The sequence below is a fragment of the Haliotis asinina genome, chromosome 12, assembly GCF_037392515.1.
Source record: "Haliotis asinina isolate JCU_RB_2024 chromosome 12, JCU_Hal_asi_v2, whole genome shotgun sequence".
Lineage (NCBI taxonomy): Eukaryota > Metazoa > Mollusca > Gastropoda > Lepetellida > Haliotidae > Haliotis > Haliotis asinina.
This window is the reverse complement of record NC_090291.1, coordinates 1,262,036-1,406,214: the sequence shown is the minus strand read 5'-3', so window position 1 is coordinate 1,406,214 and position 144,179 is coordinate 1,262,036. Positions and strand designations below refer to the sequence as shown.

General features: G+C 41.2%; 3 protein-coding genes across 3 annotated transcripts; 1 reads left to right on the top strand and 2 right to left on the bottom strand.

Annotated features, from left to right (window-relative positions):
- Positions 1 to 48,623: 48,623 nt before the first annotated feature.
- On the bottom strand, positions 48,624 to 52,667 carry LOC137258648 (atrial natriuretic peptide receptor 1-like). Its single transcript, XM_067796345.1, has 3 exons — positions 52,360 to 52,667; positions 49,387 to 51,940; positions 48,624 to 48,689 (listed from the first exon to the last, which is right to left on the bottom strand). Exons 1-3 carry the CDS (start codon positions 52,665 to 52,667, stop codon positions 48,624 to 48,626), a joined length of 2,928 nt encoding a protein of 975 aa, XP_067652446.1.
- Positions 52,668 to 78,441: 25,774 nt separating this feature from the next.
- On the bottom strand, positions 78,442 to 103,481 carry LOC137257767 (exosome complex exonuclease RRP44-like). Its single transcript, XM_067795190.1, has 23 exons — positions 103,070 to 103,481; positions 100,233 to 100,295; positions 99,797 to 99,891; positions 99,341 to 99,528; positions 98,204 to 98,277; positions 97,151 to 97,303; positions 96,808 to 96,960; positions 95,371 to 95,493; positions 90,041 to 90,178; positions 89,155 to 89,301; positions 87,752 to 87,868; positions 87,006 to 87,107; positions 86,624 to 86,688; positions 86,187 to 86,271; positions 85,478 to 85,605; positions 85,119 to 85,205; positions 84,517 to 84,673; positions 84,103 to 84,323; positions 82,016 to 82,106; positions 81,309 to 81,386; positions 80,417 to 80,569; positions 79,520 to 79,642; positions 78,442 to 78,910 (listed from the first exon to the last, which is right to left on the bottom strand). Exons 1-23 carry the CDS (start codon positions 103,292 to 103,294, stop codon positions 78,830 to 78,832), a joined length of 2,847 nt encoding a protein of 948 aa, XP_067651291.1. The 5' UTR covers positions 103,295 to 103,481; the 3' UTR covers positions 78,442 to 78,829.
- A 24,677-nt stretch (positions 103,482 to 128,158) lies between these two features.
- LOC137258074 (orexin receptor type 2-like) lies at positions 128,159 to 141,055 on the top strand. The gene is made up of 2 exons (XM_067795627.1): positions 128,159 to 128,696; positions 138,281 to 141,055. Exon 2 carries the CDS (start codon positions 138,302 to 138,304, stop codon positions 139,493 to 139,495), a length of 1,194 nt encoding a protein of 397 aa, XP_067651728.1. The 5' UTR covers positions 128,159 to 128,696; positions 138,281 to 138,301; the 3' UTR covers positions 139,496 to 141,055.
- Positions 141,056 to 144,179: the final 3,124 nt, after the last annotated feature.

Below are 144,179 nucleotides of genomic sequence, written 5' to 3'. Positions count from 1 at the left end.
CCTGTAAACAATCAATACTTTTACAGGTACAGTACACTGCGGCCCGGCCCCTCATGTACAAAATGCCATCCATGAACGAGTGACTGCATCTCGTCAGTACTACAAGTGCAAGCCCGGGTATACCCAAACCGGCAAGTTGTACGCCATGTGTACTGGGAAGAAGTGGGTCATCCCGACCTCAGGATCATGTGGTAGGTGACCCGTGTAAGGGGGAGTAATGCTTTATACCAAGAAGGGAATGGGGGGGGGGGGGGGAGGGGGTAGGGAAGACGCTTCACCCAATGGATTTTTCCCTCAGTTACTGCATTACTGCAATTGGCAACTGCATTCATGGCCATGTATTCCAGGTCCCAGTAGAGCCCAGGTTTTCAAATCCTATAAAAGACTGCTTATGATGTCAGTCATTGGATTTCCATATCCATTCACCATTAGTTTAATAGCCGGAATATTGCTGAGAGCGGGGCCAAAAAGAGCAAACACAGTCTTGCCTGTGGACTGTGGTGTGGGCCTAGCAACATGGCAGTCTGTCTGTCATCAGAAGTCGACAAGGGACAGGATCATGCATGTGGTGTCTCGATGTAACCTGGTCGTCTTCATACGCTGATTAGATACAGTATCTACAGGGCCAAATGTTTTCACTTGAGGGACGTGATGTTGTGGAGTACAGGCACTATAACAATATACCCCTAGATACATTTCCCTTCTTTTAACAGCAGAGAACTATCATTTTATCTCAACCCCTAATTTCCATGTCCTTCAAGACGGGAGCCCAGTTCCTCGTCACGTTGCCACAGTCTATGAGCCTTATTCTCGCTGCATATACTTCCCGTGTTTCTCCTCTCCCGACCAGCCCCATTTTTCATTTCGATGTAAAGTAGCTCAGTCACTGACATGGCTGACACGTCATCGTACCCAAGTCAGATCAATTCTGACTTTGATCACTGGATTGACTGGTCCAGACTCGATTATTTACAGACCGACAACATAAAGGTAGAATATTGCTGTGTGCGGCTTTAACCCAAAAACAAACGATGAATTTGAAAAAAATGGTAAATTTTCTTATTTAATCAAAGCATTGGGGGAGCATTGAACTACTGAATACTCTATGAAACAGGTGTGTTCGGGGCAGCCGAGCAGAGAAACGCCGTTGAGGACGACAGAATAAATCAGGCATCTGGTCTGGCCGCCAGCAGGCGACATAAAGGCTATCTGTACACGCACAATGACTACCACGCTGCTCCCGAGGTGTACGTGCTGGAGGCAGCGACAGCCCGCGTCGTGGCTACCATCCATATACGGAATGCCGTAAACAATGACTGGGAGGATATCGCCGTGGGACCTTGTGGAGAAGACTCTTGTATCTATGTTGGGGATATAGGAGGCCACGAACACGGTGTCGACGACGTGGTGGTTGCCAACATCATCTACAGAGTGCAGGAGCCGGAAAATCTTGAAAACACCCAAGTAGATGCCGATGTTCTGCAGTTTAAGTAGGTACAAGCCTGTGAAATATTTTTTAAAAAAGTTATTAATTTTTGCCCGCACTGATTCACCAGTGATGATTCGAGTTAGAAATGATCTTCAACAACCCGTGCTTGTCTTAAAAGGCGAGTAACACGATCGAGTGTCATGGGATTGCATCCCAACTGCTAGGTCGATGCTCGTGATGTTGACCTGGTACAGACTCGATTGGTTACTGCTACCAAACAGCTGAGCGTAGGGTTAACCAACAGAGGAACGGATTAATCACCTCGACAGCAGTCTTAGACCGCCTAGATATTTAGTAAAAGACTATCTATCTATATTATCTTGGTGTGTTAATTCTACACTTGGCCATTTCTTACAAGATAACAGAGGATACATTCCACATAATATTACTGTTTTATTGCGGTAGGAAAATGGTCAAACAGATTACATATCCAACCACGTGCAAACCGTAGCGCACCGATCTTTCTTCATTGATGCGAACGAAGCGAGCAAAGGTTGGTTGATGTTGGCGATGCTATATTTTGGCATGAAAAATGTTTTTGGAAACCGAAGCGAGGGAAGTACGTTGCTAACCTTTGCTCGCTTCGCTGGCATCAGCCAATACTGGCTAGTTTCTTTCTGCTGCGCAAACCCATTTGCGAGTGGGTCTAAACACCCAGTGTTTGAACTAGTGAGCCAAGCAAAAATGCCCGGTGGTGAGGCCGTGTTGTGGATTTTGTGACGTCATATCCTCAGTAGCATTAAAACCACGCTGCTTTCATTCCTTGACATGGCGCCACGTTTATATTGGTAGCATATTGCTGAATGTTGTGGAAAAAAAACAAACACAAAAAAAAGAAAAACAGACAAACGAACAAGATCAGCGTGGAACGTGACAAGGAGGTATGGGGACATTTGAATGAGTGTCGTTTTACGACGTTTTAACACGCCCCAAGCAGTATCTGTGTCATTAATGTATCGCAGAAATAAAGATCTCTGTTCCTGTTTCAGCGGGGCATACGAGGATGCATACGTTCTGCTGGTGGACCCAGAAGAGACGCTGTACGTTGTGTCCGACGCCGACGATGACAGTTTTCTTTACCGTCTACCTAACAACTGGGGTGGTGACACATTCAAGGAAGTCGAAATCCTACATTCAATAACAGGACCGAGTGGTCCTGGGAATTCGTTTTGGAGTGGCGACATAGCTCCTGACGGTTCGATACTAGTTCTCCTACAGAGTAACTTCATATGTTACTGGGACGTTGGCAAAGGAGGAGTAAAGGAGGCCACGACAAAACCTGTTTCTGCCAGCCCTATAGAAATAGTGCAGCCACAGGGGGCTACGTTTACGCTTGATATGACCGGATTATACATAATCACCGAAGATGCAGACCTACCGATGTATTTTGTGAAGAGCGGTAAAGCATGGCCACACCGGAACGCGACAGAAGAAACTGTCTGATTGTGTAAAGGAAGACGTTTCTGGAAGATGAATGGTCGTATGCAAGAGGTATTTTGTGCCGTTTTGATAGTGGCCGGGTTTTTTCGTACTAACTTCCACGCCATAAGACCCTACTGATTTTGTAAATGTAAAACTGCCATAACTTTAAACGTAGCTCTGAATAAACATTAATGTGAGTGACAGACTTTAGACCATAATCTCCTGGAAGGCAACGAAACGTGGCTCATTTTCATTCATTGGTACTATCACAAGACACAGCACAAAACTAATAAATATACATTGGGGAATAACACAGAACTAATAAATATACATTAGGGAATAACACAAAACTAATAAATATACATTGGGGAATAACACAAAACTAATAAATATACACTAGGGAATAACACAAAACTAATAAATATACATTGGGGAATAACACAAAACTAATAAATATACATTAGGGAATAACACAAAACTAATAAATATACATTGGGGAATAACACAAAACCTTGGTTTTTATGTATGTAATTGTAATTTACAAAATCAAAGTATTTGTAGTCCCCAACATTTTGTGGATCCCGAGCTGACATTGGTCGACTCCAGTCTGTATATTTCTATATAATTTTGCCTAGAATTCAGCGAGTTGGACGTGCAGTCGAAACTATATTAAGACTGTAAGGAAAAGATGTAAAGACATTCTCTGTTGACTCATGACATCGGACTTGATCACCAGCCAGGCATCGACTCCCCATCCCTTAGAACCATCCTGCAAGCTAATGGCTGTTACCATCCTCCAAACGCAACTTCCCAAATCTACAAGATCAGCTGTGAATGTGGTGACTCCAAAAAGCATCACATCTCAGCTGCTAAGTCAGACAACTCTGAGACCATCAGCCAAAATTCATCTAATCCAGATTGAAATACTATCCTTCAAGAGTGAGTGAGTGAGTGAGTATAGTTTAAGTCACTTTTAAAACATTTCCAGCAATATTACGGAGGGGACACCAGAAATAGGTTCATAAATTGTCCCCACGTGGGGAATCGAACCCGGTCAAACGCTCTAAGCATTAGGTTACAGCAGCGTCCCTATTCACCAAGAATCGCAAAAAGAACACTTTTGGAAACCATCGAAATCTGTCGCGACAAACCTTTGTTTACAGAAACCAAGGATACCACATCATTCGGTCTACGAACAGCTAATAGAGGTTATAGACATTGTCTTAGAAAACTCTATCAGCTTGTTTTTGCTAGTTTTACTTCTCAGTCCCGCCTGCTTATTGACTTCATGGTCAGTGCTAATAGATGTTTCTCGTTCCTCATCTTGCCCCATCCAGTAATGTGGCACTTATTTCAGGCTGTTAATCTTAATCAGGTGTTTGTCAGAATGTACTGTGTAAACACATATACCTCTCACCAATAGGTTGCCAACACTTGTAGCTTCATAACGGTGTAAGCATCATCGACACCTTGCTATGCGCAATAAAATGTTGTCCAATGTTGTCGGTCCAAAAGTTAGATCTGAAAAGGTAATAAAACGGAATACAAATGTTTATTGACTCTCCGGGTGGGCTTTGTTTATGTCTATGATTTACTTTACTTTCTACGTGTTTAGGAAGGGACTTCTAAAACACCCTTAACTCCGGACATAGCACCAAATGTTACTGGAGCTTTCGTGCATTAGCTGAAGTGGTATGTAGACGCCTTGTTTCGCATGTTAGTTTAAGTTTTGAGGGTAAGCGGCAAAGAAAACGACTGACATCACAAACAGTTATGAGGGCTTTTTACAAACATTTTAGATTCTGTGTCAAACATAAAAATGACTTGACATAAACAAAAGTGTCCATAATAATTTAGAAATATCTAAACGAAGGCGATGTACATATGGACATAAATACTTTCTGAATTTCGTAAATACTTGTTTTTTCTAGCGACCTTATTTGTTTTTCTCGCTGCTGATAACTTTGCCCCTCAAACTAATGTGTGTCTCGTTTCCCATTGTGATTTATCGACGTGAACAGTTAGTCAGATATATAATCTCATTTTGAACTAAGAAAGCATTCTGGAATCGATGAATAAACATGTTTTCTTCACGAGCTAGATAAGCTTGCTGTTAACACGACGAAACCATGTTTTCAAAATCTATGAAATTTAACTCATTATGATTAAAATGTTAATAATATTGCGTGTTAAGTATGATATTCAAACGAATTATTAAACCTTCGAAACGTTGCAGCCTGTTGTTAGCTTAAAGCATGGTCACTTAATGGTACATCTTTTAACCTTCAGATAAATAAGATGCTTATCATGTGACATGAGGTATACATGACACTAAAATGCGTACCAAAGAATAGACAAGGTGTTGTGTGGTAGGTATGAAGTCATGTGAGAGTTCGGTGTATTTGACGTTTTCATTGTTTTATGGTTTTAACACGAGCAGTATAATTTTTAAGCGTTAGTCTGTGGTTATTTTTAGATCCTGCCTAGTCCATTACGGGTGTAAGGGGTGTCAAGAGATTGCGTCAACGCCTATGTTGTGGCCTTTTACTTGTTTGGAGCTTGTGTCGATTAGTTCTTTTAAACAACGTTTTAGGAAAAGATCGTCACTGCAAAAGAGCGTCATAAGTCATGCCCCCGGATGCTTCCGATGTTCAGACGTAAACAACTTTCGGAGTAATTTATAGCTCCGATAACACCTCATACCTAAATGCATTCAACACGGGTGGTCAGAGATAATTATGAAAATGAAAACAGTAGAAACTAGAAACAAAACTCACCGAGACGGGTGCTCCTTCCAGTGAAGGCTGTAAAAGTCGGGCCCGGCCGGACCACCGGGTACTACTAAATATGAATTGCAGAATATTAAAACGAAATCTGCCCATCTGGGTACCTAGTATGGTTTGGTTGAAAATGTACAGTTAACGATGAAAAACCAACATTGATAACATACCGAGAGTCCAAGAGTAAAGACATTGTCTTGTTATGCGTTTTCCTTGATATGTCTATGTGAGGAGGTTACTTACTTCTCTTAGCGCGTGAGGTGTGACATCCTGGGGTCCTGGACAGGAAGTGACAGTGTTTTGACAGCTTTTCTTTCCTTCATTAAAACAGTTGGGATTTCCAAAATTAACCTTTATTGTCTCATACTGAATCAGCAGGAGGAGGGTTGTGTTAAAGAGGGGCGGGCATTGGCGAGAGCCAGTGGGCAACTGTGACATGATTATAACTATGTGTTAAAAGACATATATTAAATCACAACATTTTGTGATATGTTATAAAGGATCAAACCTAGTGCATATGCATTCGCACGTGCAAAAGCAAAAATCGTATGTATTGCCACTGTATTCTGAAAACCATCAATCCAGCAAAAATCCGATAACCCACGTGTATGCAAATGCTCAAATGTACTAGTGCATATGAAAGACAAAATGCAATCATATCTACCTAAATAACACTTAGCAGAGCATGTGCAAACACGTTTCATCAAAGCGCAGCACTCTTTTCTATAAAGTCTCAACAGAGACACAGTATTACAAGAGTTCGGTCCGGCTTTGCACGTTCCATCAGAAGCATCTTCACCTCTTGAACTCTATTTAAACGAATGGATTGGTATGATATCTACCTAAACATCACATTGTAGTGTTACAAAATGCCACATGTAAAGATAACCGGTCCGTTACAGTGATCATGAAGTACTTATCTTTCACAATTTCCAACATAGCCTCGACCAAAAGTGTTAAGTCTCTGTTCGGCCCGACTTGGCCCGAGCTCTCAAAAGCGCCCTACGCCTCACAGATGTATCTTAAATCCATAGTTTAGTTACGTTTTCTATATTAGTATATATAACCATAGAATAGTATTATATCTACCTAACTAGTTACTTAGTCTCAAAACATAGTATTTGAAACAAACACATTGCTTAGAAAGAAGACCAGAGTTCGGTCTGGCGCTGCTCGGGCTAATGAAATTGAATCACCTGTTAATTACACCTGTATCCAGCTTGCTTAATTGGATCTTGTCTAACTGCAATCAGCTAGGAGTTGTGATTCAATCAACATACTGTTGCCTTAATTACCTGTCGGGGGTCTTCGGTGATTACGCCGTCGTGTCTTTAGAACGTTTTCTACAGATGGACATGCAATAACTAACTTACAAATGCTTAAATTAGACGGTTGTTTCATTATATCTATATATGTATAAAAACATGTACTTGAAAGAATTGTTTTTGTGTTTTTGTAGTGGTTCAAAAGGTAGGATGATTTCCGTACATTTTCCATAGCAAAGACATCGATGATTACTAGTACAGATATAGATAGTCGCCTGGAGTTATTCATGACATGATTTGATAAATTAAGAAATATCAGAAGATGTTAGCTAATACGAGACATCTTACGGAATTGGCTATGGCATGTTATGGTTGCATAATTTGAACATGCGAAAGTATAAAAACCTGTTCAAGGCAATGTCACTGGATTGTCCAGATCAGGATCGGGAGAAATTTGTTTTCACTGTATGAAGGCTACTCGGATATGCTTTTCCGGGTGTTGTAAACTTCCAGCCTTTCCGATAACCCCGTTTTCGTGAACATACATACAGATAACAGAAGCATCAAAGCACAGAACAGAACACAAATTTTATTCTCAAATGTCACATATCATGACACAGAGAACATACAGCAACTTGATATAACATGTGTATTAAAACATTATATATAGTCACATTTCATTAGATCCACATATGTTTCAATAGTAGGATGCTTAGTGAAATATGGGGGAAGAAACTGATATCTGAGGGCACTGAGTGCTGGGCAGTATAATAGAAAGTGAAGTTCATCACAGACAGATGATATACAAAGCTGGCTGGTTCGTACCAACGCCCTGTTCCACGGGGCAACTTGTGGTTTAAACTTCTAATTTGAGTTAACCTGCGTCTGTAGTAATAAGGTAATTGTAACAAATGAGGTTCTAAAAATATAGAATGCTTATACATTACATAGTAATTACCCTTCGATGAGTAGACAACAGAGCGCCACCATAGCTGCTTAAACTGATCAAGTGGTGTCAACTGTATATTATTCTTAAGCCAAACAATGCTAGGGACAGATTGGCTGAGCCTAATATAATACAATCCCGTATCGTAAATAAAATAAATATAGCGTATATAGTAAAATCTGGAGTTGATTGTGTCACATTCAAAATATATTTACAAAATTTAAGATGGACACGTTCGATGATGACAACATTTTCAAACCACCACACTTCGACGCCATAGGAAAGAATTGGTTTAACAAGATTATCAAACAATTTCAGTTGGCAGTCTTTCGGAATATCAAGTTGACGAATGAGTTTGAAGATAACAAACATTGCCTTATTAGCTTGTACAGAAAGGCGTTTGATTGTTCTAACGAACCGACCATAGTGAGAAGTGCACAAAGATAGAGATATTCATTTGAAATGTCAATAGTTGTACCATTTAACGTTTAAGTGTATTTCTTCTTTCAGTATCCTTTAGAAAATATAGCAACCTTCGTTTTTTTTCTAAATTCACACTAAGTATTAGAGAGCAGTGAGGCGAGTATGTTTTCATTAACCCCCCAGTGTCTCATCTCACTTTCTCCAAATGCATGCCTATATTCTACTTGTTTAATGGGCATTCTAGAAGTTGGTTTAAGTTGTGTTTGAGTGGCCGAGCTCATTCGTACCGAACAGAGACTTAACAACACATCTGTAAATGTAAACACAAAACAGTATACGAACGTTAGGTTTAAGCTGTTTTGTACAGCCCGTGTCAAGTCGGGCCGAACAGAGACATAACAACACATCTGTAAATGTAAACACAAAACAGTATACGAACGTTAGGTTTAAGCTGTTTTGTACAGCCCGTGTCAAGTCGGGCCGAACAGAGACTTAACAACACATCTGTAAATGTAAACACAAAACAGTATACGAACGTTAGGTTTAAGCTGTTTTGTACAGTCCGTGTCAAGTCGGGCCGAACAGAGACATAACAACACATCTGTAAATGTAAACACAAAACAGTATACGAACGTTAGGTTTAAGCTGTTTTGTACAGCCCGTGTCAAGTCGGGCCGAACAGAGACTTAACAACACATCTGTAAATGTAAACACAAAACAGTATACGAACGTTAGGTTTAAGCTGTTTTGTACAGCCCGTGTCAAGTCGGGCCGAACAGAGACTTAACAACACATCTGTAAATGTAAACACAAAACAGTATACGAACGTTAGGTTTAAGCTGTTTTGTACAGCCCGTGTCAAGTCGGGCCGAACAGAGACTTAACAACACATCTGTAAATGTAAACACAAAACAGTATACGAACGTTAGGTTTAAGCTGTTTTGTACAGCCCGTGTCAAGTCGGGCCGAACAGAGACTTAACAACACATCTGTAAATGTAAACACAAAACAGTATACGAACGTTAGGTTTAAGCTGTTTTGTACAGCCCGTGTCAAGTCGGGCCGAACAGAGACTAAACAATAGAGCCCAAACTACCTGCTGCAACTAGCTAACCAGTGACTTACTGAATCAGTGCAAATGTTAGTGTTAGCACAGGCCGCTTTAGAAATGATAAAGTTTTATACCTAAGTTTAAAATAATGAAGTTTAACACATTAAAATAATATTTATTTACGCACTGTTACATAAATAGTAATATTCATTCTACTGCCTCTGTTGTGAATCAAAAACTCATGTCTATCGAATGCATTTCGCCAGAAAATGAGGTAGGCGGTCGCGTGACGTCATACCCGAGAGTCGCTACGTCAGCACAAAGAAAATATAGTGGTATAGTGGTACGGAGCCTGTTCGCTAACTGTGGTCTGCTTCTAGTGTAGCAAATATAGTGGTATAGTGGTACGGATCCTGTTCGTTACCTGTGGTCTGCTTTTAGCGTAGCAAATATAGTGGTATAGTGGTACGGAGCCTGTTCGTTAACTGTGGTCTGCTTTTAGTGTAGCAAATATAGTGGTATAGTGGTACGGAGCCTGTTCGTTAGCTGTGGTCTGCCCCTAGTTTAGCAAATAAATAATTCCACGACGTCAAACCTGGATTTGGGTGGCAGATTTGGGTGAAACCGTGATCTAGAGTAGAGAGGATTCGGTCGTTGGACGCCGCCGGAAAGAGAGTCAACAACAACCAACAGTTTACGAATTTGGTTGAATGGAGGGTGATGAAGGGCGTGTACCTGCACAGACAGAGAATGACTCCCAGTGAGGGACAAGTACACACTAAACGATAACTACATTAACTACAAGCCAAACATTTCACAATATGACCAGCATAAACATATAGAGACGATATAGATAGCATTAGCAATTCAACAGTATGCTACCGTAAATATGCCAAGTATATCTCAAGTTATGGGGCAGCCGGGTTTGTATTTTGCTTTGCTATGTATTAAAACACGCATGAACTGAGATTTGCCAACCATTTACAAAAATACCACACTTATAATTTTTTCAATAGTGAAAACACCACACGGCTACAATAGATAAAGAAAATATCACATACATGTACATACAACCTATTTACAACCTTGAAAATAATTCTAGCGTCAAGATCGACATACATTTGGCTATTGACGATTCCACCAGTTGACAACATTCAGCCGTGGGACGATCCCGATGCTGACTGCGTTTTGAATAGCCTGCTGCAAACTTGCCTATCAGATGCTCATTGAAAACCGATCAGATACAGAATTAATAATTCAGCAGTCACGCTTGTTATGAGTATATCTATGAGTATATCTATAAATCTGAAGTCATTCTAAACTACTTTAAATGCCTGCTCACCATGAAGCTAAGAAGCTGTGCTACCACTCACTACTTTCTTGTCTGTAATTAATCTGGGGTAAGGAAAATACAATGATTTTATATAATTGTAGCTTGGGCTTTTCACTTGTTTAAGCAGGGTAACACACAAAAAGTGATCAGTGCCCAGGTCGGGAGTCAACAGATTGGCCGAGTGAACAAATTTAACCTGTCCACTCGAAGCTGCCATGTCAGCGTACCGTGATGCGTTTATGTGATCCTATTCCAAGGAAGGAGGTGGAGCAGGGACAAATGTATATTTGTGTGATTTTCAAAAATAAGACTTTTTAGCCATATCAAATACTTCTTTTGCACAATTGTACACATGTATAGACTGCCCGCATTACATCGCTTTTAATTTTTTTGAGTGATCTCTCCACTCGAAACACGGTGAAATTTGCAGTCATGATAACGGCAATGTTTGATCAGTGTGTTGAACCTGTCTTCTGGTATACACCAGGAAGGTAAACACTGAAAGTGGAATAAATACGTTCGAGGTTCATGATTTAATGTTACTAAGGTTTTTATGTCACTTTCAAGCGGACTGTTAACCATGTAATGGGGGTGTAGAAGTTTGGGGGTAATACTGAAAAGTGAGAGGAGGGAGGAGTTACATGCCAGAACCGGTAGTCTCACCTCCATGCATACTTCATGATCACCATACTTTTATCAATATGTCCATATTACGACACAACACGTTTGGAAGTACACATTTGTTATTTGAAATGTGACATATGGTACAACACACAACGCAAACATATTTTATTTCATTTTCATTTTCAGATAGCTGTATAGAAAATGTGTAGGAAGCTCGTCGTTTTGCCGATTTCTCGACGTCACCAAAGACTTGCCGAATTGTTGTGTTGCCGTCAATTGTTCCTTGGGGTCGGATGATGGTGTGTGCTTAAATTGGTTGTTCGTGTGTACGAAGCGAGCTTTGTGGAAGCCTGTGGTATGTACTAAATCGGATGGTTCGCCCCCTACAGCGCTTCCAGGATAGAAAATGGAGTTCAAGTTTATGAAGTCAAGACTGCTTACTACACGTTGCTGACCAAAAGGATTTTGCATGAATATAACGCTTTCTTCCTCGGAAACGAGATTGTGGTCAACGTGACAATTTTTTAACTTACCTTACCATAGGGCTTATGCACATTACCTCAAGCATCGCTTAAAAGAGATCAGACAGTCGTTGATACGCCGTTCTACCGAATGGCTACCTCAGGTATCGACGAGTGTAAAGGAATGAAAGTGACGTGATCTCACTATCCGTGCACGCGCGAACAATCCAAAAACTTCACTTTTACTTCAAGCGTCTTACAGACGTGATTTTTTGCTTGATTACGCTATTCCAATTTGTTTGTTTAATTAATCTTCACTTATCTGGCTACCTCGTGTTTTTCCACTCACGGGGTTATATCCTAGTTTCCATGTGGTTTGTCCTCTTTTCCTTGCACATGTTTGCAAATGTTGTACTCTAGCCCGTCTCCTTTACCAGTGTGTGTGCACTTAACTTTGCTTAAATATGCCTTTTTCCGCTAAATTTGTACGCTCTGCGTGCTTCGGTGGGGGCAGCCATGTTGGTTGTGTACTCTCTGCTGTTTCGTTGGGATCACGCGTCACGGTCATCGCTTGCACGGACGCTCTTTCTCACCCGGAGGTGCAGAAGTTGTTGAGAACCCTTTTGTGACCAAGCACTGATCCAGCGCCAGCGCCGGCGTTGCTTGCTACTCAAGCTTCTACTCTTCAGACGCCGACGCCGACGCATGTGGCTGCGCCCTTGGATGCTATATTGTCAACAGCAGCAACACCTACACCTATTCCAACGCCAACGCCTTCGTCACTTCCATCCACCGTTCCATTGTGAGCGCCTCTCCTGTACCGGCACCTTTGGGATCTTATAGAATTCCCAGGGGTACGCCTACTGCAACACTCACGAGGGAAGAGGAGAAGTGTGCTAGGCGTGTAGAAGTAGAACGTACCCGGCGTGACAAACGTTGTCGGTCCACTACTCCCAAGTCCCGTCGACGCTACAGGAGCCCTCGCCGCTGTCGTCGTCGTCATTCACGCTCTAGATCGGTCTCCCCTCGTCGTTCCTCGGATAAGGATAGGTGTTCCAGATCGCCGGCATACTTCAAACGCCTACGTCGTTCGCCCTCCCGGACACCACCATGTCTTAGATCACGGGCCCCTGACGCTCGTCCATGTTCTGGTGTGGAGCCTCGGATGTCGACATCTGCATCTGGCCGTCGACGTCACAGTCACTTGGTACGAAATGGAGGAAAGGTTTTTCTCACCAGATTATAATGAGGATGCACCTGATGACGGGGGTACTTATCTACCTCCATCGGCGGTATACGACTGGACTTCCGACAGGCTCCTGGACTGTCCCTCTCTGTCTCCTGGCTTGGACGATCAGAAAGCTATTCACTTTTCCCCGGAATTACTTATTCCCCCGCACCCGATTCCGGCGCTCGATGCGGATTTTGCCAAGCTTTCCCTCTCTTCTACAATCAAGGCACTGAAATCTAAGAAGGGTGATTACAAGATCCACAGTTTGGATTTTGCCGATAATGGAGCAGCTCGTAATGAACTGCTGAAACGTTTGACCAGAATTCATGTAGAGTCCAGGACTCTAGGATGTTCACTACTGATTCAGAGTTGAAGCGTATGCTTAACCCAGTCCAGCTTTAGCTTCAGTGACTTCGGGTGGATCATTTCTCGACACTGTTTCAGTGACAAGGCAAAGTATTGTATGACTTGTTGGCACATTTAAAAGCAGCACCGACTATGACTACAGCAGTTTGACGTTCCGGTTTCCTCGACTCCTGTAACTGGCAAGAGGAGTATAGACGCAAGCTATTTAGGGCGCCTTTTTCATCACGTTATCTCTTTGACGATATGATCCCTGAGGTCTACAAACAGCACGCAGAATTGACGAACACATAAGTGTCGCTGTCAACTTTTGAAGCCCTAGGATCTGCCTTTCGTGGCCTTTCAGCATCCAGAGGAAGAGGGAAGGTCGTTACATCCCAAGACGAGACTCGGTACGTTCAGCGTTCGGCAGAGGGTGCAGCCGTGGCATGGCCGACACTGATGGACAGCGTCGTGCGCCTGAGCACTCCCGGGAGCCTCCTACCACGCCTAGTCAGGGCAGAGGCAAGCGCCCCTACTCAGCTCGTTGAAAGTTTGGCCCCGTGCAACTGGGACCTTCCGCCCCAAGTCGTCCTGTTCCGACCCACTCCTGTAAGCGGGAGACTAGGGATCTTTTGGAGGAATTTGACATTTCTAGGAGATCCATTTGTCACCAACATCCTTCAGACCAGTTACAAGCTCCCCATTACCGTGTCGCCGCCTCTAACAACGACGCCCCAGTCACACATATACTATCCAACCCAAAGTGTGCTTTCAGCCGACAGCATTCAGACTTTATTGGACAAGAATGCTCTAGAGACAGTGCGAGACCTTCAGCAGTCTCCGGGCTTCTACTCACCCATCTTCCTCGTACCCAAGGAGGATTCTGGGGAAATGCGTATGATTCACAATATGGCAACGTTCCTTGGCTCAGATTCATGCCAAGCTTGGCCCGAGGTCTTGGCTAGCCAGTTTAGACCTACTAGACGCCTATCTACATGTCCACATTTACCGGCCACATAGGAAGTTCCTGCGCTTCGTATTTAACAACCGTCATTACCAATGGAAGGTACTCCCGTTTGGCATTTCCACGGCCCTGTGGCCATTCACCCGTATCACAATGCCCATATCCCGGTTTCGATCCATACATAGACTCCTCAATCATACTGTCTCCTCAATCATGTCGATCCTCAGTGGCTACACAAACAATTGGCGTTTGCCACCCGTCTCCTCGAACAACTGGGTTGGGTTGTCAACAGCGATAAATCCCGTCTGGACGATCCCAGGAGTTGACTTTCATCGGAGGCCTATTGATGACACTCAAACCTAGTCAGAATCCCACTGGCTGGTTGGGAAGAGATAGTCGCCTTCGCAGATCGTGGTCTTCCTCAGCCAATGACCCTCAGGGAGTGGCAGTCTCTGCTGGGCCTTCTCACATCAGCTCAGGACTTGACGCTAAGAGATCGTCTGCTGCTTCGACAATTGCAGCCCTTTCTCCTCCCTCACATAGAGGCCAACAATCTGCGTGTCAGGTTCCTCTTCTGGACCATCTTCACCAGTATCTCCAATGGTGGACTCGAGAATCGGACGTTTGCGTCAGCGTCTCCTTAACAGACTTGAAACATGGCCGTCAACTTTTTGTCCATGCCCCTCTTCAAGGTTGGGGCGCTCACATCAACAGTCAGGCGGTCTCTGGGCTGTGGTCCAACGCCGAACAAGGGTGGCACATCAACAGTCTGAAGTTTCAAGCGGTAACTGTCACTGTTCAGCACTGGATGTTGAATTTGCGGAACAGGTGCCTTCTCATAGCATCCAACAACTCCACGGTCATCTGGGTGATTCGGAATCAGGGCACCAAAAGATCTCGACGACGGCAACATTTGAATTCAGGTTCGTAACATCCCAGGCAGACCTGGCAGACCATTGCCAACAGAGTGGATGCTACACCCGGAGGCTTTTCGTCCGTTGTGTCAACAACACGGCCAGCCGCTCATCGACCTATTCGCGACACATCTCAAAAGTCAGCTTCCCTTGTACATGTCTCTGGATCCCATACCAGATCCACAGACCGCTACCAGACTAGATGCAGCTACTACGAATTCTGCACAGTCATCTTCCGCATCCCGATCCGGTGGGGTTTCGTGTACACGTTTGGACCATTTGGAGAGAGCCTTGAGAGCTAAGGGTTACTCTACTCAGGTGGCAAAGGTTATAGCTCTTGCGCACCGGGTATCTACTAGATCTCTTTATGATAACAAGTGGACATCTTTGGAGAAGCTTTGTACACTCAGGAAACAGAATCCTTTAACAATATCTCCTCGATTTCTTGCGGATTTCTTTTCCTCTACTTGAGAAGGTCCAAACGTCTTCGAGGCCGTACCATTACGACGTACTTATCAGCACTGAAATTCCGTTTTAGCAGTCAAGTGCGACCGGCAGGTGTCCAAGGTGCCGGAACTCCTCGCCATGTTGAAAGCGTTTAAGTTGGAGGATCAAAAAAGGAAGTTTCGTCCTCCGGCTTGGGATTTGAACATTGTTTTAGACCATCTCCGCGGCCCTTCTTATGAACCCCTGGAGAAAGATTCATTTGAGAATCTCTCAAAAAAGACGATCTTCCATTTGGCATTTGCCACTGCGGCAAGGGTCAGTGAGATTCACGCTTTGGATGTAACCCGGGTAAAGTTTGAACAACCTCATCATGGCCAGGTCTATTTAGGTCTACTATAGGATTTCGTCACCAAGAACAAGCTCCCGGGACAACCGGACAGATTATTCTCCATCCCTCCGTTGTCATCCATTCTAGGCCCTCAGGACTCCGATGAACTGCTCCTTTGCCCAGTGCAGTCACTGAAACTGTACATCTCTAAGTCTTCATCGAGAAGACGGTCTTGTAAAAGGCTTTTCATCCCGTGTTTGTCATCGGTGAAAGCAGAGGTGACCAGAAATAACATGGCGCTATGGTTACAGGTGACTGACTATCTTGGCAGCCTATGATGCAATACACTCACCGCACCCGTCAGCCAGCTACCTGCATGAGATTCGGGCTCTAGCTGGCTCCGCACAGAAACTGCTCTGTACCATCGATTATGGAAGGATGATTTTGGAGATCCTCTACAGTGTTTGCAAGCCACTATCTTTGGGATGTTGCAGTCGAAGATGTGGAGGGTTTCCAGTCCTTCGGCCTGTTGGTGGTGGCCCAGCAATTCACCCGACCTTCCACTCGCTAGGTAATTATGGTTTATTACCTTTGGGATTTAAGGAAGTGTATGTTTTCGGTAATTTTGGTCTATTTGGTTTTGTTCTGGTTTTTTTTTCTTTTTTTTTTCCTTTTTTTTTTTTTTTAAGTTTTACGTTACTGAGGATTACTACCTGTTTCTTGTTCCAGTTACCAGTTAGTTTCCTCGGTCCTGCTTTTATTCAGACATGTTTGGTTCATCTTTAATTGGTCCTCCAAAGCCCGACACCACCATCTTGTCTGTCGAATTCATATGCATAAGCCCTGTGGTAAGGTAAGTTAAAAATTTATTAAAATCTAAATATTTTAGGTATTTACATACCTACCTTACCATAGGGAGGTTACGCCCACCCGACGCTGGATGTTTTCCCGCCCTACTCTGGACTTCTTTGGACTTATTTCGTTTTCAGTAAAAGTTCGCGCATGCACGGATAGTGAGATCACGTCACTTCCATTCCAATACACACGTCGATACCTGGGGTAGCCATTCGATAGAATGGCGTATCAATGACTGCCTGATCTCTTTTAAGCGATGCTTGAGGTAATAAGCATAACCCCTATGGCAAGGTAAGTATTTAAATGTCTAAAATATTTAGATTTTAATAATATTATCGTGAGTAATATTATATCGACCCCCGCCTCGCTTGCAAGAGTGAAATTGTCATGTTATAAGCAAGGACATGTAAATTCCTAATACCCATCAATAAAATACATAGTTTACTACCAGTAGAATGTAATTTTGATTTTGTAAGTCGGTGAAAACAAACTTAAATATCATTTATCATTAGACAGGGCGCCGCCATTTTTGAACATCGTAAAGTCACTGGCTAAAGTCCGTTAGAATTACTCAGATTATGGTTTGTTTTCATCAAAATCAAAACCACTTTTACCAGTAGTTAAATATGTATTTGAATCATGACCAAAAGGATTTTGCATGACACAACTTGTAACATAACGACTTCTTCCACGGAAGCAAGGTGGGGGTCGAAGTGACATTAATATTGCAAGCAATATTATATTGACCTTCATCTCGCTTCCAAGAGTGAAATTGGTATGTTACAAGCAATTGTTACGGTTAAAAATTGCTGTGACAAGTATGAAATCACCCATGAACCAGCAAATCAGAAAAAGAGACAAGTCTAAAACATTCAAATATTTCATTATTAAGCAAAGAGAGCAAGTTATACAAAGCTACAAGTCATTTTCACAATACCGATTTCAAATACAATACAAATGAGACAAAATCTAGTACATATTTTCGAAATAATTTCGGTACCACAATTTGATGGTATAATTTCCATTCATCCTCCTCAGGAACATCCGGTGACCTATATTTCCCCACCAGAACGCCATCCTTGTAGTAATAATAGACTGGAACCTTGCTAACCTCCTCAAAAGAAACAGCCTTACTAGCCAACTTCTGCAAGCTGCTCTCTCAGGCCCCCCTAAGTAAACAAACGCAGCCCACTCGCGAAACAATTGCAGCATTAACGCCCCTATCGGAAACAATGTCGGTAATACTTGAAACAAGATCGGCCATCTTCGGAGATTTCTCGGCTCCGTTCCGTGATTTGTCCCGAAACTCACACATCAAAACATGGCTTCACTGGAAGGAGCACCCGCCTCGGTGAGCTTTATTTCTAGTTTCTACTGTTTTAATTCTTATAATTATCCAGCTTTGACCACCCGTGTTGAATGCGTTTAGGTATCAGGTGTTATCGGAGCTATAGATTATTGTTTTTTAGGAAAAGATCGTCACCGCAAAAGAGCGTCATAAGTCATGCCCCCGGATGCATGATTCTGCGATTCTGAGAAAGAACGTATAGGATATCTTGAATAAACTAGAACAAATTCACTTTTTATTCTCCAATCTCCTACTCACTCTGTCTTGATGCTAGCGACCCAAAACGACTCGCTTTCAAACTCGGACTCCGTTCTCTTTAGATATTTAACTCGAACACATGATAAATCTCGAGATTAAACTCGCGAACACATGGCAAATTATACTATACCTAACCGATACCGCAACGAATCGTGTAAAGTGCTATAGCAATAAATCTGAAGTCAGCGATACTCATTTTGTTTGTATTATTTTGTCAAAGATTGTTCAATTTACACCTGTCATTCAGCAACTTATCATGAACAACGGTTACCATGGTTACGAATATCAGTGGCATTTTGAATTGTTGCTTAAATTACAGACAATATGAAAATGCTCACAAGGTCGACTTGTAAATGTGTGATTGCTTTATGAAATCATTTCCATTATGTGTGAGTTGGTTTTGATTGGGTCTGACATAAGACAGTAATTCCTGCCTAGTAAACAAACTCAATGAGTCTCCAAGGTTCAGATGCAGGCAGAATGCTACAATCGACATTTCTCGGTTCTCAGCTGTAAAATGGATACCCGTTAGGATGTGCTGGCAATCTGAGTGCTTAGCAAGCATGGCTGTATAGTCCTCAGTGAGTTGAAAAAATATGGTGTCCTATGATCAGGGATAGTAGTGTGCGTAGAACCGTGAGCAAGCAGTGTACTTGGATATGACCTCCATGTAACCTTCACGAATACTACTAATATATCTCCATATAACATGCTACATCATGATGTCATTTTCAAAGATTTTAAATCAGCTCATCATGAATGATTTATGACTGACGTTACATCAGATATGAGGTGGAGCCTTCTAATATCTACACCTGCGTTCCTATCCAAGGTCACAAATCTACTACCAGGCAACAGTATAAACATGTGAGGCAATAGCTAAGTAACTACTAGTAACACACTGAAAACGTCGCAGGGAACTTGCAGATGTTACCCAAAGAATGGTGGGAAAATGCTCTTGGTATTAACGAGGTATCTTGTTTTTGCCCTTGCTTTTGCCATTGAGACATTAGTCGTATCGAGGTAAGACATTTGAGATGATGTGATAGTAGTTTGTCCAGATGCTGGGCTGTATGGTAGAAAAGCGAACCTCTGGAACAAGCAACTATATCGTTAAAAACACCCTACAACTAAATCAGAAGGACATCACATCGAAATTGTGTCGTTTTGACATGGAGATACATCTGTGGAGGGTCCAATTCAGTGATGTTTGAAAAAATGACAAATATCGTTTTGACGTGCTGCACGTCCATTAGGTCCATTTAGTGAGATTCCATTGAATGACAAATATCCTTTTGCTTTTCAGGCACATTCACAGACCTCATATGTTCTGTACTGAGGTGTGTCTTGAGAGAAGGACTTGCTCAGAGGTTTTGTACAACCCAGTACACAAGAGTTGTCAGGTACAACATGCTTCAGAAGGGGAATCTCTGCACCCAGAGGAGATCATATATCCTTCAGGATCCGTATGGGGTCTGAGAATTGAAGCTGTCTCAGGTTAATGAAAACGATAAAATAAATATCATTTTCTCTTTCTTCATCTTAGTAGTCGACCATACGTGGTTAACAAAATATACAATATTGACGCTCATTGTAATATTTTCCGCACAAGCATAAGTCAGTAGACTACATGACAGAAACCTCTACATGTTGACATAAATCTCTTTACCACTGCTTTACTGAACGCAAACCTTGCATCCAGGATTCTGAGAGGCCCGAGGACCTGTCTCTGATGCTATACCTTAGAAAGAAATTATTTTTAGCTGAAAATTTAAGCATTGTTGAAGTTCTGTGAATAGCTGTCTCAAAACAGTTTTTATCAAAACGCCACTGTTAATTGATGTTTTGAGCTCGTGTTAAGTGCACATATGACATCCTGACAGGCCCAGGACCATAGCTAAAACTTCACCAATCATTACTTAACAGCCAAATATACTACGAACAAAATTATGGGAACACACTAAAATTTGATAGTCATATATAAACTCAGTCGTGGTGAGGTAATTGATACTCTAGGGCAAACGTATCTTTCTGTGGGCTTAATGGGCTCTTTAAACATGATGGAACTTGCAGTAAAGCAACTGATTCAATATTCGTTGACTCTGAGTGAAATGAAACAGTGAAAAACAAGGGTGCTGAAACGCACCAGCACCATTTTCCATTCAATTTCCCAAACACAACAGTGCATGTGGAAGACAGACTTTTTAAAATGTTTGGGGTGCACATTAAGCACACACCATTACTGTATACATCACCTCATCACAATTATGTTTATGCCTATCAAATTTTAGGGCGTTCCCATACTTTTTGTTTGTAGTATACATTCTAAAACTGAAGTCTTGATTCTTTTGGGGATTTACAGATGGCAATTCCTGGGGCATGGTATGCTAAAATGAAGAACAGGGAACACTCCCTTGGTCTGTTAGCGCTTATGAAACACAGGCACCTTTTTGGTTTTGTAGTCTACCAAATCTATTTGACAAACTGAGTAAACCAGATTGAACAAATTTAAATGCTATTGCAGTATTGCTGATATTGCGTTTAAGTAGGTACATCTCGCTCAATCAAAGGCAATTACAGTTGGTGGGATACAGCTTTTGACTCAAAAAATATAGCTCATAGAGGCAAAGTAGAAAACTGGATAGAAACACTTAAAAGACGAGTAATTTCAATTTTGAAAACCCATAACTTTAGTTATTGATAATTTTTTTTCAAAAAACTCCAGAAACACAGTCTTATCACATTTCTTTGCGAAATGTCAAACGATCCTGCAACTGTTCATCGCCAGCTTTAGGATAACATGTAGAAAGGTATCAGCTTCAGTATTTCGTCGGCACATCGTGAAATGCGACATTCCATATCCTAAACGTCCACTTCCTCGAGAGCCAATATGCTACTGACCCTCCTACAAAGCAGCAGCAATAGCGCCCTCCTCTTTGGCACTATAACGTCCTGATCCTAGTCCTAACCCTGAGGAAGAGACGGTTCCACAATTTCAACTGGAGCTATTTGGTCCACCAACTACAACTGGCTGTTCAGACATATCGTCATTCTGATGGTCTATTTTAGGATCCTTAACAACAGAGGATGAGGTCCAGTTAGTGTGGTCATCATCTTTCAGACACAGATTTCAGTAAGCAGAAAGTTGCTCTGTTTGGTTTCCACTCATGCAAATGGCAGAAAACGTGGCATTACAAAACAGTGACAATTTAGCTATGGAAATCACACCACTGAGAAGAGAAATGTCTTCCATAAACAGCCAGTTAATGCATTGTGGTTGCCAAATTGATCTCGTGTATTTCATCGTCACCGGCCTGAATGAGATGAGTCTAAGGGATAGCGTGACTCCGTTGGGCCTCTGACTTCAAGATTGGACAGGACATGTCTTTTCTTAAGGGATTAAACTGTATGCGGATATACCTATGGTCATTCTCATGGCACCTACCAACGTCTCCTCTCCCATAGGTCTTATATATGGAGGCTATTTTGAACACGATCCATTGGAGGATTACTCCGTACAACCCCCAACCAACTCCGGGTGGCTGCTACATGTCATGCGGCCCGCATAGCATCCATTTGCCAGGATTGAGTGCGTGAATTTAGTTTTACACCCCAGTCAGCAATATTCCACTATCTGGCGTCAGTCTTTAAATAATCGAGTCTGGACCAGACAACCTAGTGATCAACAAGATGAGAATCGATCTGCGCATTTGGGAACCGATGACATGTGTCAACCAAGTCAGTGAGCCTGACCACCCGATCCTGTTAGTCGCCTATTACGACAAGCATTGTCGCCTTATATGGCAAGCTTGGGTTGCTGAGGGCCTATTCTACCCCGGACCTTCACGGATCCAGTTGGCGGGAATCATTCTGGGTGTTTTTAAAGATGATCCTGCACAAAGGCAAAGGATTTTAAACCTCTACGTAGGTTAGAGGATAGAAGACTACAAGGAGGCCATCATTATCATCATTTATCTCGCTAGGCTGGCAGATACTGGATAAAGCTACACTTCTCAACCCCTTGTGATCGAATCTGAGCATCATATTGCCTTTCAGACATTGCAGTCCTGACAAAGAGAATTCCATATCCTTACTCCACAACACTCGCGAATCCGCCATCGTCACCAACACTGTCTTCTACATACGCAAATACTTTGATAAATGATTTGAAATCGCTGAAGAAGTAATTCGAAAACTATTAAAGCTAAAGGGCCTATGCACCAGAGGCCTTTTCAGTAAAGGCATTATTAGGGTTTATGTTGTTTGTTTTAAATAATCAACAATAGTGACGAAAGTGCTTCAGGAGGATGGAGAAAATTGTGGTAGTATGGCATAGATCATGCACAGATAGAACAAGGGAAGGCTTCCGATTTTATTTAACAACAAGTAAAACTAAAAGGAAAGTCCCCGACCATATTTGGCACATGTACGCAGGAATAGGTAGATTCAGAAATGTACTCAGTACGGGTTAGAAAAGAGTGTTTGTAGAGTTTTCTATGGACGTGGAAAGGGTTTGTCGCTCCTATTTTCTTTCTTCTTAAACGAAATATACATGAACGGTTACCGGCACAAATACTATGACAAACAAGTGAGTGTGTAGGATATGTATAGGATATGTTTATTTTGTTCCAAAACAACGCATCTGGCAGTATTCTAGCAATTTGACAGTCTACTGATTGACATAATGGAAATGGATTATTGCAGTAGTGAGTGAGTGAGTGAGTTTGGTTTTATGCCGCTTTTAGCAATATTCTAGCGATATCACGGCGGGGGACACCAGAAAATGGGCCTCACACATTGTACCCATGTGGGGAATCGAACCCGGGTCTTCGGCGTGACGAGCATACGCTTTAACCACTAGGCTACCCCACCGCCCTATTGCAGTAATGATTTATTGACATGTATTCTGCAAATGAAACGAACATCACTACCCTATCTCATTAGACACCTCCAAGGACAAGCATGGATGCTAGTGGTGTTGAGGATATGTACTTTCACAGTCGCTATAATCATAACAGCACCATAATCTACGTCAGGTGTGCTTTTACAGCAAAGGTGTATTCCCTGACAAATTGCAGTGGTTGAATGGAAAATGATGATGATGATGATGATGATGATGATGATGGTTACTCGACAGGCATCATTTTGATAAATCCTTTTTGCTTTTCAGATAAACTAGGCCACGTGATTCGCTGCTCTCCAACACAAAATGTCCTTCAGTATATACATAGTATTGTATGTACTGGGTACAGTTTACACGATTCCTCAAATAGTGAAACAGCGGAGGATCTTTCTACCAGCATTCAACCACCAACACCAGGCTTGAGTGAAGCTGCACCTCCAGAGATTTCCACATCTGCCATAAAAACCAAACTGATAAGTCCGATCTCGAAAAAAGACATTCAGTCACCCGACTCCGGCAAAACTGACACCACATCGATTCATCTATCAGAAACATTACATACCGGAGGTGGAACAGAAAGGAATACAACAGCCTCTACTGGTAGCGGTGGTATTGTCGTCAGCAACAGTTTCCCAATATAAAGCCTTGCTCAGCACGACCTGTTTCCCTCTACATGAAGTCGTGCTCAACATAACCGAGAATATGCTCTGTGTAACATCATACACGACATAATGCAGTTCTTCAGGTAAGATCATGCTCTACACACCGACATGTTCTACATGACGTCATCCTGAAAGTATGCTTGATTTATGCAGTTTGCTGTGGAAGCCCACCGGAAGTTGATAACGCCGTAATGGCGGATGAGAATGGGCTGTCTCGGAACTACCGCTGTGTCCCCGGCTACAGAAGCGGGGCCAAAATCACCAGCGTTTGTACAGAAGATTGCCAATGGACAATGCCGAGTGTTTTCTGCCTTAGTGAGTGGGTCACTGTTCTTATGTCGAGTAGATCTCTTAGTATGCTAGGGACCTGTCTCATGAAAAGAGTCTCTGTCTTACTGAGTGGGTCGTTGGTCTGATAGTAGACTCCCTTTTTCGGTGAACAGATCACCTGTCCTCTCTTAATATATATGTATTGGCCCCACTTCAGACGGCGAGCTCAGCTGTAACATACCTGTTTTAACACAATACGCTGCCATCATCACGCTTAAAGACACTAAGTCCCACCTAAACGTTTCTGTGAACGTATACTATGTGTACATATATATGAGAGATTATTTTGTTCCTATTTCACCACATTCTATCAAACAAATTCAAGGAAATACCTGACAGAAAACTGTAGCACTGTAGCACTGGTTTCTCTTAGCACATAGATCAAAGCGGCTGTGTGAATGGTACTACTGCACGGACTTAGTATTAGCAGCAACAAATGTATCACAAGTATAAAATATGGTGTCACTAATTTAACATATTAACCCACCAAAGTTTTGATAATGAAGACAGCTGTTGACAGCACATATGAATCTAGAAATTACTGGGACTCGGTCATAGCTTACAACATCCAACCAAAAACATAGGAAACAAAGGGGGAAAGGGGGACTCTAACTCACTTTTAAGAGGTGAAATTACACATCATAAGTTTAAGATGCAAGTTCAGATACACTCAGCGCTTTAAACTTTTGTAACTCATAATAACTAAAAGCCGACCACATTTCAGAAGTCTGCGGTGAGCTGCCACAGCTCTACGGTGCCGAGCCGTTGCCTGGAGACAACATCGCGGGTACGATCCGTCTGTACAAGTGTTCGAATGCCTTCTCCAGCGACCAGATAATAAAAATCACCTGTCTGGACACCGGGAAGTGGACGCTGCCTACCAACAGATACTCATGTACAGGTATGTTGGGCTGTAGAACAAAATATGTTCAAAAGTAATATCTAAAGGCATTCCAACGAATTATGTTATTGTCCATGACACCTTCTAATACGTATCCATGTGACGTATTGATTGAGCCATTCCATTATAATGCTGTATTTGTTGTTTAAGACACAGTTCTTCTACTGACAAAGGTTTGGGTGGTTTCATTAAATCCACTGCATGATCTGCATTTCATGTGTACATATGCTAATGTAAAATAACACAATGACGGTTAGCAGTGGGAAGTGACTGGTCCTGTGAACAGAATGACCATCTTCATCCAGGTGAAGGGCTTCCTGTCTACACTTGATACAGCGGATTTTATCTGACCTGCCTCACAGCGAAAGTAAAATTTGTCATGAAGAAATATGGCAGGGTTTTTTCATAACGTATTTACCATGCGTTGTCCTGCATTTCTTCATATTAGTTTCCAATTCATGTCTGTTAGAACCGGTATACTATACATTTGATACAAATATGATAAATGCCCATTTGTATGTTTATCATGGGGTTTTGAAACCTGTCCAAAACCTGTCCCAAACCCTGTGTCCAGAACATGGACTAATTGTTTTGGGTGATTGTCCACTGAGCCGCTCTCATAGCTGCATCTAAAGAGACGAATGCCAGTGGGGCCGAGGTAGCCCTTAATTCTTGTGATTCCACTCTACTACTGGTCAGCAGATCGGCTTTACCCTGACGGTGGTTGTAATCCAAACTGAGAAGGAGCAATTTCTCTTCTTACGAGCGTGTATTTTCTGTAAACTGTATTATTAATTAAGCAATAATTATTATTGGGGCACAACGTTTAGTATTTTTTGTGATAATTATTATTGGTCACATTTCGTATCATAAATGTTCAGCACTTTTAGTATTTTGGCAGCAGGCTTTCCGGCAGTGCTTTAGAATTGCCTCCATTGTCTAATTGTTTACTTCCGGGAGACACTGCTGTTCTAGAGCATTCTTCGGTGATGGGGATGGTCGTAGGTGCTCGAACTTTCAGGAATTATTGACTGTATATATATCTGTCTTGTCGTCTGCTGTCTTCCTGGAACTGCCCTTTTCTTTTTCTGAACAAACCTTCTTCTTCACTCAGTTCGAAAGATAAATATCTGGGTGTTGTCCCTAAAACAAGAACAGTGCAGTGTGGAAAGAGATCCTTTGCCTATGAACCACCAGCGGCCTGGAACAAACTTCAACAGAATCTCAGGGACTGCACTGACTTGGTCACATTCTAATCCCAGTTATAACACGTTTCTTCAGGATAGCTTTTTCAAACATCACATTGTAATTTGCTGCATTCTATCTGCGCTTAGAGCATGGACTGCACGGATACTAACACATTAAAACCCGACCTCAACCCAACAGCAACCCAACCCCAATCCCCAACACCAACCTGACCCCAAGGGACGATTGGGTTCACCCACACAGCTTTTGGAGGTGCCATGATAAAGTGATGAAATGGTAGAAAAGGGATCTGATATAGACCTAGGGACTGATATAATACTCACGGAACAGGTTGTTCTGACGTCACGAGAGGTCGTCAACATGTCCAAACATCATTACTTTCACATCCATGTTTCTGTGCCAATCATCTTCTAATCATATAATAGAGACAGTGAGTTTAGTTTTACCAGACAATCCAGTGATCAACAGCACGAGCATCAATCTACGCACATGGGATACGATGACATGTGACAAATGTCAGCAAGCCTGGGCACCTGATCCAATTAGTCACCTCTTACAAGCAGGGCTTACTTAAGCTTAATTATAACTAACCCGGATCGTCACAGGTGGTGGACAGTCCTGCGTTAGGCATACGTGATATTCATCACCATTCAGCTTCATATCATCTCATATGAACCTCAAGAATTGGGGTTTTTTGTAATGTAGAAAAGATTATTTTGATTCAGTGTTTTCCACAAGTTGAGAGTGATAATTTACACTGAACCAAACAACCAATTATCTGCGTCTCAGCTGATTACAACTGTGCCACGGACAAACTGATTTGCCTGTTGCATTCTTTCCCAGATATTAACCAGAAATGTTATTAGTGCTTCTATTTCAGCTATTACAGCCTCAGTCTGACAGTCGCCATGTAGTAAAGCTGATAATATTTCTCCGTTGTCAAAAACACGCGTAGAAGCTAAAACATCTTTACAAAAGTAGAAAGTGAACAAAGGATCAGGGTCAATTTGATATTAGTACGTGCTGTAGTTTTTGGTAAACCTTTCTTTGCTTTTAAAACGTGTGTAGAACAATTTACAAAAGGAGGAAGTAAACATAAAAGAGGATCGGGTTGATTTTAGTGTATGTTGGTAATGATGACTACATGTTGGATTGATCTAACAGAGTATCTTCTGTTGACTCTCGCTTGTTGTCCATAGTCACTTGCAAGGACCCACCGGATCTAAAGGATGCAGTTTTGGTGTCGAAAGATTCCACACAGATCACATATAAATGCAAGGAGGGCTTCACCCCGACTACCCCCATCCTGCTGAACTGTCTCCCCACGGGCACCTGGACCGCCCCTCAGAAGACTTGTGTTAGTGAGTAATAAGTAGTCCTGTCCTTCACGTGTAAGGTGAAATCAGAAAGAGCAGAACAACTGACAGTAAAAACAGCAAGAGCAAAGGCAGCATGAGTACCACCAGCAGCAATAGCACCAGCAGTAGTAGTAGTAGTAGCCGGTGGTGGTAGCAGTTGAAGTAGTAGCTGTGGTGGTGGTGGTGGTAGCAGTTGAAGTAGTAGAAGAAGCATGCTTCATCATGTTTCAGAAGTCTGCGGTGAGCTGCCACACCTACAGAGTGCCGAGCCGTTGCCTGGAGACAACTTCGCGGGTACGATCCGTCTGTACAAGTGTTCCAATGGCTTCTCGAGCATTCAGAAAATGGAAACCACCTGTCTGGACACGGGGAAGTGGACGCTGCCCACCAACAGATACTCATGTACAGGTATGTTGGGAGTGTACAACAGCAACAAAATGGTGTGTATCATAGGCACTCGCGAGTATTTAAAGACTCTGTCAGTTTAACAGAGGTTGATGATGGGCTGTTAGCGTTGGGAAAGGGACAGGAATGGGTTAGTGTGGATGGCTACTATGGCATCTGTAAGAAGGGACAAGAAGTAGCCCAGAAAAGTCGTCTTATACAATAAAGAAAAGGCTGTCACTACAGTTCCCACACAAAAGTTAAAATGGTCTGTTATGATGTGATGGATGTGTGGTTGTTTATCACCCGCCATGTCGGGCGGCTGAGATTTTCTAATGTGTAGAACCGGCGGTATGAAACGGCTGAGATTTTCTAATGTGTAGAACCGGCGATATGAAACGCTTACCTCCCTAGAACAAATGGGTAACCCCACTTTGAATCATTATCACTCCCCTATCCAGTAAGTATAAATGGTCCCTTATGATAATTATTTTTGCTTGACCCTACATGGCAATCATATATTGTTTTAGAATATGCACCTGCTAAGATCAAAGATGGAAATCACATGCCATACATGGACCCCTCATTAAGAACCAAACATGAAGTTTAAATAATCAATTAATTCTGTTTTGTTTTGTCAAGTAACAACTGCTACATGTTGGTAAGTGGCACGGAGAATGCTGGCATCTCACCGAAGGTTGTTGCAAGTGATGTTGCATGTCATCAATCGACTATTAGCCAGCAGGCTAGAAGCACAAAACTACTGTCGCTAAAGTCTGTCAGTGTTTAACCTGACCAAAAGTGACATTTTGAAGGGAGTGTACAGCCCTGCACAGACTTTATGTCAAGATTAATTTAAACGGAGCGACGTTTACATCGTTGTATTTCCAACAACAAAATCGCCGAAACTCCGCCTGGCGACCAGACGTCCGCCGTTATCCTAGAGCATAAAGCGCGGTGCCAAGTTCCACGTCTCTTGGAACTGAGGTTATGGGGAAGGGCCCACCTGTCGGACGAACGTCTATTGTTTTCCCTGACTGATTGCAAAGCTCATGTTTGATGAGATAGGGATGCCTCTCACTTGACAAAGATCTGAAATGAAAACGGTACATTACTCACAGACTACATCGGATTGTTGGTTTTTTATATGGCCATGACCTTTGAGCACAAGATGGGTTTTCGTGAACGAAAGGACTTGTTCTTAGTGGTGTCTTAAATCATGACGGATATACCTTAGTCCGCCTTCAATCCAGATTTCAGGGACATTCTGGGTCGCAGAGTACGCCTGAGAGGTCTTCCAGAACACAATCCTGACATCTTGAGCAAACCCTTCAACAGGAATAAAAGGCAATACCTTGACGTCAGAATCACTGTCTGATACAATACTGCCATTATAGGTTATCACGCGAGTGAGTTTTGGGATGGTTAATATCCTGCATTGGGAATAAACATTGTATTTAGCGAGCCTTACACACCGTCCCAAAACACACTCGTGTGATAACCTATTTATCATACAATATCATTTTTACTTTAAAATTTAAAAAAAAAATATGATTTCATTTGCCACAGATCATGAAACTAAACACACTCCGCCGCAGTGACGACTTAGCATAACATCACTGCCACAGGCTAATTTGCACATCACGTGACCGGACTTTTCTCTTGTTTGTAACCAAATGCGCATATTCACAAATAAGCTGAGACTGGCATAACGGAAGCGATACGACGAGGTTTTTATATTGTTTTACACTGTTACGAAAATGTTCTTCTGCAACTGCGTCAGTAGGGTTTATGACAATACATATTTATTTTTCAAGCCGGCTTCATCCATTGCTGCCCATTAGACTTCGATGACAGCACGTGGAGCCGCAAATGTAGGGGCACACATACTACTGTTTAAAGGAATTGTCTTGTTCATTGTATTGGTTTGTGTCGTTTTTATAGACAAAACTATTATGAATATTAATTGACCAGGTGCGACTTTGTCAAAACGTTTCATGATTCATTATCATTGTTTTTCGATAATAAAGTCAATTCAAATGCGATTAAAATATATCTGATGGCAGAATGTCTAACTCAAACAATATTTATACGGAAATTGTTAAAAATATATACATCAGGTCAAGTCTTAATTTCGACAAGCATTACGTCCATTTTCTAATACTTCTTTACTGAAAAAGCGATCTCTTTGTACCTTTCATTGCATACTTATGAAGGGAATTGATTTCATAATCATGAGAAGAAAAGTCTTTTTCCTAAATGAATACTCAATGAATATTCAGGTGTTGTGAAATTTTCATTTAAGCTAAATTGATGCTAGGCAGGTGCGCGTGTTGCTCACAATAAGATATGTAGTAAAACCGTGTAATTGTTGATATATTCAGGACACTATTTCAGTGATAAAACCATTCATTTTATATTTTGGCTAAAAAGTGTTGAATTCTGACACAGAAGCCGATATCTTTTACACATTGAATGGAAATTAGGTTAGATATATACTAATCAGCAACCAGAGTAGTCTTTTTCCGACGTCACAAAATGCACAAAACATGCTGTGACGTCAACTAAAATGTCGCATTATTTTCAGTTATTTCATTACGTTTGAAAATGTGGCTGTTACTCTGTTAATAATGATGGAAAATTAATAAAAATACATATACACAAACAGGAGAATATGGGAATCTAAGAACTAAAATATGTATCGGATAGGGACATCCAAATCGCTATTGCCTGATTTTTGATGTAGTACACTTGCATCTTTTCTTACAAATTGTGAAACTACCAAAAGGTATCCTCTCACATTGGGGAAATTTGTATTGGAATAGTTTGGTTCACTGTGAACAAAACATCACGAAAATATACTGTCCATATCCACAGCAAATTCTCTCCATGTGATCGGAGTTACATTGATCTAATGTAAACCATAACTGAGTTATGCCCCCTTATCTTTATACGTGCATGACCTCTCTGTCGACGTTTGACGTCATAGTAGAAAATCGATTTTTGACATTTATTGCAGGTCATTTTTGATTTTGTGAGTATGACGTTATGCATTAACACATACATCCATTTCATATACACTCATGTCGTTCAGATATCAAGCTGTATTTTCTTCGCTCACACTTTCCGTAAAGATGCCAAATTAAAAAAATCGTAGCAGAGTGCTTTTATTGGTGCACGATAAATTTACTGTTTTTGAACACACACAAAAGTTTTGAACAACTTTTAGCAGTGTCTATTTCTCAAACCCCTGAGGTAGCCGCAATTATATTTATACCAACGGATAGGAAATTAAATATTCTACATGTCTGTGCAATTTCATAGCCGTACGCAGAACCTGGGCCACGCGATCGCAAATCTCGCACAACGTTCACTTTTCAAACTTTATGAAAATGTGCGCCTGAAAAAAAACTCGGCATCCAGGGGGTTAAGTGCGGCCCGGCCCCTCAAGTACGAAATGCCGTTCGTGAACGAGTGACTGCATCTCGTCAGTACTACAAGTGCAAGCCCGGGTATTTCAAGACAAGCAAGTTGTACGCCACGTGTAAAAAGAAGAAATGGGTCCTCCCAGCCTCAGAATCATGTGGTAGGTGCCTCGTGACATGGTTAGAACTGCTTTACACCATCGTAACAATACTTTGTTTGTTAACGCCTTATTTAGCGATACTGCAGCTATGTCACGACAGTAACAATACTTTGTTAACGCCTTATTTAGCAATATTGCAGCTATGTCACGACAGTAACAATACTTTGTTAACAACTCATTTAGCAATATTGCAGCTATGTCACGACAGTCAGGAAATAATCTGGATCAGACAATCAAGTGATTGACGTTATACTCTATGCACCAGGGAAAGATGATATGTGTCAACCACTGACTGAGTTTGGTTTTATGCCGCTTTCAGCAATATTCCAGCAATATCACGGCAGAGGACTCCAGAAAAGGGCTTTATATATTGTATGTGGGAATTCGACCCGGGGTTTGTGTCAAACAGTCAGCGAGCCTGGCCATCCGATCCTGTCTGTCGCCTCACACTACAAGCATGGGGTGCTTTCCGTATTTTGCCTGTGTTTTTAATCTCTAATCTCCCTGCCTCCCTGAGGTTTTTATTTCGATGTGACAGAAGAAAGGTCAGACTCTTTAAAGGGCACAGTAATTAAGGCGTGAGATGATTTGGAGGTAAAGCTGAATTCAAGAGCATCACGTGACCCAAATACAAAGAGACATTGTATCATTGGCTGAAAGTTCATGTTGAATATTCCAAGTAAATTATATATATAAAGAGTAAGTTCATCTGAGAGGGTGGTGATATGATGGAGGCATATGGACTCCATCCAATATTAAAAACGTATTCTTATCTAGATTGTCACATGGAAATGTATACCCAATAATACCGAATACTTAGTCCGTAACTTATCATTTGACACACTTCTCAGAAGCACTGAATGAGTGAGTGAGTTTAATTTCACGCCGCAATATTCCAGCTATAAGGTGGCAGTGTTTAAACAGAAGCCCTGAGAAAAGTGTCACTTCAACTATAACGCTGAAAACTCAACATGACATCTACAAGTTTCATTGCAATTCTACGCCGACTCTGAAAGGAATGGGACATTCACGTTAGATAATTCCTGCTAGCGTCATTCTTTAACAATTGAACGGATACGTTTTGGAGTATACATATTTGGGTGGGATAAAACAAGTGTTTGGGGAGGCCACGTGAATACTCCATTGCTTTCAGAGACTACTTAGAATTATAATCAAACTTCCACCTACAAATAGGTTTCGTTCAGTTAAGTCTATACTAGGTCTCTGGCATAATTAGTATCCACGTGAGATTTGAAGACAAATGGGTACAAAACAAACAACTTCCATCATGAATGACATGTTAATGTCAGACAACAGCAGTTTTCATCAAACAGCATGCTCCTTACATGATTTCAAAAACACTCAACCATTATTCTTCACAGAAACAACACATTTACGGTAATATGTTTGAAAAGTGGTCTCTCTTTTAAAACCCGCACCTTCATAATAATGTCCGCTGGAATGCCATGATTAAAGGCGGTTTAAGTCGAGGCCGCCGTGACACTGTTGACCTTAAACACACTGGTATCAGTACCTGCTTTCTGTAACACACTCTTGAGCCCCCTTCCGATAGGGTCACATGACACAGGGCCATGTAGTCTTTGGCATATAGTTTCAGTCTTTTGTAAGTACATCTTTAAGTATCAAACCAAACCACACAAAGGTAACAGTCCTCATTAGCCACAAGCTCTACTGGCAAACCATGGGTGGCAGGTTTAGATTGTTCAACAGCTTCAGTAATTACACATCCAAAGTCTCACAACACTGACTAACCCTGACATCACAAGTTTTAATGTAAAATACTGAAACTTAATTCTGTAGTTATTTGACTTTCTAGAGCGATTTGAACATCCAATATTCTGAACATCGCGCCACAGTAGCTTTAAGAAGTTATATTCTTACCATGAAATAGTGAAACATTCAACAGCAATCGCCCCTTGGTCTGTCAAAACAGAGATGTATGGTTACACTTGATAAGTCAAAGATACTGATCTAGTCGTTTCCACTTTGAATTTCTAGAGAAATGTTTTATCTTCAGTTTCCATTTTGTATCATTTGCGAATTTTTACAAGACTCAAAGTGCGAGTCAACATTTTGAACACCAGGCATATGTGCAGCAGGCAACGAAACATTTCCAGACATGCAGTGTTCCCATATCTGTCATGTAACCTGATTACACAACTTAGAGTGACTAGTTCCCATATGAGAGATACAGGAGATAGCAGTTGTGTCATCACTAAGGATTTGACACTGTGACCTTTAACTTCCACATGAAGTGATTTTAATGTCATCAAGATTGCATGCAGCTCCAGGTGATTATTCATATGTAGATGTGTTAAAATACATTTATTGACATGAGGCCTATGCGATGCATAAACTGAGTATTGAAATCAGCCAATACAATTTATTGAACCTTTCTAGTGTTCATTTTTTTCTATTAGAAGTGAAAAGTCATTATGGAAGTGATACATGGTAAGCTTATTTGTATTCGAAAGAGGGGTCTGAAGATACACGTCGCCATCGTCGTTCTACTTTGATCCTTATCTGTTCTACTTTGAGTTAAATAACGATCCTTATCTGTTCTACTTTGAGTTCAAATAACGATCCTTATCTGTTCTACTTTGAGTTCAAATAACGATCCTTATCTGTTCTACTTTGAGTTCAAATAACGATCCTTATCTGTTCTACTTTGAGTTAAATAACGATCCTTATCTGTTCTACTTTGAGTTCAAATAACGATCCTTATCTGTTCTACTTTGAGTCCAAATAACAAATCTTATCTGTTCAAATGAAGTTAAGTGGAAGAGGTACAAAGTTCAATATTCAGATTCTATTTAGGTATAATCTCCAACACCTTCTCCCATGGGAGTTAGATGTCGTACCTGTTTAAACTCATATCCTTTTGGAACTAGATCAGCCAGGACCGTTTCATCAGCAGCTGGTTTTATCCAGGTTTCTGTTAGAAACAGTAGGTCCAAGTCGTAATCAAGCACATTATCTGACATTTACAACGCCTTTTTCCTGACAAACTGGGTATTCCACAGCGCGGCTTTCAAATGCTTTGGTGTCTGGTGAACAGATTTGATACTTTTCTTTTCAGCATTAGCACTTGATTTGCTATTTTCTTTGTTATCATCACCTGAAAAGAAACCAGCATTTAGTTTTGTTTTTTCTATGTTTCCTTTTCCAACTTCACTTGCCACTTTTGGTGGCCTTTGGACTGCATATTCCAGCCTCGTGATGGCCTTTGTTCTGCATATGTTAGCTTGACGAAGATTACTAGTACTCAATAATTGTGAAGGAATCTTATGAGAGACAGCAGGCCAGACCAGGCTGAGAAACTGGTCATTTGTATTAGTGACTGTGCTCGCTGATTGCTTTGGGTTTTTCAGTGTCCTGGGAGTCAGTACAAGCTCACCATTCAGAAGCACAAATATGAAAATGTCCCAGAATGTATAAAGTTTACGTGCTAAAAAGTAATCATTTTACATATAGTCCACACATGAAACTTTCACAAAATTCACATTCTGATAATACCGTTTCAGAGAATTTTCAAGCCGGTGAGTCATCCTTCAACAATAAATCTTCAACAATAAATGGACGTTGTACACAAAACCATGATAAAAAACTGTCAACAGTGAAAGTAAATATAGCAAACATTCACAAGTATAACTTCGTGGTAGCGTCTATTCTCAATTCTCAAGGCTACAACTGACGGCCAGGTTGGCAGCCGTCTAGCGCTCTCAGGCATGCAGCTTGAATGAGGCTAGCACGTATCTCATGTGGATACTAATGACGTCACGGACGTACCAGAAGTAACGTTTAGGGGCAACACAATTAACCATTAACCATTAACCATTAACCATTAACCATTGAATTGATTTGAACAATGAGTCCTGGGTACCACCCTTCTGAGGGTGATGCTTTTCAAGCCGAACCCCTTCCCTAAAGAAGTTGGTGACCTTTACCAGTCAGTACTGAGTGAATGAGTTTAGAATTACTCTGCCTTGAGCAGTATTCCAACACCAGAGATGGACTTCACACATTATACCCGTGTGGGGAATTGAAGCCGGGTCTTCAATAGCGAAATGCTCGAGATGCCTGGATGCAAGGACTACCCTCCACGGTTCGGGCATCAAGACCCTGTAAAACCAACATGTAAGTGCAAATTCTCTTCTCAGAACAAATTCACTTAAAAAGCGTCTTAAGAACTATTGGTCTGATCTGTAACAGATTCATAGTTTTGTATTTTGCATATGTACCAAGCTTGGCATAACGTTTTTGTCGCGAGAGCATGCCACGAGTATTAAGTTCATTAGTCACAAGCCAAATGTAGGCAAGTATGGACATTATTTCAGTAAAGTTGAAACCGCCCTTGAAGATCTGGAGCTGGAATTGGTCTCCTGCAACCAATGCTTGTCGTAAAAGATGACTAACGGGATCGGGTGGTCAGGCCAGTTGAGTTGGTTGACACATTTCATCGGTTCCCAATCGCGTAGATCGATGCTCATGGACTTGATCACTGGATTGTCTGATCCAGGTTCAATTATACACAGATCGTCGCCATAGAGCTGGGATGTTGCTAAGTACGGTGTGAAACAACCAAACAATAAACAATCATTACCTTTTACAGTTACAGGAAAATGCGGTCTGGCCCCCCAAGTACGAAATGCCGTTCGTGGAAGAGTGACTGAAACTCGTCAGTACTACAAGTGCAAGCCAGGATATTTCCAGACCGGCAAACTGTATGCCAAGTGTTTTTGGATGTCATGGGTACTCGCAGCCACAGGATCATGTGGTAGGTGCCTCGTGACATGGTTAGTACTGACTGACAGACAGACCGACAGATCCCTTACAGTATAAGGCCTCAGGCCCAAAATACATTATTGCAATCCATTGATAGTGTACATTGCATACATTAAATTGACTTTTCAAATCCACGATGTTGCACGACGTAGGTTGAACTCTTTGTACATGATCATAGCTGTAGCTTGGATTGTTTTGCATCACTGGATTGCATGAACTAAGCAAGTCTATGCTATCTATGTTATTTTCAAAGAAAGATTGGTTGATATATGTTTTTCGTAGATGATGGTATTTGGGACAACACAGGAGAGCATTGTATTTATCTTCGATGAACCGTTATTAGTTGTGCACATTTCACATAATCTTTGACAGCAGGGTATATTTTTATGACGACCAGATTCTGTTAATAAGTTAAAGTTGTTTCGATAGAACCTCAACCTCAAGGGGAAATTTATATAGCTTGTAGTTGCAACATTTTGAATTGTCATGTAGGGATGAATGCCAATCCTGAATCAGATTACCTCTCAGTCGTTGCTTAAATTCCAGTAAGAACAGATCGGTGTCGTGTTGTAGCCATATATGCCCAAATCCAGTTTAAAAGTGTATTTGGAATCCCAGAAGCCTAAGTATAACGACCTGTATCAGAGACGGATGTAATCATGCAGTAGGCTTGGTAGGGGAGTCTTGAGGGTTTCAGATGGATAAGTCTACACCAGAATGTAATATAAGTCATATAAGTTAGGTGTAAGTAGGTTTTGCTACATTCTCCAAGAGCCATATTGTTCCCATCCTCGATATCTCCAGGGTATACGTTCCGATGTCTCCACTATACCCTGGACGCATCTACGGCTCTGCCTGATAAATTAATTACCTCCCTTGGCTGACTTTTTATCCAATCAGGTGTCTACGCTGATAAGTTGAGCGCACCAATCACAACTCACTTTCGCTTTTTAAAGTATCTAACCGATTATACTTGGCAACACAAACCATGCAGAGGTTCTCTGAAAGAGGTAAAAGCAGTTCTTGCACATATTTTTTCGGACCTATAAATTTGCAAACATTCGCAGTTGCGACCGCTACCTTTGTTGACACTGGCAAGCTCGGTTGTAACGGCGGCCTTGCTGATTAGCTACTGTGAGAATGCGGAGCCAGCAAAGCGAGCTAATATAAGTATCGGGCCGACCCGTAGATGTGTCCACGGTGGAGTGGAGACTTATCGGAACGTATACCCTGAAGATATCGAGGATGTATTGTTCCGTGTAATTTTACTCAATCCGAGAAATCTTTTTCAGAACTGAATATGAACAGTCTCGATAATCTTCCGATATGATGTCTCCCATATTTCAGCTCCATAGCATAGTATAGGAACTACTATGCTATAGTATAGGAACTACTATGCTTTCATACAAGTTAAAAATGTCACAATAGTTGAAGTTACCCAAATTATACTGGTAACGATAAATACTGAAAATTAATTTCGTTGCTGAAGATACGAAACAATTCATATAATGCTTTAGTCCACCAAGGTTTAGGCGTGAATACAATTCCCAGATATGTGTGATATGTGTTATAACGTTCATGTATTTCCCTTTGAAATGCCATTTTTTATATTTCCTCAGTGGGACGCCATTTCGAAACACTGCTATTTTTGTTGTTTTATCTAAGTTAATTTTCATTCCAGTTTTTTTCACAAAATTCTTCAAGAACACGGATTTTATAGTATCAACTATCATTGATACGTCGTCGGCGAATAACAGCGCATATACATTTGGAATTTCAGTTGATATAAAAGTATTATGAGCACCATTTACTTCCAGCATGGTGACTAGTTGATTGATAAACAAAGTGAACACTTTTGGACTTAATATACATCCTGTTACATGTGAAATACTCTGAGAATCCTGTTGAAAATTCCACAGAAGCTGATAATTAACCGGACATGTCAAAACGTACCTTGAGGATTTTATCACCTATACCCATAGATTTCGGTAAAACATCGTGATGAACGTAGTCAAAAGCCCTCGAAAAATCGATGAATAAACAATAGAACCTTCGATTCCTTTTGGATATATACTTTTGAATGACTGATTGTAAAACAAACATCTGGTCCATCGTGGAATATCCTGGTCGAAAACCAGCTGGAGTTTCGTGGATCGCTTTATTGTCGTGACACCAGATCTGGAGTCGTCGAGTTGATGAGTGAGATGCCTCGGTAATGTCAGGGATTGTGTCTATCACCTGATTCATGAAGCGGACATATAATGCAAATGATATAATTTTAAAGAACCACAAAAATAGGGGAAAAGCTCATAGTAGAATCTCCCCTACCGTCATTGAATAGTCTACCATTCAATGCATGAACATCATACGTACAACAAATATCTGAGTAATTGTTCTGAGTCCAAAATAGATAGACTTATACCCATCGGATTCAGGCATAATGTACTCAAGTGAATCTTCTGGAATATAATCCAGAAGTCCTTGCATTCTTGCAAGGTTAGCACCGCTTTACACCTTGAGTCTGGACCACACAGTCAAGTGATTGACGTCATGCGCAGCTATCTGCGCTACTGCGTCACGCTGACGTGTCAACAAACTCAACAGGCTTGACCACCGATTACGTTAGTCGCCTCATACGACAAGCAGGAGTTGCTCTCTGTATTTGGCCTGTGTTTATAATATCACGGCCACCCGGGCTTGTAACCATTGCCGGTCAGCACGAGGGAGTCAGTGAGTTTAGTTTTATGCCAATTTAGCAATATTGTAGTAATATCACATTATCGGTGCTTCCAACACCACGACTGCAATGCTCAATATGCCGGGATCCAAGGGCCATCCTCCACGGTTTGGTCTTGAAGACCCCGTAAAACCAACACAAAATTGCAAATTCTCCTTTCATAAACGTCACTTACAAATCACACCAGTAGGTCTGAATACACCCTTGTGACCGACTATATTTTCATTTTTCATATGAACCCAGCCTGGCGCGAAATTTATCCCTTACTCGTGACAGCATGACAGGAGTAATGAATTCGTGCGTCTCGAATCAAATGCGAGAGAGTTGGCAAGTATGGACATTATTTCAGTAAAGTTGAAACCGCCCTTGAAGATGTGGAGCTGCAATTGGTCTCCTGCAACTCATGCTTGTCGTAAAAGACGACTAACGGGATCGGGTGGTCAGGCTAGCTGACTTGCTTGACACATTACAGCGATTTCCAATTGCGTAGATCGATGCTCATGATGTTGATCACTGGATTGTCTGATCCAGGCTCAGTTATGCACAAATTGCCGCCAAAGAGCTGAAATGTTGTCGAGTGCGATGTGAAACAACCAACCAGTCTCTTAACAATCAGTGCAGTAAAGATCGTGAAGATCCGGAGTAGGAATAATTGTTCTCCAGTATGTCGTAAAAGGGGACTGATGGTTAGTAGTCAGGCTCGCTGACTTAACGGACATGTCATCACTCCACAACTGCAAAGGTGGATGCCTGTGACATTGATCACTGGATTGTCTGGTCCAGACTCGATTATTTACAGACCGTCGCAATATAGCTGCAATATTGTTGATTGCAGCGTTAAACTAAAAACAAACAATAAACTTGAAAATGAGAAATTTTGTCAGTTAATCAAAGCACTGAGAGAGGTTGGAATTATTTCATGTTCTATAACACAGGTGAATTCAGGGCACCGGAGTGGTTGAACCGGATTAAGGACGACAGAATAAACCAGGCATCCGGTCTGGCCACCAGCAGGCGACATAAAGGCTATCTGTACACGCACAATGACTACCACGCTGCTCCCGAGGTGTACGTGCTGGAGGCGGCGACAGCAAACGTCATGGCCACCATCCATATACGGAATGCTGTAAACAATGACTGGGAGGATATCGCCGTGGGGCCTTGTGGAGATGACTCTTGTATCTATGTTGGGGATATAGGTGGCCACAAACGCGGTGTCTACTATGTGGAGGTTGCCAACATCATCTACAGAGTGAAGGAGCCGGAACATCTTGAAAACACCCAAGTAGATGCCGATGTACTGCGGTTTAAGTAAGTACAAGTCTTGCAAGACTGTGAAATTGTTTTTCTTTTTTTCTAATACTCACCCGTGAATATCCGGGTAAGAACTGGTCTTCAGCAACCCATCTTGTCGTATGGGATGACTAACTGTATTAGATGCTCAGACTCTCTGACTATGTTGATAGACGTCACCGCTTTCCAGTGGCTGGAGTGCGTCCAGCACTAAGTCTTGATGCTGATTACAGGATTGCCAGGTCAAGAGTTGATTGTATACAAACTACTAACAAAGAGTTGATTATATACAAACTACAAACACATGGTTGAAACACTGATGCAGTTCGGGTTGAACCACAAATTTAAACAAATTGACTCGTCAACTTTGACAGCAGAGTCAAGTGATGGAGGAAAATCAACTCAGTTAGAACAACAGCAACAAAATGATAATAATTTTGGTGAGCAAGGATTAAGAGTGGGTGTGTTAGAGTGTTCTTCATTCCTCATGGGTAGAATGTGTGAAGCCCGTTTCTAGTGTTTCCCACCGCCATATTGTTGGAATATTGCAACGTAAACTGCAGCGTAAAACCGAACTCACCCACACGCCTCATAAACCAAACATGGGAACCCGGTGGTGAAGCCAAACTGTGGTTGTGTGACGTCATATCAGCAGTAGCATCCCAACCATGCTGCTTTAATTCCCTGACTTGGCGCACACTTTATATTACTAGAATAGTGTGCACTTCAACAGACAAGCAAACAACATTCATCAGACTTGGGCCAAACAGGGAACTATGAATGAGTGTTGTTTCACGCCGGTCTTCACACAATCCAAACAGCATTTCTTTGACGTTATCGCAGTAATAAAGATCTCTGTTCCTGTTTCAGCGGGGCGTACAACGATGCATACGTTCTGCTGGTGGACCCAGAAGAGACGCTGTACGTTGTGGCCAAAGGCGTGTATAACTATATTTTAAACCGTCTACCTAACAACTGGAACTCTGACACAGCCGAGGAAGCCAAAGTCCTACCCTTTACAACAAGACTGAATGGTTTGAAGAAAATTTGGAGTGGCGACATATCGCCTGACGGTTCGATGCTTGTACTCCTGCAAACCAACTATGTAAACTACTGGCACGTTTCCAAGAGGGGGGTAGAAGAAGCAATGACAAAACCAGCTTCTGTCAGCCACACCAGTATAGTGAAGCCACAGGGGGGCGCGTTTGCACTTGATATGTCCGGATTATACATAATCACTGAAACAGATTCAGACGGATCGATGTATTTAATGAAGCGCGGTAAAACATAGTCAGGCCGGAACTGGATGAAGAAATTGCCAGATCGTGAAAAAGTTATTCACTCAATGAAATATGAATATATGCAGTTCTTTATATCATAACGACAATCTCACGTAATACAGTAATAATTTCCCCGTATATGCATTATTTTGCTCCCCCGATATTGGCGAAATCGTTGGGTTTATATCAGGACCCGGCAAGATAAGTTAACCCATTTCTTACACATCTGTGGGTGTGAAACACATGCGAGAATATTGATATTAAAGATATGTGCGAGATCGATTTGTAACGCAGTGATTGGCTACTCCATGGTGATGACCTTGGGTCAAGTTATGATGGACTGCTTTCCTTCATTCATTAAGTTCGTCGTGTTTTGAAAGAACAGAATCCTGTTACACTTTACACCAACCTGTAATTTGTAGTTACACAATGAAACACAATTAGAACAAACAGGAATCTAGTTAGTATCTTTTATCTTTTTTTATTCTAGTCTTGAATTCTAAATAGCAGTGATATCAATCAGTAATACTTGTTTAAATATACCTGACACGATAATGTCAGTGCCTGTCCATTGTGAGATCGATTTGCCTCGTGGTTTCTTTCATGAATTGGTGAAAATGGCAGTTTGCACTGATAAACATGATGATTCTTTCAATACAGATCCACTTCCGTGCAACTATGTGATTCCAATATTATCAGCTTCACTCATGACAGTCAGACTCGTTGAAGCAATGTACAACATGGAACGTTAGCAAGTGTTCTTGGGTGCAAATGGCGACACGTCCATTCTCTTCACTCGATCATGTCCGGAATGGTTGATGTACTTATGCATTCTTTAAAATATTTCCCGACGAATGATAATGCAACACTCACGGTTTCACTTCACACAGGATGTAATCGTCTCACATTTGATAAGTCCGTTAATTCTGTAACATTCCAAGTGGCAATTTCTGCCTTGAGGAAAAACAAGAAGGCTATGACGAAGAAGTGCAGTCCCTCATTGATAGTGAACGTAACCTCAGCAATATCACATTCAAGCACGCAGGTTACACCAAAGTACACCTTATTACACACTGTCACTAGTTTTGGCTCTGGTCGATGGAAGAACATTGAACTTACACGTGTACCTAGTACTGATCCCAGAGTGCAGAGATATCCAATACAACCTTCTGCTTGGACTGGGTGTATTTGCATGCCATGGTAGTAACCATTACATGACTGGATGAGATAATATTTATCATTACATCGGCAATATTTCAGCCATATCATGACGACAAAAAATAATAAGTGCATTATAGTTCTATGAAATTACATATTTAAACTATGTTGACGAAGAACAGTACCGCTAGTATTGTATTACAGACATCCACTTGAAGCGCAGTAATAAAATCTAAAACATTTAACTAGAAACAACAAGACAGTGTGAAAAAAGGCTATAGAGTGCCAACAACTGAGGATAGATCACCACACCAACTCGTTATAACATCCTTTTCCACAATGCGGTAGTGGTATATTATTTACGTTAACATTTTGTATCTTTCTTTGATACTGTAAATGCAGGCTCTAATCTCCTTTGGATTCCATCAGACAATCACTACACAGTAGTTGAAATTAAGCCAGGTGTCGAGCTTTAGGCCTGGCGCCAAGTCTCTGTGGAATATTTCGGAGGGGCGCGATCACACCGTGCTGGTCGTAAATAGCATCTATACAACTTTCATACATAACATGACAACTGTCAGCTACACGCAGTTTATTGTAGGGCACTGCAAACATGACAAGCTGTGACAGAGACTCTGATTCAGTTAACAAAAGACAAAAAGTGGACAATGACAATGACGACAGTGGTCCTAATTATACTGTGGTTCTCAGCCAGACAGAAGACATGGCACTGACTGGACTGAGAAAAAGTGGGGACAGTGACGCCGACACTGGACACTTTCTGGAATTCCAGATTTGACGACCCTGCTGCTACGACCTCTGACAGAGACAACAGACAATTCTCTGGCGGTGAGCACAGAGACCAGACGTCACTAACAATGAATGTTAATCTGTAGTCAAGCTGCCCGAAACTGTTTTTGCCCAATTAGACTATTTACAGCATACCTAACTATCTTCCTTCCTATTATAGACAATAGGGAACAGAAGTATTAGGTGAGAATGGTGCCACGGAAAGGTGGTGGCCATCTGTTCTGCTTCAACGCCAAATATGGCAGCGACACTACAGTCTATACTTTTGAACTTTTAGAGGACCATCCAGCTAGGGACATACTGATTTTTCATCTGTAGCAGTGTCACAGTAAGATATATTGAAATAATCAGGAGACATCGAGTGTTTCAGGGAATATTCTGTTTCCAAAATCACTAAGTATTTTAAGACCGCTTCAAGTTTCTTTTTTTCAAAGTTTTACTTACATTAAGATCGAAAATCCATATAAAACGCTCAACAAACAATGCACAATAATGACGTGAATTCTTCAGCAAGACGCTAGTTATAAACTTCATTGATATAATATTTCTCGGATATTTAATGACTGCTCCCTATGAGAGAAGGGTCGGTAACTCTAATTACGCTAACTGCGTTCAGAATGCAGAGTGAGGTCAACCTTGGAAGAGGGTGGAACGTTTCGGGGCGGACCTTCGAAATCAACACCACAGACGCACAGTAATATCTTTCGAAGCTTATAAATCAAATTTGGTTGTATAACCGGCGACACATAAGCGGTTTCCATTCTGATTAAACCACTATCGACACACATTTGTACATTGGATATTTATATTACCGTTTTCAAATTTCAACCCGAAATACTCAAATAAGGCTCTTTTCCACAAATGAGTAAGGTTTATTTTCATATGTGAACACGTTTTCGGTGTGTTCATGGTACTTTTAACGTAACCTTTCATAGTTACAAAATACCGGGCTAGTTGTGAGAAATGTTAAGTGTGAACTATCTTGTCTGTTAGATAGTATGTGTACATATAGTTTAACTCGATGATTATTTGGGTAAAATGTGTTATGTGGCAGTTACTATTTCCCTTGGTGACACAAGGAATGTTGTGCATATATTTTCACGTGGTTATTATCTCCCTTGGCGTAATGATAGTTCAATGTTTAATCATGTATATGTTATTGTTTGAATATAGATACACGTGTAAAATGTTATGTAATCACCCATTTATAAGATCATTGTGCGTTTTTTAACGCTTGTGTGTGACTATTACATTACATTACATTACATTACATTACATTACATTACATTACATTACATTACATTACTATTATGGAATGATCTGAATTAACCGCACCTCACCCGTACAGCGAGTCAAGGTATTCCTGGACACAATTTATCGGAACAAACTTCAGTTTTCACTCAAATCTCAAACTGAGTTTGACAATTTGAAACAGCTGAATTTTGACTCAACTGCATTTTGTTAAATAAAAAAGTTGAAACAACTAAAGAAATCTGTCCACCAAACTCAGATTGTCTGTCTACTACATTTGAGTTTAAGATCGATTTCGGTCCATTGGGGAAAATGCACGTTCCTGTGTTTTCTTGAATTTGAGCAAAAACCTGAACTTAAGTCAAAACTCAGACTTAAGTATGTTTCGAGAAATCGAGGCCTGATCTGTTACTTGGCTTCACAAGTTGTAAGACAATTTGACCGTACACGGTTTCGTTTGCCAATACTAATACACAGTTCAAGCATTCAAGTACAGAAAAGACATACCATTTAAGAAACTACACGGTTAAGTTTGTTGAGCAAAAAGACGTTCGTTCTCTCTCTCTCTCTCTCTCTCTCTCACACACACACACACTCTCTCTCTCTCTCTCTCTCTCTCTCTCTTCTCTCTCTCTCTCTCTCTCTCTCTCTCTCTCTCTTGCTGGTTCACCTGGGGTTTCTTACATCGTTTGTCACGGCGAATTCTTAACCGTAACACCCCGTATCAACCCTCCACCTATATTTGACCTCAGTGAAACAGCCTCAGTCAGGTATAGGCGTCTCGGGATGCTACGGGCCAAGATATGAAATAGAGTTTTCTTTTACACCTGGAATAGACACGGCAACACCTTTGTTTTTGCTGAGCAATGATATTTCACTGTATAACATGGAAACACAATGCTGCCAGTTGATGCTAGTGGTAATGGATTGAGAAAACTATGTGTGTTTGAATAGAAATGACGACATGAATGCCCACTTGTGTTTCACTTCAATGATTTACTTACTGTTACAAATGCTGGTGTAAATTGAGCTAAAACGTACACTGGTAAATATGGGGCTAGTACATGAGCGCACCCCCATCTCCACCAGGATGACCGATCAAAGACGCTCACTCACAGAGTGCACCAGGCTCTGTATCTGTCTTCGAGGTAGTCTCTACCACTCCTGCTGAAGAGCGAGTCAAGAACATTCTGTACTGGTGGAGCCCTCTCACGCCGGCCTAAAATGTCCCATACGTGCTCAACTGTACTGAGATCTGGACTGGATCTAGGGAGTGGTGAGTGTTTTTTTTGTCGGAAATGCAGTCCAAAGGTCCATCTTTCCTTGACTAGGTCTTGACATGGCAATTCTGTTTCTGATAATACCATGTCCGTATTTTGTTCTTCACACCATAATAATTCCGCCATGGAATCGGTCGACCAGTCCCTGATTATCCACTACAGGGTACATGTCGATGTCGGTACATGGATAGGACAAAACGTTGACGTTGCAAGTGCACGTGGATGTCACGAAGGGCACGTACCTTCTTCATATAGCATCCTTTCCAAAACATTTTCGTATTTCTCATAAACCACACGAGTGTTTGAACTGTATAACTCCCACAGACGTCTTGTGATCACTTTGGACATATACATAGATAAACTACTCAGTCCGGTTTTCGTTTTTCACTGTGACTAATTTAATCTATTGTTACGTCCACCACTACGCATTGTCACAGGAAAACAATCTAGGTTTTCTTAATTTTCTTTGACTAAATTTTCTTCTGGAAAGTGCCTTGTCATAAGAGGCGACCACACGGATCTGCTGGTTAGCAGGCAACTGCGATGACTACGAGTCATCGAGCCTGGACGATATGAATCACTGCGCCTAATATTTATCACAGGATTATCTGGTTCAGACATTTTTTACAGGGCGTCACCATGCATTTGTATATGGCGTTGCTAAACAACAAACACACAACAAAACGATAAAATGCACGTACAAGGGCACTCCTTCCACTGCTATCAAGCAGCTGTTTAAATGGTTGTGGCTAATACCAATCACTGGGTTGTCTGGTGCAGGTGTTATGTTGTTCAGCCATGGCCATTCAGATTTCATACCGCCAAACTAACAACTCTGGAAACACACTCTGACCAGGACGAGGCTCTGACCTAAATTACCAAACAGTATAGGCACACATGGGATCTTTTTTTCTGTTCGTGCTTGACAAATTTAATCAAGGAAACTTGTATCCTGGCGATCAAAACTGTTCTTGTTGTTGACGAGTTTAGAATGTTCTTGTTGGTCACGAGTTGAAATTGTTCTTGTTGGTCACGAGTTGAAATTGTTGTTATTGGTCACGAGTTGAAATTGTTCTTGTTGGGCACGAGTTGAAATTGTTCTTGGTTCTCACGAGTTGAGACTGTTCTTGGTGCTCACGAGTTGGGCTAACCTTGATACTGCGTATATATAGGTTATTGCTTATGTAATTTCAGACGCTTATAAATGTGTTGCCGGTGGTTGTCCCTTGTACTCTCCATGTATTGTACGGTACAATGATCTACCCCTCATCTTAATCATTTCAAAAACATGGTCACCTGCACATGAACGTAAATTGAATGGATAGTTACTTCTGCTGCAATTTTATTGGATTCAGACAAAGTTTGTCAGCGAATGACTTCGTTATATTTTTTCATAGTGTATATATCATACACTTGATACTGGAGGACGGGGTCTTTCATGCTTTAACAAATGGTAAGCATAAGAAAACAGCAGCCTCTTCATAACAGCCCCGCGGAGATCCGTGTTAGAACTGGTCTTCAGTAACCTATGCTTGTTGTAAGAGGCGAGTGACGAGATCGGATGGTCAGCCGCCATGACTTGGTTCACACATGACATCGTATCCCAGTTGTGAAGACCGATCCTAGTCCAGACTCGACTATTTACAGACCACGGCTATATAGTTGGACTGTCACTCAGTGAGATGTAAAACTAAACTCACTCACTTATTTGAAAATCTCCAGGATCACCACAACGTTCATATTTCGGTGTGCAGTTGATGATGCTGCTGCTGATGGTGATGATGCTGCTGATGATGGTGATGATGATGCTGCTGATGATGGTGATGATGATGCTGCTGATGATGGTGATGATGATGCTGCTGATGACGGTGATGATGATGATGCTGATGATGATGGTGATGATGCTGCTGATGATGGTGATGATGATGCTGCTGATGATGGTGATGATGATGCTGCTGATGACGGTGATGATGATGATGCTGATGATGATGGTGATGATGCTGCTGCTGATGGTGATGATGATGCTGCTGATGATGGTGATGATGATGCTGCTGATGATGGTGATGATGATGATGCTGATGATGGTGATGATGATGCTGCTGATGACGGTGATGATGATGATGCTGATGATGATGGTGATGATGCTGCTGCTGATGATGGTGATGATCATGACAGGTTATAACGATCATCGTTGTCAGGTCGGGGGAAATGTGCTTGATATCTGCCGGCTTCCGATCAACCAGTAACTTTTTTCTTTCACCTGAGGAATGTATCAAAACAGAATATAACTATAGCAAATAAATAAAATCATCTTGTCACTATAGTATCTTCAGTGTTTAAAGAATGCCTTCAGGGACAATATACATATCATCTTGTCACTATAGTATCTTCAGTGTTTAAAGAATGCCTTCAGGGACAATATACATATCATCTTGTCACTATAGTATCTTCAGTGTTTAAAGAATGCCTTCAGGGACAATATACATATCATCTTGTCACTATAGTATCTTCAGTGTTTAAAGAATGCCTTCAGGGACAATATACATATCATCTTGACTATGCTTGATGTTTTATTCCACACGCAGCCTTTTTCAAGCTATTCAGTGTGGACCAGACAATCCAGTGATTGATATCAAGATCAACGACCCATATTGGCAGGTGGGATAATACCAGACAAGCAGCCTGGACACTCAGTGTAATAACCCGATCCAGTCAGTAAAACAGCCAGGTTAGGTTACTGGGGACCAAAACCAACTTGAGATGTATTAACAATAACTTGCGACCAGTTACCTGTTAGCCAGTAGCGGCAATAGCAGCAGATATACCCACATTAGTCAACGTCCTACATCTTTGATGTCCCTACGTACAATTGTAAAAAAGATGCCATGAGTTGGAGAAACACACGATGTGATGTTAACCCCTCACGTCTAATTATATCCAAATAAAGATCAACTTACCTGCCCATCTGGAGGCTTGGCGGGTATTACTGTAAATTCCTTACTTGTCTGAATTGCAGAACATGTTGCCTCCGAGATCTGTATAGTCATTGGTGGGGTTGTATTGGCCAAAGTGTTGGCCCAGTCCATGGTTTTTCCAAATATGGTATACTTTAGGAGAAACTTGGGGTCAAGGACACCGGCCATTCCTGGTCCAGTGGCGACACCTACTTTCATCTGAAGCTGACAGCCGTTATGTTTGATTGTACATGATTTTGCTATAACTAGAAAGGAGAGAGCAATTCGGGACAGTACAGTGGCATGACCATTTCGTCTCGTCGGTAAGCCTGACACAACGTAATATGAGTTGGCAGAGATGTCGAATTTATGGACTGTTTCCTCAGACAAAGCGTTATCAAGAGCCGCTTGCAGGTCCCTCAACATGGTTGTGATATCAGACGCGGTGGAGGCGGCTACAATGTCTGCCAGGCCATGGATAACAGATACCAATACTGACGCCGAGTCAAACTTCTCCAGAGAAGGGGGAGCTCCAGCTGAATACGACATGGCGATTTCTGCAGGTAAAGCAGTGTAATTAGCAGTATCTACGGATTTGGTGTTGGTGATTTCCCAAACCTGCGTTCCTTGAAGTTTTTCTTCAAGTTCATAAGTATAATCTTCAAAAGCTTTCATCATGCAATCCATTAACGGTTTGTTTTTAGGATGTGCGTTTTTTATCATGCTGCAAATCCCAGCGAAAGACGGTCGGCCGATGGGGTCCATCTCCCACGCTCGTTCCATGATTTCCCGGGAGCCAACGGGAGTGTCAGGGGTAAACGCTGGACGCATAGACGTTGAGATCACAGCCTGAAGCACATCATTGGGCGACTGTGTCTCTTTGTGCTCCATGTACGGGCCATCTCGTGAAAATATTTCCTGCATGACGATGGAGAAGCTGTACACGTCGCTGTACTCAGTTGGACTGACGTCCAATCGCAAGATTTCTGGGGCAGTCCAGAATTCTACCATGTCCCATTCATTTGCACCGAAGACATCTCTGTGAACTGCCTGGACTTTCAGGCGATTGGCTAGTTTCACAAATGACCATTTCCCAACTTTAACTGTCCAATGCTCGTCTAAGAAACAACATTTAGAGGCAAGAAGGCCATGACAGATTCCTTGCCGGTGTAAGTATTGCATGCCTTTCGCAATGTCCAAACAGAGAGCATACTTCATGCTATTGTTCATGTTAAATCTACTATTTTGCAGAAGTTCGTACACAGAATGTTTCGAGCAGTATGCCTCTGCTGTAGAGACACAGTCATCAACATCTGTTAATCCATACAGTGCAACAACGTTCTTATGAAGGATGAAGTCTCTCATCCAAAGAATATCACGTTTGGTGGAAACAGACAGGTGTGCTGTGGTCTTCATGAAATGCAATGGCTGCATTTGGAGAAGCATTCCTTTCCACTGCCCTACCTTCAGCGTACTGACTGGTCCAATGCTTTCAGTGGAGACTTGACTGAATGTACCGAGGGATGGGTGAACTTTGTTACAGTTTGTCCTGAAAGTGGAACCCATCCGGGACTTAGTTATATTGGAGATCCCCAAGGTGATCGTATTTCCTCGAATCAGCCACTCATTTCGTACCAATGCTTGCTGAAGACGAATCTGATGACGAACAAGATAGAGTATGATGATAATGACTGCTGTGAACAGAAGCGGGGATCCAACGAAGACAGGAATTCGCCACGTCTGCAGAGAGACCTCTTCCTCCTCAACTACGGCAAGGAGCATGCTGTAGACATTCTGACCTTTACATGTGATTTGTTTAATGATTCTGTTCATTACCATGTTGTAGACCTCCTCTGACAGGGGTACCATATATAGACTCTCGCAGTCCTGTCTAGGGATAGTTGTAGTGTAAAACCATTCAACATACCGAACGAACTCAATAGCTGATTCACAGCTGGCCATGGAAGTCTTCTTTACTATGATGTATGTGTAGCCTGATATGGGATAGGAATCCATCCCTTTTGGAACAGCTAATGACAAAGTCATCCGCTCGTCGAAGGCACTAGCAAAATCATTCATGGCACTTTGCACTGACATCGTAGACGCTTCCACCATGTTTCCTGCCTGATTCTGTAGCCTTGCAAATGAGACTTTGGACGTAACTGCATCCGACAATACGAGATATCCTATGGAGAATTTATAGGATAGAATAATTCCAGACACCCCACGGTTGGTTTGCCCAAACTGGGTCACAACTGAAGCGTTCCACGTGTAGGACACATCGTTGTCATCAACGCCCTTGGAAAAGACACCATAAGAATCTGCCCATTGCTGGCTGACAGAGGCAAGGGCCTTTGTGAAGATTTCAGTTGTACCTGACTTGTCTCTCCGCGCAACCACAATAATCTCCTTGGAAGGTAAGTCTAAATTGGGATTTACCTGGGCGATCCTCGAGTCATTCCACCATCGAATTGCCCCACTATAAATGTCCACCACGTTCTCCATTCTAAGGTTTAGTTCTGATATTCCTGGTAGGTAGAACCCCATAACTATCGCTCTGAAAATAAATGTGGATTGATCACGTTAAAGTTATATGAGTCTGTCATAAGTACCTCAATACATTCACACTACAGCTGTTTGTTTCCACCAGTTGGGAGGATGTGAATGCAAATTAAACTATCGACATGGAACAAAGCTACGGCCATTATATTTCTTTCTGTGTGTTATCAAAACCAACTTCTGTTACCAGTTACCTGGTAGGCGATGGGGGAGCCAATTGGGTAACGGGTTCAATTCCCCATGTGGATGAAATGTGTAAAGCTCACTCCTGGTGTCCCCTGCCCTGATTATTGCTGGAAAATTGCTGAAAGCGGTGTACGCAAGAAGGCGCATTGTTGTATCTCCTGCTCAGTAGATTTCAACACCTGGACTTGGTCTAGTGACATTACTTTTATCAAAACAGCACGTTTCTCTTACCCAGCCATTGACGGAAACATCTGAAGGTCGGGGTGTTTCGCGTAATCTTCTTCCGATAGCAGAGAATCGGACCCTGCGTAATGAACTTCCGGCCCAGTCTCCCCCTTGATCCGGGCTTTTCCACCTCCACTGCCGATACTCTCGTATTTCATCGCCACCTCAGTAAACCTGCTTCTGTAAGACTTGTACGCCGGAAGCCATGCTCTGTAGACGTCGGCGGGAAAGGAGGCACCGGCACCGTTCAGCTGAACAGCGGAGTAGGCAGAGCTGAGACAGCTGACGAGAAGTAAGCAAGTTAAGGCTGCCATTCTGATCTCATCGGAGATTCTGCAATAGGCTACCAAAGGATATGTATATTAGTGAACAAATTAGGAGAATGTATGTTAGTTACCCATGGCGTATACAATGGCATACGAACCTAAATGTCTAATCTTGCAGTTTTCAATTACATTAGCATTTTAACGTGCATTTTACATGCATTGCGTATTATTTCGTCGGTATATTGCTAGAAATATACACGTTCATGAAAGCTTAAAGACGATGTTTATGTACAAATGTTGCCTCGCAGAATCCTGTGAAATTACACATTGTATTTATACGATGCTTCAAATACCGTGGAAACTACCACCTCACTGGCCAAGTGGGTGGAATTCCCGGCAAATTAAAGCTGACGTCACGCAACAAAAACATATAAGGTTAGTGTGAAAGGTGTGAGTCGCCATGTTTGCGAGATGCATGTTAAAATAAAAAGATTGGTATTTCAGTAAATTTACAGAAGCGGAAAACGCCCGAACTGGTACAAGATTATAACATATGTTTTATTTGGGATTACACTTTCTTAGTAAGGTATAATTTTTAGTACGTTGTTGTTGTTTTTTAATTAGGCGGCTGTCTTTGTGTGCTGGCGACTAGGTTCCCGACCTCTGGGGGTGTGGGTTCGAATCACTCTAAAAAATAATAGAAATTGTTGTTTATCAAGGAATTGTAATCCAAAATAACATATGTTACATTAGACAACTTTCTAAATGGCATTGTGCAATCATAGCTTTCAGCCATGAAAGCCGTGCCAATCAACACTTGTGAAAAGGGTACACAAAGCTCGCAGTCTAGATTACTAGTTGTCCGACTTCTATTTTTGTGGAAGTCGCGGTGACTGAGCGGGCTAGGCGGCTGACTTTGTGTGTTGGCGATTAGGTGCCTGGGATGGGACTCAACTCAAAAATGTATTAGAAATGGTACCTTACTTAGAAAGTGTAATCCCAAATATAACATATGTTACATTTGACCACTTTCGAAATAGCATTGGGTAATCATTGTGTAATCATGGCACAAGCTAACACGCATCGTTACGTTAATGATTCTACTCTGAACACCTTTCACCTTCACCTTGTTGGTATTAACAAGTTGGCGGTTTTAGCTGGGCCACACAATACTGACACCGTAAAGTTAATACCACTGCATTGTGTAGAATGGGTAGAATAAAAATAATCCGACTTGACTTTAACTTATATAAAGAATCAATAGTTGTTTGTTGGAAAACACCGTTAAAACACCATTTCTCCACGAAAGGCTCCTTGGTTCTTGTCATTAGTAACATCATCAGAATCAGAGCCACCATCTTCTGTCATCTACATGAGATGAGATGAGATGAGTGAGTGAGTGAGTGAGTGAGGGAGTGAGTTTAGCTTTACGTCGCAGTCAGCAATGCTCCAGCTATATGACGGCGGTCTGTACACAATCGACTCAAGATCAGACACTCTAATCATCAAAAGCATGAGCATCGATCTGTGCAGTTGGGAACGGATGACACGTGTCAACCAGGTCAGCAAGCCTGACCACCCGATCCGTTAGCCACCCCTTATGACAAGCTTGGGTTAGTGAGGGCCAGTATCACGGGTCACGTGAGATTAGTATCCCGGAGTTCATGGAATTATTCTGCCCTGTCTGTCTGCGTTGGGACGTTTTCCTTGATTTCACTGTCCCGTCACACGTCCCATGTTTACCAACGCCTAAGATGATGCTGTAGGCATAAAGTGTTGTCCATGAAGATGGATCGGCAGCCATGACTTTGAACTTTGGTTGTAGGAGCAGCTGCTTTACCCGTTGTTGGTGAGAATTGTCTTCCCTTGCTCTGCTACTCGGCCAACTTTGTTATGAGTCATCTAGTCGTTAGTTAGTCTTCTGATTGTTATTAGACTCAAAGTTCCACTGGTATAAGGGTTCGGTCAGTTAGATTCCGAAACGTTATGACAGGGCAACAATGGTTACATGGCAGTTTTTCCAAACCTTGTTAACGCGATAACTTCAGACCACAAAAGGTTATCTTCCATGTGACCAAAAGATAACAACTAGCAATGTGTTGTTTCACTGTTCTTTAGCGACGGGGGGCATTGTCATAACTAGCCAATACATGTATACATTTGTGTCTGCCAGTGCTAGACAACGTATGGAGAAACCTGTATCTATACCTGAATATGTAAAGAAATGTGTTACAGCCGGTAAATGTCTCGGTACGTAGTCAATAAACCTATGTATGGGTTGGAATACCGGGCTCTCCCATGAAGGCCACGTCCATATACATGACAAACATGTGTGACCCGCTGACTGTGGGCTTCCCACGTAAAACTGTAGAACGAATGTGTACCTTCCAGTCCTGTCTCCAACGTTCGTCAACAGCACGGCACCCTTAACACAACACTCTTCATTGTAACAGTACCTGCACAATCCATCCAACGTTCAACCAGTGCATTGCATGCAGTTCGATCGTCGTTACAACAATATACAAGGGTACAAGGACAGTTACGTATGTGTGTGTTTCCATGTTATATTGATAAAGGAAGTGAGAACTGCTGGTACTGTCACAAGACCATTTCGTAGAGATTTGATGTGTCGAACTGACGCTAAGCTCGGACTAAAACGTAGTATTTCTTTTGCTGTTGTGTCGAACCTTGGATTCGGACACAACACGAAGGTCCTTTCCCTTCGACACAGCCTTGTTGGACGCCATATTGGCTCGGTTACGATCAGAGGTTGATAAAAATAAGTTTTAAAGAGGTTGGATACCGTGACTTGTGCGCATACCGGATGCGACGGGATATGGCAGTAGGAGAGCGTATGTGTATCACGCAGTTATTTCCCTTTATCTGGCTTCTATTAATACTTCATGATATTTTGGACACACAAGCATTTAATCTGAGGTAAACCTGGTTTAGAGTTATCTCCCCTATCAGATTAATTTAAGCATGCTTATTTATTTGGAGATAATTTTGATACCTCTGGTAACGCAGGTTTATTAATTTTTAATATTAATCCAGGGTGAATTTACTGTATAAAACGTAATTGTGTAAAAATGGTGTTATAAATATCTTTTCTTCATTGATGAATCAATTTTATTCTTTTTAATCCTGTTTTTTTTTCAGAAGTTAATTAGTGTTTCAAATTCTACATGCTGCTTTGAAAATTGATTTTCCTGCTTCATTTCATAATCACTATTGAAATATCTTTATAAAAACATATACAAATGATAACAGTAATAAAATAAGAAGAGAAGTAAATAATGATAGCAAATTCAGCAATTTCTTGACATTTTCATATTTACCGTTTAACGAGAGTATTTGTGCGGAATTACTAACTTTTTTATCTTTATTTGCACTCATCTTTTCAAATAGATCTAGACAGATAATAGATCTATTCTTCAGCCTATGAATGTTGTGGAAAACACGTTAATTTCTGCCGAAACCGTGCGTATGTCATGCCACGGCTTACTGAAAATCAGCGATTCCCATCTCCATGGAGACGTTTTCAACATATTGGGAACACTTGAGTTTTGCCTCGGACCGGCCGACCACGTCTAACGTCACGGCAACAAGACAACCACATTCTGGTAACGTATTTAAGGAATCGATTCAACTTTAACCTCCACCAACCACTTGTGGGCGACGATAACGACCTGAAATTAATGACAAGCAGCACAGCACAATTAAGAATGTTATAACAGATACCGGAAGTAAGCCAAAAAACGCGGACACCTTGTTAATGTTAGAAAAATTTAATGTCTTACTCAGTCAGTCATTTGTCGCCATGGTTCCTAGTTCTTGATGATGTACGCGAGTCATTTGAAACGACAAAATTCTGACACCACAGGTCCATTTAGCCCATAAATCATCTAACACAATCCGTTAGTTTCGCGTCGCGAAATGAGAAAAATAGGTTCTCAAAACTGATTAACCTGGAAACGCATAAAGCTGTTATTGTACATCACCGATTTGTTTGCTAACTTCATAGCACGTTAACCTTAATTATTTTACTTCCAACAGGTTGATGTTCAGGACTTGCATTACCAGCTGGCTGTGTGACAGTCAATCAACTTGAAATTCTTTCAATGTTTACACTTGATCGGTGTGTTTCCTAATGTCGTTCCTGTACCATTCTGCTGTTGTCACGATTATGTTTATTTATTGTTGATCACCGGAAGCCTTGTAACTACTGACTTACGATCTGTATGGATATAATCTCAAAATACTTGCATATAGAAAAACGAGATGTAGTACCAATACTAATAATGAACACACAATTGCATTTTGGAAAGTAGTCAAATGTAACACATGTTATATTTGGGTACACTGTCTTAGATTTTTGTACTATTGTTAGGTTGAGTTCAATGAGGGATTCGAACTGGTACTAAGGCACGATTACAGGTGGACCCGTAAAGGTCCGGGGTAGAATAGGCCTTCAGCAACCCATGCTTGCCATAAAAGGCGAATATGCTTGTTGCAAGAGGCGACAAACAGGATCGGGTGGTCAGGTTTGCTGACTTGGTTGACACATGTCATCGGTTCCCAATTGCGCAGATGGATGCTCACGCTGTTGATCACTGGGTTGTCTGGTCCAGACTCGATTATTTACATACCGACGCCATATAGCTGGAATATTTCTGAGTACGGCGTAAAACTAAACTCACTCACTCACGATTGCTGTTGAAGTATGTGTTCAGATAGATGTTGGGTTCCAGGATTGCTTGTGCGCGCGTGCGTGTTTCTGCATTCGAGTACAAATAGTTAGCAGTAAACAAACTCCGAAACATGTCCGACCACAAAGCCTCCAGTCTAATTTCCAAACGAATGACCTTCTGGCTGCTGCCACTCCTGAGACTTCGCGGATGATCTAGTTAAGGACCAAGGGCAGATTACTCCAGCTTTATTACAAAACCCTTCTGAAGGCTCTCTCACCGCGGACGGAGTGAGTGTGTAAGCAATACAACTTAACTGCTACCAGGGAGATTGTGTGTTTCGTGCACAATTCCAAAGCAATCAATAATGGAGAAAGTCTAGTCTGAAGAGAAGGATCCACGGACGATCATTACCGCTATCATTCACATGTGACATACACCTGAGATCAGTTGGTTCGCCATAGAATATGTCACAGCATGTGGATGAAATGTACCTACTTTTATGTATGTCATGTGGCTACTTTCTCCCTAAACTGATTCCCTGCTCTGTAAAGTGTTTTATCGCAAACAAACAAACAAACAATGAGACGTACTTGGCCGAAACAAATCTCTTTCCAGCTGAGTCATTACCAAGATGGCAACGCTTGGGACTTGTAGGTATGTCACCGTGTGTCAGTGTTCGTGAGAAGAATTATGTTGTGATGCGGATTTATAACCTTTAACGAAAGGACATTATTACGTACAGCAGGTGCTCCCCTCCTACAGTGAGACATTGGCAGTGAACGACACACACTTCTACACATCCACAAAAAAGTGGATAAGATGTTTGTATCCTACGAACAAAATTCACATCACGATGGCATCTACATCCTCACAACCAATCTAAATCTCCGACTTGAAAACTTTATCTTTCTGACGAGGCTTTTTCATATAAAGGCGACAAATACCCTTTCATGTACTTCAGAAAGATTGGATTTCAATTCCAAATGTACCGGGGATAAGGCGTCACAATGATATTTTTCTTAGAATCAAAATGTTACTGCAATAACTATAGCAAAAGAACTTATCCGGAGGTCAGTTTGACTTACTGGATAATATGAGAAATAATTTAATTGGAAATGTAAACACAAATTGACGCCGAGGTATTACGTTCCATTCTTAACAGAGGGGTTCTTCTAATACATATAAATATTTTGTACTTGACGATGCCTCTTGCATAATCTGGTGTCGCAATGTAACATAATGTCCTGTACTCGATAGGTCTGAGATATGGACTCCCTTTCTCATAAAGGGGGCCTGATCGTCACAAGGTCAAATGAGAGCCATACCCGCATCACCACCTTCCCTCCGGTAAACTGTTATTGCTCCCAGATATTACGTTGTGCGTATGCAGTGTTTCTGTGAGGTCAGACACGAACTCGGTCATCAGTCATGAACAAAGAGATCGACTTTCATCCGACCAGTGAACCCTTCCCCGTGACGTCAAATTCCCCCGACGTCGAACTTGACACTGAGCTGGTCGGCCTGCTTTGTCCTGTGCAGATACCAACGGACGTCTGATGTCAGTCTCCACACCTTTCCAGATGTAGAAGAGTTCAGGCCCTTCGTCAAACGCCAATGTGGAAGCAGCTCTGTTTTTAACTTGCCAGTTAATATGAACGGATGAAGTCTTGAGATTCTGACAAGGGCTGAATCCTCGCTAAGAAATGTCACTTGACAAGAACGGATGAAGTCTTTGAGATTCTTATAAGTACTGATTTCTCTTTAAGAGTTGTCACTCGTGAACGCTGACTGTCCTTCACGTCAGTAGTTTACCGCTGTCAATGGATGACAACCAACACTTCTTAACATTATTCCACATACCAATTATGACCATAATTATGAAATAGCCATACACTAACATAATTATGAAATAACCATACACTAACATAATTATGAAATAACCATACACTAACATAATTATGAAATAACCATACACTAACATAATGATGAAATAACCATACACTAACATAATTATGAAATAACCATACACTAACATAATGATGAAATAGCCATACACTAACATAATTATGAAATAACCATACACTAACATAATTATGAAATAACCATACACTAACATAATTATGAAATAACCATACACTAACATAATTATAATGTGAATATAGATGGCTATACATGGGTTACAGCTTATCTGTTGCATAACATTTGTTCATGTGTATATAGCTTAAGCATGCCTTGATAAGTCACAATCAAACAGTGATGAAACCAAAAAGGTGAGCGTATCCTCCATAAACTATAAATCTATTCAACTGCAGCCTTGAATGTTGAAAGTTCTAAGCAAGAGTATCGCTTTTTAGATGACCTGCTCGGTTGTATCTGGACACCTTGACCTACTGATAATTGCTCCACATGAACGAGGCAGTTTACAGGTGGAAAATGTAATTGATCCTTGAAATCGTTCGGTCGTGTGGTGCGTTTTTCGTCACTCAGAATCCTTATGGATATAACTAAATATGAAACACATAAGTAGCTCTCGGTTGTCTTCTATAATCCAGGTGGGTAAATCAGTGGAACTGAAGAGTGTGTTTGATGGTTATTGAACGATATAACAGCATCCATTTACCGGAAGCCTAAGCTATGTTTGTCATATGGGGCAATGGTATAGAACGATAATGTTTTGACAATACTGAACTGAACCGTTTCTGAGACTGTCAAAAATGAAAACACCCTTCAATTTTTAAGAATCCACGTGGTATTAATTACATTTGTCTCAAGTGTTTGTTCTGAATAAAGTTGAGATAGTACATGCATATCTATGATGCCGGTTTTACGTTTGGTGGAGACAGCAACACGTCTGTCTATACTCCCCTAGTCATGTAATTTGGAAATCTAGTACAGACGAGGAATGGACACCAAACATTCAAACAATGTAAAGCTTAAAAGTTGAATGGATTTGCTTATAGTGGAAGTTTTACAACATGATAATAGACCATCTAAGATGCATCTTTATTCAACAATGTTACATGATTATCAAAGAAAAATGGTAAACTTTATTTAAAAGAAAACACTGTCGAGGAATCTACATGGAAAATTAACATATATATACACTATGTTTTGCAGCTAAAGTATGGTGACCGGTCGATCTTTGATATTGCAATGAAAAAAGCATCTCTCGGTATTAAGATAAGAATAGGGAGACACCTACCTTAGTCGCAAGTGAGATGTACTAAGCCGGCAGTACCGATCCCTACTGTTTATCATGAAAGTAAATAGCTTGTCTTCCGACAAACACACTTACACATGATAGGGTTACGGCGGACGTTAGGGGTTATTGATTGTTCAGCTAATGACCTTTCGTCAATTAGACTTGTCGGTGGAATATTCACGTGCTTTCTCTATTGGCTTTGTTCACAAAACGACCAATCATGACGCTTCTATGCTTCATGTATGCTCTTTCTAAATGTCGTTTATCATATTTATTAGATAAATTGTCAGTCATTAAGGCTGTTTTTTTCTCTCCACCGGTGGCCATTAAATGGCCTATAATGGACTATAATTCCTCTCCTTCCAGGCCACCCTCTTCAGTTCCATCTTTCTCTCTTCATCCACCCTCTTCCCCTCTTGATTCGTCTTCTCGTCTTCATATCTTCTTCGCCTCCTCTTTTTCTTCATCTCCTTTTGTCTTCTATCTTCTCTCTGGTTCTCTCTCATTTTCCCGCCTCCTTCCTCCTCTATTTCGAATGTTGTGGGACTGTTTTCCTTCTCGATATACACAACACGGCTTTGTCGAATTTTAGGTCGAGATGGTGGTGGTGGTTATTCTTAGAAAAACATTTCATGTGCGTGCGTGAATGCGTGCGTGCGAGCGTGCACAGCTCACGGACAAAAATTTGTTACACGCAGTTTTTTTTAACTGACAGACATGAAAGAAGCAAATATTATTACCTCGCTATTAGTAAATCATGAAAGTTCAAATGCCTAATATGCAAATGACATACTATCCTTTAATACAATGACATTGTATTATGACATGGCATTGAAGGGTGGTGAGGAAAAACATATGTATTTCTCTTATTACAACGTTTAATCAATGTTACATCTATACGTATTTTGTAGCTAACATTTAACGTGCATGGTATATAATGCCCAAACGATACAACAATGCTAAAGTATTTCCAAGTTTAAAATGTAATAAACTTGTCTCAAAGAAACCTTTTCAACTGATTTTTTAAATGATGTACCAAATTTTATGAGTAATCAACTCAACTGATATTTGAAGAACTTTTGCAGACTTTATTTCAAAGACCTCTGATTGTCACGTTGCGGGGTACTGGCCCTTTATAGAAGGATGCACAAACTTTGCTTGAGAAAAAAGTATTTAACGCTTCAATCCACTTTATGGTAAAATTATATAAGTATTCAAAGTCATTGGAAGTGTAGTTGATGGTACAAGGTCTGGCAGGCCAAATGTACTTCTAGTGGAGATGACCGTTTCATAAGATTGTGTCTTAAGGATTGAACATTCTGCGGGGTTAAATTAGAAGATCAATAGGTCTGAAAGTAAGTGACACGACCTTCTCACGTCGACGGAAACGTTATGTCCCACGTAGAAAACCGCTTTAGAAACAAAAGCCAGCGGAAACAGTGGTGCGAATGGGCAAAGGCACACAGATATTTCGGGGTGCATGATTGGAGTCGCGTGCTACTTTCAGACGAGTAATATTTGGATGTTCTAGCAATCGTAGACGAATGACGAAGGGGCGATATTCCTATGAAAAATGCCGTCATTATTGTACCCAAGCACCCACCCAAGTTTACGTTTTGGCCTTTTATCAGCCAGTGGTGTAGAAATCTTTTAAATGTGCATGGAACTTTGAATTTTGGCCGTTATCAGTCTCACGTCATCAACGACATTAAGGAACACCGCGAATGTCTTGATTTTCCATGAATGTATGTTTGTTTGGGTTTTTTCAATAAGACACATTTTGGCAAGAAAGGGCGTTCATCTACTTTCATGACCTGGAAATTCACCGGATATGAGTCCGATTGAGACCCTGTGGGATATTGTTGGTAAACGAATTGCTCATGAGATGCCTACATCAAGTGAACAGCTTAGGGCATTGATCAAGAAACAAGGGAAACCTGTGACGGTCTCTACAAGTCTGTGCCAAAACGAATCAATGTTGTGATTAAGGTCAAAGGTGGAAACAACATGTACTAATTGCATACTCAACAGACTGAATTTGCAGGCCAGTAAAGATGATAGTTCTTCCTTATATGTGTTAGAATTGCATGTTACAACATTCACAAGGCTAGTTGTTTGATCTGCATTTTAGAAGTTGGTGACTCACGAATGAAATATACAACTTCATGAATGACAACTCTTAGCATGATAACGATGGAAGAGCCTACATCGAAAAGTCGCTGTGTGTAATAAATAAGAAGTTGTCGTCCATAGAGTTGAAGGTTTTATTCACAAGGGTAAAGTCACAAACGTTTGTTTGTTAATATGTGTGTGGAGTGTGTGAGAAGAGAGAGAAGAGAGAGAGCGCGTGTGTGTGTATGAGTGTGTGTGTGTGTGTGTGTGAGTGTGTGTGTGTGAGAGAGAGAGAGAGAGAGAGAGAGTGTGTGTGTGTGTGTGTGTGTGTGTGTGTGTGTGTGTGTGTGTGTGTGTGTGTGTGTGTGTGTGTTGTACAGACACTTCATATTTTGTATCTTTCTCCCTCCGCTGTCATAGATTTGGCTTTATACCGCGACATGTGTATAGTTCCCAGTACCACTACACACACAGGTGACTCAGAACTCTAAAGAGAGAAGAGTTGCTTACCTTTGTCGTGATATGATTCAGTGATCGTGGATTCGAATCCTTGTTCCACCTTTGAAGACCAGTGGTTTGACGGCGCCACCTAGTGGCTGGATTATGATGGCGTAGTAAAATTTAGCTCACAAATCTCCACCTTAAACAACGTAGAATCATATCAAGCACCTCGTATTTATAATGTTATTTATCATTCGTTAAACTTGAAGTCGGGGATGACATTTAACATTAACCTTTGTTTCAGACAGTAGGAAATGTATAAAAAAAACTTATTATCGTATCATGAGAAGCAAGAGTAATTGGAACCAGCTTGTTAACGTTGATCAAAGCCCCCTTAGAAAAACCCCGCTTCTGTGCTGAGGGTTTCAAACGCGAAGCCATCCAGAAAACAATTAACTTGTGATTAATGGGCTGCCTTTAACAATGTTAATTATCTTCTAAACTGTATAGGAGATCCTTTGTCATTTGAAGTAGATAGGTTGATGTGTAAACCATCTGTTCTGCAGTCTCTGTTTTCTTTTTTTTGGACTGAATCAAATTCAGATCAATAGCTCACCTAATAAATCTGACAAGCATTGTAAATGTAATAACTTTGGATTTCAAGTGATAAGGAAAAAGCTGTATATAAACAGCCTTAAGTCTTGAGTTCTAATTATGACGTGAATAGGCCGACTGCAAAACCCAAAGGACACCAAAATCATCTCACGTCATTTTAACGTTTGATCATCAGTTGTAGACATGAGAAGTTATCAACTTTACTTGAAGAAGACCATGCAGCACTCGATCAATTTATGGAATTAGTTATATTTCATAAATTACTAGGCATTTAAATAATTTTAAAATTCTAAAAAAAATATCTTAAAACTCGATTACTTTTAAGTAGTAGGGTAGACACCTTATCTTTGAATATCTACAAACGGCAAATATGATGTGGTTGGTGCAAATTCGACTTCACTGACAAAATGACTATGATGAAAGATAACTAAGAAAACAGATTTTTGCAAACTCGTATGTTCAGCGAGGAAACAATTACACGTCTTTGTCATTTTATTCTTAGAAAACATTTGATGTGTGTGTGTGTGTGTGTGTACATACTCTTTATATTTCCCCAGTTACACATGTACAACCAGTTATATCTATAGTTTTTTTCAAATTTCATCCTGTGTCTCTCTCTCCGTTGTAATAGATTTGTTTATATACCGCGAAATCCGTATAGCTCCACTGAAAGCTTTCCGATGTTTCCTTATATATTTTTTCTGTCATTTCCTGTATTATACGTTAGTCAAAACACTCATCTTCCGGATTTTCCGCGTTCTTTGTTTAAAATTTGCTTGGTGTTTAATCTGTCCTTTCTAAACTAATACCAATGCACGTTAAACTGAAACACACTCACCAACAATGGCCAACCGGACACGCTTTTAACGCCTATCTGATACAAAAATAATGTTTTTCTCTACATCATAAAGAATCTATTAAATGTCCACATGAGTCTACAGCTTGAGGACGCACACCACATGAACACGAGCAGATCAATGCGAGCACTGTGAGCGTAGTCTGGAAACTGCCCTGGTGAGGATCAGCCGACATGGAATTGGCGGTCTGGGGTGTATGCGCCACACGCAGCGAAGAACAATTTACAGTCAATATTTATTCAAAAGACTATTTAGATCCTCTTGGCAAAATGTGTTAATTGTGGGAAACTTAACACTCCCCAAGTGTCTGTTGTAGAAAGGCGAACACGAAAACACACCTGCAAATAACCTGAGAAACAAAGAAAGCACACTGATGGCAAATGTAAAGATAAAACAACATAAAAATGAGATTGTTGAAGGAGATTTGGAGTACTATAAAATGTATCGAGAATGGTGTTATAGAACAAGACCTTATGAGACGAACTTAATGTCACTACACTATAAACACTTAGTGCAAGAACACTCCTCCAAGTGCACATCTGGTAATGACTGTAGGTATGTGTGGACACTGTAATCAGTAAGCTGCACACCGTCGCATCTCGAATTAGGTAGCATTTTGTGTTTCAATGTTTCTCATCGCCCGGTCGACTGTAAACTGACCGCCGACCCGACACCAGAAAATGTTTTTGTCATTCCGCGTATTCACATCATTTATAAAAGAATAAATAATTTTTAATGACAGTGGTGACAGTAATAACTGATGAAGTTGAATTTGGCGTTTTCCTCTGATTTTCTTCGCTATTCTCTGATGCTTTTGTTTTTGTGTGCAAACTGTAATATAGATAATTCAAAATCTGCCAGTTTAATAGCTAATTTTGCAACACACAGATTTCCCATAGTTTGTCTGTTTAGGAGTGACTAAGTAGAATCAAACTGTGACAGATAAGTTTGTCTTGTTTACTGATGTAGATATTAACAAATGTATATTTTTAATTTCTTTTAATTATTATACACAATCTCACCGAAGGTTTAATTTTTTAGAAAACGCATAAATAACAAAAGAAACAAAACAAACACAAAAGAAAATATACTGTATCAACGATAGGCAGCACCTTGGTCAGTCCTTGTTAAACTGAAAGTAGTAACCCAACCAAGTTGTTGCATCGGACAGTGCATCTCCAGACTTATACCGGGACCTTCAAGGTGTTAGTTGACAAATCAAGCAAAACAGGTGCACGTGTACGTGAAAGTTACTACCACCGTCTTCCATACTATTACCGTGTCTTCATAGTCTATTGTCCTACTCACATTCGTACAGTCTCCCTGTGTTCTACCATCTCCGTAAATACCTTACAATAACTGAATTTTAAAACACAACTGTTATTTGTTTGCATCCTTGTCGTTTGTCGCTGTTTCCGTGACTAGTTACTAGTTGCAGTCCCGATACTAACAACATGACATCAAAGTATCATTGTCGCCAGTAATTCCTCTCACACTAAACGTCATTACCCAGACTATTCTGAGTCCAATATACGCATAACAGGTTGCCAGATGCAGTACTACCAAGTAACATGGTAATCTCGCGTTTGTCCTCCACACCTATCACAGACACTTGCTTAGTACCTTGACCGGCCAATGTCCAGTTGGAGACGGGAACAATCTTAACACCAGTTTGGTCAAAGTTTATGATTAGGTCTGATGGAATGGATTCGGCTATATTAATGGATGTTAAACATTCAATGATGACAACAGGTACTTATGAAAAGGGTCAACGCCTTCTGCTCTACCAACAGCGCCCGTCACTCAAACTGTTTGCATAACAAAGTAGGTGTCTGTTATTACGTAACGTTCATCGAAAACCTTTCGATCAAGAGTTTCCTGACGTTTCTTGAAATCCTTGTAGAAAGAGAATGCTCATTTGTACCTCAGAAGCTGTGACTTGTCCACTGCAGAGGTTGGAAGGACTGGCAGATTGCTCAAAGTATATATGTGAGTGCTTGGTAACGTCTTGTTCTGTATTTCAGTGTTGTACTTCAGGTGAGGCTTGTCATTTCTTTCTGTGTATCTTTCCCCAATTTGTTTTGTTTACAGAAAATGTTATTGATACCAATATGAGATATTCACAAAACCAGTCCAGAAGAAATTAATTTTCTCTCAGCTTCGGTTACTTGGAGACTGCCTTCTGAAAATCAGAGGTTTTGGGACTCTCACCCAAGGCAGGTTATGCAAAAAGAAATACCTCCATGGAATTTAAGGAACCCTTTATGTTACATCTTAGATAAAATCGCCAATATCACTGGCAACATAAAACGTTTCATTTTCAGTTAGATCCAGATGGAACGTACTGTAACTCATGCAATCATGAGTCCAGCTGCAGGAGGCTCCAGATAGGAGATGGTCTTCGTTTTCTGACGCCATGGAGAACAACCACAATGGAGTCGTAATGACGATCGGAATTCATGCGAAAACTATTCCAGCTAATGAGTCAGTGCGGTTCTACAACGCTATAAGCAATATTCCAGTAATATCACTGAGGGGGACACCAGAAATGGGGTTGTACCTATGTGGGGAATCGAACCCTAGTCTTCCACGTGACGAGCATACGATTACTAGTAAGATCTAGTAAATCCATAGAAGCAACAACAGCAAGGGCTACTCCAGCGGTGGGCATGCTCTGCTACTCCAGCGGTGGACATGCTCTGCTACTCCAGCGGTGGGCATGCTCTGCTAATCCAGCGGCGGACATGCTCTGCTACTCCAGTGGTGGACATGCTCTGCTACTCCAGCGGTGGACATGCTCTGCTACTCCAGCGGTGGACATGCTCTGCTACTCCAGCGGTGGGCATGCTCTGCTAATCCAGTGGTGGACATGCTCTGCTACTCCAGCGGTGGACATGCTCTGCTACTCCAGCGGTGGACATGCTCTGCTACTCCAGCGGTGGACATGCTCTGAACTCTAGCGGTGGACATGCTCTGAACTTTAGGGGTTGATGCTCTTTCCTTTGAAACTGTGTTAGTTTCTGTTCAGCGGAGTAAGAAAAGGATAGTGTGTTCACAGACAAAGGATAATGGACAGTCGATGAGTTCCTTCACCTATACGTCTTCTCACATGAGTGTGTCGAGAGATAACTCTGGAATGAACTTGGCATGACTCTCACAGCCTGATTGCTCACTTGACTCCATGTTTTCATCTCTGTTATGGAATTTGTAGTCGTTATGCCACAAAACCAGCTAATATCATCGTGCAATATGTAACCATGGTTATCTTTGGGTTCAGCCTCAGAGGAAACTTCCAAATTATTTATCTCCAACGAATGCAAAATCTGTCCCACTGATACCAAGGTGGTGACTTGACATTTCTGTGATTACAAAGGTCATATATTAAGGCCCAATACTATCCTACGTTGTTGGCGTCAAGTCTACTATGTACGTCTATGGGGTCTAACTCTTAGACCATGCTTTGTCTGGTCAGATTTGACACATTCCCACCAAATGAAGGAATTGTCTGGCAAGCACTATGCAGATCATGATGGCGTCATTTCTGCAGTGCAAGAAGCCTTTTCCATCATTGTGATCCAGGCACTGGTTGACAGAAGTCTGTGGACCCAAGAAATAATTACATTGAAAATAATTAGCTTCGAATTCCAAAAACAGAGTTCATTGCAGTCAGTCTCAGACCTTTAACAGTACCACTTGAAGACTACTTGTTAACTATTGTGTATTTATGATGCATCCCAAAGAATGCAAAATATAGTTTTTAACTCTCATATAGCTATTCATATTCATGTCGTAACTGTATTTGTCTGTATGAATATTCTAAAACTTCGGGCGCGCATTTATCGAGTTTAATTAAGTAAACTGTTCTTACAAACCGATAAATTGGGAGTCTAATTGACGTCATGTGATGAGTCCTCCACTGAAATCTGTTCACAAACAGTTATTGGAGAGCGAAATGCTGACATGGCTTTTGCAAGATCAAACAGCAAACTACTATCGTTAAGAACAACCAGTCACCACGTGTGACAGCTGATAAGGAGACCTGAGAATCTGAGGTTTTAATCCGTTCATGACAACCTCTACATCAACGCATGTCTTGCAGAACGATCCGATTTCGCTTAACGTCTTGACGTCACTGGACGTCATGGAGAAGGGTCTACTGGACGGACACCGCAGAACCAGTTCCTGTGCTCAACACCGTTTGGCAAGGGTTCGTCCATTGTGCTGGGTTCTTCTCACCTGACTGTAAAGCGGACCTCGTGAAGATTGTGACAGAATCTGAATAAAGAACGGTCACACGCTGACATCTTAGACGGGACTGTTGTAACACATTTCCTTGATGCAAGGCCGGTCTTCATGAACGACATTGCTAGGTCCTGTGGTGCGTGGGCCGATGGAGATCCCTTGTGATAAAAGGCGGTAGCAACTCTACCTTTTCCACATCCCAGTCACACAGAGCATGTTTGGTAGATTATGTGGCACAGAATACGCAAGGGGATCCTCCAGTGCAATATCGTGATGTACTGGAATAAACCCTCCATCAAGAATAGAACGCAAGATTTACATGTAAGTAATATTAGTAGCCGCAGAAATTGTTACCTGTTTGTAGTGATTCTCAGTGAAAACAATTGACAGCAATAAAACTGAAAGTGCAGTCAGTCTAGATTTTTTCAGAAGGTCCTATGGTATATGTCAGTGGTTGAACATGATTCATAATGCAAATCTGTCTATTAATGTACTTGTTTGTACGTTATTTGCCAAACTCGAAAATACAAATAAAACTGATTTCCATGGTTAATAAGTAGGGGTTACACTAACATTTACGTTAAACTAGAAAAAATCTAAATATGTAATTATATGATTGTTCAATGATTACTGTAACGTGGAGTAGAACATTTGTTTAGTTTTTAACTATAGATCAGAATTGATTGCACAATGCCATTTAGAAAGTGTCAAATGCAACATATGTCATATTTGGGATTTCACTTTCTTAGTAAAGTACAAATTCTAGGACTTTTTTATTGACTTCTATCCGGGATTCGAACCCGCGCCCTCTGAGTCAGGCACCTAATCGGCAGCACACAAGTTAAGTCAGACGAAAATCGCGGTGGCTGACTAGAATATGTACTTTGCTAAGACAATGAAATCCCAAATATGGCATATGTTGTATAGATCAGTAATGCTAGCTTCATCAAAATATTATAGCCTGTATGTATTCCAAGTGTTAGTTGGTAGAGTGAGAGTTGGGAAGGAGGCGGAAGAGATTTTGGGGCGTACCTGGATGAATGGAAGGTTGATCAATTAACCCAAGCTTCAAACTTCAAGCTTAGCACATGACTACACGGCTACATATATGGAAACGTTCTGGTCTGTGGAGTTAGTCGCTCCCGTAGTGCCAGTCGTCTAACTGGGGACAAGACAGGTCGCCTTGGTATACGTCTATTTAGATATAAAAACATATGAGGTCAACAGTTCATTCTCCAAGCGTTTTGATATTCCAGCTGGATGCTGAGTTCATTTATTGTTTGATTGTCATATACTCAAGATCAAAGTCACAAACATCTCCTATGCTTTTGTGATTGTCAGATCACAGCCAGCGTAATTAACACTGAGTGTGGTGTCTGTCGAACCAGGTCTTTACTGTGTACGTATTTAGACCTGTTTTCTGGTACGTCACGTGATACAAACAGAAGGAGCCGGTGGGGTTGCGGATGGTTTGATGCTACAAATAATCTTGACGGTGCTTGCTTAGATCATTCCCTTCAGGATACTTCTTAATTGGTTTGATGGTTGTTACTTTGTACTGTGTACTCCAAACAGTCTTAAAATTAGCAGTTGATGTCATTCAATTGAAGATAAACATTGAACCACTCAGCTTTAAAGTCTTCATAAAGCTCATCACAAGGGTTCACTTACACCAAATAGTTCCGTCTGACCAGTGATCTAATTTCATTTCTTTCACTTTGCTATGTATGTCCTTGGCATACCACAGTCACAAAAGAGAAATTGGTAGGCTTCTGAGTCATTGCACTAGGATGTGCTGATTTAGCTAGACATGGCATGGATGATACTAGTGAGCCTTTCATCACTGAATACATGACCTAGATCCACTCAGACATGAATAGTTCCAAAACCTCATGTCTGATATGGAGAATGACAACATGGAACCGAGATGAAGAAGCGCGAGATGAGGCAGAAGTGGAGACAGGGGAGGAAGGGGAAGTTCGTTCACAACGCATCATGATACCGAAGCCTGACTCTACCTACTGGTGTTGTATCATCTGAAATGGACTAACTCCTTATCCAGAAACTGATGACTGCATTCACAGAATTGACCAAGCTACGTTTGTAAGTTGGACCTTGTGAAGGTGTACAATTTGCTTAACTTAAAGAATATCCAGAAAGAAAATATCCACCAATAAGGATGCAAAATGCAAAGACTACATTGCCTGATTGTTGTTGCTTCCGGTGTACAGGATAGAGAGGATTCGATGAAAATAGCAGCTATCCAGTGAAGAGGAGCGTTCGTGCATTCTTTAAACATGAACAATGAATGTTGCAAATGTTTTTCAGGAACCAAAAGTAACCTGGAATGTACTGTTTGTATGTATCTAGGCAATGACAGCGAATGCCGCTTACAAATGCATTTAGGCACAAAAAGGAAGTTAAAATGTATTAAATTTCTGATCATGGCTGGTTGGCACAGACCTCTTTGTAATGGATGGCACGAACTGGTAGACCGAAAAAAAACTGTCTTTGGCATAACCAGTCACAAAGAGCGAAAGAATAAAAGCTGTATTCTGGAAAGATGTGAACACCACGAGAACCAAACGGAACTGATTCATGAAAGTAATGAAATATTTACTTGCATTTAAATAGTATTTCATGCAATGATATGAGCTATATTTGTTCATCGGTCTGAAGTATCGTGAACCGAATACCTAAAACTGACACGATCAACCTGAACGTTTTCAGATTAGTTTAAACCTTTTTAGTCTACACGTCCCTACATAGTATCGGATAACTAGGAGGATGACCCTCCAGTATATAGTTAGCCAAGCGAGTTAAAGGTTTCTGGTATAAATTTGTAAACAATGCTGAACAAGCCTTTTTGTTAAAATATATATTTGCTCTTATCTGTGTAACTTGTCTGACTCGGCAGGTTTGCTAAGCCCATGTTGCCTCAGTGAAGTGATTAGTATCTGGGCTTTGGTGCAGTCTAGTAGTTGTCGTGATGTTGCTGGAATCTAGCTAAAATTGGCGTAAAACGATATTCAGTCACTCGTGGAGTGACTAGTTTCAACAGTAGATATACCACTGACAGATAAGTTCTTTCAGACATGGAGAAGGTCAATAACTGTAGGCTTATATGATTCTACAAGCAATATCTCAAAGAAGTGGCATTCGCTATTGTACCCTGTCACGTGGCAGGCGCGGTGACATGGTTGACACATATCATCGGTTCCCAATTGCACAGATCGATGCTTGTGCTGTTGATCATTGGATTATCAGGTCCAGGCGCGATTATTTACAGATCGCCGTCATATAGCTGAATATTGTTGAGTGTGGCGTAAAACTAAACTCACTCACCCACTACATCTGTGGCATATCTGCCTTAAGATTTAAAAACAAATCGCTCCAATCGCTCCTGAAACTGGACATTGGAATAACATTGTTAAAGATGGACGTTTATGAACACTTTGTAAATGGTTAAGTGGTTCATCTAGAGATCAAGCATATCAACAGGGAAGGTATCATGATCATCGGTACTTTTCTAGTCGGTTGATGGGAACAGGAAGCAATCACAGGTTGGATATTAGTCTAGGAAGCATGTACTTAGTGTTCTTAAAATTTCGTGTGTTATGCTTTTTGATAAAGCTGTCGGTTTTACAGAATGTTTTCATTGCATGCAAAGTGTCTTATCTGGAAGCAATGACAGTGTTATATGTACTTGGTGTCGGTTACTGTTTTGTGTTTGCTGTTTAATGCCGCGCTCAGAAATATTCCAACATTCCAAATGATGAACCAAGTGATCAACAGCATGAGCATCGATCTACACAACTTGTCTACGATGACGAGCCCGACCTTCAGGTCCCTTTATAAGCATGGGTTGATGGACACCAATTCTAACCAGGACCTGCACGTTGTACATAAATTAGATCCATGACAAAATTCAGTGTACCAGAGGTGTCTGGCTTATTACTAAAAGATATCTATATCTATATAGTCCACTGGAGGATGACTTTACCAATGACCCAATATCACATTGGGGGACACCAAACAGTGCAGCCACTTTGGAATCGAACCGGTATCTTAGGTCAAAAGAGGAAACGCTTTAACCACTAGGCTACTAGTGGTAAAAGTGCAAGGACGGAGACCCCATTTGGATACAATCAACAGTGGAGTCTCTTGACATTCGTCAGCGCGCTGGTCTTCATCCTAACGGTGCCACGAGGTGCTGTAGCCATGTATTCGATCAATGAATAACCAGATCTATTGTAAACCTCAAGGTGTGCATTTGAATATGATTGATAATTATCCATTAATTATATAAGCTTGTTTGGACGTTTACCGAAATGAAAGTTTGTAAACATTATTACCAAATCAGCGAGTCATTAAATTGGGTAAGAATACGTGTACTGAACACATCAATCATCAGTCTATAATTTAATGACAAAACATTTTCAAATTAGAGTTCTTTTTTCTTTCTAGAAATGATTCAGTTAAAAGTGTTTTATACGTAACCACTATCGGTATGATTTAGAAAGGTGAATCCACATTATATCGGCAAGCATCACTAATGTTGTCTCCCCTCCCATGTAACTCACCTTTGATACAGATCACTGAATGTGGCCTCCTGACATGATATGTGTAAGTGCAATGCTAATTGGTCCTTAGATTCTTGGCTGGCATCTCGTCTGATGGGTCCCAAACACAGAGTCGACAAGTGTGACAGAGACAGGTGTTTGCTGGGGGCCGTCATGGCGGTATTGACAGGTAATCGGCGGCAGGTGCAGCTGTTCTCACGCATTAGACAATATATACACCTGGAAATTAATCAAGCAACACCCCAATTTTTTCTATTGGAGCAACTTTGAAGTGTTCTGACAATCAAAATATGCCGGGTTGATATAGTTTGACACTTTTTTATTCAACAGACGATCTCTGACAAACAACTTAAAGGGAAAAAGTATCAAGACTTTGCTTTATTGCAACGAAATCCAAATTCTTAAAACTGTCTTAAATTCATGAAAAAATGGACACAATTTACTATTCATCCACAGACGTTGTTGTCAGGTGTATTAACACAAATGTCACATGGAAAGAAAGAACAGTCATCTGAGAGTCTGCACACCGACTTTCATCAATATCTAGTGTGTCCTCCCTGCGCACGCACCACCGATTCCAGACGCCTCCTCATTCCTTGGATGAGTCTCCGGATCTGATTCTGGGGGATCCTGTTCCACTCCTCATGCAGGGCAGCCGTCAATTCGTTGAGATTATGGACTGGTGGGTCTCTCTGCCTCACACGACGGCCAATAAAGTCCCACAAATGTTCAATGGGGTTGAGGTCAGGGCTCATGGCAGGCCATGGAATTCTGTCAATTGCATTTTGCCGCAAAAAATCATTTACAGCATGCGCCCTGTGAGGTCTAGCATTGTCGTCCATAAATATGGGTCTCGTTGCCAGAGGATGGTTCTCAAAATGAGGTACCACAGCCCTGTCAAGAACCTCCTGTTGGTAACGAACACCGTTAAGGTTGCCACGGATGGTAATGATATCCAACTTGCAGTTCATGGAAATGCACCCCCATACCATAACGGAACCTCCCCCAAAGGCCACAGTCTCCTGGATGTTCCGTGGAGCCATTGCTGTGTTCCTCTGCCTCCAGACCCGAGTACGACCGTCCACCATGTGCAGCAAGAACCGGCTCTCATCTGAGAAATGGACCTTCCTCCAAGAGGCAATGTTCCAGTGCAAACGGTCATTACACCAGGCCAGTCGGGCTGCCTTATGGGCTGGAGACAGTCTGGGTCGCTTGATTGGCCTCCTTGCCCGGTATCCTGCAGCTTTCAGACGATTCCGAACAGTCCTGTTCGAGATGGGTCTCCCTGGAAGCCACTCCTGTCTCAACCGAGAGCTCGAGTCGAAGGACCTGCGCCGTACAAGTCTCAGTAAAGCTCTGTCCTCCCGGACTGTGGTCTTCCTGGGTCTTCCTGGTCTAGGCAGGTCTTTAACTTCATTAGTGGCCCGGTATTTTTTCAAAAGTTTTGAAATTATGGAATGATGTCGTCCGATTTGAGTCCCGATTTGTCTTAGAGACATACCAGCATTCCTCATGCCGATTATTTGCCAACGAGTGGCCTCTGATAATTTCCTACGTGCCATGACATTGAAATGAATGAAAAACCGAATGCAATCGACAACCTGCGCTTGTAAACACCCCAGGGAAAAAGTGCATTTTTCGAAAGTTGAGGTTAAAGCAATGCACGTGCGCTGTGCAAGCTTCACGCGCGTCATATCAACCCATGAAAAGCTCATGCTGTATGTCAATACATCAAAATTGAATAATCAATCATCAAAATTACTTCGTTATACTTTGTTAAGTTTTTATGTGTCTTTGAATTTGGTGTTGCTTAATTAATTTCCATATGTATAGATGAATAGCATTGGTTTCATCAATGGAGCATGGAAAGATCTAATACTTTCTGAACAAAACGGGACATTCCACAGGCTAAGACGTCATGCAGAAGTACTTACTATTGAACACTGCCACATTAGGAACTGTTTTTGCAGTAATTGTGTTAATAAACATTCATTACAGGATTTCGTATGTAAACAATTAAATATATGTATACATCAGCACTAAAGGTGTTAATAATAACACCACCACGGTGTCGATAACGATAAATACATAAACATTCAAGGTAACAGGGTGCACGTTTTGTGCGATACACATGTCAGTCGTGTTACATCTGACTGGCGGAAGCTAAAAGTGTGAAAGCAAACTATTCTTCATAATTCAAGAATACACAACGCAATAACCCATTCCCCATGCTAACTGTCTTGTGCGAACATACTAGATACCTGGCTGTAGTGATAGTGGCATAGTGTCTCTGCTCTGATTTATCTCAGAGGTGTTCATGGCGTTTTTGATGATGTCACTGTATTTCAGGACACCCCTAGAAGACATGAGACCTGAAGGCGAAGGAACCATGTTCTTTTGCGTAAAATCTACACATAAATAAACACACATTTACATAAACCACGCGTCCAGAGAAACACTCACTCATCCACTGCAGAAGACAGCTGCACACGAGTGTCTGTACACGTGTGTGCGCGCGCAAGTGTGGGGAATCTGACCCGAGTGTTTTGTCACCTGTAACAAGTTCATTTGAAGGCTTGCGTATGAATACATCTTAGTGAACAAGGGTTGTGGAAGAAGAAACGAGGGACACCATACGACATAAAACAAGTATTTACAAAGCAGTGCGAACATTTATTGCTTTAAATTCTGCAATGAATAATTTCCTCGTGTCTTGGCATTTAACCGACCATTTATGTCTTTTGAACAAATCATGGCTCAATCAAGCGGACTATCTTTGTTTACAGATCAAACTAGTCCGAAAATATTGACCAATCAACAATTAGCTCAAAACTCATGAGCTCATGCTTGATCTTCTATACGATTCCTATGTTTTCTGAAGTCATGTCGCAAGTGTAGCTTTCCTGATCAAGGCTTTCAATGGATGAAGAGGTGTTTTCTGTGTTTGTAACACTGAGAAGCAATATAGTTTTTATGAGTTGTTATGGGACATGCTCCATGGATACTCAATCCACAGTTCTGTTATCTGATGGAACAGAGCTTTGTCCATCCGGAGCGGTCCAAATGCCGGTGACGGAATTTTCGCAATAATCCGGAAGTGAATTTGTGCTTCAGTCTCATGAAAAAGGAAGCATATGTTGGTTGAAAGAATCTGCCCTCATAGTATGCGCGTAAATTCCATTTCTGGAAGGTGCAGGGTATGTCGAATATTGACAGCAGTGATGCAGTCTGATTTGTGTTGATATATTTCAACCCGAGTACACACAGGGGTCCCGTTTGGTTGACATTGGTACCTGAGCAAGTTGTTTAGTTCTTGTTAAACGACACAAGCCAACAATATTCCAGCTGTATGACGTCAATCGTTGAATAATGGACCAGACAATCGAGTGATAGCGATACGAGCTGCGATGATGACATCCCGATTCCGTTCGTCGCCTCTCAAATCTAACTGCGATCTTAACGGGATAGATCTTCGGCCCCTACGTGAATGGTTGTGAAGCTGTCTTGTCTCAGAACAGGATTAGACTGGGTAAGGGGAATTGTGGATGACATCTGTCCTTGGAGAAGTCCAGCTAACATCAGATTACTGGGCCAGTACTAGCATCATTCTGGCCTGTACCGTTGGTACTGGAATAACGTACTCCAGTATAGAGCTAGTATTGGACCAGTGCTTGTTTTCCTTTAGTGACCCGTTACAGGCAAAATTGTACTGGGTCATATATGGGCGGGTACCTTAAATACCGCACCGCAATACTGTACCGGCCCAGTATAGAAAGTGCACCTCCTGTCTTGTGAATTGTGAGGGATTATCTCAGGACCATGTCGTGTGATCGAGAGAGATGGACAAAAGCTCGAGCGTGTCATTTTCTACATTTCTGAATGCATTCAGTATGTCATGTTTGATGTGGTACTAAAAAGCAACGGTATTTGTTGAGAAGCTTTTGTAGACTACATTTCCAACTAAGGTGAAGAGTTGAGCTAAATTTTGTACAAATAACATGCAGAGTGAATTTTGCTGAGACAAAAGGATTTGAAAAATTCACTGATTCAGTACGTGCCTGTTGACATATCTCATTCAAGAACATAAACTCCGGCCCAACTGAAAACGACCAATGTGCAGCCGTTATGGTTGTGTATCGTGGGCCACAGTTCTTTGCCTGTACTGGGTCAGTTCAATGCCAATATGCAGAATAGTACAGGTCCAGTTCCAGAATGCTTGATGGGCCTGGTTTTCTGACTTGGGCAAGTAATGGGCCAGCGACGTGTTGTTAACTGAGAGCTGCAGATCTTGCATCTCATGAATAAGAAGGAAATACGGATGACCGTAACCTGCTCAAGTCTCCTGTCGCCTGAAGTATTACCTCCCACGAGGCCTATCCGCAAAATGCCCATAGCTCTATTCCATTCATGTGCCATTGGTATAGTTACGATAGGTCATAAAATTGTGAACTTGTGAACATATAGACCATTGGCATAGTCTGTTTGGAGGGAAAACGTACCGATAGTTTTCACTTTGGTCTAAGTTGACGCACATGCATATGCTTCTGTTCCAGCTACTGCGCTTACCCCCTTGTAATACAATACGAACTCATAACAGCGATTTGAAACCATGACAATGACAACACACTTTTACCCTCAGGGGGGAATTCTCTTTACATCTCAAAGTGCATCATACAATGAAACAAGATACATGACATATACAGCAACATAAGACAATCGTAACACATACATGTACATAGAACACACAGTTCGCAGAGGTAAAACATAACGATCTCTTGTTTAACTAATTCATCCATACGTTTTCACGGCAAACAGGCTATTGGTGTCCCTACCACCTGACCTGTGTGTGATGCTGTGTGATGAGTCACCCTGAAGTCTGGATGATTTATGTTTAAGGTGCATGTGCATTACAAGTTCCAAGAAGGAATAACACAAAATTCAAGACTTCTTGCTTCAAAAACCTGCCATCATTTGAATCCTCTGCAGTTATTTGAACCACAGTCCAACTTTTCGGATACCGTCTGTTCCAGAAAATGCTAGATGATAATGAGCATGAAAATACAAAGAATGACACCAGTATGACACCTGTAAATTTTTATTTACACTGCTGTTTATGTGCACAAATACTAACACATGGTATAATGATATTTTGTCGCGGTTCTTGTAAATACATAAAACTTTGTCTCTGAACACTTTCTGAAACACATCAGCAACAATTTTTACTGCACCAATATGAAAATGACGCTCATGCACAAAACTTTCATTCACAGTTCTTCCATTTTAAAATAATATATATATATTGTTACTTTAAATGTCATTGCTCAAGTTTGATTTTTATCATTTCTCAGCCTAAAATGTTTGTTTGCATAGGAATGTTTTAAAAATCAGGATGAGTGAGGTTGTTCCTTCTAGGCCATAACCTCACTCCCAACTACAAACAGCAACTGGAGAGTTTCATCACCTGGTGTTAGGACTTGCGCTTCTTGTTGGGTGGCTCTGTATCATTAGGTCCCTGTGTGGAAGCTGGGGCCACACTGAAACCCGGTATCTGGAACAGTTAGTGTGTAGGTATGGGTGTTGCTGCAGGAAGATAATGCTGAATATATATCTCATTACCATGGATTCTATGGCAGATATCACAGGATAATATCACACTCTGTATCCATAACATTCTCCTCAAACAAGTCAGATTGCTCAATTAGTACGCATCGAATGCTGAACTGGCTTAATGCTCAACCAGTTAATCCTGTCAAACTAGATGGGACCGGATGTGGCCACCAGCAGATGTTGAACCAGTGATGGCTACTCACCTGTGACTGATCCAGAAATGGCCTCTCAACTGAGACTGAACCAGTGATGGCTACTCACCTGAGACTGAACCAGTGATGGTTACTCACCTGAGGCTAAACCAGTGATGGCTACTCATCTGAGACTGAACCAGTGATGGCTACTCCCCTGAGGCCGAACTAGTGATGGCTACTCACCAGAGAATGAACTAGTGATGGCTACTCACCAGAGACTGAGCAGTAATGCCTACTCACCTGAGACTGAACCAGTGAGGGTTACTCACCTGAGACTAAACCAGTGATGGCTACTCACCTGAGACTGAACCAGTGATGGCTACTCACCACAGACTGAACCAGTGATGGCTTCTCACCTGAGGTTGAACCAGCTTGATGCTGAGTTTCATGTGTTGTTCATTGGACCTGTCTATACTGAGCTGTACAACCAGTCTGTCAAACACGTGGAAGGTGTGTCCCCCACCAGTCTGGGTCTGCTCCTGTAGCTCAAGGAAACAGGAAACAAGAGTGAGTGCTAACCTATACTTGCACGTAAAATAATGGGGATATTATTCACATCATAAGAGGGGGAGTATGCTGTGAAAATATCCTATCTTAGCCTCAAACATGTCCAAAGTTGTGACAGGGAAATGATAAGAATCGCATCAAAGAATAGCAACAGTTAATATTTAACAGTTCTGTGATGAGATCCCTTGCATATCTTTAAGAAAGGTAATTTGTTCCTATCAGATCATCAGTGGGGTTGGGTATTGCCAAAATTTTGTATTGCGAAATATTGCGACATGTGTTGGCGTACATCATCACTAAAATTACCAATCATGGAAAATACCGATCGTATCAGGTGAACTGATTTGCGAAAAGGGCAATATATTGTATTGTGAAGTTTGTACTACAACATACCATTTAAGCAGTCCTAATGCCCATCCCAAGTCATAAGCCCAAATTCAAAGGCCACCTGTCCCACACTAATAATAAAAATAATAGTCATGGTGGTTCAACTGGTGCACTGGGAACAAGACAGACAATGTTTACTGTTACAGTCAGCAAATCAATCTAGACAAGGCAACTTGTGGTTAATGGCACAAGCAATGACAAATACTGTCAGTTGATCAGGGTGGCACACAGTATTCTGGTAATATAGTGTATAGTTCAGTCACCATGACACACAGAATACAGTTCATTAAGTCTGTTATAGGATCACTGTCCACATAGAAATCAGCTCTGTCAGTGAACAGTTGCACTATGTCACTTACCTCCTCATTAAATGTAAACATTGTATCGCTGTCATCTGATTTGAGGAACAGTGTCCCCTCCAAACCATATTTTGGGATTAGAACCTGCAGCGCATTCTTCCTGACAAACAGCACATAGCCTTCTTCATCCTCCACTCGCTTCTTGAAGAACAACTGAAACACAACCGTAACCATAGTAACACAGCACCAGTGTGTGGCGGTTGTCATAATTATGAAGAACAAATGAAACACAATTGTTACCATAGTAACACAGCAGCAGTGCGTAGAGGTTGTCAAAGTTATGAAGAACTGAAACACAATTGTTACCATAGTAACACAGCAGTAGTGCTTGGAGGGTGTCATAGTTACAGAGAACAATGGAAAGACTATTACTGTAAGACTAAAGTTCTGCATGGAGTGAGTGAGTGAGTTTAGTTTTATGCTGCACTCAGCAATATTCCAGCTATAAGGTGGCGGTTTGTAAATAATCGAGTCTGGACCAGACAATCCAGTAATCAACAACATGAGCATCGATCTGCGCAATTGGGAATCGATGACATGTGTCAATCAAGTCATCTGACCACCCAATCCTGTTAGTCGCCTCTTACGACAAGCATAGTCGCCTTTTATGTCAAGCATGGGTTGCTGGAGGCCTATTCTACCCCGGGACCTTCACAGGTCAGTTCTTCATGAAGAACATACTGTAACCATGGTAACACTATAATGGTGAGTGGTGACATGTAATGTTGACAATGATGAAGAGCCATTGTAACCATGGTAACACTATAATGGTGGGTGAAAACATTTCAGGTCAATAGTCATGAAGGACAGTTGAATGACTACTGTAACCATGGTATTACTTTTCTGGTCGGTGGACACATGTTGTTATGGATTGGTTGCCCAGAATACTTACGTGAGTGTGGAGGTTGACAGAGGCCCGACCAGCATACTGCGCCATTTTGTGTCGGAAATTGAGGTTGTTACACAAGGACTGCAAGACAACCATATCCAACAGTGAGAGAGAGTGAAGAAATGTTCCTTCATCCCATGGCAGTGATTCACTGTCACATGAAGTCATGATCAATCATATAATCTACTCTATAGCCCAGTTTAAGTGTTGCCAGTGTGTGAAATAGCATCTGCTAGTTACCAGGTGGGCTTACAATTTTATTTTATAGCCAGCCCTGTGGGCCAATTCATTTTCCAAGAGTATATATTTGACCATGTCATTGACTACAGGGGAAAACAGGCCAAAGGACAATGTTGTTCTTGTCTGGGGCTTTTCAGACTTAGTTGGCAGTGACAGTAAGTGAATCAACAGCGTACACCCACTTATGTTTTTTAATGGCTACTACTTTTTTTAAAAAACAAGAAAGCTTTTGGACGTGTTGGTTTACCTCACTACTTGTAATTCATTAATTACATTATTTTAACACCTTATCTCAGTGTCCTATTGTCAATACAGGGCTGGCTACATGTTAACAGGTCCAACAACATTTTTCAGTTAGCAGCCCGGGGGACTTCCTTCGTGTTCTGGGGAGTTTCATACACTGGTGTTGCTGTCATGGCTTGGGACACTCTGGTCCTTCATGGCTGCTGTCAGCATCCGCTGGAATGTACCTGTGTTTTGTGTTTCTCCAGGAGGGCTGGGTACGAGGCATCTGCTCCAATACACACTGCCAACAGTCGATGGACAATGATGTCCGAGTACCTGCATCAAAGAAAAGAAGTTGCATAGCAATGTGTCATGGCAACTCATCTCATCTATGTGTGAAGTTGGCTTAACCTCATATTGGTGCAATTAGGAATCAAAGCTCCCAAAGACAGAAAATGTTTGCAATTGTCCAACAGTGAGTGAGTGAGTTTAGTTTTATGCCACACTCAGCAATATTCCAGCTATATGGTGGCGGTCTGTAAATAATCGAGTCTGGACCAGACAATTCAGTGATCAACAACATGAGCATCGATCTGCACAATTGGGAATCGATGACATGTGTCAACCAAGTCAGCAAGCCTGACCACCCGATCCCGTTAGTCGCCTCTTACGACAAGCTGAGTCACCTTTTACAGCAAACATGGGTTGCTGAAGGCCTATTCTACCCGGGACCTCCACGGGTCTTGTCAATCGCACATAGCAATCCTCACGCAACTATAAGCGGTGTGCAGTACACGGCAGCAGTGTTTGTGAATGTTAAGTGAATAAAATATACAATGCACGGAACGTATCAGGCAGCCTACTAAACCTCCGAATTACTTGAGAAGTCCTGGAAATGAAGTGTTATATTTAGTTAATCACCATTATTATATGGATGGTGTCCCTGTTTTAAGTGGGCTGAAAAGATATCACATTGTCTCCTCATGTATTGTCTGTACATGAGATGGTCAGAGACTAAAAACAAAAACAGATTCTGATAGGATGTCAAGTGGCACAAGAGTCGTGCACCTTCTGAAGGAAGACTTTAAGTAGGGCAAGAGTGGAGTACCCTCTGATGGGAGATGTAAAGTGGGAAAGAGTGGATGGAGTACCTGCTGATGGGAGATGTAAAGTGGGAAAGAGTGGATGGAGTACCCTCTGATGGGAGATGTAAAGTGGGAAAGAGTGGATGGAGTACCTGCTGATGGGAGATGTAAAGTGGGAAAGAGTGGATGGAGTACCTGCTGATGGGAGATGTAAAGTGGGAAAGAGTGGATGGAGTACCTGCTGATGGGAGATGTAAAGTGGGAAAGAGTGGATGGAGTACCTGCTGATGGGAGATGTAAAGTGGGAAAGAGTGGATGGAGTACCTGCTGATGGGAGATGTAAAGTGGGAAAGAGTGGATGGAGTACCTGCTGATGGGAGATGTAAAGTGGGAAAGAGTGGATGGAGTACCTGCTGATGGGAGACGTAAAGTGGGCAAGAGTGGAGAACCTTCTGATGGAAGATGTATAGTGGGTTAAGAGTGGAGAACCCTCTGATGGGAGATGTAAAGTGGGAAAGAGTGGAGTACCTTCTGATCTGAGATGTAAAGTGGGCAAGAGTGGAGAACCTTCTGATGGAAGATGTAAAGTGGGTAAGAGTAGAGAACCCTCTGATGGGAGATGTAAAGTGGGCAAGAGTGGAGTACCTTCTGATGGGAGATGTACAATGGACAAAGAGTGGATGGAGTACTTTCTGAAGGGAGATGTACAGTGTGCAAGAGCGGAGTACTTTCTGATGGGAGATGTAAAGTGGGGTAAGAGCGGAGTACCTTCTGATGGGAGATGTAAAGTGGGAAAGAGTGGAGTACCATTTGATGGGAGATGTAAAGTGGGAAAGAGTGGAGTACCTTCTGATGGGAGATGTAAAGTGGGCAAGAGCGGAGTACTTTCTGATGGGAGATGTAAAGTGGGCAAGAGTGGAGTACCTTCTGATGGGAGATGTACAGTGGACAAAGAGTGGATGGAGTACTTTCTGATGGGAGATGTAACATTGGGAAAGACTGGAGTACCTTCTGATGGGAAATGTAAAGTGGGAAAGAGTGGATGGAGTACTTTCTGATGGGAGACTTTAAGTGGGGCAAGAGTGGAGTACTTTCTGATGGGAGATGTAAAGTGTCCAAGAGAGGAGTACCCTCTGATGGGAGATGTAAAGTGTGCAAGAAAGGAGTACCCTCTGATGGGAGATGTAAAGTGGGCAAGAGCAGAGTACCTTCTGATGGGAGATGTAAAGCATGCAAGAGTGGAGTACCTTCTGATGGGAGACGTAAAGTGGGTGTAGATGGGTGTAGCCAGGCCGTAATGCTGATACTCTTCAAATGGTAGCGTACCACTGCTGAAGTACACAGCTTGCATCATGCACCGAGTGGTCATGATACGGAGCATGGTGTTGAAGAATGGTTGGTCAGGAAACACAGCCTTGTCCAGACTGTCGGCAAGTTCCTTCCCCGATGATACAGCAAGGTCAAGACCCTTAAAACAATACAACACAGAAATGTTGAGAAACTTAACTGACAGGGCAAAAAAACCACAAATAGTAAATTTTTTGTATGGTTTCAAACAATGTCACTTCAGGCAGAAATCAAACAATGTCACTTCAGACAGAAATCAAACAATGTCACTTCAGACAGGAATCAAATCAAGCTGATGGTGTCTTTGCTATTACCTTGGACTTGGCAGCTCTAATGACAGGTTCGAAGTTGGATGGTGGTGGAGCTGGATGACGTCGGAGCAAAGAACAGTCTGGGAATTCCTTGAGAGTTTTCTCAGCAACCGAGATGTTAGCAAGCAACATGAACTCCTCCACCATAGAGTTGGTTTCCCTGTGGGAAAAAAACTGACCAAATTCAGCTCCAACCACAGCTTATCCATTCCATGATAAACAGCATGAGAATCATTCTACTTAACTGGGACATGATATGTGTCAACAAAATCAGCGAATGTGACAACCCGATCCTGTTAGTCGCCTTTGACAAAGAAGCATGGGCTGCTTAAGATAAATTCTCACCCAGATTTTCATGGGTACATTGAGGTCAAGACACACTATATCACATTATTCCTCGGTACAACAGCTTAAAACACAGATCTGACAAGCCAGAGGCTGATTGCAAGAGCTCTTAGGTATATACCTTGGTGCACATGATGTCAATCACTGAACTTCCTAATCCAGATGCAATTTCTTACATCACCATCACACAGCTGGAATATTGATGAGTTTAACGAACAAACAATCACCACAGTCTGGAGTCACTGTGTGATTCGACTCACCTAAGCTCTTTTGTCTGAACTTCTATAGGGTCATGGGTCTCACTGTCTACATAGAACCGGATCTCTGTCGACGCTAAGCTCAGGGCACTGAAACATACATACAATACAGCTTAGTAACAAATGTTTCAATCAATATTTGTATGAGAGATCTTATTCAATGGAAATAAGAAATAAACTCTACATTTTAAAGTTTCACTGTTCAGCTCTACTTGGAGCAAAAAGTTTCTGAAAACAATATCCATTGGTTTATCAGATATGTTCATAAAATGAAATTTGATGGATGGGCAAGGCTAATTTCCATGTGTTTCTTAATATCAGTTGGTTGGGTGATAAATACTGATAGCCAACGTTTGTCCTACCCATTGTCAATTCTTCGCTTTTTCAAGATTTTTGCAAGTCTGTTTAATCCCCGTAAACTGACTGTGAGTTCATCTGTCAGAGTCGGATCATCTATCTTCATCTGCGCTTCAGCATATGTCAGTGAAGCCTGGAAGCAGAGAAAAATGAATGTGGGTGAGTGCATGTGTGAGTGACTGCATGCTTGCATGTCTGCGTGAGTGACAGATGACCATCAGCAATATTTCGGTCATACTGGGGCAAGGAACACCAGAAATGACGTCCAAAACACCATGCCCATAAGGAGAATCAAACATTTAATTTTTTAACGTCAGCATGATAAGAGGACACTCTGAACTTCCTCCTACTCAAGTATTTGTTTTAACAAGAACCACTGAAAAGATGTTAAGGACACACAGGTATTTCACGTGGCTATGCCTGAAGTGGCATTATTTATGGTAATCAGACATGGCAGGTGGGTGAGGACAGCCTTAACACTACTGGTGTTCTTCATCTTGTATTGAGCACCACAAAGCATTGGGGGTCTTCATGTCCATCAACTTCCACTGTAGTGGTCCCAAGGAACATGACTTACAGGAAGACTGTAAATATGATTTTGTAACATCAAATTTTGTAGAGTTCAGGATAAAGACATAGATAAAGACATGTAAATGAAGGTATTGACTAACTACTGTCTGAACAAAAGGACCAATGATTTACATGCTGTCCTACCTTTGAATCGATGACACTCTTGGTGAAGGTGGTGTTCACAATGTCCCCATTTTGTGTCATCTCCCACAGCACTGAGAAGGCCAGTCTGTCCAGAGGTTAAATATCATGTTATCAATGGCTACCATATTTCCTCTAATAAGCAACTGTCCACGTATTTTTCCAACAGACTTCCTGACCCAGCCCCTTATTAGAAACCCTATGCTTTTTGCACTTACTGGGTGTAAATAGTGCAAGTGCCAGTGAGCTGCTTTGAGCCCGGTGCTTATTAGAGACCAGGTGCTTTTTAGAATACATACGGTATGTGGGGTTCGGAGACTGTCCCCAGATCACAGATTTTGCAATTTTATAAGACAATCTGTAATTAATCTTGCTATTCAGGGATGACCCTCTAAGGTATAGCACACATCTTTGGCATCCGTTACCATGGGTACACTGACCTGTCTACATTGCATCTCAGGGAACACAGGTTTGAACTGAGGAGTTCTGGCACCATATCGATTCTCTGTAAAGAAACGTTAGTGAGATGAAGGAAGTATGTTCAATAATTTTAACCTATAAGTGATACAACAATTTTTCTATGATTCTGAGTCATTCAGAGGTATCAAATCACAAAACCTCAGCAACAGCCAATTTGACAGAGAGATCCACACAATCTGATCTTACTACTACTGAGTTCTAAAGACCTAGTCCTAGATTTCTCAAGCTCTCTTAGGGCAAAGACACTCGTGAGTTGATGTAAACGTATGGCACGAACCATCTTAAAGATAGGAGAACTTTGACAATGTAGCTCCACATCTACTACAACTGGGTTGTACTGACCCGATCAGTGAGGTAAACTGTGGTTCCTCTGTTAGCGGCCTCTTTGTCCAGCGCATTGCCAGGGCGGATAAAATGTGACACATCCGCAATGTGAACTCCAACCTACACCAGGGAGAAAACATGCTTCATATCATAAACAGACTGGTAAGTACAGCAACTGACACCGATAGTAAATATCATCGATTAGATCTTTTGTCTTTTTCACTGTTTACCCACTGAGGGCAAACAAACTGTGGAGATATCCTGGTCTAAACAATAATGACAGCACAAGATGACACATGAATGTCGATCCTTCTACACAAAAAGTTCCCAAAATACACTGTTAAGATTTGGGGGGGTGGGGGGGGCATATACTTTTTGTTTACTGTACTCCAAACACAAAATTCAAATGTTTTTACACACACTTTTGCATTTCACAGAATTCCATGCCAACATATCACAGGCCCATCTAAAGGCACAGTGGACCATTAACAGCATTGAACATGCTAAATAAAGTAATGCCTTGTAGTGTATCACCTGTTTGACAATTCTGTGTTTATTCAGTACAAACACTAGAGGCCAGAAGTACGGGAATAACTGTCATATTTCACAGCTTATTATTCCACAGAGCATATCATCCTTTCACTCTGATCGCTGTGTAGACAAGACAGTGGTATGATGACAAACTCCTACGTTAGTACTGTAACCATGTCAACAACAGTTAACCATATGACGTATACATGATGATAACTGAAAGATCAACTAACCTCCAGGTTGCCGTTGTCTAAGTTGCGACAATGAAGGGCGTCATCAATGTCGGTACAGCCAGGAGGATCGACGCTGCACACTGTGATGTGGCGTAGATCCTGGCGATGTTTCATATCCTACATGGAGTGAGTGAGTGAGTGAGAATGCTTTTACATTACTTTGAGCAATATTCCAGCAATATCATAGCAGGTACCAGAAATGGGCATACCATGACACCAGATATACCATGACACCAGATATATCATGACACCAGCCATACCATATCAAACATACCAGGACACCAGACATACCATGACAACAGACATACCAGGACACCAGACATACCAGGACATAGACATACCAGGACACCAGCCATACCATGACAACAGGCATGCCAAGACACCAGACATGCCAGGACACCAGACATGCCATGACATCAGACATACCAGAACACCAGACATACCATGACATCAGCCATACCATGACACCAGACATACCATGACATCAGACATACCAGGACACCAGACATGCCATGACATCAGACATACCAAAACACCAGACATACCATGACATCAGACATACCAGGACAACAGACATGCCATGACACCAGACATACCATGACACCAGACATACCAGAACACCAGCCATACCAGGACACCAGCCATACCAGGACACCAGACATACCAGGACACCAGACATACCAGACATACCATGACACCAGACATACCAGGACAACAGACATACTATGACACCAGACATACCATGACAACAGACACACCATGACAACAGACATACCAGACATACCATGACACCAGACATACCATGACAACAGACATACCATGACACCAGACATACCATGACAACAGACATACCATGACAACAAACACACCATGACAACAGACATACCAGACATACCATGACAACAGACATACCATGACACCAGACATACCATGACACCAGACATACCATGACAACAGACATACCAGACATACCATGACACCAGACATACCATGACACATGACACCAGACATACCATGACAACAGATATACCATCACACCAGACATACCATCACACCAGACATACCATCATGATACTGAATAATGTCACATTTAGATTGGTCAGTCATGCCTGGAAATATGGCTGTAAAGTTATGAACTAGTATATATTTTTTTGCATGATATTTACTGTTCATAGACACAATAGATAAGATTTACAAACAAATACATTATGCAGTGTCGTAAATATTGACTGATGTCTTCCTTGCAAAACCCTCTCCACAAGATGATGGACACGCATGCTCTGTCCAAATCAGTTGACGTACAAGCTTTTCATATAACACAATGGATTAACATACTTCACATAGCCACACAGCTCAGTGGCTGTACCCCTTTCATGCAGCACAGCTTAAGACAATCTACTCACATCCTCACAGATGCTCCACGGCATCTTAGGCAGGAAGCTGAGCACAGTCTCAGAGAAGTTCGAATGTGGGACATCATGTTCGAGCAGCAGCACCTCGTTCTCTGTCTCCTTGTCCCCGACAGCACCCAGCTTCCTCACAAAGTGGCCCTGTACATAGAGTATTGGTTGATAGGCATGTATTGGTTGATAGTCATGCATTGGTTGATAGACATGTAATGGTTGATAGGCATGCATTGGTGGAGAGCCTACCCTCAATACTAACCTCTGCTGTAGATTTCAACTGACAGGACTAACACCAAAGGCTCAAGCCTCAAGCGTATTACCCATAGGGTTGGAAATCATACTGTGGTGGAAATAATAAAGTTAATTGTACCACAGAGAATCTTTAAACATGGTACATCTGACATGTTTTTAGCCAGATGTTACTAATTAAACCCTTATGTATCCAAAGTTATTTACATTTAGTAATGTATGATTTAGTTTTCCTTGTGCAGCAATCATGCTCTGCATTGAAAACCTCCTTCAACTTCCTTTCTTTCCTATTTAGTATTGTATTTATAAAATGTTGTTCAGCTGTCAAATACGAAAGTTTGACATCGAATTTCCTGCCAGACAGTTTGGCAGACAGAGTTGTTGTGCTTACTACGCTCCCGTCTTGCAAGTTCTTCAAGCTACAGAAACAACTTTGACACTGACTCGGGTTGAAGTTCCAAACTCGGGGATATAGATACAGATCTATGTCTCTTCAGCAAAATTTCTCCTTGTATTTGAAGGTTTAAAATATAACACATGACTAGTCTATAAAATAATAATGAGAAAAATTCATATCCACTTAAATGCACTCTGTCCGAGCACATGATAAACAGAAAGATGTTTCAAATTTTACCTGTGGATACCGGGAGTTCTTCGGCCAGTTGTCAATAGCAACGACAATCCGTTGTCCAGCTAGCTGTTCGGCTTGACGGGTCTCTATACGTATACGAGGTATACGCTTCTCTGCTGGTATAAACAGATGACGCCGACTCTGAAATAATGACACATGGTTTACCAACTACACAGCACAAAAAGCACATGCACTTTGAAAATTGTTACTGAAGTAGAACAAAAGTTGTAGTCAAGTAGCATCTTCTTCTCCCGTAAAGAACAATAGTAGTAGTCAAGTAGCATCTTGTTCTCCCATATAGAACAATAATTGTAGTCAAGTAGCATCTTCTTCTCCCGTATAGAACAATAGTTGTAGTCAAGTAGCATCTTTTCTCCCATATAGAACAATAATTGTAGTCAAGTAGCATCTTCTTCTCCCATACAGAACAATAGTTGTAGTAAAGTAGCATCTTCTCCTGTATAGAACAATAGTTGTAGTCAAGTAGCATCTTCTTCTCCCGTATAGAACAACAGTTGTAGTCAAGTAGCATCTTCTCCTGTATAGAACAATAGTTGTAGTCAAGTAGCATCTTCTTCTCCCGTATAGAACAACAGTTGTAATCAAGTAGCATCTTCTTCTCCCGTATAGAACAATAGTTGTAGTAAAGTAGCATCTTCTTCTCCCAGTTGTCTGCTACAGTTACTTACGAAACCCAACATCTGGAACTTGCCATTCAACCAAACTATTCAACAGACAGTGAGATGAAGGATACTTTTCCCATATTAAGCCTCACCCCTGATAATGTAATTTTCTAAATAAAATTGATATTTTATACTTATCCTGACTCATGCTTAACTGCTTACTCTCCTCTTCCCGGCGAAGGTAGTGGAACACATGAAATCCCTTGAAGTTCCCTTCTGAAAGAAGCGGACGTAAAATCACACTCAACCAATGCAAGAATGCGAGATTTCACAGTGTCTGTGAGGGGAGGCTGGGAGGGCTTTCGCCATGAGTCAGGATAAGTATAAAATATTAATTTTATTCAGAAAATTACATATTTTTCCTTATCCTGACTCATGCTTAATTGCTTACAGAATCGAAATGGTGGTGGGTCAATCCATGCTGGATTCTGCTGTCAATTGCGTCCAATATTTTCCCCCCTTAACGGGAACTTGCAACGGCGATAATTCAGTCTTATTCTTCTCGTATTCATTGTAGATTTTGGGGGGAATCACATCCAGTCGAAAAAAGGTTTTGTTGACTGGTAAATGATGACACTAATACAGCTAGTGTCTTGTTAGTTTCTGATGTAACTAAATATCACGATATAACAATCGGAACTAGTTGCTATCTTTCTTCATGTTTAATTACCTTCATAATGAATGCAAGGTCCTAATCACTCATGCTAGTCTGTTCAAGATGTGCACATAGACTTTCCACCAAAATACTCCGCACAGCGTCTGGCTTCCATAAGTCACGTGATAAATCTGGTGAGTTAAGTCAGCGTCATCGGGGAACTGTTAGTTGCTGAGCAGCAACAAGTGGTCCAAACTGATGAATGCCAGTGACGTCCTCTGTGGCTATGTCTCGCAGATAATGGTTGGCGAATACTGTATTTGACTTCCAAAAACAGCCTTCCATAATAGTAGATAACAAGCAATTACCATGTAGCGCTAGTGTAGAGGCTAGAGCTCTGACTTCATGTGGATTAGAGGCTCATGGAGGGTTTAATCCTGCTGCTTTATATGCTCTAAGTATAACAGCTCTGATCCAGACTGAGATAGTGTTGTGGGATACTTCCATGGGTGTCTCAGTAGATATACGGATAAATAGGTGCTTAAACAGTTGTCTTCTAGACTTGGTACGTGCAATGTATATTTTCAATGCTCTCACTGGACATAATGGTAAATCTTGTGTATCATGCATTCTTGAGATTGAAGACAAAGCCGGTATACGGAACTGTCTATCCGGTTGACCTGGCAATTGATTCTTTGCTATGAAATCCCATCTTAGACCTAAATGAGCTGTTTCCTGGTGACTTGTGTCGAAACTCGTTCAATTAAAGTCTAGAGCATGAATTTCTGATATTCTTGTTGCTGTAGCCAAAGCAAGTAAAAATAGCATCTTTTGAGTCAACATTTCAACTGAAGTTTGATCAAGTGGTTCATATGCATCACTTGTTAGATGTTGGAGTACAATATTTAGATCCCATGCTGGAGCTCTAAATCTGTGATGTTGATCTTCCAACTTGAACGAACGTAGTAAGGCAATGAGCTCTGGTACTTTAGTCAGTTTGGTCCCTGTTCCCACGGTGATGACTGAGCTGAGAGCAGCTAAGTATGTAGATAATGTAGAACCTTTCAGAGCTTTAGACTGACTATTTGAGGATAAGTTGCCTTGTTCGCCAAAAATCACCTTTTCCTGGCGTATGTCTCAAACCATTTCCATCTGTCATCATAAAGTGTGAGAGAGCATTTCCTTAAAGCTAGGATGACTGTTTTCGCTGCTCTTGCTGAATATCCTCTGCGTTTCAAACAAGTTATAATACGGTCCATACATGAAGATGGAATAACGATGGTTCGCACTTGTTTAGTAAGGGGATGAATGAGAAGATTCTTCCACTCTGGTAACTGTAGTGTTGGTTGTCCTAGCTCTTTTACAAGTGTTGGAAACCAACCTCTCGTTGGCCTGTAAGGCGCGACCAAAATCAGTTGTAACCTCTTTGTTTGTCTGATTTTCTAGATGACTTTTGGCAACAGTACTGGAGAGGGAAACGCCTACACATTTAGTCCTTCCCATGGAATGCTGAGAGGGTCCGTTGCCCTGGCTAGGGGATCTGGTACTGGCGACACAAAGGTTGTTGTCTGTTTGTTGACTCTCATTGCAAATAGGTCTATTTGCGGTGATCCGAAAGTTTGACTGATTAGATGAAACGCTTCCCAATGCAGCATCCATTCTGTTGGAGATGGACGTAGGGGATGACATAAGGCGTCTGCCATGACGTTGCATGCTCCTGGTATGTGACATGCTTTTACTTGAAGATTCAGACTGTCAACTAGGTTGAACAGTTGAAATGTTAGGCATAGCAGTGATAGTGATCTTGTTGATCCATGTTTGTTTATATAAAACGCTACTGTTGAGTTGTCCATGTAGATCATTAGTAACTTGTTTCTCAATGCTGTCGACCAGTGGTGAATGGCATGAATGACTGCTTTCATTTCCAACTGGTTATTGTGAAGAGCTTGTTCCGCTTTGTTCCAGATTCCTGCTGCTACCTCGTTTCCCAGATGAGCTCCCCATCCTTGTAGAGATGCGTCTACATAAAAGTGGTTGTTTTGTGAGCGGCGGCGTATCCTCCAGCGGAACCTTGTAGCTGTCTCGTAGAATATTTATGACATAGTTGTCATTGAGGATTCCCTAATTTTCACAGTAGTGTTGGAGACGTCCACCCACTTGAAATGGTTGTATGGGAACGGCTGGGGGTGGAAGACTCCAGTCATTCCGAACCTTATCTTCAACGTTTATTTCCTCCACTGCCCCTATATGATCTTCCTGATGTCTAAGTACGTCTACTTCCTCCATAGGGGCGACGAAATGAAGAAGACGATTTCTCCTCCCTACCATTGAATTTCTTGGTATCCTTAGATGGGGAAGCCAGGTTTAAAACATCTGTGATCCACGAAGTGATTTCTGAGATAAGACTTCCTCCAGTGACAATTCACGCTGATGTCTAACTTCATTCTTCCTATAGAAAGATGAATCCAAAGATCACCGATGATCCCGACTGCATGAGTCTAAGTCCGAAGGGGAGGATAACTGCATACGTCTTCTATAAATAGGGGAGACTGAAGGAGACATTCTATGCTGAAGAGTCCATCCACGAGTGCACTCACACGAGCACATGACGTCACTCATCAGAGTATGGCGGCTTGTGTGAGTGCACTCACTTGGCATGGGTATATCCTTCTCTGTGCTGCGATCTGATGATCAGTTCCTGGATCTTCTGGAGTGCATGCGTGCACCTCCTCTTCATCCTCAGACGGTCAGCTGGTCTAGATGAATGCTCTCGCTGATTCACAGTCAACAGTCCTCTTCCTATCTTCATTCCATAAAGTTCATCATCTGCGTTGTGAATTGTTGCATGAAGACGCCTGTGTCGAATGCATGTGGCGTGTGCATTGACGACTGTGTTCAAGAGTTGTCTACGATGTTCATGAATGCAGTCTGCGATGTCTGTTGTAGATGAGGTGTTGAAGATGCCGTCGGTGTCGATCTAGTTGCCGATGTCCGATGCATGGTGTCTTCACTCCGTATCATTAACGAAGACTTGTCAAAATATTGACTATCTCCTCCCCGAATGACTTCTTTATCAGTGAGGGATGATTCTGCGATGATCTTGCAGATGACGACTTCAAGTTCGACTTCTTAATTTTCTTAGTCTGAGACGGTCCTGTCTCAACGGATGATCTCTTCTGAGTCTTGGGAGTCTTGGGACTCACCTGACCCTGGACACGACCTTGGAGATACGTCTGGCTTCTGTCTGGAATGAATCTCAGCATCAACAATTAAACGGTTACCCAACTTTGTCTCATTAGATTTAGACATGGCTAATGCGAGTCGACATTGCTTGTCTCTAGCATGTCCATGAACAGACCGTAAATATAATAAGAATTCTGCTTCAGACAATTTAATGCACAACAAATCTGAGCAGAACATGAAGGTTTACATACGGGTCAACCGCCGACAGCCGTAATCTGCACTGAAAATACGATTTCATCAACTGAGACTAAGTCTCAGTTGACGAAATATGTTTTAGAAATAGACACAATAATTACAAAATTGTATAATAATAAGAAATACATACAAGCCAAAGACTGTATACAGCACAAATTTAGTTTAAAAAATCGAAAGAATGAAAGACTTATCGTCGTGTACGGGACCCCAGTTGCCTTCCGCCACCCTCGTCGGGCAATAGGGAGAAAGTGAAGTAGCATGGCGGTCAGCTGACCATGTACACGGGAAAAGGGAGGTAATACTTGGGTGAGTGTGATTTTATTTCTGCTTCTTTTAGAAGGGAACTTCAAGGGATTTCAGGTGTTCCACTACCTTCGCCAGGAAGAGGAGAGTAAGCAATTAAGCATGAGTCAGGATAAGGAAAAATTAGGGTTTTCCTGGTATGATCAGGTTGTCACTCAATATGTCGTATGCCTAAAATCAAAGACAAGTACTGTAACTGTTTCATCATGGATGACAGGAATCAAACCTACCACCTCCTGATTTTCAGGCAGGCAGATTAACCATGAGATTATAGAGTGCCATGTTAAGTGTAAGGAAACTGATTGGATCTGTACCTCTTTGAGCTGTGATGGTCTCAACATCCCACAGTACTGACGCCATTTTCTCTGGATAATACCCACAATCCTCCCAGTCGGTTGTCGCAGATCCTTCGGGACTTTGTTTTTCTCCTGTTTCTCCTGGAAACCCAGTAGTTTATCATCATGTGATTGCATATTTTCTAAAACAAGCAGCAGCACATCCATGAACTGTAGCAGGTCAATGAAAAAATGTGGTTACAATGATCCTCTTAACGTTAAGATCACTCTGAAGAGCAGGACCCAGTCTTTGTGGATAAATTCAAGGCAATTATTGTTCAATTATGGTTTTGATTTTGTGTGGGAAGCTCAAGGAGTAGGCAACGAGGAACAGTTTTTGAAAGATTTTCATCTAAGTATTCCAGTATTAAAAGTGTATTTTGCATTGAGCTATATTTAACGTTTTTGAAATCTAAAGGTGCGAGGTATAGAATAACAATGTTACAAATTGGTGCACTTCCAATATATAAAAATACCGGTAGATTGGACGGAGTTCCGAGGCACCAAAGACTTTGTAATATTTGTAATGATAATTTTGTTGAAAATGAATTTCACTTCTTATTTGAATGTAAAATGTATCATGCCTTGCACTGTAAGTATTTCAAAGCACTACCGCACTACCGCACTACTTAGATCAGCAATACTTTCTCAATACATTATCATGCACTAACTTCTCAACAGCAACTGATTGTTCTTCTTACATTAGGAAGCATTGTCACTACATTCTTTATATATGCGAATCTGACTTCAGTTGCCACTATGTTATAATTACACTTACTTATTTTGTATTGTACATGGGCCTTAGGCCTTACAATGAAATAAACTTGATTGATTGATTGATCCAAGGCGTTTGACTATTTTGGACATTTTTTCGAATTTTCAGATAATCTGTGTCAATGCACGTGTTGAATATGACTAAAATTAAGAATAGTTCATTTAAAATTATTAATTTGTAACCAAGTAATGGCACACTCATATCAAAGGTCAAGTCATTGCTATCATGTCATGTACAGACTATGTTAGAATGTTTTCAGTCTTTTGTCACACAGTGGATAAAAACTATATCATTCATTTGTGGTAAAATATAGTGGTATTTTAGAAACATGAACGACCAGACATATGCAACAAGGTCATGTCAATGACCCTTGACCCTTGACCCACATCATGTCATACATTATTACATCATATCCTCCCAGGATTTCATCCCTTTTCACGATGCACTTTTAGTTCCAAATTCAGTTCAGCAGTGTCAGCTCTACAGGTAATATAGTCAAAGATATTTTGGATATCAACTTGCTTATTTGTTAAACACAACAAACACACCATGTTTGTGCCCTAATTGGTCACACCTACTTGTGGGAGTCACCCGTACCCACCCACTGTTCAAAGTCAAGTCCACCCTGATCAGTATCTCACATCTGCTAGGTCTTCTTCATCCAGTGTCTTATCAGCCTCATCTTGCAGCACCAGGGACGACGGACAACTCCATTCCTCTTCTGGCAACATCTCTACTGCGACAATATCATCATGGACGGCACGGTTCATGTTCTGCAGACCTTGTACAAAGATCTGAAACACAAACGATCCATCAGACAGTGGCTATTAGTAAATACTACATGAGGTGAGTTTCAAGATTATTTTACTTTTGTAGTGTTAAACTATGTGTGAAGAATCAAAAGTTCTCAAGAAGACAAACTGACAGTTTAACCACTCCATCATCCCGTGTTTCACTGCTGCGATTACAAATCAGACCACCTACCATCCTCTCCTGGTCGTGGGCACTGACGCTGGCCTCCTTGTAGTTTTCCCGGCTTGCCAGGAAACTGCCCTGGTGATACTTGCCAGACTTGATACCGCGCTGGATCTCGGACAGACCCAGGTGCTCGGGGTACATCACACGACTGTCTCCGACCTGCATGAAGGACACCTCAAACCCTCATATACATGTACATATTTCACCTTCACTTCAGCACTTCACTCAGTCAGTCATATATTTCAGGGTTGTTATTTTAATCAAGCTAAATGTAAACTTAAAGATTATATGTTTACATTGTTACATTTGACATAAATGTCAGTAGAAAGACTCAGAAAAGTACTGACAAACTTAGTTAAAAAATGATGGCAAACCAGGATCCCAACCCATAATCACAGGGTTGAGGCACATCTATGCTCAGTGAACTGACACCTGTACTGCTCCACATACTGACTTAGGCTGGGAGGGGTACGAAAAAATGGAATCAAGTACCCACAATCACTTACCCAAATCTGAATCAAATACCCGGTAGGAATACAGTGTTTCAGCCAACTTTCTGAATATTCAATCATGATGTGACAGAGATTATTACAGAAAACTTGAAAGGATGGTGATAAGATACTGAAACTGATGCCAGGCTATTTAATTTGCATCTGTATAACATAGACAGTAACGCCATTACTTACAGTCCTCGTTAAAACACAGAACTTGTCACTCCTTTAGTTAGTGTAGCTTGCCTACTCACTGCTCATGCACAGATAAATTACAGTCGTTAGTAACGACCTCCATTAATCGGACACTACCAATGATATAAATGTGTGTTATGTCAATGCTGAAAAAGACCTGGTTGATTGTAGGTTATCATATCCCAGCCGCGTGGATCAATAGTTATGATGTTAATCCTTGGGTTGTCGAGCCCAGGCTCCATTACTTACAGCCCAACATCATAGATTTGGAATACTGTTGAGGGTGTTGTTAAACAATAAACATAACAATATATTAATAAAACAAAACTCCTCAAAACAAGAACTCTCATAACCCCAAGAAGAAATTACCTACCATGGAACGAGCAGAGCTTGCCAGTCTGTCCACAAGTTCAGAAGCATTTTTCAGACTATTTACATATTCTTCAACTGAAACAACAAAAACAAGTTCAATAAACTCCCTTAAGAAGTTGTTTTTGTCGAATATCATGGCCTCTGATAATACTGATATTTATCATGCTCATAATGCAAACATTGAGACAGCAGCAGCTTAGGATTCTGGGAATAAATAGCCCAAATCTTGTCAGACATGAATATTGGAGGAAGCAATGCATGCCCTTGTTAATGTACAAATCCCTGTCACCTGCACATGATTTTACAGTCTGACAAGGACAGGGGCAAGTGTTAAGAGTTATGGGAGTTTCTTGGTCAGTTCTTAGCTAATTTGTCATATTAATGGTGCACTCTGAATGTCTGACACTCTCGCATAAGTCATACAAGCTCCTTGGCGAACCATGATCCCAATAATTGGCAATGATTCATGACAGCTTCACTGAGTACCATTTTCGAAGGTACAATATTGACACAGTTAACAGATAACAACCCCTAATATGTCATAAGTGACATTTCGATACCTATTCTTGTAGCGTTGTCAAGATTGAGTGTACCATGAATATGATGAAATGGAGGGGGACGTATGTATGTATATAGGGATGTATGTATGTATGGATGTACGTATGTATGTAAAGATGTGTGTGTGTGTGTGTGGGTGGGTGGGTGGGTGTGGGTGTGGGTGTGTGGGTGTGGGTGTGTGGGTGTGTGGGTGGATGGATGGATGGATGGATGCATGCATGCATGCATGTAAATTGAGTCCAACAAAGAAAACAACAAAACTAACATAATTGGCTAGGCAGCACGTTGATAGACCTTGTGAGTTAACATAGTGAAAATAGGTGGGACCCAGAGGTGTACAAATTAACGGCGGTAGTTTAGAAAGGAGCTGTTCATACAGTTCATTATGCTTGGAGGATGATAGTGACTGTTAGCATTTGACATGAATGGCTTCAATGAATTTGTGTAATACAGTGTGTAATATAGTGAAATACATGAAATAAAAGGAATTGCTATCAGTCAGGTTTGCCGATATTGTAACATACATGACACAGTCTGCAGAGGTGAAATGACATCCACTCCCATGGTTTAAAAAACTTACAAGCATAGCAGGTTATCCCCTCTTTAGTGGCCTTGACCTTGTTGTCAACATCATTGGTGAGCAGTACAATGTTAATGGCTGGGGAGGCACCGTTCAGATGGTTCTGGTACCAGGTGCATGCTGTGCGGATAGCTCGGTCATTCCGATCATTGGAAGACTCCCCTGGCTTCCTCTCCACAAACGTGTCTCTGATGTCAAACAGTAAGAAAACTTCAATGACATCATTAATACAGTGAGACATTTCTACACAAGGCCCTAATCCAACTGGAATAAGCCACGATTTGAATTTTTCCAAGATGAAAACCTTTCTTTATAATGTTCATATTAGATCCCCAAGAGACTGTTTGTTACTTCCAAAAGAATCTGTAAAACAGTTCCTAATAAGATGAGTTGAAAGTATTGTTTCCGTATCTGTAATTACACTTTGGTATTCTCCTGTGACATAGCCTCTCTGACCTGTGGTATTCATTTGAGAATGTGTAGAAGTGCTTGTCCGAGTTTCCCAGCTGATCTTTTAACCTCTTGTACACAGGAATACTTTTATGTTTCACCTGAAAAATGGAACTGCTCTGTCAATGGATATAAAATAAGTTGTCTTGAAGACATCATATAAACAAACTTGATTCTGAATAAAGTGGGAGGATATGTATAATGTACTGCACTACAATCAATATAACAGCATTATGCATCATGCTCAGGATCAATATTTTACGTCTTTAAATGATCCCTAGAATAATCGGGTTGAGCATTTTCAAACTTCAAACATGTGTAATCGTACGAATTGTGACAGTCATGGACACATAAACATGTTAAATCATGCAAACCTTTGACATACTGAAGTCATCATGAGTTTTTGTAGAATTTCCCATAATTATGAAAATGTCAGTCTTACCTCTTCTATGACTGTTTGAAGAATAATTGCATTCTGAATGCCTTTATCTTCAAGAACATCAAACTGTGAAAAAGAACAGTATTAGAAGATAAAATTAGCAATAGCAAAGTCACTAGTTTTGTTTTTTGACTGAACCATATTGCTCTCACTGTAACTTAAAGGGGCACTGATGCGGAGCAATTTCCGTGGACTGGTGTAAACGTTTGTTATTGTTTTTCTCCCGTGAGTACCCGGATGATATCCCAGAATTCGTGACTGGTTCGTGACCTCTGCTGCGCATTCCGTAAAAGCAACTGATAGTTTAATTATAGACAGATCAACTTTGGTGAAGTCATTTTTACTTCATTACAAATGTATTATGAAAACAAATGAAACACTTTGAAGGTTAATCATCTGCCAGTGGTAGAAATGGTAAAAAACTATTAGGACAGAACAATAACGAAGCCAATGTACGTCTCTATATTTTGTCTCATAACCCTGATTAGTTTATTGTCATATTTGTATGATTCTGAAAATTAATGAAAGAACACACGATCTGCTTATACTCATAGTAAATTTTTAACATAACAGCAACATTTATACATTGTCAATTTGGATCCTATTTCACACATATACGCGATCTAGTGTGTGTTTTCTGTCATACAGATTCTGCTGAATGCTACAACAAATAAATTAAAACAAAATGCAAATAATGAAAGTAAAACAGACTAATTTTATAGCAACAATGTCAGGCTACTACCTTGTTCAGGAATGCATCCATCAATATCCACGTAAAAGAAATCGTATTCCATTCATCTGCAGCTGGTAAATAATCATGCTCTGTGTCGCATCTTACAACTGTCTAGTTTGCGAAAAAGTAACACATCGTTTCACGTCTTTTGTTAGTGAAAACCAGATAAACCTCTCATTGGTCTCCCAAGATAGCACACCTGGCAACTAATTGTATGATGTCCACTATTCTAAGTAATTTAGTTAACCAATAATGAACAATCAATCAATCAGCGCAAGGGTGGTTAATTCTTTGAAGGGAGGATGTTGTTTTTGCACTTGTACTTTACGACAGGGTGTAGTCATCTACACACACTGCCTTTTGACAAATCCGCTAGGTGATAAAAGTAATTAATCAATCAGTGTGTTATCGGTTAATCCTTTGATCGATGTTTGTTTTTGCAACTCAGCTGATAAACCCTCTTGCATCACTTACATGCATATATTACATAACATAGAATACATTTGCCATTACAGACCTTAATTTATAATGTTGAGTATTTACTCCAGACAGGAGAAATGCCAAATGGGAACCTTTGTTGAGTAACCGAAGTGGTGTTACTACTAATCATACCTGATTATACCTGAATGATGACAAATAACACGTGTAGGTTCAAACACGAGTTACAGCAAGGAAGATGTAATCTCTGTGTCGCATGCAGCCTGAAAACACTTATGGGCCGATACTGTTTTGAGGATACCAACTGAATTTCGTTACATAAGGAATACACACAGGCATTTGCTGTGTACTTGGGTAAATAGGTGAAATAAGGGGTTTTTACGTAAGAAAATTTTCAGATTTCTCTACCAAAGGCGTCATCGTTTTTTGTTTACGAATTCAAATAAATCAACCGTGTGTTTTTATTATCATAAATAATAAACCATTGTAGCTACCATAGCTACCAAAATTTACGTGCGATATTTGCTATCACAGCTGAACCAACACTCAAAACTACCTAAATATAAAGCTTTGCAATCTTCCGTACTGAAACAAATGGCTTGCTACGTGCCTGTAGACATCATATTTTCATGTAACATGATTAAATATCGAGGTTAAAAACACAGAAATAGGATCAAATTGGATCAGTAACTATACCATCCAAGCATCAGAAAAGAACTATACTGCTGGGATATTTGGTTACGATCAGACAAGGAATACCATGGATATTTTTAAACAAATGGCATATGATGGGCATCCGGCCTCCTGACTGTTTAGGCGAAGACATTGTGCTAATATGGACAGGAGCCCAGTTCCTTTGTCCGTCACGGTCGAAGGAGCGGGCGCTGACCAATTTGCGGTTTGGTTTCGTAATTAGACCGTTGGCGAGAAACATTATTCGCTCCGCATCAGTGCCCCTTTAACACAAAAATATAATGCAGTGCACACTTCATTTTCAAATGAGTCTCAATGGTCATTTATCAAAATTTTGGGACACAAGAGAGTTTGCGCGGGGGCCTGCACCCCGCTCTGAATTCACCTATGTTACAGCTACAATAGATAGATATTGTTGTGTGTTATTGTTCGGTCATGGGCATCATTTGAGTAAAACATTGTTTACACTCAACAATAGAACAGCTTGAAAGACAGCAAACAAAAATTCCTTGTTTGGGGGACATCATTTATTATTAACCACTTATCACATATGTTTCATTTTTTAAACACATTTGACTAAACTTGCTCTTAACTGTCCTCAGATGCTTTTCAGATGCTGAACAAGATCCATTGTTTTATTGTTCATTGCATGGCTAACTGACCACTGAATTCGTGTCTGAACAGAAACTTTCAAGTTTCATTCAACTAATTAACCATGTTCACAATGTCAGCGTGATACACAGGTGTCTGAAAACACATCATCTGACGATTACACTACATTAACACACTGCACAGGCTTCAGATCACCCAGATCATTTGAACATGAATATCCGTGATACTGAAAAAGCAATACATCCCTTTATGCAGACGGGCTGTTAATTGTGGCGATCACTTGATCAGAAGAAATTGACCCTATCATACTCTCTGACACTGCTCACACATCCCACACATCTAAAACTTCAAATCGTCTGATTACCTGATGCAAGACAACGTTTGTGTCCGGGACGATGTAGTGGCGTGTCGGACACAGGCTGCTGTCAGTGGATGGCTCCGACACCAGCACTTGGGAGCCATCAGAATGTTCACAAGATTTGCATATTTCCGATCCACACGTTATGTCATCTCTGAGGTAGTGCTCCCTGACTATTTTCATCACACTGCCTTTCTTCGTCTTCTTGACAAATACTTTATTCGTCAACATTTTGAGTAGATTGTGTCAAATACAAAGGAAATCCAAAATAGTCAATACTTCATTTCAGCACGTGGGAACCATGTTGTTTATGCTTTCATTTAACCATTTATGAACACTATAAATTTTAGCATTGGGTGGATGAACGAGTCTTTATCGGTCGTAAAACATAACTTCTCTGAAGAGTTTAAAGGGCGATAACATGACAAATCTGCGTACCACTAAGAATTTTTGCAATGCACTAAAATGAGTCTCCTTTTGTATTACACGAGCGTGGAGCACGAACTGGGGAAGAGAATTGGTAGAATCTTTGGTAGTAATAACAAAATGTGGAAAGCTGGCAGCGAGAATGACATGTGATGAGAGTATTTTAACAGAGACCATATAATTGTATGGTCTCTGATATTAACAAGGATGAAAAGAAGCGTTAGTACAATCATCGTGAGGGCGATACCTACCTTATTAATAATATTTTTGTGATCGTAAAGACAGAGATCGTCCCTGATAATGAAAAGATAATGCGGAATATGATTTCCATCTAAACAAACGTGACAAATAATGATATCCTACAGTGTATAAAATGATTCCTTCGAACAACTACTGAAGATTTATGTAAAAATATATATGCATTTTGTAAATATCATGGGTATCTAGGTATCTTTGATTGTGTTTACCAAATTGTAATTGTTCCAGTTCTACTCTCAGATATTCCGAATTTAGTCAGAGGCATAAACATCTTCGCCGATGACACAGGTATCCATTACTGGTACCCTACATGGTACAATTCGTGAAGCCCTTTTATTGTGTCTTCCGCTGTGATGTTGCTGGCGTATTGCTAAGAACGTCGTAAAACCATACTCACTTACTTCACTATTGACGTGTTCTACTTGTTTGCGTCTCACACAGAACGTGGTTGTATACTCAAAGTCTTCGCCTCGCAAAATCTTTCCAGCCGACAATTTGCGTCTCACTTGTCGCATGTAAAATTGCAACCAAGGTTGATTCCCAAAAGGTATTTTGGCTAGTGTATGTAAAGTAGCGTGATTCTGGCATCTTATCTGGAACTAACCTGAGCTACACATTTGATCTGTTAGAAAGATTGGGTGGCCAGACATGGTGACTTGTTGACTGCGTGTCATGGAACGTTGTTGATTATGTTAGTCGCTGGATATCGCCGTTATGTAACTTGATCATAATATCAGAGGGCGCCGTTATGTAACTTGATCATAATATCAGAGGGCGCCGTTATGTAACTTGATCATAATATCAGAGGGCGCCGTTATGTAACTTGATCATAATATCAGAGGGCGCCGTTATTCACCACATACGCACGCGCGCACTCACACACACACACACACACACATGCATAAACACACACATGCATAAACACACACGCACGCACACCTCGTAATACACCACGCTTTGCACAATATTTCAGTTAAATAGTATAGACGTTTAAGGTTTATTTTGAAGAACAATGAAAACACTTGGATTAGTAGTGTGTCTCACAGTCAATTTCCCTACTGCCTAGCCCTCTCTGCTGTGAAAAAGCCCTGAATATAGCAAGTCTAGATTTCTCCAGGTTCTGAATCTCAGCCTTCCCCGGGACCCCAGGACCCCGGGACTAGACAAGAATAGGTAGGGATGTATGCAAATTTTGAATAATGACCTATCTACTTATTGACACACTGATAAAATATCAATAATTAAAATACCAATATCCATAACGTATTTTGTTCATTCTATTTAGTGAGTGAGTGAGGTTAGTTTTACGACGCACTTAGCAATGTTCCATTTATATTCAGTATACAAAGGTTTCTTAATGTGATTCAAGGTAACTTAAACAAAGTGTGTTACCAAGCCTTGAATCTCATACAGTAATTCATATTTTTCGACCACATCTAAATCTTAGGCAAGGACCTTTCGAAGTGACGTTATTGGAAGACATATACCGTTTGTTCCAGAACAAGACAGAATCTCATCAGTGAAACATTTATCATTATCCCTCTCACACAAGGCTGACTGTTGTTTAAGGTCACTATCAACAGAAACATCGACATTGATGTAACGGTGGCCTGTAGATATTCCAGCAGAGACATTTCCTTGAGCTGAAAAATAAACAAAGACTCCATGACATATATACAGAACGTCAGCTATGGAATGTATTATTGCACTTTAACAGTGGTGCTTGGTTTGTTGTTTAACGCCGCACACAGCCATATTCCAGCTATATGGCGGCGGTCTGTAAATACTGGACCAGACAATCCAGTGACCAACACCACAAGCGTCGGTCCAAGCAATTGAGACACGATGACTCTAGTCAACCAAGTCCTGGAGCCTGACCTCCTGATCCTGTTAGTCGCACAAGCATGGGTTGCTGAAAATCAGTTCTAACCTGGATCTTCATTGGCTTGTCAAGATGGAGACTGCATACATGGCCAGTGTCGAGGCGTATGGCGACGTTTTCGGACGAGGCACGCTTGCTTTTCTGTAATATTCTCACTCTGGGAAAGTTATTTCGAGACTGGAACGCACTTGCAATGAAAATACAATCCAGTCACAGCAGTGAATACGCAATGCCACCCAGAAACTGCATGGTTCAATGCAGTAAGTAATATTTGAGATTACACTTTCTGCTTCTCATACACTGCTTCTCATATACTACTGATAGATGGAGTCAGCACAGAGAGTCAGCCATCTAACCCACTCAGCCACCACATCTACAGGCTAGGTCATAGTTAGTCAGTCAAAACCATTGAATTGACACTTATTTTCAGGAAGGAAAACTGGTGCCTTAAATGGAAAAAACTGGCTACAATGAACTAATGTGTACAATAAGAAAACAGCTGAATTGAAAAAGCTCACGATGTTTATTAATAGTATACTATCACACTTTAAACACTAACTGTACTCCACCCGATGTTTTGTACTCTTGCACCACCGCTGGGTGATTGAGGGAGAATATAGAAGGTGAGCGAAAGAGACGACTAACGGGATTGGGTGGTCAGGCTCGCTGACTTGATTGACATGTCATCGGTTCCCAACAGCGTAGATTGCCCATGCTGTTCACTGTTGAATTGTCTGGTCCAGACTCGATTATTTACAGACCGCCGCCATATAGTTGGAATATCGTTGAGTTCGGCGTAAAACTTAACGCACTCACTTACAGACATTACTGTCTTATTTTCCTTACCCCGATTATTACTACGCTTATCTCCTTCCATAAAAGTGGAACACTTGAATCCCTTGTAGTTCTCTGTCGTTAAGCAACACACGCACACACAGAGACACACACACAGAGAAAGAGACACGCACACACAGAGCCGTGAATGGTCATACGGCTGTCAACCTTCTATCGCCTCACAGCCAGCATGGGTTAACCGGGGTATTAATGCATCAACATTTAATCATGCATAAGTACGTGGAAACAGGCGCTTGATCGATAACCATTATTGTTATCATGAGTATTATTATTAGTGCCATCCGTTATCTGTACGCCCGACGCCGTGTACCGGTACACAGTTTTCGCTTGATACAATATTTTATTATGAACATGTATTTTCATCTTTTGCTTTTCTATCGAACGGTTATAACATAACTTAAAATAAATGACTCCATGTTTATGAGCTGGAATAGTTGAGTGTTTTATTTGAAAGACCCGGTCTCACTGACTTGTAGTGGCTATATAGAATGACACGACTCAGGAGGTCTTAAATTGGATGCCACGACAGATTAGGTCGTATGTAGGCCGTATGGCTGGGAGGGAGAGTGGCACCCTCCATTAACCGCACTGGTTGTAATTGTGGTATTGTCTAGTTTTGGGTTAATATACATGATCTGGTTATTTTGAAAATAATGTGAAATGACTGTAACTATACATTCTACCATGACTTCAGTAAATACTGGGTTGTGATTGGTTAATCCAAGTCATCCAGAGGTATATAATCACGTTATATACCTCTGATTTTTCAACACGTTAAGTATTTGTTTAAAATCTGAATAACACGGTAATGGTAGAACCGAAGTATTGTAAAACAAATTCATAGTGCTGAAAAGGTTTAGTAAAATTAATAATGAAAATTGGTGAATTTTTAACAAGACTTTACACCAAAACGCAGCTTTCCACATGCACGATATTTGCACATGCTTCTTCATGCAGTTGGTTCCCACAAGTTAGTGGAGACGTGCATCATCGATGTAACCACATATATATGCGTAACATCTAGACCTTTGATGTATATGTTCCGCTGTCCTGTGTTGCTCTAGGCACTTAACGGTTGATTGTAACTGACTCTCTGGGCTAGCCCAATCTGTAGTAGGCAGTACAAATGACGGTCTCCGCAATCAGAAGTCACAGACACAAAACTCCCTACATGACAACCACCCGATACTCATTCAGTTCCCAAGGAGAGATAAATTCTCACAGGTGTTATCCTCTTTGGTATGTGTTTCACACAATACCACCACTAACTTTGCAACACATGGATATCCGGAATGACTTTGGTTAATGTTCTTGTTTCACATGACGTTTTCTTCAGTACTATCTTGTTTGGATGTTTTGTCATTTTTCAAATTTATTGAAAACACATCAAGTGATCCCAAGGCAATGTCTGCAATGGTTTTAAGTGCCCCGACCACTCCTGAACTTCCACACTAAAGACCACTGGAGGTTTAATGGTAGGCGTGCTCCAAGGTTGTTCTTAACGCTGAGCCCATGGGTGTATAAAACGTTCATCCTTCGAAGAGTGACTGTGTTTAGTTTTACGCCGCTTTTAGCGATATTCCAGCAATATCCTGGCGAGGAATCGAACCCGGGCATTTAACCACTTGCCTACCCCACCGCCCACCTTCGCAGAGGCAACTCTAAGTAAGAGGACAATACACAGAGACTAGTCTGCTACTTAGTATTTTTTAAATAGAAATTATCATTTAAACTAATAATGTTTACCTTAAAGACTAATACAGTTTCAGTTGAAGGGAAAAACCTGGTTGCACTGGTGGACCATGACGCAAGTGTAGCTCAAAAAAAGAAGACCGACACCCAGTAAAATGCTGGAAAATTTGCAAAACTGAAATGCGATTTGAAAAAAATGTAACTTGAAAATTTTTTATGAATTTATTATATATTTGAGTCTCTGAAGGTCATGCACAAGAAAACAAGAAGTTAATGATAACAAGCTGTATATGATTGTATACACACCAGGCTCCTACAGTAGTCATTAGGAACATAGCATTTCCACAATAATTGGCGTGACATCGTCACAAAGAGTCTATAAACAAGTGACATATAAGGCAATGTCATGCCTATTTATCAAATAGTTTCCCCAGGATTCCAAGACTTGTTTTCTAAGCACCATATTACCTTCACTGCGGGACCTAGATGATTGAGATGTCTTGAAAAGAAAACGACAATCCTCAACTTCAGGAACCGCGTTCTTGAGATTCTCCTACAAACAGCCTCTATATGTCTGTATGTCCTATCGTATGATACGTCAAGCAGGGAGAACGACACTGGCATCTTGTGTCTCACAGATAACATTGTATTAGACGTCTCCTAAATTCGTTATGGTATATACATTTAAGGCGGGACGCCCTATATAACAAAGCACATACTTAGTTACTGGCGTCGTATTTCGTGTTCACCAGCTGGGAATGTTTTGTTTTCCATATGGAGCAAGCACACTACCCAGGTGCCCAAATACATAATATTGTGTTCTAGGTATCACAACTGTTACCATTAACCAAGGGACGGGAATATTAGAAGAATCGATGATATGGTTTGAAAAGTACTGATATATTGTCATAAGATTTCGGGGCGCATTTCCAGTCGGCGGTTGTATTGTTTTAGGGACTGGATTTATTGTGTTTATATTCGCTACCAATAACTCATGCTGACAATGGTTCTAATGTTTTCAGGGATGATATGTTTAGTCTCGTCAACAGGAGACAGGCCAATCCTCCCCATTCCTCTGTTAAATTAGTCTGAAGATAAAGCGTGTGGGCCATCCTTTCACAGCCAGAATGATCGTATGATTGGATGTCCACACGAGATGAAATACGTGTTATACAAACATACAAAATAGTTTCTCCAGCCTATGAAAACAAACATTTCAAAAAACACACAAAGAAGCTAGTCAAAAATATTCCAAGCCAGTATCAATAATGCATGTGTGACGTGTAACTCTTACTACTAAACTGCATAAAAGACATCCATTAAACAAAGCTACCGCACATTCCCTTCACAAATAATGAATATTACTCGACACATCAGTCAAACAGCTGCATTGCTAGACTAAGGCTTAGTCTCTGAATATGTATAATTATGATAGTAACAAACAAACCTATTTTAATTGAAAAGGAGCCTCAGGGAGACCAGAGATTCAGAACCTGAACAAATCTAGATTTGCTTCATTTAAGGCTTTAGCACTGTAGAGAAGGCTTGGCATTAGGCACAATAATGTGGCTTAGGGACTATGAGACAGACACCTGCATTGCAAACAAACATGTACATTTATATGTGGAGAGATTTACCGAAAGTCTTTTATCCATGAGCTATTTTTACATGTAGTTAATTTGTTTTGGGAAATTCATCATTCTTCGCCGACAAGTGTATTTGCAAAGTGGTGAATCTTATTGAAAATGCTATTACAGCATCGTCTGTATTAAATGACTTCGCGATGCCCTGTGTCGCTATATACGCTGATTGGCCAGTACCATGCATATGTACTCAACGTTTCGGGTTTCTGAGTCTTGCTATTCTTGGTGATTAACTGTAGGAAATGACATCTGCATCATTGAACAAAGTACAAAATAAACACAGTGGACCCTCTCTAAACTGACATCGCTCGGGACCGGTGCGTTTTTTAAAACTCAATCCAAATTTAAAGCACATGCAGACCAAATGAAACAAACGCAGGGGTGTGTATGATTATATACAGTTATAACTAGCGTTAACCCCGTCCATGCTCTCTGAGGAGACATACTTGTATATATACTAGCTAATGCTGATTGTATGCAATACATATCCCAGCCTTTCGCATTGCCATTGAATTTAAGAGGTCAAGACAAGGTAAGAATTAAACATATGACGAAAATGAGCGCAGCGCAGAACAGAGTACGTACAGCTGTTCAAGATGTGAAGGTGATACTCAGGAAATAATTGGATCTGGAACATTAAATGTGTCCAGATTGAATTCGGAGCAAGGTAATGTTGCAAAGGCCACAATAAAGAGTGGAAATTTAACAGTTTGCACAAAACACCTCACTAACCACACCCAAAACAGAACACAGAGTTAACGTTTCGGGCAGGTGGTAGAATCCGTTACCAACTACAAATGCAAGCAACAGATAGGTAACCGTTTGTGTCTTCAGGGTGATAGTGAAAATCAAATTTGTTGAACAATGTAAAATTGAAAATCTTAGAAAATCATCCTGTTGCCTGATGTGTGAGAGAGAGAGAGAGAGAGTGAGAGAGAGAGAGAGAGAGAGAGAGAGAGAGAGAAAGAGACACAGAGGAGGATGCACACTTACGCACGTACGCACATATACACACCCTGGTAAAAACAAACATTACGGTTAATGAGAACAACGCAGTTTGACACAGTGATGGCGGCCCCGCCCAAGCTTCACATAAATCACACACTGAATTAAGATAGGCAGTATTGCTATTCTGATATTCCTGCAAACGATGACAAGGATCAAATCGAATGAAACGACCCCCTGTGTTGTGTGTAACTTTCTTTGGCACCCTGCCAAAATATAATATATCTTTTCTTTGTGCATACGTTTTTTTCTACATGGGTTGTAAATGATTCAATAAAAAGTATAATCGAAATCTTTAACCTCAGATGTCTGTATTCCCCTTTAAAGTTGCCAGACACGTTAATGCATGGTGATTGATCGAATAGTGGTTCTAAATCCAAACAGAGCAATATTTCTGTAGGGTGTAAGATCTTGAGTGTTATTTCCCTAGCTCGTATCTCCGACCTGCACTAGAACGGTAATTGGCCATTCAAGAAGAAACGAAACGGCCGGTCAATGTTCACAACATGTGTGGAGATTTGTTGTCTACAAATTAATGGGTCTTTACTTTGAACCTAATATCAGTTTTTGCGTCTATCGAGAGATTGTGAATTGAACTAAATATTTTGATAATATCGGATAGAAACCGATAAACCCAAATACAAAATGTTGCACATTTGAGTTGCGATTATACGCTTATAGTTTTGTTTACTTGTTTTTTTTTCAGCCCACATATATATTCTGGGCAGGGCAGTATCTATAACAGAAGATCGCGATCGGAAGTTAGCAGAAACGGCATTCTAAACAAACATTTTGACCATCGTACTCATTAATTTGTGAAAGCCCAATAGCCAGGATCTAAGCAAGTAAAATAATATTTATGTTTAAATATCTAATAAGGACTCTTTTGAAAATAAAGTTTCATTTACACTCTCCACAACAGAGAATCCGAACCTGTGGAACTGTATGGTTAATGATCGATGTGTTTCGTGATGTGTGCAAAATTTGGACACGGCATTATTCCAGTTATATATAAGATGGTGGATGACAACCTTGCTCCCATTCTGTACTGAATGCTGAGCCAATGGATGTATGGTAACTCTAGCCTTCAAAGATGCAAGTCTGCGCAGTAGTCTGTTGTTTATTCTTGTTTTCAGAAAATATCAGTTAGACAATCGATTTTCACCTTAGAAGCTTGTGCAAATCTAGGCGAGCAGTAAATAACTGCCTCTTGATCCGACAAACCAGTATCGTGAGCATCGATCCAATCAAAAGGGCCACAGTGACTTACACCAACCAGGACAGCAGGCGAGTAGCCGGTCATGTTTAGTCGTCTTTTTAAACAAACATTGTTTTTGATGACCGATTCCGATCTGCGTAACAAACAAACGCAACGCGCATTCATAACTTGAGGCAGATATAATTGTCTCTATTAAATGGTTGTGACGTCTAAATGTGAAATAAACACGCGAAAACTGCCATTATGTCGGCACACGGTCCCGGAGTTAAAGTTAATATTTCGATTATAAACTCATTACTGGGTACATAATTCTTACTTAAATAGTCTCCCATGATGTTTGGGTATTCACTCCAAAGAATCAGGAGAAAGCACGAATTGTTTTTTGAATGAAAGGTTATCTCCCATTTCAATTATTTTAAATAAACAATATTGTCAATATAATCTGTCTTCGTCCCAATATAATCTGTTTCCATCCCAGATGGTGAGTCGTGAGTCAATATTTCAGGAAGTATCGTAGTTCAGCAGAGATCATTGTAAACATACATCGCGCTAGAGAAGTGGATTGACCAATGAGAGAGAAGGTCGGTGAGATTGACAAGATGTTTACACATATCCCGTCACTCAAACCCACACGACTAATAGGAATAGATATCGCTCGCGACTCTTGGCAGCAGCGGTTTAGGCGGGAAAGTGTTCGCCATCAGATCACGACAGATAGCACAACGGGGGAGAGAGAAAACAGGTTCACAGTATGTATTAATTTCCTACTATATTTTGGTAGTGGGGTTTATATTTAATATCGTCAAGAGGTCAAATTTCGAGTGTAAATAGAAATGTTCGTATGGTAAGATATGAAATCGTTCTAAAACAAAAAAATGTTTTGGACATTTTTGATCTCCTTTAACTGGCCCTGCCCTCAGTCCCCGGATGCAGAAGATGAAAGGGCGCCATCTGCAGTCATGGTCACGTTGGATTTACAGGCTGCATTCATCCATTAATGCAGGACATCTGAATAATGGGTTTCAGTTTCATTTATCCATACCCAACCTTTAAACATCGGCAAAAACGAAAAGAATGTATTATTTCCAGTTCTGGTTTACTTCAAACATTTACTGGTTATGAGCTGTCTTTGCGCTGCAATGTTCGATGGCATGTAGTCGTCATTGCTTTCGCTGTCTAGTTCGTTTGACTTACTGTTAGCTGATAGCCTTTCTTGCTTAAGCCACAAAAGCATATATTTCATCTTAATTTTGTTTAGTATGTTGTATCCTTATGCTAAAACGACGACATTCCAATCAAAGCTTCGTTTTGAATGTATCAAGAGACACGACTTTGATGAACGTAGCCATCCAATCAGATCATTACATTCATGGTACATCGTGTGCAAAACTGAAGCCATGAGAGAAAGGTCAGTTTCCAAACCAGGATTTGGGATGCTGGATACTCGTAGTAATCGAGAAACAGAATACACTAGATAAATGAGTATGTAACGATGTTTGGCTCGCTAATTCACATATCACACAAGTCACATATAGTACTAGCAAGTAATATTTATCCCATTTGACGAGAGAAGACCAGACGCGCCAGACGCAACCTCAGTCTGCCTTTGGGTCTGAATCCAACCAAATTATACTTTTTAGAGCACGAGGCATGTGGTGCTCGAGGTCTTCCAACGATGTTTTGTCCAACCTGTGCCCCAAACTAACTTACGTTCCTGCAATATTGCTGAAATGATACAAGACAAGAAATGGGCTTCACACATTGTAAATTTGTAAATACGGCAATCGAATACGGGTCTTTATCATCACCAGTGTATTGCCAGAGTTGTGACAAATAATGTCATATTGTAAGTTTTCCGAGGCATTCGATGTTTTCGATCATGGCTACATAAACCAATAATTAGGCTGTTTCCTGATAACGGAATGGGCGGGTGTGTGTTCGTACACTGACTGACGTCACTGATTTCGTTTTGTTTTCTACTTTGTTTTGCACTAATGATTAAATAATTTGTTTGTTTTTTATCAACGTTCCCCGACCAATCTGTTTCCATATGTTGGGTAATTTTCATGTGATCAGTTAGGTTAAATCTTAAAACATCTGTGCCCCTGTTTTAACGTTTACACCTCTATAAACGCAAGAAATGATGTCAGTTCTAAAATATCTTTATTTCGGGGATAATGTTTGTCTGCCGCTTGTATTATCGGTGTCTGTGCGTGGCCAGTACCGGCGACATTCCTTTTACAACAACCTGGGCGCATAACGTTGTGCTCAGAAACACCTGGCGCTCATAATTCCTGCTGGAACAGATTCAGACGCCCGGTGATCTCATAGACGCACATCTCACCCAATAAATGACCATATGATATATACAATGACTCACATCAACACGATCTTCCGTTGCCTATACTCAGTTGATCTCTCAATCAGGTGATACTTATCAATGTCGAGTTTTTATTTGCCAGTCAGATCTCGGTTTGTAGACCCAATCTTACGACTGAAGTGCGACACGCACACGATGTTATATCAAAAGTGTATTTTCGTATCTTGATTAAAGGTTCGTTTCTAACTAGAAATCATTGCATAGCGCGTACTTTATCAGACGATGTGAGTGGCTGACTGATTTATGATAGATGCATGTGTTGTGCAGTGCGAATCTCCATTCACGAGCTTGCCACAGCCTTGCTGGGTGCTGTACTCAATGCTAAGTCTGTGGATATACGTATAGTAATTCTACCCTTTATTAAAGAGGCAAGTTTAGATATATGGACAGTAAAACGCACCAATCTGTTAGAGGGACACTGTCATAGTTTTTGCTTGTACATTGAAGAAAGCAAAAATCATTTAAAAAAACTAATTATGACCTCAGGGACTGGTGCAAGTCTAGCGCGCTACACTGCCGTGCGTTGACTCGCTGCATCAGTTGCTTCGCTAGCCAAGAGGAAGGATTCTCATCATGTGCTGCAAGGATAAAGATGCAAGCAAGGATATATATATCCGGACTAACCGATTAAACTCCAGTGGCAGTAAATACCACGGCACCAATTATTATTCTATCAACTTCATCAGGAAATATTATGAGATAAAATGGTATCTGACAAACTTTATGACATTCCTGCTTGACAACGATACATGAATCTATATCGAAACATAGCAATGTCGTAATAAAGAAGTTTTTATCCATAAAGTTTGTCTGTACTGTACTTCCCAGTTTCTAAAATGCCACTCAGAGAAGTGAAATTACACCCCTTAATGCATGATGCATGATATCTGGTAAACAAGGATAGGTTGAGCACGAACCTGACCCTTCTTAGCAGGTACGAGTGCAGGCCACTGGCGGTTGTCATTGTGAAGGGCCCTAGGTTTTTTCGCGCTCAAGTGTAGTCATATATATGTGTGTAAGGAACTGATTCGAATCGTCAGTTTCTATTTGCTAAACTCTGATGAAGAGCGTCCTTGTATGTTGGAAATACAGTTCTAGGTAATTATGGCTTATGAAGGGACATCGCAAATGGCTCAAGCTGTGATACGACTTCCTAATGTGCGAACGCATCACAGATAGAAACTATGATTGCCTACATATATCGTGTCCTATGGACGAGAACACATTATGCGTTGTGTGTTTCTTTAAACACAACACAATCACATGTGGAATTTTTGTTGTTGGCAGAATAACGCATGGTAACATCACAATTAACAGAACGCATGCCGCTTTTGTGGGTTTGCCCAGAGTGTTTGGAATCAAGAGTATTCCCACATGGCCAAACGAAATACCATCTTATGTGGCAAAAACAGACATTTTTCAAATTCTTTATTTTGTAAAAGTTAAATCACTCTTCACTCAACGTCCATAATAGAACCTTGCACATACAAAGCATTTTTTCTCACACTGGTGGGACTGTGCATCTGCCCGACCCATGGCAACCGTCGTAAAACACGCAGAGGCATGTCAAGTGATGGGAATTCAAAATAAGAAACTGCATTATTATTTTTTGCTGAGGTGTCCGATTTAGAAATGCACTCCACGTGTTCCACCACAGCTTTATAGGGCCACTTCAGTGAAATCACCAAGCTCGACTGTGGTGTTGACAAACGTAGAAACGTAACGGGAGGTATGGACATTCGAACCCAGAGCCACACGTGAGTGGATCGCCAAGGGGACACAACTCTGCACAGCGATGTTGCGAAAGGGCAACCCGTGCGCGTTAAAGCAGGATGAGCCATGGGTTGCATACACCTAATAATAGTCACAGGTCCTCTGTTTACTAATGAGGACAATAGCAGATTGAGCCGGACAACAATGATTTAAAGTGCGACATTCACAGATAGAGATACAGCTAGCTTCCATCCGGGTGTTGCACAGTTAATACCGTCACGACGGATGCTGGGATGACGTCAAGGTCGCCGTCGTGCGGGTATGTATCCGGGCGACCAGCGACCTTCCGCACACATGGACACAAGACCGCCATGTGTTTATCATAAACGTGCACTTCTTGACCCTGCATGTCAGTCAAATATTGGACCCTTGGACCCGTGCACGAGACACCCGCGTATGTTCCAGTGTAAACAGGGTTAGAGTCCAGCGTGTGACGCTAACATAATATTAATGAGTTCATGCTTAAAACATATTATGATGAATTTCGAGAATCATAAACAGTGACTAATACATCAGCCCGGGAGAGACATTGGTCCTAGGGCCTAGATCTGGCGAGGCCCTTAAGCACCCTTGAAAATAACGAATAAAAATCAGTGAAATTCCTTTCTCAGAAAAGTAACCGACAAAAAGTATTCAGGCCAATTTGTGTGGTTTTAACTGATTTCAAGTATTATTTTCCATATGACCTACTTTAGGATTTGTCCGTTTTGTGGTGAGATGGTGACATGAGTGATGAACGCGAGAGTCTCAAGTCAGATCAACATGTCCTTGAGTGCCCCAGCCTGAACATCCTTGGTCAAGGTTTCAAATCCAAATAACCTGCCTCAGAAATTGTTGTTTAAATATTGTTCCATTATGCATAACATAACTGCTACTTTTTTCTTGATGAATTCGGAAATTTGATATTCAAACACCAAAACCTATATCCTAGCTTTAACCGAAAAAAGGATTTTTAATTATTTCCCTCAACAATCATCATTCCGGTTTTGTCGGTTACTGTAACACAATTCACGGGTAATGAAGGTTTTGTCGGTTACTGTAACACTGTTCACGGGTAATGAAGGTTTGTCGGTTACTGTAACACAGTTCACAGGTAATGAAGGTTTTGTCGGTTACTGTAACACTGTTCACGGGTAATGAAGGTTTTGTCGGTTACTGTAACACTGTTCACGGGTAATGAAGGTTTTGTCGGTTCCTGTAACACAGTTCACGGGTAATGAAGGCTTTGTCGGTTACTGTAACACAGTTCACGGGTAATGAAGGTTTTGTCAGTTACTGTAACACAGTTCACGGGTAATGAAGGTTTTGTCGGTTACTGTAACACAGTTCACAGGTAATAAAGGCTTTGTCGGTTACTGTAACACTGTTCACGGGTAATGAAGGTTTTGTCGGTTACTGTAACACTGTTCACGGGTAATGAAGGTTTTGTCGGTCCCTGTAACACAGTTCACGGGTAATGAAGGTTTTGTCGGTTACTGTAACACAGTTCACGGGTAATGAAGGCTTTGTCGGTTACTGTAACACAGTTCACGGGTAATGAAGGCTTTGTCGGTTACTGTAACACAGTTCACGGGTAATGAAGGCTTTGTCGGTTACTGTAACACTGTTCACGGTTAATGAAGGTTTTGTCGGTTACTGTAACACTGTTCACAGGTAATGAAGGTTTTGTCGGTTCCTGTAACACAGTTCACGGGTAATGAAGGTTTTGTCGGTTACTGTAACACAGTTCATGGGTAACGAAGGCTTTGTCGGTTACTGTAACACAGTTCACGGGTAACGAAGGCTTTGTCGGTTACTGTAACACAGTTCATGGGTAATGAAGGTTTTGTCGGTTACTGTAACACAGTTCACGGGTAACGAAGGCTTTGTCGGTTACTGTAACACTGTTCACGGGTAATGAAGGTTTTGTCGGTTACTGTAACACTGTTCACGGGTAATGAAGGTTTGTCGGTTACTGTAACACAGTTCACGGGTAATGAAGGTTTTGTCGGTTACTGTAACACTGTTCACGGGTAATGAAGGTTTTGTCGGTTACTGTAACACAGTTCACTGGTAATGAAGGTTTTGTCGGTTACTGTAACACAGTTCACGGGTAATGAAGGTTTTGTCGGTTACTGTAACACTGTTCACGGGTAATGAAGGTTTTGTCGGTTACTGTAACACAGTTCACGGGTAATGAAGGTTTTGTCGGTTACTGTAACACAGTTCACGGGTAATGAAGGCTTTGTCGGTTACTGTAACACAGTTCACGGGTAATGAAGGCTTTGTCGGTTACTGTAACACTGTTCACGGTTAATGAAGGTTTTGTCGGTTACTGTAACACTGTTCACGGGTAATGAAGGTTTGTCGGTTACTGTAACACAGTTCACGGGTAATGAAGGTTTTGTCGGTTACTGTAACACAATTCACGGGTAATGAAGGTTTTGTCGGTTACTGTAACACAGTTCACGGGTAATGAAGGTTTTGTCGGTTACTGTAACACAGTTCACGGGTAATGAAGGTTTTGTCGGTTACTGTAACACAGTTCACGGGTAATGAAGGTTTTGTCGGTTACTGTAACACATTTCACGGGTAATGAAGGTTTTGTCGGTTACTGTAACACAGTTCACGGGTAATGAAGGTTTTGTCGGTTACTGTAACACAGTTCACGGGTAATGAAGGTTTGTTGGTTACTGTAACACTGTTCACAGGTAATGAAGGTTTTGTCGGTTACTGTAACACAGTTCACAGGTAATGAAGGTTTTGTCGGTTACTGTAACACAGTTCACGGGTAATGAAGGTTTTGTCAGTTACTGTAACACTGTTCACGGGTAATGAAGGTTTTGTCGGTTACTGTAACACAGTTCACGGGTAATGAAGGTTTTGTCGGTTACTGTAACACAGTTCACGGGTAATGAAGGTTTTGTCGGTTACTGTAACACAGTTCACGGGTAATGAAGGTTTTGTCGGTTACTGTAACACAGTTCACGGGTAATGAAGGTTTTGTCGGTTACTGTAACACTGTTCACGGGTAATGAAGGTTTTGTCGGTTACTGTAACACTGTTCACGGGTAATGAAGGTTTATTGGTTACTGTAACACTGTTCACAGGTAATGAAGGTTTTGTCGGTTACTGTAACACTGTTCACAGGTAATGAAGGTTTTGTCGGTTACTGTAACACAGTTCACGGGTAATGAAGGTTTTGTCGGTTACTGTAACACAGTTCACGGGTAATGAAGGTTTTGTCGGTTACTGTAACACAGTTCACGGGTAATGAAGGTTTTGTCGGTTACTGTAACACAGTTCACGGGTAATGAAGGTTTTGTCGGTTACTGTAACACAGTTCACAGGTAATGAAGGTTTTGTCGGTTACTGTAACACAGTTCACGGGTAATGAAGGTTTTGTCGGTTACTGTAACACTGTTCACGGGTAATGAAGGTTTTGTCGGTTCCTGTAACACAGTTCACGGGTAATGAAGGCTTTGTCGGTCACTGTAACACAGTTCACGGGTAATGAAGGTTTTGTCGGTTACTGTAACACAGTTCACGGGTAATGAAGGTTTTGTCGGTTACTGTAACACAGTTCACGGGTAATGAAGGTTTTGTCGGTTACTGTAACACAGTTCACTGGTAATGAAGGTTTTGTCGGTTACTGTAACACTGTTCACGGGTAATGAAGGTTTGTTGGTTACTGTAACACTGTTCACAGGTAATGAAGGTTTTGTCGGTTACTGTAACACAGTTCACAGGTAATGAAGGTTTTGTCGGTTACTGTAACACAGTTCACGGGTAATGAAGGTTTTGTCGGTTACTGTAACACAGTTCACGGGTAATGAAGGTTTTGTCGGTTACTGTAACAGAGTTCACGGGTAATGAAGGTTTTGTCGGTTACTGTAACACAGTTCACGGGTAATGAAGGTTTTGTCGGTTACTGTAACACTGTTCACGGGTAATGAAGGTTTTGTCAAATTTCAACCGTTGTATCAGTTTCCATTAACCTGACGTTTACTCTGAGAAATAGATAACATTTCAATCTGTTACCTACAAGATAAAAATTAAATCAAATAAAAATGGAGCCCAGGAAAAGATTTGGATAAAGCTGAGTCAATTTGGACTTTTACGAATTATTTCACAGTCTAAAGTTGGACCCTTTTATTCTGTTTTCTCCAGGGACTAAAACACTAGATTGTACTCTGTTGAAACTATGCCCCTAACACAGCGGAGATAAATTATCTCAACCAGTGTTAATCATGATCATGATTGTGGCATGTTGTTTATGAACAAATGTTTAGATAACTTAACATTTTAGTCTGTCTCACAGTCCAATCTATGATAGTCTTGCTTTCCCCTCTCCCTTGCTATCTCCCTTGCAACCCTAAAGCTCCCAAATGAAGCAGATTTACATTTCTTTAATCTCAGATCTCACTGGGGCATCTTTTCAATTTAAAACGAACTATGTGTTTCTACCATCAGACTACATTCACAGACTTAGCGTAACATGTCGTTGTTGTTCGCCAGTGTGTCAATCAGGTGTAACTGTAAATATTGGAGTTGATGAGTACCACGTTAAACTATTTGTGGCAACATGCTAGATACATGGCATCTGAATTTCGTTAAGCTTGTACTGTAGAAATGTACTTTGCGAATGAATAATGGTCCGTGTGTCACAGCCAGAAACACAAGCTCTTTCATCGTTGTCGTCATCAATCACACACGTCCCCTCTCCTAACGTTACAGATGGTGGCTGGTAGAAGTAACGCGAGAAGCTGTTGATCCGGGATTCAGGATACCTCCAGGAACCCTCCATTCCAGGACAGCTCAGTCCACTTGTACAGAATAACTCTTAAGTATGAAACACTGCAGTAGTAAGGGGAGCATCCGGAAACTGGGTTCACCGAAACCATGACAATTACCGATTCCAAGAATGGCACCGCTCTTTAATGATATAAGAATTAGCCCAATTTGCCGCAGGAAGAAAGCTGCGTATGTCTTCTTATCCCGAGGACATTTGTTTTCCCTGCAATCCATAGCCTCGTTTATCGGCGGGGCGACATATCGCGCCTCATGACCCCGTATCAAATATTCCCCGATATCTGATGGTTTATACAACAGATAGTTTTGTCGTTAAAAAACTCGTTTAAATTGCCGTTGAGTGAAATTCGTGCCCCGGGTCTCCCAAAGAAGGGGAATTTGTAAATCGTATGCCTAATCTCTCATCACTCAAATACTGCTCCTTTGGAATAATGGCCAAACTAGCGGGGATCTGAGAAATTGCACTGAAAAACTCTTGATGCTTGATAAAAGTTATGATGTTTCAGCAAACAAAATGGTTTCCCTAAAAGACAGATGATTATTTACACACGGAATTTAATGATTAAAGTATAGGGTTGCGTTGTCGAGTGTGTTCAAATCGTTCACGATTGCACTCTGCCACTTTGACGCTCTGTGGCCACTCGATCATTTTGACGGTTGATAGCATCAGAAAGTCTTTTTATTGTGTCTCATAATACATGTAAACATGAATACTGATATGGAGACGTGTATGATTTACATACCCAAATAACAGGATCATTATGTTGCCATTAGGTTTCAGCTTTATCTAACAACCGGCCATTCAACTCGACTCTGAGTCACCTTTCTCACCAAATGCTGAAATGTATATTTTCAACTTTATGTCATTCACAGGTTGTTCAAAAGATTTCCTTACTGCTTTTAAACGATCGTATGTCGAAATAACAACAAAATATTATCAGAACGAGTTTCAATTTTGGTTAATTTGGGATTTGTATTCATGTATTGAACAGAAGTCACGAATCTTTAGCTGAAGATAAAGCAATTCAGATGAAAACTAAACTCCATTTATATATTTCTTGTTTTCTTTTGAAATATTATTTTTATTACATCTGGTGGAGTTTTTCTCTTCCGCATGCTATGTAAACCTACTAAAAGGCGAGTGTATATACGTCACGGCAAGAACAAGTCCTTGTGTTTGTGTTAATTTCTAGTCATGTAAATATGAGGAGGGCATTTCAAACCTTACAAAATGGAGCTCAATGAAAGGTTCTCTTTTGGTTTGTTCCACATGTTCTGACACATTTGTTAGGTGAACAATTGACCTGCTTTTGCATGTGTTTGTGGTAAGTATCACCGATATGGAAACATACTTCCCCGAACTACCTCCGCTACTTAATATTCATGATAATAATAATTAATAATCACTAATAGTCATGTACATACATATAATACAGTCCGACTCAGACACTGGACTCTGCTTGCAGCAGTCTCAGAGGCCCTGCAGCACTTTCGTTTCCTGACTGCCCAGCCCTCCCTGCATGAAGCCCTGCATGAAGCCCTGCTTGAAGCAAGTGTATATTTCCTCAGGTGTAGGATCTCCTGTCTCACTTGGGCTCATTTTCAATTTAAATGGGATTACCTTTTATCGTGAAAATTAGATATATGAATTAGTCAAGCAGCAGGTGCGTTTTGTACGTTATGGAAAGGGCTTGGTGGCTTTTACTAAATTGTTAGAGTGAGTGAGTATGATTTTACGCCGCTTTTAGCAATATCACGGCGGGAGACACCAGAAATGGGCTTCACACATCGTACCCAAATCGGACATCGAACCCGGGGCTTCAGTGAGTCAAGCAAACCACTAGCGTACCCACCTGCCTCAAAATGTTAGATAAGGCAGAATAGACAACATGTTCTATCTGGCTATCTATAATACAGCATTTAAGAGGGTGAGTTTAGTTTTACGCCGCACTCAGCAATGTTCCAGCTATATGGCGGCGGTCTAAATAATCGAGACTAGACCAGACAATCCAGTGTTCAACAACATGAGCATCGATCTGCACAATTGGGAACCGATTATATGAGTCAACCAAGTCAGCGAGCCTGACCACCCGATCCCGTTAGTCGCCTCTTACGACAAGCATAGTCACCTTTTATGGAACGCAAGGGGTGCTGAAGTTCTATTCTACCCCGTACTTTCCCAGACATATAGCATTTAAGATACAGATAACCACTTAATACATAATTCTTTATAATTCGCCACGGCTGCTCCCGATGAAGTGGCAAGACTTGGCTTGATTGTTCTGAAGCATCGCTATTGTGAAATATAGAAGTAGTTATCTATAACATCTCTTGGCTTTTAATTCGGCGAGTTACAGAATAAGGAACTATATTGGCTCACAGCAGCACAGTGTTGAATATTTCACAGATGTTCTCGCTTTGATGTAGCTTAATAAATGAGATTCAGGATATCTGCTCTCCAAGACTCTTAATAGCTGGACAAGTGAATGTCCAGGTCACGGTCGTGACCTTTGTCAACACGTCGCGTGCTTCTGTGGACATTACGTCGTGTGAGAAAAAGAGTAAAGTGTTTGGATTCTCATCGGGTTGTGTGAGAAACGAGAGCCAGGGAAGTAGGGCACAGATGTAGTCACTAACCTCACCTAGCACAGTAACCCAAAAGCTTATTATTATTATATATAATTATAATTATTAATACTGAAATAAAGCATATTATTCCGTGTGATATGAAGTTATTGGGATTTGATTATAGGGACAAAATTGGTGAAATGGAGAAGTCAGCGCACTATGACATGCTTCAATGTCTGATATTTTTTAAAAAAAGAAATAAATTGTATTTGAATTGTCTCCACCACATTCATAATCATGGGGTGGTGGGGTAGCATACAGGGTAAAACATTCGTTCGTCATACTGAAGACCTGGGTTCGATTCCCCACATTTCTATTGTACCCTGACGCGAAATTGCTGGATTACTGCTAAAAGAGGCATAAAACCACACTCACTTAACAGTATTTGAAATACGTCATTTGATTTTATTTCATGGTGAACCCCGTGACCATCCGAGTGAGCGAGTTTAGTCCACGCCGTTTTGAGCAATATTCTAGCAATGTCACGCCTGGGGACACCGAAAGTATGTTTCACACATTGCACCCATGGGGGAATCGAACCCGGATCTTCGGAGTGACTAACGAATGGTTTAACAAGCCCACTGATAATGGATGTGGTGGTGACAGTTCCAGATTATAGTCAGGTCTGATTCGGATTGGAACCAGTAACTATACCTCCATTGCACGCCGTGGGGACGAAATTCTGCACGGTGAACTGAAGCGCTTTACACGACGACTGAGTAACAGTTAGGAGTATCAAGTATTGTGAGTTGTGACGGAGATAGGATCTGTTGTACAGGCCTCCCAGTAGGGGTACCTCCTGCACCCACACGGGGGCTCCCAAAAGTCAAACTACAGTAGATGCACGTCCAGTTGTAATCATATGTTGAACATCTTCTGTGAGATCACAGACAGGCGCGGTCGTGTGGTGCGCCTTGACCATACCACACTCGGCAACGGCGTCATCTTGGGGAGCATCTCTAGATCTAACTCCTGAACCTCGATAACTATACCCATAATATAAACCAACTCTCCGATATGAAGGTGAAAATATATCACTTCAACCGGATGATGTTTGTTTTAAAAAACGCATCCAACCCTCGGGCTGTTGCAATCTAGTCTTTTGTCAATGTAAACATATAAAGTTTCCTCAGAAGAAGAGCTGAGCAGGTTCTGCTAGAGGCTTTACAAAAATATAACTTTTTGCATTAAGCTTCGGTTACCGTTTCATCCGTTTCACACTAAGAAGAGCGTTTTTACGAAACCGCCGAACAAAGTACATCTAAGTTTTTCTGGAAATAATCACGTGATGAGAGAGTCACGCGTTCAGCTTGTACACGGGCAGGCTCGAAGGCATGAGGCTAATTCACATTTAAAGGCGACATGACGGAGATATTTTACCTTCTTTCCATTGTATGCAAAGTAAACCCCGTATTTGGCATGTCTTGGAATAAAAACTTGTATCAACAGAGGGAACAAAACCACATGTTATTGAGAAATGAGCGCGAAATATGCTGCTGTACTGATTGAATGAATGAGGGTCGTTTTACGCCGCTTACTTCTTATACATGGCTTTTCTGCCATCGCTGTTCAATACGTTTTCTATGTTGAATGCAAAATAATTGATAATAACAAATGTAAAATATGGATGAATTCTTACCTCCCCCACCACCAGGCCAACCCCCACACCTCCCCCTTCAGTTGGCACGCTGCCAAACTGCATGTGTTAGCAAGCCATACGTCAGTCAAGCTCCGAACAGCTGGGCACAGTTGACAGTGTTTGATATGAACGCAGCCATTGACGGGCCACGGGTAATTACCGTCGCTGTTTCCCGACGTCGTTGTTGACGACCAACGCAGACTGCACTCGCTGAGATACCGTCATTAGCAATTAAAGTCAGCTACGTTTGTAACGAACTCGAAAACACCATAAGCTTAGTTCGTCGTAACCACAGTTCGTCTGAAGCATTTTGTCGAAATTACACGGCAAGTGTCCTGGCAAATGTTGACGAAGCCCGTTATATTCATCAATTCTTTATGAACGTAGTTTGTAACGAACTCGAAAACACCATAAGGTTAGTTCGTCGTAACCACAGTTCGTCTGAAGCATTTTGTCGAAATTACACGGCAAGTGTCCTGGCAAATGTTGACGAAGCCCGTTATATTCATCAATTCTTTATGAACGTAGTTTGTAACGAACTCGAAAACACCATAAGGTTAGTTCGTCGTAACCACAGTTCGTCTGAAGCATTTTGTCGAAATTACACGGCAAGTGTCCTGGCAAATGTTGACGAAGCCCGTTATATTCATCAATTCTTTATAAACGTAGTTTAATGCCTAAGTATATTGTTATTTTCGACAGATGATTGGCATATCAAAGACAGTTCGACATCTCCAAAGTGTGCTTTCTAAGAGTTCTTCAGTCCGAAATTTCTTAGACTCATCAAGGCCAATTCTGTAAGTTCTAACTTCGGAATTACCATAGAATACAGTATGGGTTATTCATGTCTAAACTTTGCCGTCATCATCAGTGAGACTTCTGTAAGTACACAAGTTCGAAGTTCCCAGTCACAGTGAAGTAGTAGTTCTTCACAAGTTGTTACAGAACTATTCACACAGGATTCAGTTCTTGTAGCCTAAGCTCGTTATTTACAGTTACAGTATACCAGTATACTGGTGTAAAATTTCTCAATTTATCGATTTCACCCGTTACACGCATTATTATATAACTTATTTCTTTGAAAAGGCAAGGTGGAATCAAGTTCATGCATAAACATAACACACACCAGCCCATGGATATCCATTTAGGTGGTCTGAAGCAGCCCCTGCTCGTCTATCGAAACGACTAAAGGATCGGTTTGTGAGGCTCGTTGAATAATATTGGTTATATCTCTCCGCACCAAGAGTACCCACGATTCTACTATATTCCTGTGAAGACTTGACTTTGGCACAGGGTAGTCAACACTCTTGCCTCTGTAAGATGACTTGGATGATGCATGCCATCGCATGTCATCGTAGATCGACGTTCATGATATCAATCACTGGTTTGTCTGGTTTGTCGACCCAGTTATTTACAAAGAGCCATCATAAAGCTGGAATACCGCCGACTTCGGTGTTTAACAACAACTTAACAAACACTCACGCCAAACGCCAAGCATTCCAGCCTTCTCGACAAACATATGTTTACGACACTTGACCACCTAGGAAATACGACAGATACGATGGCAGGCAACAACTTCCCCTTACAATTGCCCCTGTTCCTGCTGACTACGGTTACAGCGGCCCTGCCGGCTACCAACCCCATACTGTATGACACACGCTATTCCCACGGTCTCGACCACGGCCACAATTCTATCAGAGGGGTCGCCTTATTACAAGTGCCTGCAGTGCTATTTTTCACAACTTATTTCCTGTATTGTTTCGCAAGTAACGTGTAAGCGTTAATTAAAGACGCTGGGGGTTATTTGTTAAGGGAGTTTTTTTCCAGTTTTCTACGTGAAATAATACTCACACGCTGACACTGGAGGTGCACTTCTTGCCGTGCAGCCACGTGCGTTCACGCGCTGTGTAACCGAATACATCCCGTGCATCTATTGCAGTCAGCTATTGTTAAAGATGTAATCTCAGTAATTCGAATTTATCTCAAAGTTGGATCTTGGTATAAGAAAAATATGCTTAAAATTACAGAAATCAGAAATCGAATAAATAAATATGGAATTTAAGAACACTGTAGGTACATGAACACAGTAGTTACAAAACAAAGAAATATAAATACATAAATAATGTACATAACAATTTTACAAATCATATGTGGTACAATCGCATGGAAACAATATGAGGTAACACACAAAATTCATTTGAAATTCATCTATGATTATGGCAAACCGACAATGAACAATAGAACGCATACGAGATTTGAACTGATGAACAAACCTGATTATGGCATGTACGACATAGTAGCGAATTGATGCACCTTAGTTCGGTCAAGCCTCAAAGGTCATGCATGCAATCTTTGACAAGTTCATGTGTTCAGTCTCAGAAAAGTTTATGTATACAATCTTTGACACATTCAAGTATACACTCATTAACAAACTTTGCATTTAATCTGAGATAAACCTAAGTATCCCGTCTCAGACAAACCCGTATGTTCAGTGTCAGACAAGTTCATGTACAACATCTTTGAAGAGCTCATGTATATGCATTCTTTGACACGCTTTGCATTCAGTGTCACACACATTCAAGTATACAGTATCTGAGTTCATACTAGCATATCTCTAGCATATAGTGTTTCTGACAAGTTCAAATATTCAGTCTCTCACATGTTCAGAAATGCACTGCCTGACAAATGTCTCGCGCATTCACGTGCATGCACCGTCTGTCTTGCACCTATTGGCCCCTGTTACGTCGACGTAGTAGCGTTTGAGTTACGTCACCACTTGAACGAATGGGCGTAGCTGTGCCCAAAACTTACACACACCACTACAGAAGTGTGACGCGATTTATAGATACTTGCTCCATTTCATTAGTGAGGTCAAAGCGGTTAAACTATCTCAAGGAATCTGATGAAATGCGACTGAAGACGTTGTGGTGTGCACGACCCTCGTCTATCTGGGAGTGCGTCATGCAAAGGGCAATTACACCAACTGAGCTGGGTCCGTCAATTGCAGCTCTTCAATTAACCGTAGGAAATGATTTGGCTTCCAACAACCGACCCCTAGCACTCCAAACTTTGTAAACTGATAGACAAGTTTAAAACACTTCATTTCAATTGATGCGTAGATAAGAGGGACTGCAGTGCGCATGTCAACGTAGAACCTCGCGTCGACTCATAACAGTGACGTGCTGGCAAGCACAGTCCATCCAGTGTAAACCCACCTCCTTTCCCAGCTCGAGGCTCACCAGTGGCATGCCGCGAAAAACTGTAATTAATGGACTCGCCCGTCAATGTTACAGTCGGGATCTATATATTGCCGAGTTCGACAGGCTTGAAACAGTCTTCCTTGACAACTTGATACACAAACACGGTCCAGCAGAGGGACATTACTCCGTCACTTTGTCAATTGTTGGATGTAAAACATCGGATCATTATTTTGAAATATCGGGTAAGTATTGAACTTTTTCGGTTTGCAGATTTTTTTATTTTGAGTATATTCTTTTTTTTACAGGATTATTTCTTTTATCCGCGGGACGTACGGCCGATTAATGTATTGAACGGAAGGCTACTTCATAAAAAATACTGGTTTTTTTCACAAGCAAATATATTTCCTTTTAAGTGTAATGTTCTGGTGTTTATCGTTCTGTTATGGACATTCAGTGATATTTCGGCAAATTAGTCTTAAGTAGCTGATTCTTAAAAAGTAATATGAGGCTTTTTTCAAGATTTAAGTTTAGCAGCAGGACCATATTCATTTTCCGATGTTTCATTAAAGCAAATAAATGCTTAAAATTGCATAACATCTTTATAGAAAAAAGCACTTAAATTTTATCTTTTAATTAAATCAGTAAACATACAGTTTCAGAGTCGCTGTTACTTTAAGTCATAAACATGCACATTTCAGTATTATTTCCGAGCATTAAATATGCTTGAAAGAAGTCCATCTTTTATTACGACAAAACGATAAAGTTGAAAGAAAATAAGATTTATGCCCGTAATTTCCACAAGCCTGAGTAGAGCATCTGTTAGTCACTTCTCACTTCAGCTTTCTTTTGTTTTTCCATATTTTCCTTTGCATAAAGAAAATGCCTTGAGGCATGAAGGGACGAATGATAATCTCAGCTATGTTATCATATTGCGATCTCTTACCCCAACATGTGGGCGCGAGCAGTATCAAGCGATCATGTAATCACTGTCATCGTCATCAACGCCATCTGTTGGCGGACGCTGGTCGGTGTTGAAACAAAAAAGCCACTACCACGCGCAAAATGGTTTAAGTTATGATCAATATTAACAGTGTGGAAACGTGCCGTTAGTTCTGTGCAGCTACATATGGAAACGATGCAAGTCAGAGGTCGGTGTTATTCGATAGAGTGTGAATGAATAGTGCGAGCCGCCCTGTCGACGTTCGGCAGCATGAATGAAAAGGCGTATCGTATCACTGTATCCCATGAACGTGGTGAAGAGATCAAGTGTGGTATATCATCTGCCAACTGCCAGGTGATAAAGCAATTGATTTTATTTTTGCTAACCAGAGCGGTTCGACATGTCTGTTGAAAAATATTGCGACAACCGCAACGTTACGCATTAATACGTGAATTCCCTCAACTGCACACGTCACTTAATGACGCGTTTTTCAATACTGGCGCTGGGAAAAGGTACAGCTTAAGATAAAGCTTGAAGTCTGTACTATCATTTATAAGTGTAATATTACACGATGATAATCAGCGTCCCAACTCGGCGTATCATACTTGTTTAATCCTTAAATAAGTCTTAAGTATTTATTCATAGTCAAGGCGGTTTAGATTCGACGTTAATTCAAAGGAAGTTTCAAATACCGGTAATGTTTTCCATGGGTATTCAGAAGAAAGTCGGTTATTTTAAAAACTTGGGCTTTTTTTTACAGAGTTTGCATCATTTATTTTCAGAAGTCTCCCTTTTCCATCGAATGTTATACCGGTTTTTGTTCTAAACATTTATTCGAAGACAGTATACGTATTTGCTTCAATGCAACCCGCGTTTAATCATCAGTGAAATAAAAAGTGCAAGTTACTGAATGAGCATGTGGGTAGTGATGTACCCCTGTGGTTAAAGCATTCGCTCGTCACGCCGAAAGTCTGGGTTCGATTCCTCACATGGGTAAAATATGTGACCTCGCCGTGATATTGCTGGAATATTGCTATAAGCGGCGTAAAACATACTCACTCACTCATCATCGCATGGCGTTATCTGAATGGATTTGCACCACTGGCGAGAAATGGTTTGACTCATATTAAGTTTGTGTAATCTTATCACGCGTGACAAACCAAAATTATTTTTAGGTTAATTAAACCCCAGGTAACCCGAGCCTGCAGCCACGTGAATGAAGACCCGTGATGCCGATGCACCGGTGTACAATCTGTAGCAACATCGTTAACTCAGGCAGATTATAAAACTATTTTTGAACTTGAAACACATGTAAGGTAAGGGGGGACTCACAGTTCCAAAACCTCTTCAGTTACATGCCTACTTGAAACATGATCAATTCTGGTTTAGTTGTGTCGTTAATGCCTTCATTACGTCTTGGTTTTTGTCGGATATCGACAGCGTTGTTCAGACGTTCATGCCATCTCTTTGTGTGCTCACAGCTCAAATGTCCAGATAACTCAACATGAATTTTAATTCCCCTTTTAGTCGATTTGGTGGACTTTTCAAAACAATAACAACGGGAATAATGTTTAAGTAAGACCAAATATGGCAAAGATGGATCGGATAAACTATGACTGATATCATGAGCACACGTCCATTCCTTTGTTGACGCCTAATCAACCACATCTCCGGGCACTGTTCTAAAGATGTCCCCACTACATACAACCAGTGGGGTGAGCTGTTGTCCTGTTGTTAGTCTGTCTCACAGCCCTAAAGCAACATTATTTCCATACCGCCTTGCCCTCCCTGCAATGCTATAACCCTGAGGCAAGTCTAGATTCCCAAATTGACTGGGGCTCCTTTTAAATTTAGCGAGTTTGGGTGAGTTTAGTTTTACACCGCACTCAGCAATATTCCAGTTATATGGCTGCGGCCTGTAAATAATCGAGTCTGGGCCAAACAATCCAGTGACCAACAACATAAGCATCAATCTGTGCAATTAGGAGCCGATGACATGAGTCAACCATGTCAGCGAGCCTGATCACCCGATCCCGTTAGTCGCCTCTTACGACAAGCATAGTCGCCTTTTATGGCAAGCATGGGTTGCTGAAGGCCTATTCTACCCCGGGACCTCCACGGGTTCCGTATAAATTTAGACGGAGTTATTTATTACTATCAAAATTGTAAGTATTCAGAGAGTAAGCGTTAGTTAGCGTTGTGAGTAAGCCGGTGACAGAGCTGTGCTGCAGCCTTGCTCCAGAAACCCCAGTTTCGGTCACATATACTTTATTGCCCCTCCAACGTCAGACAGTGTACTTTAACAGTACAAACGTCTAGGCATTGTTATATCTGCCAGTCAGAATAACAACATAATGCCATGTTCTCTGCGGTTTTTTTTATATATCTCAGTCAGGGATCGAACCACCGACTTCCACAAGTCATACATGACTCCACTGCCCTATAGGGCGGTGTTGTACACACAGAGTATGGTAGTCTGCCTCACACTTCCAGAAAACCACATTATTTCCCCTACTGCTTAGCTCTCCCTGTAGTGTCAAAGCTCCACAATTTCTATCTGATTGGGCTCCCTTTCCATTCAAATGTGTTTATTTGTTACTACTATCCAAATGATATATAGACAGAGGCTAAGGGTTAGTAAGACTAAGAGTCAGGGTATGTGGATATTAGAAAAATAATCACATGTCGGTCCAACAATTACCGCTTTATTTGCTGTATTGACAACTGCTGTTCCAGATTTTAAGATAAGAAATGACAAACGATGTTTAAGATTTCAAGATAAAAACATCCCCAAAGCCAGAAAATATGTTTCCTATCAGCTTGTGTCTCGTTCCTGTACAAAAGGAAACGTTCCGAATAAATAAACAAATAAAAACGACGACAGGTTTTACAGTATGCAGTCAGAGAGTATCTTTCAGAATATCGTTATCTTTTAATGGCTTTTCTGTGTTAACAAATCTCACCGAACTGTTTACAAGTTAAGCAATACATTCGAGTACGACATAGCCTTAGACATAAACATTTAATTCATCGTTTCCTGAGTTCATAACGGGTAAGGGAGCCGTGGCCGCCAGAGACGTTGTTCGGCGTGTCCGTGTTTACGGGGTCATGCGTAACCTCGATTACGATCGGATACAGCCGTTTCCGGTGGATTGTGACCGATATGTGAAGAATTCTGTCGTGACATTAGGTTGAAGATGTCACGTGATGTTCCACAGCACACAATGAGCGGAGCGATGCATGTTAAGATATCCGGCCGAAACGTTTCCCGTGACCTTTAGATATATCTTGAAGGTTGAAAGTTGAACCACGAGTTTGAGCTCAAGCTTAGCTGTCTCTCAGATTATTCAATTAAGCGCCTGCACCAAATGAACGCATCAAAATAACTTGAAAGTATACGTCATTGCAGTTGGCGAGTACACGAATTAAACGTTTGTAATAAATTAATTGAGTCTCGAGTGAGTCAGGTATTCGAGTGAGTTTGGTATTCGAGTGAGTCTGGTATTCGAGTGAGTCTGGTATTCGAGTGAGTTTGGTATTCGAGTCAGTCTGGTATTCGAGTCAGTCTGGTATTCGAGTCAGTCAGGTATTCGAGTCAGTCTGGTATTCGAGTGAGTTTGGCATTCGAGTGAGTCAGGTATTCGAGTGAGTCTGGTATTCGAGTGAGTTTGGTATTCGAGTGAGTCAGGTATTCGAGTGAGTTTGGTATTCGAGTGAGTCTGGTATTCGAGTGAGTCTGGTATTCGAGTGAGTTTGGTATTCGAGTGAGTCAGGTATTCGAGTGAGTTTGGTATTCGAGTGAGTCTGGTATTCGAGTCAGTCTGGTATTCGAGTGAGTTTGGTATTCGAGTCAGTCTGGTATTCGAGTGAGTCTGGTATTCGAGTGAGTCTGGTATTCGAGTGAGTCTGGTATTCGAGTGAGTCTGGTATTCGAGTGAGTCTGGTTTTACGCCGCCTTCAGCAGTAATGTCACAAGTGAATTAGGCTTCACACAACTCGCAACTGTAAAATCATGTTGGAAATGGAGAGGTCTGGCATTGAAGTGACATCTTCAGTTTACATTTTTGTATAAAGCACGGGTTGGGTATCTCATTTATGCTAGTTTGTGCTCATCCATATTTTAGCAATATCGTGCCTGAGGTACGAAATATTATCGTATGGACTGTGAAGGAGAATATCAAACGACAACATGCCTACAATTCTTTAGGTTGTCAAGATTTCTTGCGTCTTTAAAGGTGGGCATCTGAGATTCTACAATGAATTAAAAAAGAACTTTGAAAACCAGTTTTGCATTCTTCTATTTAGAGCTTATATTTTGGTAACTCTGTTAGCAAGTGAACTTCTCAAGATTGATGGTTTATAAAACGAAAACACAGCGCTAAACATGCGATGATACCACTGTATCATGTTCTTAGTCCGAGTTAACAATGGACAATAGTTAATACACGTATTTAGCTGGAAAATGTTACCTTGTGACCTGAAAAGGCTGCAAAGGTATGATACAACTACATGTAAATGTTAAATCAATGCAAAGGGGGCTTTTACTAGGGGAAAGGATGCAAAGCCCAGGAACCAGATTTTTACACTCAGTAAAAGTCCTTCAAACAGTTTTATGTTTTCAGTTGTTCAACATGCATGTGATCTTGCACACGTGAGATTTTATAACTTTATGATTATATCTACGTTTGTACCTCTGTCCCCCATGGATCCTCATGTACAATAAGCTTCTTCTAATGTATAAAGTGTATGAGGTTAGCTATTAATGATGACCCAAACGAGATCGCAACTGTGAAATCTCAGTTTCAGGGAAGTGAAGACTAACAACTTGTCTCTGAAATGTACATGTTACACAGAAAAGAAATTCATAGTGAAAAAAAAACAATAAATAAACAGCAAGCCCTGAGACTTTCTTCATTTTCAGGAGCTGTGGAAATCTAGACTCGCCACATTTTCTAGACTTGTGTAGGCTTTCTTGTTTCAGGGTCTGTATGACTGACATACAGTTTTTGACAACAAAGTCTAAAACAAGGAGGAACAGACGGATTCTACTTTTTAATTTCCAGTTGTAAGATTGTTTATGTTAAAAAAGGGTCTAATATATAAACGTCTCTCTTTCAAAACAGTTTTTCGATAGAGCGATTCAAAATGGTCCTTGAATTTTCAAGTGGGTTTCAACCATTCCGCCATTTCAACTATTTCCCGAGAGGTTATTGTATATATTCATAACACGCGAACAAACAGACAGTGGACCGGAGCGGTCCGCCACTTGTACAAATCATGCGTAGGAAATGATCACTCAATGATACTGCTACCGCTGGTGTCGGCAGCGCCCATGTCAAAACTAATAACATGATATCTTAATGTAATCAGTCAAAATATCCGTTGCAACGCGATCCTGGGTTTTGCCTCCACCAACAGCGACTTGAGTATGTCAGATATTTACGTTGGAGCCAGCGCTGTGGGTGATACGAGCTGGGATATCATCCCCCGGGCCTTGGTAGTATCACGCTGGGGGGACGACAGTTGCGGGGAGTGGAGGGCGGGGACGACATGTATTCAGCATGACATGTTGGCTGAACCATGACCGGGGAATTTATGTAGTTTATTAAACAAAACAAATCCAGATTAAGAGCTGAGAACATGTTTTGGTAGAATGAGAGAGGAATACAACTTACAACCTATAGCTCTTCGGGCAGACTCCTCGCACGTGAATATTCCTGCAACAAGGAGGCGAGATATGATGAGTTGGCGTACTGATATCAGCGCCTTTACCCATACAAACTGATACAAGCAGACGACAAGTAGTAGTACGCAGACGTCAGGCCGTTTGCAGTGTACAGAGAAGAACAAACACCAAGTGTATCAAGATTCTTGTCGTTGCAGGCTTCTATTATCAGCACGAGACTTGTGAGTTTAAGAAGAGCAGATCTCCCCATCGGCTTACACACTGTCGTCTGTGTGAGGCATTAAGTGCTGACTGTACATTTAATACATTCTTATCGTCTCTCGCAAACTAAAGCTCGTGAGATTTCATTAAAACCCATGATAGGATGAAAAAACGTATTTTGAAATATTCCCTGGGGGAATTTGCGTCTACACCCTTATCTCAATTTCTATTTTTGAAAGAGCAAGACACTGTAATGACAAATCTGTCTGTATATTTATCTTGTAGTTGATCTAAATGATCTGTCAGTGAACGATGACTCAAGGTACGCGATCACACATGAAACCACAAGACCTCAAATAGTTGCCTCTATAAACAATTACCGGGGGAAATGCAGCGATACCATGGAAACAGAGAATATTTTTCAAAGCTTCACACTAGGAATCGCACTCTGTCCACTACACCCTTGGACGCGCACCGACCAGGCAGCAATGAGGAAAATTCACCCAATCAAAGTTATCAGTCATTTTTTGTCATTTCCAATTATCATATTCTGAAATAATTCAAATGAAAGGTACGATATTAAAACCTACAAGATATTAAATCCGTGAAAGCCGACCTCGGTGCCGCAAATGTCTAGAAGGTCATCTCTGTCTAATATCGTTGATTCAGACAATACAATAGACTGTATACTAATTTAGGCAGCTTTATTAACATCAGGGAATCATGTCTTGAGGGGTATATGTATCCCTGAAGACCATGTGATATCATTTCAAGGGTAAACGGAGGCTGCTTAACGGTAACCAAGTCGCCATTGTCCAGCCTCCGTCTGTCCGGGAGACGAGGTTTGGAATGTTGGTAGCTTCAGCAGTTCAAGCGAGCCGGACATTTTGTCCACTAACACTTTATGATTATATCAATACACACATAATCAGTTACCCCTTTTATAAAGGAACATTGCCTTATGTTACGCATGGACCAAAAAAAGATGTGAAGTACACTTGCGACTGCTGTACGCCAGGTAACAGAGCTGCCGTGAGTGTTTCCACCATAAACTACTCGTTTGACATTAGATGCAGATGTTTGCCGAATGAGATAATACAAAATCCACATTCAAAGTCAAATGCCCAAATGTGTGTGTGTGTGTGTGTGTGTGTGTGAGAGAGAGAGAGAGAGAGAGAGAGAGAGAGAGAGAGAGAGAGGAAGCCAAAATATAACGAGTTTTCTTGCTAATCATTCTATTGTGTTCATTGTACTTTACAAGAACGCAATTAAATAACAGAAAAACAGAAACTGTTACATCCCAACACTGACAAAGTGGAAGACACAGGCTGCTCTCAGCATAAACCCTTTGTTTTTACAGACTGTTTTCAATTACCGCGAAGTGAGGATCTGTTTTGAAACACTTTGCCGGTGATAAGAATTTCTACTTGCTGTGTTGTTGACCTCTAATATGTTTTGCTAACTTTACCCTGCCATTTTAGTTTCATCTTTCTGAGTGTACAAGACATCTTGGACCCCTGATCCATGTAATTTGAAAACAACCCTAGAGGTTGGAACAATACCGCGAACATACTCCCGAGATCGGAAACCAGGACTTTGTTTTAACTATACAATAAAACGTAATCTTAAACAAGCAAATAAACATTGTCAGGGACAAGGCTCCGGGACACTCTGAGAAAATAACAGTTGTGTATTAACTAGCGACTTGTGGAAAATGGATGTCGATAAAAACATTCAAGTGGCACTTAAGATGTCATGCTTGTACCAGACACCGCTTGAGTCTCCGAAACGATAGAGCAGAAACAAAGATATAGTGACAGATGGTGGTAGGTGCTGTAGCTGACATTTAAACGTTTTTTCAGGTTCACAGGTTTTCTAAATAACAAGTACCCAGGGGGCTCTGCAACACTTTCTGCTGAGCCTGACTAGTGACGGTTGGGACCCTGTGCCTGTAAAAGTCATCAATTCGTCCTGGGTCGTCGCTCCTTCACAGATATATGGGGGGTCTGTTTTGCGCCATGGAATAGAGATAGGGTATTTTACACGCGTGGCAAGTGAAGGGTAACACGTAGTGAGATTGCGGGAAAAAAAACCCATTAAAACGTTTTTGTGATAATTCGTTTTAAAGAAATCATATATACCCACTATGGAAGTGTTTACATGTAGCATAAAATACTGGCAGTATATCGCTTTACTTTTTAACCCCATGTACTGTTATATGTTTTACATATTGGCTTTTTTGCCTTCTTGCTTGTCGTTCACATCCTTTAGCACAATCCAAGCAAAGTTTTAGCTCCCAAGTTTAGATACTAGTATATGGTAAATCTGATGTTTTGGACAGAGGTCAAGATTCTCTTCAATGTCGAACACCATTCCTAATTTACACTGGTTCATAATGGCGATAACGATAATTATGTTTTTAAATTCTTCCGGCGGGATGACAGAAAAGAATGTATTACAATCAACTTTTCTTTTGGACTAAATTCTTCGTTCAGTAACGAGCATGGTTACCTTGTATACAGCCATTGTCGTTGCTACTGATTATTGCAGGAATCCCCCGCGGTGATATTGCTGGTGTCGCCCGCCTTGATATAGCTGGAATATTGCTAAAATTGGAGTAAAACTAAAAGTCACTCACTCACTCAGTCACTCAGACCAAACTATTCGTCTTTCTCCACTATCATCTTCGACCTCATCAGCATCACCATTCTCATTGAACATCATATGTGATATTACACTAGAACCCTTAAAGATTCGGGTTAGAGTTGCTTGTTGTAAGAGGCGACTTACAGGTCGCGGTGGTCAGGCTCGCTGAATGAGTTGACACATGTCGTCGTGTCCCAGATCTGTAGATTGATGCTCATGCTGTTGATCCTGTGATTGTTTGGTCCAGACTCGATTATTTCTAGTTCGCCGCCATATAGCTGGAATATTGCTGAGTGTGACGTAAAACTAAACTCACTCACTATTATACTGAACGTTTTTTTTTGTCATTTCAGAATCTCCAGCAGTCCTCTAAAATGGCTAACCTGGTAGCTCGAGAAGAGATCGCTCACCTCATCATACGGAACGACTCCAGTGAGATCCTGCAACGTCTCAACGACGCCAAGGCATTCCTCTACATCCCAGTCATTGTCTTCCTCATCATTCTGGTCGTTGTGGGAACGTTGGGCAACATCCTCGTGTGTTGCGTATACTGGAGCAAGCCGTACAAGGCGTCGTCACACTACTTCATTCTCTCCCTCGCCATCCTCGACCTCTTCAGCTGCGTCATCGGCATCCCCACCGAGATCGCCGACCTCAGATACCCGTACATGTTCTACGCCCCTGCAGCGTGTAAACTCCTCCGATTTGTCCATTCCTCAACCATCATTGCCTCATCGTGCATCCTTATCGAGGTGGCCTTTGACAGATATTTCCGGATCTGTAAACTCGGCCGGCAGTATAGTGTCCAGAAGGCGAAGATGCTGTGCATTTTGGCCATTTCACTTGGTATTCTCACTTCATGGCCCTCATGTCTTCTGTTTGGACGGGAGACCATCCATCTCGGGATTCCTGGTGTTGAAGGCATTGACTGTTCCACGGCTGACTGGGCTAAAGGAACCATCTACCCGACCCTCTACTACGGCTTCCTATTCACCCTCTTCTTCATCACCGTCACCTTCTTCGTCGTGCTGTACAGTCGCATTGGCATTGTCATCTGGCGAAGGAAAAAGACCACCATCGGTGCCAAGATCGCCGTATCCAAGTCGGGCATCAACAGCCAAGTCTCCGATCCCACGTCGACCGAGGTGTCGTCAGAAGTTGACGAGCACGGAACCCACAAGGACCAACACACAAAGGAAGCTGTGCCAGCACTGGGAAAAGACACGCTGAAGCAGCGCCAGAAGATGAGGGTCGGCAAGACCACTACAGTTCTGTTCGCTGTAACCTTGGCCTACATCCTCAGCTTCCTCCCGTTCCTCATCGTCATGGTTCTCAGAAGCATCATCAAAGACTTCGAGGGTAGGTTGTCCCCCACTGGAGAGGTAGCGTACAAGTTCTGTGTGAAATCCTTCTTCATTAACAATGCTATTAACCCGGTCATCTACAGCTTCCTGAACGCTAGTTTCCGGCGGGACGCTAAGCATCTCCTGAGGAAGGTGGTCAGAGTCTGTTGCTGCTGTAGGTGCTGTAGAACGGAAGACAGTTGGGAGCACTCAGATGCTGTTTAAGACAGGACTCGTCTGTTATTTATTGATAGCAGAGGTGATATGAAATAGAAAGGATGACTTTCTGTGCAAGCATAGAGAACAGTTGGGATGATCAACATTTAACGGTGGGCATTCAGCCTTTCACCCCTACCTCATCAACACGGTCATCTTGGGGTCAGTCGCACCAGCAGCATCCACAGTGCTGATCAATATCTAGCGTGACAACACAGATCAACAGTGATCGATATTATCTAGGAATATCCCACAGAGGACGTTTGAGAGTCTTACCCCAGAATGTAGACATGGACACTTAATGTGCAATATCTGTACATAGATGTAAATAGACATGGGTGTGATAGAGCATATAGTGGTGTGCATGTGTTTTTGAATACTGTGTGAGGACTTTGTGCTTTACTGACTGTTTACCTATACACCTGGTTACCGGGTTTCCTTTTGTGCTTCTATGCCTGTAAGTAAGGCTTTCTCTAAACCAGGTTTTCGGACCTAAATTTTCCTATAAAAATCGAAAATAACATAATTCCTTCGAATACGTTACAACACTAAGGTCCTAAACTAAAGTTGCAAAACGTTTGGTGGCAGACACGTGCCAGACATTTACACATTTGGCACGCGAGAGGCCAAAATGATGTCCTGTTCGTTCACCTTTTATACAAATGGTTCCTTGCGATATTAATAACCAGTTGCAATGGTGAAAAGAAAAGTACATCTTTGAGAAGTCTATGTAATATCTATGAAAATTTTAAGAGGCCACCTTACGTTTAAAGTTCTTCATGAACACAAGGATTACTACTTCAGGATTAACATATTGATTAACATTTTGTTATATACTTTTTCTTAATTTGTGCCCGATAATGTTTTAGAGATTATTAACTTCGGTACATCCGTCAACCAGGGGTAAGGAAGAAAGCCTTCCGTGAAGCGACGAGTGGTGTTTCCTTTGCTATTCCCTTAACTGCATGTACACAACACCATCATGAACATCATATAATTCCCGAATCACAACATCATGAAATCATTTCACATCATCACAATCATTATCATGTGACTATATCGCATCCGATCTGGACGATGAGGTAGGGCAGCGGAAAAAGCATTCACCCGTTAGGGTTCGATTTCACACATGTGTGAGGTACATTCATTGTGTCCTTCTTCGTTAATATTGTGGAACATTGCAAAACAATAGCGTTAACAATCATTTTAAGAACTAATTGTCTAACATCGTGGTATCACCATTCCTTTGGGGACCAATCACCTATGCCGCTTGTTTTGCAATTCACATGACGTCAAACATCACTTATTAGACCTCAAGATTTCAGAGGTCACTTTTTGGACCAATCACATAACGCTCTCGTGACCATATTGAGTAATCACATCAGCCTGTAAGACGTGACCGCAACACCTTCACTGCATGGATCAGTCATCTACATGTGACAGTTACTTCTGTCTTATTCCAACACGATGCATTTCCAGTAATAACGAATTATATGTCGAAATGTGTGCCTTTGTTTTATCGAGGTATGGATGTTGTGGGGACATGCATGATTAAAACCAATGAGTTTATGTATCTTGTTTGTTTGTCTGTAAAATGGGAGAACCTTTGACTAAGACACGTATGTGTGTTGTGGAAGTAAGGCAAGAAAGAACACTGGCACAGTCAATGCTAGCGTGTCGAAGTTTGGAGTTTCTTTGTTGAAGTCATGCAGAGTGAACTGGAATAGTGAATCACAGTTATGTCGAACAAGATCGGTTTATCGAGAAATGAAATTAGTGTTTGCTGATTAACGAGGCATTCAGCAATGTGTCTTCTACAGGGCACCTGCATCTACATCGACTATGACAAGGGTCGGGTACTCCAGGCAGCTTGTGTCAGTGGTCACCGACCCACTTAGGTCACGTTATTGACCACCGGCATTACTGACCATACTAGTTGACCTGGTTTGGTGATGGGTTCTGCCGGTGCTGCCACTCAGTGTTATACACAATGCTGTATACTTAGAGGTGGTGAGATAGCCCAGTGGTTAAATCGTTGGCTCGTCAACCGGGATCGGTTTTCCATATGAGTACAATGTGAAGCCCATTTCCTCTTTGCCGTGCCGTTTTGCAATGCTGGAATATTACAAAAAGCGGCATAATATTCAGTCCCCGTAAATTCATTATGTTAACACCAGCAAGTACCCAGTCTCCACAAAAACAAATTCCTTCAGGTCAAAATAGCGATGACAGTTATTTGAATTTTATTTCTAGACACCAGGTGTTAAAGGGTCACCACAACCGATGAGTCACAGTTTGATGAGAAGCTGTAACCCCTTTCTAAGGAAATTAAAACATTATTCACGTAAGACTCTGTTAATATCGTTGCAGGCATAAGTTCTCATTAAAAATTCATTTGGTGTAACTTTAAAAATGCCAAAATAAAAATAGCCTGCATGTTAATTACTGTGCTAGTTTTCAACTGACGCCCTCATTATGTTGGAGAGCTGTTCATGGTTGACCCAGAGTGATTGTGGAGTGACTGCCACGAAGCCAGTACTTTTGTATATCATCATGAATAGGTCACTGATGTGTCGCCTCAAGGAAATACTTGAAGGCACAAATAAACGTGCTCTGTAACCAATTATACACACAAGCCAATGCATAATGACCCGAGTCATGACATTTGGATCTGTGGAGGTTCTCTGGGTCGGCAAGTACCGCAGCACGGGACATTGGTCACATAGAAGGGGCACGAGGCTTGTATAGCTAAACTAAGCCAGATGGCTATCGCAGCGATATCAGTTCAAACATCGCTACACGGGAGGTATATATTAAATACGAATCATGTTTCGTTGAACAAAGAAAGTGTAAATATCTGTACAGTGACAGTTTCTTGGAAGCTCTTGCGAAGTGGGTGGGTCGGTAAACAGAACCAGTGATATGACGCTTTTGAAGAGAATAACCGCTTGTGGGTGTTTTGCTTCTACAAGGTGATTTTCAGATAGGTAGTTTATGAAAAGGAAGATGGCGTCCTGATGGGAACACCGAATGTAAACAGTTACAGTCGTACGATAGTGATGTCGTGGAAACAACTTAACGGTTCTTGGTGATCCTTATCCGTGGAACAATATTATGACAAATGGAATTTACATAAAACTTCCCGCAACCCGGAAGGGTACTCACGGCAAGTCGGTGACGATAGGTCTACTTCTATACTCTTTCGCACACATCAGATATTCTTGAAAGTCACATATAGGGAATTTGTACAGGTTTCACCAAGAGATCCCATGACGTTGCTTCTGTAAGACTGCCCCTCTATACGCCATGGTCCATACAAACCATCCAGAGCATCGGTCCACTAATATTCTGATTCGGATGTTGTGTCCCAATGTCAAAAATATAAACCCTCGCGATATGTTAGGCCAAAATGGTGTTAACAAGACACAGGGGACGTTTTAAAGATAATGTATGTTCAGAATTAATGAGCGTTATGTTTTGAAGCGCCGTTTGAAAAAAATGACCTGTACAATATGAGATACGACAACTTATAACATTGATTTGGGGATGGGTGTTACTATAGGTGAATGACACCTTTAGTGGCTCTTGATAGCTTGGATATAGAAAAGAATTCCAGTAAACAGGTATATTAAGCAACCCCAAAATGTTCCCTTCAGCTCGTTTGTGATAGAACACATATGCTGATCTAAACAAGCAAAGTCAAACTCAACGATTTGTTGTAGAGATCACGACCCAGGGGTTAAAGGTCAAAGCGCAATACAAACTGTTTCACGTATGAAAAAAACCTTCGTGCCCACTTCACTAAGCTGAGAGTGAGTGATCGCAGACCAAACCATGAGCTGGGCAGAAGAACTAGACCACCGATACATTTGGAGGACTCAGTCCTTGAAGAACACTACTTAATGTCTTGTGGTAAATATTTCTGGAACGTTTGTAAATATAGATAGCATATATATGCTGGCTGTGTCTTGTGTCTGTGTTAAGACCAAACTACAACACAAACTGTTACATATGCGTAATATTAACACAAATTCTTATGACACAATAATTTAGCACAAGAAATATTTATTTAGCTTTCAGTCTGGAATGTACGGAGGCCATGGTGGGTTATGAAACGAGAAACCTCGCATTCGTTTGCTAACTTTTACAGTAATGCAACTTAAATGAACTTTGAATGTCAGCAAAGAACGTCCCAATTCTTAATTTTTACTCTGTGTATTTTCTGACTTAACTCTCAATCTGATTTCTGTTGTCAGCTTTATTGTCACGTTTGTTACCAAGTAGACAAGCACCATCATTGTTTTAAACTAAAACAGAACTAATCCCAAATTGCAAAATGAGACAGATGAGACAGGCTACCTTCCACACTTCAGTGAGATTCTAAAAGAATCTCAGGGTTTGTTACGGACAGATTTGAGGTACCACACAATTCAATGTGACGGGAAGTTCTTTCTAAAGGGTGGTGGAATATATATGAAGACAGTTATTGGAACATGACCTTGACACCGAGACGTTCTTTGTACAAAGAGAAATCATCCCCTCCTGCTCTACAGTAGGCCAATACATAGTCTCACAGTCCCTGGATCCACGTTTCCCCACTGCCCAGCACTCTCTGTAGTGCAAAAGCCCTCAATATAACAAGTCTAGATTTCTCAAGGTTCTGAATATTTTCTCTCCCTGGGTCTCCTTTTCA

Excerpts from the sequence above, each read along its gene's own strand:
- LOC137258648 (XM_067796345.1), bottom strand. The coding sequence starts at position 52,667 with ATGGCAGCCTTAACTTGCTTACTTCTCGTCAGCTGTCTCAGCTCTGCC. Across the intron at positions 51,941-52,359 it reads ATGTTTCCGTCAATGGCTGG|AGCGATAGTTATGGGGTTCT; the intron begins GTAAGAGAAACG and ends ATTTATTTTCAG. Across the intron at positions 48,690-49,386 it reads CCAAGCCTCCAGATGGGCAG|GTGAAAGAAAAAAGTTACTG; the intron begins GTAAGTTGATCT and ends TACATTCCTCAG.
- LOC137257767 (XM_067795190.1), bottom strand. The coding sequence starts at position 103,294 with ATGTTGACGAATAAAGTATTTGTCAAGAAGACGAAGAAAGGCAGTGTG. Across the intron at positions 84,324-84,516 it reads TTAGAGCTGCCAAGTCCAAG|GGTCTTGACCTTGCTGTATC; the intron begins GTAATAGCAAAG and ends TATTGTTTTAAG. Across the intron at positions 81,387-82,015 it reads TGGAGAAACACAAAACACAG|TCCTTGTGTAACAACCTCAA; the intron begins GTACATTCCAGC and ends GTTGTCTTGCAG.
- LOC137258074 (XM_067795627.1), top strand. The coding sequence starts at position 138,302 with ATGGCTAACCTGGTAGCTCGAGAAGAGATCGCTCACCTCATCATACGG.